Source organism: Mauremys reevesii, linkage group 7 (genome assembly GCF_016161935.1).
Source record: "Mauremys reevesii isolate NIE-2019 linkage group 7, ASM1616193v1, whole genome shotgun sequence".
In the NCBI taxonomy this organism is placed as follows: Eukaryota; Metazoa; Chordata; order Testudines; family Geoemydidae; genus Mauremys; species Mauremys reevesii.
In genome coordinates, this window is record NC_052629.1 from 67,988,634 (window position 1) to 68,110,529 (window position 121,896).

General features: G+C 45.1%; 2 protein-coding genes and 1 long non-coding RNA gene across 10 annotated transcripts; 2 read left to right on the forward strand and 1 right to left on the reverse strand.

Moving 5' to 3' along the window:
* Window positions 1–12,124: 12,124 nt before the first annotated feature.
* Window positions 12,125–69,441, forward strand: LOC120368846 (WASH complex subunit 2A-like). 5 transcript variants are annotated; one of them, XM_039481502.1, is made up of 30 exons: window positions 12,126–12,289; window positions 13,662–13,826; window positions 16,850–16,915; window positions 17,710–17,892; window positions 18,621–18,714; window positions 19,130–19,188; window positions 20,177–20,230; window positions 21,010–21,111; window positions 21,968–22,055; window positions 23,161–23,229; window positions 24,035–24,150; window positions 27,509–27,581; window positions 28,500–28,556; window positions 30,094–30,258; window positions 30,840–30,961; window positions 32,825–32,917; window positions 33,920–34,030; window positions 36,416–36,532; window positions 38,474–38,643; window positions 42,217–42,328; window positions 43,128–43,307; window positions 46,614–46,799; window positions 50,952–51,080; window positions 51,285–51,380; window positions 53,466–53,591; window positions 58,630–58,692; window positions 59,303–59,515; window positions 63,291–63,896; window positions 64,509–64,683; window positions 68,938–69,441. In XM_039481502.1, exons 1-30 carry the CDS (start codon window positions 12,197–12,199, stop codon window positions 69,075–69,077), a joined length of 4,023 nt encoding a protein of 1,340 aa, XP_039337436.1. In that variant the 5' UTR covers window positions 12,126–12,196; the 3' UTR covers window positions 69,078–69,441. The 5 variants fall into 5 exon arrangements, with proteins under 5 accessions (XP_039337439.1, XP_039337436.1, XP_039337437.1 ...); XM_039481503.1 differs by having other exon boundaries at window positions 33,923–34,030; XM_039481504.1 differs by having other exon boundaries at window positions 17,719–17,892.
* A 2,367-nt stretch (window positions 69,442–71,808) lies between these two features.
* On the reverse strand, window positions 71,809–78,326 carry LOC120368863. Its single transcript, XR_005582817.1, has 3 exons — window positions 78,186–78,326; window positions 77,961–78,040; window positions 71,809–72,267 (listed from the first exon to the last, which is right to left on the reverse strand). It is a non-coding gene; the product is annotated as an uncharacterized LOC120368863 (long non-coding RNA).
* A 78-nt stretch (window positions 78,327–78,404) lies between these two features.
* On the forward strand, window positions 78,405–121,407 carry ZFAND4 (zinc finger AN1-type containing 4). Of its 4 annotated transcripts, none has more exons than XM_039481507.1 (10): window positions 78,405–78,595; window positions 79,215–79,514; window positions 89,201–89,276; window positions 89,381–89,448; window positions 93,217–93,403; window positions 107,754–107,901; window positions 108,711–109,892; window positions 110,525–110,579; window positions 116,440–116,557; window positions 121,022–121,407. In XM_039481507.1, exons 2-10 carry the CDS (start codon window positions 79,331–79,333, stop codon window positions 121,155–121,157), a joined length of 2,154 nt encoding a protein of 717 aa, XP_039337441.1. In that variant the 5' UTR covers window positions 78,405–78,595; window positions 79,215–79,330; the 3' UTR covers window positions 121,158–121,407. The 4 variants fall into 4 exon arrangements, with proteins under 4 accessions (XP_039337441.1, XP_039337444.1, XP_039337443.1 ...); XM_039481510.1 differs by having other exon boundaries at window positions 116,443–116,557; XM_039481509.1 differs by lacking the exon at window positions 78,405–78,595 and adding an exon at window positions 78,832–78,957.
* The last annotated feature ends 489 nt before the right edge of the window (window positions 121,408–121,896 follow it).

Consider the following 121,896-nt stretch of genomic DNA (forward strand, 5'->3'; position numbering starts at 1 on the left):
ATTTATGAGTTTACCCTGTATACATTTTATACCGAGTAAAATGGATTTATTTAGGGTTTGGAGCCCATTGGGAAGTGGGTGTCTGGGTGCTAGAGAGAGGAGCACGTTCTAAGCCGTTTTCTGTTAAGTCTGCAGCTTGTGGGGGATGTGGTTCAGATCTCGGTCTGTGTTTGCAGCAGGCTAGCATGTTTGGCTCAACAAGACAGAGTACTGAAGTCCCAAGCTGTCAGGGAAAATGGGGTCAGAGAGAGTCTCAGCACATCAGGTGGCAGTCCCAAGGGCATCTCTGTGACCCAACCCGTCACACTACCCACAAGCAGAGTTCACGGTAATAGTTTAACAGTTATTCCCCTTTGCAATTCCTAGTGCCTCCTGTCATCTTTTGTTCAGACAGAAGCTCTCTAGGGCAGGGACTGTATTGATTTGTGTTGTGTGTCAGGTCAAACATGTTGTAGGCACTAGAGAGACAGCTCTGACTGAGGAAAGTCCAGTACTGCCAACCCAAACAAACAAATCACAAGTCAGGCTGAAAAGAATCATGGGTAGCATAGAACTAATGAGACTTCGAAATATATTTGAGATAATTTTATTTGCCTGCTGGTTTGAGCCACTAGGCTGCTCTCAATTCTTGTTTTCAAGCTTTACTATTGCAACTATGATGGCTAGAAAGTTTGAAATGAAAGCCAATATTTTTATTTAAGTATTTAACCAAAAGTGGAACAGCTTCAGCAGGAGAAATTCAGAGTGGCCACCCCCACAATAACCTGGTGGCTAGGGCACTCACTGAGGGGTGGGAGACGTGGTCCACATCCGTGCTCCAGAGATGGGATTTGAACCTTGATCACCCACATCCAACTGGCTGCCCAGCCCCTCACCCCTGGAATATGGGATAGAAATGGGGGACCTCCTCCCTCTCCTCAGCTCTGTGAATCTAGCTCTGGGTTTCTAAATTCCATTTGCTTTTATTTTAAAAAATGCCCAGAATGGAAGTGAAACACTACATTTGGGGTGGAGCAAATCTTTCATTTGACCCAAAATAAAATAAATCTGAGGTTTTGAGTCACTGAAAAATCCAAAAAATTACAGTTTCCGGTTGGACCTGAAATTATTTTTTTCCCCCAGGGCTTCTGGTGACCTGAAAATCAGTTACTCACAAAGCTCTGACATGGCCACTTGCATGGGGAAACAAAAGAGTAGGAAGGAGACAAAGGCCTAGGGTTCCTGCTACTATGTCACAGGTCACTGGAGTTTCATAAGAAGTGTCCTTGCCAAGACTTCCCTGTTGCCAAGGCTGGCATTAAGGGCTAACAGTTCAGCACAATGAGTAGAGATTGCATGTAGGAATCCAGTTGTCCCAGTCACTCCCCACACAGTGCTGACAGGTTAGCCCTAGGAGAAAGCTTGAGTTAAAGAAGGGATTACCTCAAGAAAAGGAATGTCTTCCAGTGCCCTGGATCCTTTCCCCCAATAGTTGGTGAGTGCTGGTGAATGACAATGAGGAACCCTGTGATAAATGAAGGGGAGGGGGTTGTAGCTCCCTTTTATGAACACTCCGCCAGCCAATTAGCTGTAAAATCCCTTTTAGTAGCAGTTCTCTGCTTGCTTTACCTGTAAATGGTTAAAAGTCCCCCAGGTAAAGAAAAGGAAGTGGGCAGTAACCAAAAAAGCCAATGGGAAGAAGAACTTTTTAAAATTGGGAAAGAAACTTTCTCTTTGTCTGTTGTTCTCTCTGGGCTGGAAGGACACGGAGCAGCAATGCTATAAGCAGGAATGTTGTGTAAGGTTTGAACCAGGTATGAAAAATTATCTTCCATACCTAGAAGAAATCATTGGGACAGGGAATGTTTAGATAGATGCGATCAGGTTTATTTCTTTATTTTGGCTTGTGGGTCTCATCTGTGATAACCCCAGATGCTTTTGTCTGCTTGTAATCTTTAAGCTGAACCCCCAGGGAAGCTATTTTGGGTGCTTAATTTTTGGAATTTCTCTTTTAATATCTAGCAAAAGCCTAAGTTCCAAATGTATTTTCTTCCTTTTTGTTTTTAATAACATTTAACTTTTTTAAGAACAGGATTGAATTTTTGGTGTCCTAAGAGGTTTGTGCATATGTTGTTTAATTAAGTGGTGGCAACAGCTAATTTCCTTTGTTTTCTTTCTCAGCTCTCCCCCGGAGGGGGGTGAAAGGGCTTGAGGATACCCCACAGGGAAGAATCCCCAAGTGCTCCTTCCTGTGCTCAAGGGATTTTTTTGCATTTGGGTGGTAGCAGTGTTTACCAAGCCAAGCTCAGAGAAAAGCTGTAACCTTGGGAGTGTGATACAAGCCCAGAGTGGCCAGTATTAATTTTTTAATCTTTGCGGGCCCCCACGTTCTGCACTCGAAGTGCCAGAGTAGGGATTCAGCCTTGACAAACCCGTTCAGTGTTCAAATAATCATGGGCCAGGAGGAAGCCTGGCATGTGCAAAGAGAGTAGAATGCTGGGTCTGGGTACCTGCCAGCTCTTGCAGTCTATCAGGTGGTAGCTGTGTGTGAGAGAAGCATGGCTGCACTGAAAATTGAGATGGATGGAGCCTTCATGAACATATATGAATCTGGACAAGGGGCACAGAGGTGGTTCAGGAAATACAGGCTGATTCTTACTGTTTTCTTGAACTGATTCACCCATCGCAGTTAGAAAAACTGCCAAAATCAGTGTGCTCTCCTCAAAGGAAGGAGAGGGAGCCCCATCATTACTTAGCTTTTATTAAGAAGACATTCAAGGACTTCTGATGCTTCATCTGAGTTTATTTTACTTGGGTGATCAAAGCTCAGTTATGCTAATGCAGGGAATAACAGAAACAATATAGAATCAGGTACAGTGCATTCTCACACACTGAACTGCTACTCAACAAGGAGAATAAAAACCAGCTGTTAGTAGCGATACTTCAAAGACCATCATGAATCTCTGAAGAACAGATTCATTCTGTTGTTGATCATCCATAGAAGGGGAAGGAGAGGCACTATGTAGAGAAATTCTCAATGGATTCGTAATTAACCCACCCAACCACGGACCTTGCAGGTAGGGTGACCAGATGTCCCAATTTTATAGGGACAGTCCCAATTTTTGGGTCTTTTTCTTATATAGGCTCATATTACCCCTTATCCCCATCCCGATTTTTCAGATTTGGTGTCTTTGGAGGGGTCGGCCTTCTCCACCACACTGTAGCTGCAGGTGTCCTTGTTGAAAATGCTTTCACATTTTTCTCTGTCATAATCCCCAGGTGAATGGTAGCTGTCATTGAGAGAGAAAAAGCAAATATCAGGCTATGAGAATGGGAAGCAAACAATCTCCAGTGATGACAGCATCCATACTTCTGGCATACTTTGGGAGGCGTTAGAGCTGGTTGAGCTGTTTTCTAGCTAATAGTTTGATTGTTCATGAGCAGCAAAAGGGGCTCAGCTAAAGTCTGACTTTTGCAGGTTGTTTCATTCTTTGTCATTCGACAAAGGGTCTGCAAATTAATTTCACCCGATGGCTTATTCTCAAAACGTGCATGTTTTGTTTGTTTATTTTTCAGTTTTCATTATCCCATTGTCTGGTTGGTCACTTTAGTCACATGTCATTCTTTCTGTTCTCTGATTGGATGAGTGTAATGGTAGAAGATGGGAAAATACAGTCAAGACACTGGGCCCTTGTTTCCTTCTTGGAGAGAAGGGGAGAGCAGTCTGGGGAGTTAGGAGAACATAGACCAGCAGCCTTAGGGAGTTTTTAAGACATTACTTCCAGAGGCATATTACGCATTTGTGCCAGAGCAAGTGGGGGCCCTTCCCCATCCCTTCTGCCTGCAGTCCCCCTGCCCCTCCCCCCCACACTCCTGCCAGGGAGTGGAGTTGGAACACAGGGTCTTCTCCTGCTCCCTAGCAGGAGCACCAGACAGGCAGATCAGGACAAATCCCCGCGCCCTGACCCCACTATCTGGCAGAAGAACTGGGTGGGCAAGCATAGCTGGTCACGGCATAGGAGTCCCCATTTTTCCAGGCTCCCCCAATTGGCCCAGTGGCTAATCCACCACTGATTACATCTTCTCCTTTCTAGCCAGTTGAGTCAGGCCTGGCTTGAGACATCACTGCTAGAAAAATGAAAATCAAACTCCAGAAATCTGAGCTCCTCTCCTAAACCTGGAGGCCATCTTTTTTAACATGAGCTAAATTTGCAAAGGAAATTTTCCCATTCCTGCTAATATTTCAGGTAGCAGCTTCATATGCTGCTTTCTCTCTCATGGGGGGGGAACTGTTTGGAGTATGTAAACAACAAGGTGTAGGACATCTTAGGGTATTTATCCTCCTCATGCTTCTGTGAGGCAGATCAGTGCTATTATCCCCATTTTACAGATAGGAGACTGAGGCAGAGAAAACAAAGTGACTTGCCTGAGGTCACACATGAAATGTGTGGCAGAGCAGTGATTTTAACGCAGTTCTTCATGTCCCAGATAAAACCCTAACCACTGAACTATCCTTCCTCTCTGATCATCAGAAATCCTGTGGCATATTTCATAAAGCTACGGGTGTTCGTCGCAGTGACCAGATCAAATTTCAGTGAACTTCATTCCCCATACAATTACAGATGGATAAAGTATTCCCCATCACTTCCTGTCCAGTTCTGTGTGGTGTTAGACACCTGTGACCATATTCTACCCCAGGATATATGCACACTTTCTAGAACTATTGAAGATCCTCTAACTAACATGGAAAGGGACTGTATTAACACTTGTTGTACAGCGCCAAGTTCAGAATCAGCACTAACCAAGGGATTTGTGAGTGTCACAAGCAGCTCTAAGGAAAGCCATACAGCCAGGCAACTCGATATGTTTCCAGCAAGGCTGCCTCTAATACCAGTGGCTAGGATGTAAGCTAAGGAGCATGCAGCCATTGACCCCATGGGTGGAAAAGATCTCTTGGTGGAGCTGTGACTTTGGTAGTGTGTTTATTCAAAGTTTGGGTGGCGAAAGCATCATGTGGCTTTCACGCAGGAAAGACGCTACAGGTTCTGTTGATCTTACGTGGAGCAACAGCGTATTCCATTCTGGCTGCAGTGACATCTGTTGCAATTTGCAGTCCAAGAGGTACCAAATCCATGCAGCTTTCCATCTTGATTACAACCTACAATAGAACAAAAACCCAAACCCTTCCCTTAAACACTGACAGATGACTAACAACTTAAATATATCTATGCACCTTGTAAATGTGTTAGTAGGGTTCAGTTGAAATGTAGTTCCCGCCACTCTTGTGTTCACCTGAGTTACCTTTCAGCCTTGTTTACTACTTTGAGAGCATGAGCTGATTTTCTCTTCATTTTCTGCACTGGTGGGACAAATCTTTTGTGACACTGAGCAGTAAATAACCGGGGCCGTATCCTGCCAGAATAACTCACTTAAAACTGCCATCAACTCCAGTGGGAGTCTGCTTAAACAAAATGATGGCTTCCAAACCCACTAGAAAAACCTCCACATGTGGAATCTCTGTACTGGGGCTTCTCTGTCAGTCGCTTACATAGAGAAAGTCTTGTGTCCCTTATTTAGAGTTTGGATTCATGTTATTCTTTTAAAATGGAGTGTCAAAGTCAGACTCAGGACTCACAATTTGTCAGACCACTCTGTTTATTAGCAAAAGTGCTCTGCTAATACACCCAGAAAATGTGAGTTCCATACAAGGCTCAAACCACCTTATTTATACAGATAAAGGGGAGAGAAATTAACAAGATTAGAAAGGGTGCAGAACTGATAAGTTTACCTGAGGCTTGATGCATATCTCATGTCCTTATTAACTCTCACGAATCTCTTGTTAATGTCCCCTGACAACTTTATCTCAACATTCCTCATTCCTGCTTAAAGGAACATACAGCATTTCTTTAATTCATTCTACTTCTACAATATAATTCATTCTACTTTCACAATCCCTCCTTTTGGTCAAGCTACGCAATGACCAACAATTACTGGGTTTCACATATCAACCGTTCTTTGTCTCTTTGTTCATCAGCGATATTTAGGATCATCATATTAGCACTCTGGTTTGGGGCAGCTATCTGCATGACATGTCTTACACAATTTTGGATACAACAGGAGATTAACTGAAAACATACAAAAATCATTAGGATTCCAAACAGCATAGTCAAGACTCCCTGAAACAACCAGCCTCCTATGCCAGAGAAATTGAACAGGTTACTTAGCCACTTCCATAAAGAACTCGGTTCTTCATCGGGAAGATATGCGATCTGTTTTAAGTGACTAGCGTGATCTATTACCTCGTTGGTGTTGTCAGGTATATACACACAACATTCTTTTCCAATAGGAGCACAGGTCCCTCCTTTGGCTGCCAGCACTATGTCCAATGCCTGACGGTTTTGGAGGGCCATCTGTCGGATCGCCCCTGTTTCTTTGGCCAGGGCTCTTAAACTTTCTCTGGTTTCATTTTCCATTATTTCAACTACTGCTTGTAACCTCAGGAGCCTTTTTGCATGGTGTATTACTCCCCCAAATGGGATAAAGGAACTGCCAACAGCCTCTTCCCAGGTTAAGGGGCTTATGTTATTTACATATCATTGGGCATCTGAAATTACGGAGGCGTTCTCATGGGAAGGACTCTAGCACTTGGAATTGTGGGAAGAGCCGGGGGGGATAACAGATACCTGACCAGTTAGCTGGTAACGCGGTATAAGCTTTGGTCCCACAAACCCAATGATGCCCTATCAAGGCTGGAAAGGGTCGGTTGCACCCATTTGCCATGTAGGTGCCTGCAAAGGAGGAATAATATCCCCCAAAGGGCACATGGTAATTCTCCTTTCGAGGAGTGGTGTTATTTGCATGGCATTGAAAGACTGTATTGTTCTCACTAAAGTAACTGTAGGGGAAACATGAGACTGATTTATCTGTTTGATCCCAGGTTGAGAAAAAAGTCATATCCCCATATCCGCCCCACCACTTTTTAGTTTTGTTCAAATAATCCCATATACCATTGGCCACAATATGCTGAAGGCAACTGCTCCTTCGCAGATCCAGACCTGTCCCATTACACACCCAACACCAATGACCTTTTCCCTCCACCACACTTACCCATTTAGATACGTTTATTCCCACCACTTCCCAAGTGTCATTGCTGTTCCATGTTTTGTTAAACGGACAAAGTCCTCCAGTGAGGTCTGGGGAATTGAGTGTGAGAGGGGGATCAGGGCTGGGGCAGGGGTTTGGGATGCGGGAGCGTGTCAGGGATGCAGGTCTCCGGGAGGCGCTTATCTCAGGTGGCTCCCAGAAGCAGTGGCATGTCCCCCCCTCCAGTTCCTATGTGGATGCGTGGCCAGGCTGCTCTGCGCACTGCCCTGTCAGTATGTGCTGCCCCTGCAGCTCCCACTGGCAGGGAGCCTGTCTTAGCCCCGCTGCGCCGTTGACTGGACTTTTAATGACCCAGTCAGCAGTGCTGACCGGAGCCGCCAGGGTCCCTTTTCAAACAGGTGCTCAGGTCAAAAACCGGACACCTGGCAACCCTTGGAGGGGTGATAAGATTGTGTGCTGTGTCCCACGTTTCTCCAGCAGTGAGAGTCAACACCAGAGTCAGAAACTGCATTTTCTGTCTTTGCTGTTCTTTCCTCTCCCCTTTTCTGTGGGTTCATCTTAAAGGAAGCAGGATCAGACTTTAACAGCAGCAGCTCCAGTCCATCTCAACTAACTTCTTCTCAATTCCCATGAAGGACAGTTTTTACCACCTAAAAGACTGTCAAACAAGGAAATGCTCTGTATAAAATCTTTCTCCAGCTAAATGGAAAGGGAACAAGGGATGTTGTTAAAGTGAAAGCCTTTATATAACACTTTACATTCCAAATGCTTTAACTGTTTATCTTTCTTTTCTGTATCTGTAAGAAAAGGTTGAAAAGATTTTTCAAGGTGCATTTGCCATGTATGCCAAACCCTGAAACTTGTTTAACACTATTTAATGTTGGACAGTTTCGGGATCATGTTAAGACCTTTGATGCTTTAGGCCCCTTTATTCCATCTAAATTAATACAACAGCCAGCACACCTAAGCCAGATTTTCTAAAGAGCTCGGTACCCAGCATGCTGAGCTACTTTACAGATCTGGCCATTAATTTTGGTGCCTAAATGTGAGCTGAATATTTAGGAACATTTGGCCCTAATTCTAATCTAGGTACTGAGCACTTCTACTTGCTGATGTGTGACAGTCCAGGGAACAGCAGGGTTTCTTCACTTATAGTCTGTGTGCTTTACCGTTAATTAGCTGTGCATAGCTGGACCTGCAGGCGCCTAACATCCATTGAACAGTCCTTCAGTGGGGCTCTGTTTTGGTTGTGCCTCTACCTTTGTAGCATTTTGTTATGGGAGACTTCACCAGGTGGCACTAGTTGTTACAGTCAGTCGTACATGGTTTTTTGTTTTTTTTTAAAACATTTGGGTACATTTTGACTGTAGGGAAGACAGGCTCTGGTATTTCTTTTAAGTTTGGCAAGTTTCTCGTATAGAGACAGCTTGAGGAACAAGGGAAGCATGCAAGCAGCAGTGACCTTTTCTCTCAGCCTTGGGCTGTTAAGGCTGAGTAGCACACTTGGGAACTGGGCATTGGTGTGGGCTGAGATCTCTGAAAGAAGCGATTGCTCTGCATGGTGTTTGACCCTCATTGTAGGACTGGTATATATATGTAAATAAAGCAAGTTAAAAGTTAAGCAGGCACCATAGTGATGGAGATGTACACAGCTGCACGGAACAGGGCCTACACTGACGGAGCTTTTACATGGTCACATTGACAACATTTTTGGCTGACCCATTTAATTTTTAGCAGCAGCTCCACCCGTTGTCCAACATCCCATGGTAACGACCCGTTGCGAGTACGCAATCCGTACCTTACTGAATTTACTGGGACACCAAAGCAGGCAGTTCATTTCTGCACAAGTGTTCTTTATATTTTCCACGATCATTGACAACATTACCCAGACCAGCTTTGCCAGCGCCTTGTGATTTTGCTTACAGATGTGGGTGTTGTCCTTAGTGTTGTTTTGCTACTTCAAGCACATTGGAAATCCAAGAGGCTTCCAGGTGAAAGAACCACAGCGCCCTCTAGTGCTAGAGATCTGTTTTCTAAATACTTGCAGTTCTGTGGCAGGCAAAGCAGCCAAGAATCTCCATGCTCAGGGTATGTCTACACTGCGAAGTTGTCGACAAAACTTTAAAAAGCCCCCCCGTGAAAGATAAAAGTTTTGCCGACGCAAGTGGCAGTGTGAACATGGCTTTGTTGTCTGGAGCGCTCTCCTACCGACAAAGCTAACACTGTTTGCGGGGCTGGAAGTATTTTGTCCGCAAAAGTGTTGACAAAGTACCGACAAAGAGTGTTTACACACGCTGATTGTCACTAAAAGCTGTGTGGTGCAGACAAGCCCTCAGTCTCCTCGGTTTCTCAGAGCTCAAAGCTGTAAGGAAGCCCAGCAGATCACTAAGTGGCGGGACATGGGTACGCTGTTCGCTAATATAGAAGTGTTGTCAGGCTTGGAGTCTTGGAATGAAATGGGATCACCTTGGTCAATGTGTGTTAAACATCCCCACTCAGTGGTTGGATCACACAGGACATGAGTCTAGTGCAGGTGCCAGCTATTGACTGATACAAAGGCCATGAGGATCAATGGGAGTCCTTCTTTCCTGTGACTTCAGGGATTTTTGGGGTAGGCCATACATTCTGAATGCTGCAGAGGACCATTCTGGCCTGGGGGTAAGGTGGGGACAACGGACTGCAGGACAGCAAACAGGCCTGTGCTCTAGGATTTTGTGCACTTCCCTGCTGAACTGGGCTCTGGCTCCCCCTGCCATTAACAACACTGCTAGCTGCTGAATCCACCTGAACACCCAGCTGTTGCCTGGCCTCCCTGCTGCCTCTGTGTCCCTCTAGTGGGATGAGAGAGGCCTGGAGGGGCTGTAGAGTGACCAGGTGTCTGGTTTTCACCCAGAACCCCTGGTCGAAAAGGACCCCGGCAGCCAGTCAGCAACATCGACTGGGCTGTTAAAAGTCTGGTCTGCAGTGCTGCGGCGCTACGGCAGACTAGTCCCTACCTGTCCTAGCTGGCACCGCGCTGCACTCTGGAAGCAACCATTGGTGCTGGCGCTGCCACCTGCCCTAAGCACCGGTTCTGCACTCCCATTGCCCGGTTCCTGGCCAATGGGAGCTGGGGGGGGGGGGGCGGTGCTTATGGGCGAGAGTGGCATTTGGAACTTCCTGGCCCCTCTGCCTAGGACCAGGACCTGCTGGCTGGTTCTGGGGCACGCACAGTGCGATGCTAGGACAGACAGGCAGCCTGCCTTAGCCCCCCGCTGTGCTGCTGACCGGGAGCCACCTGAGGTAAGCCCATGCCCCAACCCTGTGCCCCAACCCCCTGCCCTAGCCCTGAGCTCCCCCCAAACCCAGAGCACCGTCCTGCACCCTAAACCTCTCATCCCTGGCTACATGCCAGAGCCCCCTCCCAAACCCTCCTGCACCCTAACCGCCTCCCTCACCCTGCAGCCGCCTTCTGCACTTGAAATCCCTCAGCCCCACCCCCAGCCTGGAGCCCCCTCCTGCACCCCAGGCCCCTCATCCACAGCCCCACCCCAGAGCCAGCACCCCCAGCCCAGAGCCCTCCCACCAGGGGTGAAAGTAAGTTAAAGGACTTATCGGTACGCCAGAGTCCTGAGCAGGGGTGTGGCCTCAACCGGAGGAGGCATGGCCTCAACTGGAAGAGGCGGGGCCTTTAAATCAAGATTTAAAGGCCCCGGGGCTCCGGCTGGGAGCCCCAGGACCTTTTTAGATCACCCTTGGAGCTACCAGCTGCAGGGGCGATTTAAAGGGCCCAGGGCTCTGGCCACCACTACCGCAGCAGAGCTCCGGGCCCTTCAAATCGCCAACAGAGCCCTGTCGCCGCTACTGCGGGGCTCCGGCAGCCAGGCTTGGGCGGCGCTTTAAATGGCCTGGGGCTCCGGCCGCTGTGGGGTAGCGGCGGCAGGTCTCCTGCGATGATTTAAAGGGCCTGGGGCTCCGGCGGTGCGGTACGCCGTACTGGACTGTACCGCCTTACTTTCACCTCTGCCTCCCACATCTCAACCCCCTTCCCCAGCCTGGAGCCCCCTCCCGCACTCTGAATCCCTCGGCCCCAGCCTGGAGCCCCCTCATGCACCCCAAACCCCTCATTTCTGGCCCCACCCCAGAGCCTGCACCGTCAGTTAGACCCCTCACCCCCTCCCACACCCCAACCTCCTGCCCCCGCCCAGTGAGAGTGAGGGAGAGCAAGCCAACGAGTAAGAGGGAATGTAGTGAGTGGGGGTCGGGCCTCAGGGAAGGGGCGGGGCTAGGGTGTTCCATTTTGTGTGACTAGAAAGTTGGTAACCGTAAGAGGCTGGGATGTGCCAGGTGAAAGAGTCCTGGTGGGAGGTGAATGCAGGGGGTGGACGAACCCCAGTAGTCTGCAGGGTGTCAGTAATCCCCAGTGGCAGGGTGGGTAGGGTGAGTGTGGGAGGGGGATTGTGATCCCTTGGTGTGAGAGGAGGAGAATCAGCCCTGGAGGGTCTGGGGTGGATAAGCCGCTATGCAGGGCTGGCTCCAGGTACCAGCGTAGCAAGCAGGTGTTTGGGGTGGCCAATTCAAAGGGGCGGCACTCTGTCCCGTATCGGGGCAGAACGTCCGGGTCTTCGGTGGAAATTTGGTCTCTCCCTCTTTGAGCTGCCGCCGAATTGCCGCTGAAGAGGAGGAGAGGGAGGCCCCACTGTGGAGCGATTGAGCTGCCGCTGAAGTGCAGCTGCTCGTCTTTTTTTTGTTGGTTTGTTTTTTGTTTGCTTTTTTTGTTTTGCCCTTGGGGTGGCAGAAAAGCTGGAGCCAGCTCTGCCCCTATGGGAGGGGAGGGGAGGTACATGCAGGAGTGAATGAGCATGGGCCGGTGGTGAGTGCTCCCCAGTGGATGAGTAGGCGGGTGCATGCTGCTGGGGGGGTTGGGGGGGGGTCAAGTGAGCCCAGGGGCGGGGCCCGTGACGAGGCAGGCGGAGCAGTGAGCTCGGCGGGGGGAGGGGCGGGGTCAGTGAGCCCGGGGGCGGGGCTGAGCTGAAGCGCGTCCATCCAGTATCCAGACGTAGCGGCTGCAGCTGGGCCACGTGGTGGGGCGGGTCACATGATTGCGCTCAGCTGACGGCGGCTGGGCTCTGCCATGGAGCGCGCTGAGCCGGTCTGGGAGCGGGCCTGGGCCCTCGACGAGATCCGCAAGGGCAGCCAGAGCTGGTCGCTGGCAGCGGACGCCGGGGTGAGCCTTGGGCGGCGGCTCCCGGGGGCCGGGAGTGAAGGGTGTTGGGGGGCTGGCGGGGCAGGTGAAGGAGGCTGGGGCAGCTGATGGGGGAGCTGATGAAGGGGGCTATGGGAGAGGTGCAGGTGATGGGGCTGGCGGGGGGAGGTGAAGGAGGCTATGGGGGGCTTGATGAGGGGTTGTGGGGGAGGTGATTCCCCAGTTGGACTCGCTCTCAGCCTCTGGGCCCTCCTTAGCCTCTCCTGGCACCCACTTCCCTCTCCCTGTGCCTGCGGCAGCACCAGGGGGCTGTTCCCCAGGTGTTTCTCATCGCCCCACAGTGGGGGCCTTCTTGTTGGCCCCCCATGAAGGGGGCTGTACTCAGGCAGCCTGTACCCCAATTTAGTGGGTGCAGTTGGGAGGGTCTTGGCAGCTGGGAGTAGTGGGGTGCTTGTGGTGAGGGCAGGGCCCAAAGGCTGAGCCAGCCGTGTTCCCCAAAGCTAGCTGCAAAAGTAGGGGTGAGCTCATGGGTCTAGGGGGGTCATATACAAGCTGGCAGTGGGACTCTTTGGGCAGCTGGCTCTAATGAGGGGTGTGTTCCTCCTATGCTGTGTGGATTCTTGAATATACGGCCCTCTCCTTGTAGACTAGAAACCCAAACATGGTACTAGAGTGCTAGTGCCCAAGAGCTGGGAAATCTCTTCCCCCTCCAGAAGTACAAACAGAAAATGAAACTGGTCTCGCTCTCGAAACTGAGGGCCACCTTCCCTGTGGATTGGGGAGGGGGTAACCCACGGATGTCCTGAGAGCTCTAGAATTTCCCATCTCCCCATTCACCCTAGTCCCCTCTGTGACTTTCTCCCCCTCCCACCTGTTCAGCACATGTACCAGTAGTGACAGGTTCAGCGTTAATTACCTTCTGAAGTTTCTCAGGTTGGCAGCACACACCCAGAATGGTACTGTGGACAGCTGCCATCCTGGGCTTTCCCCTCACTCCCCCGTGTCACATCGAGTCCTCATGGAATCATAGTGCAACTAGTTACAGGTGGTGGGGGGGGGGGGGCATGGTAAAAGGAGAGGGATGTGATGCCACTTTAAATCCAACTCCTCAGCAAATCAGTGGTGGTTTCTGCTATTTTAATACTCTCTTGTTTTATGAGCTGGCCCTGTGTGAACTGCAAAAAAAATAAACTACAAAAATAATGTGGGGTGGTGGGGAATCACAAGAACATTTAGAGTTTTAGTAACCTGAGTCAGGAGTTCTCCAGTCTAAAAGATCTTTATTTTGTCACTTTCCTGTTTTTAATTCACTTGAATGAATAGCCCTGGCCTTTTTATTGTGGCTAAAGTTATCTGAAATTAAACACCACTCTCTTATGTGTTTTGTAAATAGCTTCTGCATTTTCTGCAAGAGTTTTCCCAGCAGACCATCTCCAGGACTCATGAAATTAAAAAGCAAGTAGACGGACTGATTCATGAAACAAAAGCCACAGACTGTCGCCTACGTAATGTCTTCAATGACTTTCTTATGTTGTCCAACACACAGTTCATTGAAAATGTGAGTGCACCAGGATCTAACAGGTTTAGAAGCAAGTGATATAATTTGGAGTATGTTAAAATAGAGAGCTTTTCTCTTGGGTTTCTATTGTTTGTTCATTTTTGTTTGGCAATCCTATAACTATTGGTAGAATGATGTATTATTTCTGATGATTTTGTCTGTTCATAAGTCACTTCTCTAAATCATGCCAGAAATATAAGGCAAGTTTGTAGTTCTGGATTCTTTACACTACTATGAACAGCACCTTCCCTCCCTTGCCCTGGTGCCTGCTGGGCCCTAGCAACCAGGGGATTTCTTTTGGTTTTTCAGTCTCAGCTGCCTGAAGTCTGACATAAGGGGCATCTCCTTGTGATCCACTTCTGGGTCACAGCCCCCGTCCGTTGAGAGTGGCTGAGATAGCCCATATCTGATTGTTCTTCGCAGTATATTTTTAATGTCTTGTTCAGTCCAGTTGTAAATGTCCTATAAGGAGACTTTGGTAATCTTGGAGACTTCCACAGTCTGATCTGAAAAAGCAATGTAGAGTTTTTTTGAGATGATCACCTATCTCAGTGGTTCTTAACCTGGCGTGCACGCACTCCCTTGGGTTGCGAGATGCCCTTTCTGAGGGTGCAAGACATGCCAGATTTTTTTAGAAGGTAAATTATCGAAAACACAAATTAAGCACAGGCACGTAAGTACAACTACTTTGTTTAATCAAACCTATGAATTAACATTATACATTTTTTAACGATTATTCTGTTAGAATTATATATTTATTTTAATTTCGCAGTTAAAATTTATCTCTTTCTATAGTTATGATATATCTAGGTTTAAAGAACTGACCTTCAATTTATTTTTGATAAGGGGTGCAAGAACATATTTTTGAGAACCAAAAGGGTGCAGGGTGCAGTAAGGGTTAAGAACCACTGACCTATCTGACTGTATCTCTTGATGTACTGTTAATAAGGACAGTGTTCATACAAGCATTTGGTTCTGCTAAACCTGCGTTTCCCACACTGTGTGTCATTAATCCCAGGGGGATCACGAGAGAGCACTGTACTGGGGGGCGGGGGGAGGGTAGAAAATGTAAGTAAGTGTTGGTAAAGTGTGGGGGGGTGGAAAGGGAGAATCAAAACCCTGGCACACTGCAACTGTCAGCTTGCATGCATGCATGGCAGTACCAGTGCCAGCAGCTCGCAGGTCACATGGTAGGAGGGCTGCCAGCATGGCACCCAGGTACTGCTTAGGCATGCTGGGCCTTGGTGTGCCAGGTCCTCAATGTGGTTGAGGCTTATGATTCTCTTTGCATCAGGGACCCAAGGCATTTCCCTGGTGGCCGCCCCGATCAACCTTATTCTGGACTACCTCCTTCACCTTAGAGCCCAGGGCCTGGTGCCCTCATCAGTCAAGGTGCACCTGGTGGCCAAATAAGCCTTCCGCGCTGGTGCAGGGCCATACGATATTCTCCCGTGCTATCACTGGCTGATTCCTTAGGGGCTTGGATCATCTCTTCCTGTATGTTAAGCCCCCGGTCCTGCAGTGGGACCTAAACCTGGTGTTGGCCCATCTCACGGGGGTCCCTGTTTGAGCTGCTAACCACGTGCTCCTGGTCACACCTCTTGTGGAAGGTGGCTTTCCTGGTTGCGATCATGTCAGCTAGGGGGGTCTCAGAACTCAGGGCCCTGACCTCCGAGCCCCCATACACGGTGTTTCATAAAGATATGGTCCAGCTCCACCCACACCCTTCATTCCTCATGAAGGTGGTCTCCGCCTATCACATGGTTCAGGACATTTTTCTGCCAGTCCTCTGCCCCAAGCCCCATGCGTCCAGTGAGGAGCGCCGCCTCCACACGCTGCATGTGAGAGAGGCTCTGGCTTTCTACTTGGAGTGGACTAAGCCGTTCAGAAAGTCCTTACAACTGTTTATCACCCTGGCTGAGTGCATGCAAGGTTGGCCGATCTCCACTCAGTGGTCTCCAACTGGATCATCTTGTGCATCTGTACCTGTTATGACCTGGCGGGAATCCGTCCACCACCAATTGTAAAGGCTAAGTCGACTCAAGCGCAGGCCTTGTCAGCTGCCTTTTTTGGCCCATGTCCCCATCCAGGACATTTGTAGGGCTGCTACGTGGTCTTCGGTTCACACGTTCACCTCGCATTATGTGATCGTCTCCCAAACCAGGGAGGATGCCGGGTTCGGCAGAGCTGTGCTCCGTCTCGAGAATTTGTGAACTCCTACCCACCTCCAACAGATATAGCTTGGAATCACCTATTGTGAAATACACATGAGCAATCGCTCGAAGAAGAAGAAATTATAGTTACCTTTTCTGTAACTGGTGTTCTTCGAGATGTGTTGCTCATGCCTATTCCACATCCTGCCCTCCTTCCCCTCTGTCGGAGTTGTCTGGCAAGAAGGAACTGAGGATGCAGGGGTGTGTGCAACGCCCCTTATAACACACCATGGAGGCACCCCTCCAGGGGTCACTGAGGTGCTCTCCTATGGGTACTGCTAGGGGGAAAACTTCCGGCACCAGTGCACATGGCGAGCACGCACATCTACTGTGGAATAGATATGAGCAACACATCTCGAAGAACGCCAGTTACGGAAAAGATAACTGTCTTTTCTTTTGTTACTGTTCTAATAAATTTGTGCTTTAAAATATTTGACCATTTGTGATATTTGATCTGTCAATTGACCAGTTATTTTTAGAACAAACGCCCAAATTGTTTTGCGATTCTCCTATGAAAGGTGCTATAGAAGTACAAAATATTTTCTACTAAACTGTAGAAAAAATGCCCAATCTTCTAATGCTAAATTAATACAGGTATTTTTAAATAAATGCATTAGACAGTTCTAAAATAGCATCATGCTGAATCTCTCCGATATAAATGATCATATTGTTTCTGTTTCATGGAAATGTAGTAGGAATAGAGAGTCAATATGTTAATGAATTTTTCTATACCCTGTGGACAGTGCCTGTTTTTTCACCATCTGCAGCAGAATGTTATATTAATTTGAATCAATTCTCTTGAATCCATAGAGAGTATATGATGATGAAGTGGAAGAACCTATTCCCAAAACTGAAGTAGGAGACAAAGCAGAACAGGTTAGATGACTTATATTATTACGAGTGATGACAGTGTGTTTGGAGCTGTGGAAAACACAGAAGTAGACACAAGTTTGTTTGTTTGTTTGTTTTTTTTTTGTTTGTTTGTTTTTAACTCTCAGGCATTTGCAACTTAGATGCTGAATTTTGTTTACTTTTGCAAGTCCACCTGTTGGGTGACTTGAGTCTCACAACCCTAAGAACTAAGGAGAACTCTTGATGAAAACTGGTGTATCGTAACTTCTAGCCCAGTGTCTTGTGTCCAGTAGCCAAGCTTAAATTCTAGTTTTCTAAGTACAACATGTAATTGTAGCAAAAGGGGCAGGGGGCTAAACGCTCTTCCCAAATCCTGGAGTTGTGACTAGACACAGATTGTGTCTGGAATCCTGTAATGGTGCAAAGCCAGGAAGTCTTTTCTTCATTTGGTAATTAAATGCTCTTGGAAGCTAAAAGATCTGTTGTATTTTGGGGTTGGTAAAATGGAATTTAATCTGCGATGAAAAGATGTATTCAATTCTATCCGTTTTAAGCTTACCTAGGGGTTTTTGTCATTTTAACTATAGTGAAATAGCTCTGCTGAGAGACAGCAATTTTCAGTCTCACTGCTATGGCATAGTTGAACCCATGACCTCTACCATCAGAGGTGGAAACCATACCTCTATGCCACCAAGAGATCTGAAGGTAGCTGTATTGAGAGTGGACTCATTATGCTGATTTGGAGCTAACCTCCTGCAGTTACGTTTGACAATGAAAATGACTTTGACTAAAACTAAATACTAATACAATGTTTCTGTTATTTAAAGGAGAAAACCCGGGAACAAAAAGAAGCAGATTTGATTCCTAAAATCCAGGAAGCGGTGAACTATGGGTTGCAAGTGCTGGACAGTGCGTTTGAGCAGCTGGACATCAAAGCAGGCAATTCAGACTCTGAAGAGGAAGAAACTAATGAAAGGGTAGAACTAATACTGGAGCCAAAGGTAAAGAAACCTGCCTTTGTGAGGAGCATTGGGCTTGAATCTTGTATACCAGTGTAAATGGGGAGCAATACCAGCCAAGTTGGTTATGCTGGTGTAAAACTGATACAAGTTGCGTCAGAATTGGGCCCGTTGATTGGGGCTGAAGTGGCGGGCAGCAGCGCCCCTTGCTGAGCTATCTCTGGATTTGTGTAGCTAGCTCCTGTGTCTTAGAGCCAACCAGATAGTAGTTTTTGCAAAGAGTATGTAGAAAAAGGCCCTATGCCCTTTTCTGTGGGTTTTCTGGTGCATGTTGAAGTACAAGGGGGGTAGTTCATATTAATGGGTTGGGAAGGGGCACATTCAATTTTTGTGTGGGGAGGGGATCTTAATGAATGTGAACTCTATTATTTTTTTATTTATTTATTTTGTCCCTTTATGGGGTTCGGAGACAGTTTAATTGATACAGACCACGATCTCCATTGGACAAACAAATAACAGTCCTAACTGTCAGTCCTGGACCCAGGACTCTAACCTAATACTTCTGTTCGTCCAGTCTTCATGAGCATTATTCAACACCTGATTTGGAACCTAAAACCGTTTGGGGAATAAAATATAGTGACTAATGGTCTGCATAGTGTGGGCTCTTTTTAAAAAAGAGTGCGGTATTGTTTTGAAATAGGAACTGTAAAGTGTCTTCTCCGTGGCATAGAGATGTAAACAAAAACCTAACCCTCTTTGTCTCTTTGCAGGATCTCTATATTGATCGGCCTTTACCTTATTTAATTGGCTCCCAGCTGTTCATGGACCGCGATGATGTTGGGCTGGGGGATTTCTCTAGTGAAGGTTTGTGCGGGCGATGGCCTTGTTTATGTTGGTAACTAGTTCCTGGCTTATTGCTTATGGCTCACATTGAAGTGAATGGCTCTGATTATGTTGTGTGTTGGTGATTTTGGTGACTGGCGCACTAAGGGGGCGTGTATGCGCCATATCAGGTACCTGCTAAGAGCTAAATGTTATAGTGAACTGGCCGAGCTTAATGTGACTGAGTGCTCAGTGCTTACAAGATCTGACGCTTGTGGGCATGGAATGGGGGGATTATCATAACCTGTGCTTTTCAAACCAATCTCCTTTACTTAGTGTTTAATTCTCCATTTACGATGCTGTAGGCTAGATGTCTGTGTTCTGAAGGCTGGATAGCTGCATGTGTCACTGTGCTGTCTGAACTGAGCTCTCTTTTCTGTTTGTCATTTTTGAACAGAAGGGTCAGTAGACAGTGATCGTGGGAGTGTAATTGACAGTGAAGAAAAAGATGAAGAGGTAAGAGGGGAAGGTAACTGGCTGTTTAAGCTTGTTGGGGCAGGGTTTATTTTTTGTTCTGTTTGTACAATGCCTGGCATGGTGGGGTTATGGTCCATGACTGGAGCTCCTAGGTGCTATGATGATACAAATAACTTTTTGCATAAACACTTGGGCTTCTTGATTATATGATGACCTCATTATTTAGAATGACATTTTCCATTCCAACATCACTAAAGGGTTAAATTTCTTTTAAATTTTATATTTTAACTGTGATACAAATATTTCACATTGCTGTTCTTGTGCGGTAATTTTTCCTGAAACAAAATCTTTTCAACAGAGCAATAAAGAGACACTAGTTCTAATTTTGCTGCCTGTATTGAGCAATGCATATTTGGCTGAAATATTTTCAGTCTAATCACTTATTGTTGAAATGACAGAAAATTAGAGCTTCCTGTGACTACACATGCACTTCAGGTATATGCAATGATCCAGTATGGTGACAGAAGATGAACAACAGAAACCCCATTCACTGTTTACTCTGTAAACCTGCTTCGCTCCACTGATTATGGTGAACCATAACTTGTGGATTTATACATTTAGTGTATCAATCTTTTGCATCTGACAAGCTATGTCTGTAATGTGTACATTACATGCACCAGCTGTGTGCTAATTAGTGGATGCATGCTCTCCTCTGCTCCTGAAAAGTCTTTTGCTTTCTGCATTTTGTAAGACTTGCACTTTCCTTTTGAGCCAGACTAAAACTCCTATTAAAATGTTGAACATCTCTCTGAAAACAAAGCCTTAAAAACTCTTGTGCATCAATCATGGTCTGTAGTGACTAGTTACTAGACTGCTGGGTTCAGTGTCAGAAAGTAAGCCGAATAGGTGCAGTAGGCTGTTTTGGTGGTCAGTACTACTGCAGGCATGGAATTTTAAAGCATTCTACCTTAGACACATAGCATGACTGTGTGCATTGTCTGTTTATCAAATCACTTTTGCATTCTAGGAATCAGATGATGAATTTGGAAACCCAAGTGAGGACGACCAAAAGTCGATAAGGGCAAGTACTGTGGAATGGAACAAAAAGCTGTCTGATTTTTAAATCAAGATTGGGTGCTTTTCTGAAAGACCTGCTCTAGGAATTACTTTGGGGAAATTCTTTGGCTGTGTTCTACAGGCCAGACTAGATGATCACATTAGTCCCTTCTGGCCTGGGAATCAATGTATCTATGTGCTGTACACAGTGGAGATGCAAGGGAGAGGAGATAGGATTTTATAGGGACAGCTGTTCAAAGTCTAGGTTAAAACTTGAGTCTTGTCATCTTTCAGATATCTTGTTTGTGTGCTCAGCATGTTTGGGCCCAATGGTCCTTGGCTTGAGGGTGGAATGGGGTGTGGGTGAATGCTTTAAAAATGAAGTAAAGTCCACTTGCAGTTAAAGTCCAAACCTTCAGAAATGCACAATGTCTCAGATAAAACAGAAAAGGCAACGTAGATAGGGGATGAAGCAGAAGGGAAGCTGGAAGGTAGAAACAGAAGTGGGAGGGGTGTATGTGTAATGAGGAGGATACTGTCCTAGTGATCAGATTTTTTGTCATCTCTCTTCCTTTTAGTCAATTGGAGGAACTGTCTGTTAGTGCTGGACCAAGGAGAATATGCAACATAACTTGGGGCTTAGGACATTTTCTTCCTTGTCATCCCCACCCCCCCACCCACCCTCCAAAAAATCATACCCCCTAAAACTAGTTGAATGTACCTGTAAGCAAATTCAGTTCAGTCTGCTGGCCTTTCTCTTTCTAGCTGTAACAGACAACAATGACTTGTGTTGTTGCTTTTCAGAGAAGGACATTGGTGAGTGATGAGGAAGAGGAGGATGAGTGTGACCTCTTTGGTGACTCTGAAAAAGAGGAGGAAGAGGGCTTAGAAGAAAACACAAGGCCGGTAAGGGATTACTGCTGCCAGTGGGAATGGGGCATGATTCCCTCTTGCAGGTGTGAAGGAACTGCAATACCATCAGTGTGAGGAAATGAGCAAGCCCAGTGATGGCTAAGAGTTTTCTGGCACGGGGTGTTGCAGAGACTGTTGAGGCTCCTTTCTAGCATTATTGCCTGTTCATGATACCTCTTGGGATGCCAGAGACCCAGGTTGGCTCCCGAGTGGCCTCTGAAGCTGTACAAAGTAGCTTATTGCGTTCTTACATGCAAATGTTATCTGTCTCTTACTCCGGGGACTGCCCAGAAACAAGGTGGCTGCTTTAAGAATTTTGAAGACAAGTGGGAAAAAGCTTGTGTTCTTGCCTGTTGTGACCCATTAAATTACCCGATAGTGTTATGCAAGTTTAAATGTTCTGTCCTGCAGGATTCCAAAGTGCTTTGAATACCATCGGCATATAGCCCTATCAAAGCAGTGCTACCTCTGGTGTGGAGCATGGCAGCCAATCGGAGAAGGGAAATGATTAGCCCAGAATGTTGGGACAAAACCCTTCCTCTTACACACAGTCCTAGGACATGAGCTCCCTTCCATAAGGGTCTGATCTGAACCCTCTTCTCATCCCATTCAATTATGGGGTTGAAACTCTGTGGATTAGCCTCAGATGAATGAAGGGCTGATTGATTCTGCTGGCATCTGCACCTTTGTTTACAGGTATCAAACCTGTTGCTTGTGCTGCTAAGCTGTCCCCTTGGGTAATGTTCTTATCTCTGCCAGTAAGGGGTGAGCCAAAACTCATTGAGGCATAAAATAGGACTTCACTGAAAAGAATACAGTATTCTCTTCCTTCTCCTTGTTGTACCCTCAGAAAAAGAAAAGACCAACGTCGTTTGCAGATGAGCTGGTGGCCCGGATCAAAGGGGATGTGCCTAGCAAACAGGATGAAGAGCAGTCCTGTAAGCTACTCTTTAGTACATGCCTGTGGGGAAGTACTAGGATCTTGAGGCTGTTTGAGGAGTTCTTTGTAATAGTGCAATGGTATTCTCAGATGTGAGTACATTTTGCATGAAAGCAAATAGCATGCATCTGTTCTCTTGCAGTCAAGACAAGTAAATGATACAGACAATGATGTTCTAATAACACAACATATGACAATGGGATCCTAAAGGGGTTCTGGCCAGGGGTAGGTATGAATGTCAGGTTGGAATTTGTAGGGAGTACCAGTAGAATCCTCCATTCAGGAACAGGCTAATCACTTCTCCTCTTTCCTGCAGGTCAGGAAGGGGATTCTCGCCTAGTCTGCTCCCCACATGGTGTAAAATTGTGCATTGGTGTATGCACATTATTTGGCTGTTTAATCTAATTTAGGGGGAGATGCTGGTCATTAGCCTCTTCCCTTTGTGGCTGTTCTAAGAGTGAGAGAAACAAAATATCCTACTGGTTTAGTATGTTCAGGCTTTTAAATAAAAGCTAATCTGTCAGTATCACTCGTACTCTGAGAAACATTTCTTGCTGCTGGTGTTAGTTCCACCATAGACCAAGAGTGTGAAAGATTTTTGCCTCTTATTTACGCTTGACCATTTAGACCACCTGTTGTTGTTGTTGTTTTTTCCCTACTTTGCTCAGCTTGAACAGTCAAACTAGACTGATCAGTTTCATGCTTAATTTGCAAAATGTTCTTGTTTCTGAAAATAAATAGAGGAATCTTCCATGTATACCACCATCAAATACTTTTAAATTAAAATCTTTAATCTGTAAAGTTCCTGACATGATGGGGCCCTGATATATGAAGTTTCTAAGTGCTACTGTAATTAAAAAAAAAAAAGACGCATTTCTATTCACTTCAACCTCTGAAAATGTTCTCAGTTGAACAATGGGCATAAAACTAGTTTGCAGGGTTGCTCCAGGAAGCTGTGCAATGTAGGAAAAATATACAAATAGGCTCTTGTTCTGACTCTATTATGTTTTAAAATGCATTTATAGCAAACTGGCCTCAGGTAATAAATCACAAGAGTAAAGATAGACTCTTTTTAATGACCTCTTCATCTTTTCTTCTCCAAGCCCCGTCAGCAGAAATCAAAACGAAGAAGACTGTGAAAGAAAAGAAGGAAGTTAGAGTTCCATCAGATGGTAGGGCTTCCTCCTCTGCTCTGTAACTTCTGCTTCCAAATTTGGGGGGAGGGGGTCAGATCTTCCAGATAAAGTAATATATTCCAGAAACCCCACTTCTGCACTGTATCAATTAGCATCCTTCATTTTATATGATGGGCTGTGTGTGTGTGTATACACACACACACACACACACACACACACACACACACACATATATATATATATATATATATATATATATATATATATATATATATATATATATATATATATATATATATATATATATAGATCTCATAGAGTTGGAAGAGACCTTGAAAGGTTATTGAGTCCAGTCCCCTGCCTTCACTAGCAGGACCAAGTACTGTCCCTGACAGGTTGGTTTTTATTTATTTATTTTTGGCCCCAGATCCCTAAATGGCCCCCTCAAGGATAGAACTCATAACCCTGGTTTTAGCAGGCCAATGCTCAAACCACTGAGCTATCCCTCCCTCCAGTAAAGTAGCCTGTGTTCATGTCTGCACCAAGCAAGAGTAGAAATGGGTGTAGAGGAAGTTCCTTGCTCACACATGATCTTACTTGGTGTGGTCCAGTTGCTATAGATCTCATGCTTAGTTGCAACAGTGATATGCGCATGATGTCAGAACTTCTATAGCGTAGACAAAGCTGATTGTTCCGTGTGCATCTGTAAAATCAAAACAGGGTTGTTACCATGGAGCATGTGTAGTTATTTAGCCCCTTCTCTGTGTTGCCCTTCCTGAGAATGCAGAGGAATAGGCCCAGTTAACAGCTCTCTTGCAGTATGCGTGTGCTGTGTTTCTAGATGACGAGGATGACATCTTCAAACCTCCCAAGCTGACTGATGAGGACTTCTCGCCATTTGGTTCGAAGGGTGGCCTTTTCAGTGGCGGGATGGGACTCTTTGACGATGACGAGGAGGTTAGTTACTGGTGGGGTAGAGGGGCATGTGAATTCCTGCACAGATGTCCCCCTAAAAAAGGGATTGATGCTGTTCGAAGGTGAGGAGACAGGAACTCTCTAACTTGCCACAACATCTTTCCGGCTTGATCCACAAATGCAATGCTTGAGTGAGGTTCTGCATTTTGTTCGTCTCTGCACGATGCCCTTTCTCCAGTAGTGGAGCTAGTATAAAAAGCAATGAGGGGATGGCTTGGCGTTCTAAAAATCACATTGGAAATAGTCTTTGGATTCACAGGTTCAGCTCCCAGCTGGGTTGACTCAGACCTTCTTTTTGAGGTAGATAAATCAAGGAAAGTGCAGTTAACTGAAAACACCTGTGCGTAGTAAAGACCTTTAAAGGCCGGTCCACACTGATGCTGAAAATCACTTGCCTCTCTTCAGAGGATAGCAGATTTTGACCCTGGGGTCTTTGGGCTAAATATCCCTCCCACTCCCTCTACACCATTAGCATGCAGGAATGCTGTCAATAACTGCTCTGCCACCCCTACCCCAAAGGTACTCATATTGCAACAGTGCAGTATATACATAGCTTGTGAAGTGCTGTGTAATTTTTTTTTCTTTTTTAATGGAAGGCCAGCTGTATAGACCTAAAACTGATGTTTAATAGCCTCCCTGACCCATCTTAGACTCTTGGTTCACCCCTTGGTCCTGTTAACCTTTGATTGTACAACTCCTGGGTACCTGCACTGCCCTGAAAACTCTGTGTGTGTGTGTGTGTGTGTGTGTGTGTGTGTGAAATTGGTTTACAGAGAGATGTAACTAAACTGTCTCTTTTCTCTCCCCCTCTTCCCCCCATTTATACATGCCTCAGTTCTATGCAGAAAAATGTTGGTATTGTGAAAAGAAACGCTTGTATTTCTAATAAGATTTAAGAATCAGGAGGTAAATAAGAAAAATAACCGTGTGTGTTATGAGCTAGAGTCAGCTGACTTAGAGCAGCAACTGTTGGCTTTTGTGGCTATACCCGCACAGCTCCTCAAAGAGGCTATTGAGTTACTAGTCATGATCAATGAGACATAAGATAGAAGCATGACATTAACAGTGCATCCACTGATTCAGATGTTCCCTGAGGACAAAACTTTGCTATCTAGCAACTTGTAGAGCAGACTTACCCTGGAGTGGGTGTCAGAGATCAGAGAAAGATTGATACTTATTGGATACTTTTCAACAGAACAGGGAGCCTCTTTATTATAGATATCTATCCTCCCACCCCAACTCTGCCTTCATCTATTTTAAAGCACTAAAAATATATTTCCACTCTAAGCAGCAGTAATTGATTTTTCTTTTAATTACAGGATTATAGATTTGGGTTTTATCAATACAGATTTGGATAAAATAACTAGGCTCTCATTTATTATTGTAAAAATTACCTTTTATCCTAATTTTTATTAAATGATTCCTTTTTCAATATAGACACATCCTCCATAAAGCTTAGTAGGAGAATGAATCATAGAATATCAGGGTTGGAAGGGACCTCAGGAGGTCATCTAGTCCAACCCCCGGCTCAAAGCAGGGCCAGTTCCCAACTAAATCATCCCAGCCAGGGCTTTGTCAAGCCTGACCTTAAAAACCTCTAAGGAAGGAGATTCCACCACCTCCCTAGGTAACCCATTCTGCATCAGGATTCCTCAAGGAGCCTGTTTTCAAACCACTGTGCCCAAATCCCTCTGTACACTAGGGTTGGGATATTTTTGGGGGTGCCAGGGAGAGTTGGATTCTCGATACCCTCTGAGTTACAGTGATGCCCAGCTCTTAGGATCCGTGGGTACCCAAGGTCAGATTTTCAAAGTTCTCGTTTGAGTGATCAGCATAGGGCAATTGGAACCTGTGTTTACTGTTTGAGGAGCACAATTTCAAGTTCTCTTCAGCTGAACATGTGTAAGAATGAACCTAGTTCCATGCAGTCACTGTCCTAGCTTCTGGTAATCTAGCCAGAGCTATGTGGGTTTGGCATGTCTCTAGCCAAGGAAACCATGTGTAGATGTGGAAGGGATTCGTAGTAGTCAGCTGTTCTTTTGAATTGTAACATGTACTTTTGGAGAGCAGGGGGTATCACGTAGTCTTTAAATGCCAATAATCTAAATCTGTCACACTGCATACTATGACCAGTGATGTTAACACTTTCTTTTGTCCTGGACTGAAACTCAAGAGATTCATGCTATGCCCTTATCTTGCACCGGTCCCTCTTATGCCCTGTCTGTGTGAAAAAGTTGCATAGGGATAAGCTAAAGCAGGTGTCGGCAACCTTTCAGAAGTGTTGTGCCAAGTCTTCATTTATGCATTCTGATTTAAGATTTTATGTGCGAGGAATACATTTTTAGAAGGTCTTTCTATAAGTCTAAAATATATAATTAAGCTATTGTATGTAAAGTAAATAAGGTTTTTAAAATGTTTAAGAAGCTTCATTTAAAATTAAATTAAAATGCAGAGCCCTCCGGACCAGTGGCCAGGACCCGGGCAGTGTGAGTGCCACTGAAAATCAGCTCGCGTGCCGCCTTTGGCACACGTGCCATAGGGTTGCCTACCCCTGTACTAGACAGACAGCTCTGACTGAGGAAAGTCCAGTACTTTCCTCAGTCAGAGGAAAGAATCGTAAGTAGCTTAGAACTCATTTGGAACCACAGGTACGCAATCAGGCAGCAGCAGAGACCCCCCACCGCCCCACAAAAAGCAAATACAGTACAATACTGTTAAATGTAAATTACTAAAAAAGTGAGTTTTTTTTTAAACTTGACAAGGTAAAGAAACTGTTTCTGTGCTTGTTTCGTTTAAATTAAGATGGTTACATGCAGCATTTTTCTTCTGCAGAGTAAAGTTTCAAAGCTGTATTAAGTCAAAGTTCAGTTGTGAAGTTTTGAAAGAACCACAACATTTTGTTCAAAATTACAAACGTTTCAGATTTACAAACAACCTCCATTTCCAAGGTGTTCGTAACTCTCAGGTTCTACTGTTAAAACCATTGCAAGCCCGTGTGGATGCATATGTTGGTATAGGAGTGGCTCTTTGGTTTAGTGTAAATTGGTTGGGACCAGGTTTAAATTAAACTGAATAAAGCTACTCTTATACCAAAATAAGTGTCTATAAAAGTTTACACTGGCTTAACTAAATTGTTGCAAGTTTGGGTGGCCAAGCCCTTAGAGCAGGAAGTGAAGCAAAGGGGAAGAATTTTTCCTAACCCAGAACAAAAATGGAAACATGCAGAAATGCACACATTTCAACTTCTTCTCCATTGGCTGCAAAGATACAGACTTGGGGCAACAATCAGTTGATCAAGTTCTCTCACTCTCTTCTGTTGTACGTCTTTGTATTCAATCAGTGCGATCTTTTTGCTGAAGCACCAAGAGGGGAAGACTCAAAAGAAAAAGAGCTGCGAGCCCCAATAAATGATGGTAAGAACTGATTTGTACAAGTAGCACACGCCTCCAGTTGCGCTATAGGTGTCTAGATTCTCTGTGGTTGGTAATTCTCTCTCTCTCTCTTTTCCCCCCCCACCCCCCCCAGGGTGATCTGAACCAAACTGGATAAATAGCAAACTAATAAGCTAGAAAAGAAGCTAGTAGTTAACTGTGCTAGATTCTCAACAGAATGTAAGATTTTCTGTTCTCAGTGGGGAAATATTCACATTTTTCTTTTGATTTTTAAAAAGCTAGATGTTTCTCCACCGTAACTTTTTTTTATAGTTTATGGCCCCCATCAGGTTGCTGGATGGGAGGCGTTCCCACTAGGGGCTTGATGCAGAGTCAAATGCTTTTCAGTATGAAGTAATTTGCAGCAGGGAGTGTATGTGACCAAATGTTTTTTGAAAACGTTTATACCTAAATTTAGGTTTCTAAATTCATATATGAGCCCCCGACTCTGAAAAGTGCTGTGTGCCCAGCTGCTCCTACTGAAGTCATCTAACTCCAAAGGCTAAATTTTCAAATGCACCTTAGGCTCCTAAGTGATAGCCATTGTTTTGGGGGCACAGAGGGGATTTTTAAATGATGTATAACATGTGGACACAAGCTCTTGTAAATAACCACACAGGAATTCTTTTTATTCATGGCTTTTTAGTTTCGTGGGCATGTTTTGCAACATGGAAGGAACATCTGCACTCACTTTTTGTTTGTTGAGGAAAAACAACCACAGAAATTCAGAGAATGTGTCTAAAGCACATTGATTTGAAGACATTTGGGCTCCTGAACAAAAACGAGAAAGCTCAGTACAATTGTCATGTTTCTTATACTGCAGTATTTGGGGCGTTAATTGTACAAAATGTTTGCATCTATAAGTTTTATTGTCTTGTCTTGTATTTCCCATAATTTCAGAGCCATCAACAAAGGCTTTACGGAAAGTTCCTGCAGGCGCAGTCTCTCTTTTCCCAGGTATGGTTCAATTGACAGTGACCTACTTCATGCAGAGAACAGATCTCTTGCTTTAAAACACACTACAAAGGCTGTTATCCAGCACTTTACCAACCAGAAAGCTTTATAAAGCTGGCATTTCTTATTTTTATTTAAAGTCCAGTTTATAGTCCAGTTGGTGCGAGGCCGGCAGGCTCCCCTACCTGGCTCCGCATGGCTCCCCGGAAGCGGCAACATGTCCCTGCTGCTTCTAGGTGGAGGCATGGCTAGGTGGCTCTGCGTGCTGCCCCAAGCGCTGGCTTCACAGCTCCCATTAGCTGGGAACCATGGCCAATGGGAGTTGTGTGGGCGGTGCAGCGCACAGCTGCCTAGACATACCTCTGTCTAGGAGCAGCAGGGACATGTTGCCGCTTGCAGGGGAGGCACATGAGGTGAGGGCCGCCTGGATCCGGCACCCTGCACCACCTCCCGTGCCCTGTGTGCACCCCCCTTCCCTCCCCCAACTCACTCACTCCCTCTTAATTGACTGGAATTTTTCGCACCGCACCCCCGCATTTCCCCAATACGTTGGATAACAAAGCTTTTACTGTACAATGGTTTTAAAGAAAAAAATGATCAAAATGCAGCACTGCTGTATTGAATGTTCAGAATCAAACATGAATTGTGAACATGCTAGGCCTGAATTTCACTGTGTTCTGTGGAAGTATAAAGCTTCTGTGGGGGGCATTCTAGAAAGCATGAATATCAGTGAAGTTGGAAGTATCATTTCTAAACTAGCATAATCTTGGATAGCTTTATTTTTAAGAGTCTATGCATTCAGTATATGAATCACTCATACAAATAAAGGCGGATATTGCATGGATACAGTTCAGCCCTATTCCTCTTTCAAGCAGTAGTCTGAGCCGCATTTAAAAAGTTGGCTAGATCTTTACAGTATTGTGCCGTTTCTTCATGCTAGCATGTTAAGTTTGTTTTGAAGGAGGTGGTTAAATTTGTTGTTTCCCCCATGATCAGAAAGAGAAGAAATAGTTACAGAACTCCCTGCCCCTCTTCGTTTCTCTCAGGAAGCTGAATCTGTGTGGGGAAGAGCTTCTGGAAGTGTCTTTTAGTTTTGAACTGCACAGCATGTTGCACATTTTGAAGTGTAGTAAAAAAAGCAAACTGAGATAACATGTTTGCACCAAAGTCTTATTTTTATATCTTGGATATATTTCTTCCTCTATCATGCCATATTGGCTGGTTCTAAGACTGGCTAGATGAGCTCAGAATTCCCTCATACCTTTTCACTAATGCACCAGGGATGGCTTTGGCACAGGGTTAGGTCAGATGCCATCTTGCTCCTGTGGGGCAAGTGCATACTTTGTCAGTATTGGAGCTGGCTAGACTGTCTGTTGCAAGCAACTGAGGTGATAAATTTAGTCCTCTCTTCCTATTCAGGAATTGTGCAAGTAGATCGTGACTTCTATGAATTTAATCACTGTTCAAAAATCACTGGCTAAATAGCTCTTAAACTTCGTAGTCAGTGTTCAGTCACATTATTGAATATTCTGACTTGCAGGTGGGAATGATGTGTTTAGTTCCGCTTCTGTTCTCGTGGAGAAAGAAAACAAGAAGCCCATGGAGCAGAGCCCAGACAAAGGCCCCAAACAGCCTGGGAAAGTCAGTCTGTTTGACGACGACGATGACTTTTTTGTGGAACCAACTAACAAACATTTGAAATCGGGTAAAGTGTGTTCGGAAAACTATAAAAGGTCATAGAAACTAGGGCTAGTGGGAACCTGCAGGTCATGAAATCCCTCCGGCACCTGGTGGTGTTTCCGCCTCTGCTATTCCACTGTCTTATCTGTATCTGATCCCTCTGAACGTTACCATCAGTCATGTGTCTGCTCTTTCTTGGCAGCTGTTGGCCATTCACTCTTCCTAAGGGTTTGGAGTTTTTTTCTGGGAGGCTTTTTAGTGTTAGGCAATATCTAGTTTTAGTTCAGAAGAGCTGTATGTGTCTAGATGGGCGTGCACATTCAGGGTGTGTGGGGAAGATGGAGAACTGCAGCACCCATTGACGTTTTGGCTAATGACCTTTGTACCCAACTGACTCTTCACCTTGTGAGCTAGCCCAACCAACCCACCCACCCCCATCAAAAAAAGACTTCTGTTGCTCATTGCTGTCATTCTGCTCTCTACAGAAGAGACTGTACTCCTTCTAGAATGTCACAGCCTCTCTTGTGATCAGTGATAGCTGGTCTCTTCCAACAGAAAACATTCCCCAATATAAATGTGTATTTTCTTCCTTTTTTTTTAACAAAGTCAAATCCACTGCTGATTTCTTTGACGATGATGGCGACTTATTCAAGAAAAAGCCTGAAGTTGTTCCTGCAGCTGTCAGTAAGGCAGCTGAAGGGCGTAAAGAATCCATGGGACGGAAAAAGGTAATGTTAGAAGTGGATTTTTCCATTGTGCACAAAGAACTGATCTTAGAGGAATAGTTAGGCCACTCTGGCTCTAACTCTGCTGGAGTCTATCCCACAGAATAACAGGAATATGTTTTGTCTCTATGAATGTGATGCTTAGTTTCCAGATTCCTCCACAGCCAGCTCTGGGGGTTGCCTGTATGCCTTCTGCAGATCTTTGTCTTTCTGGGATTCCTGCCAGAGGTTTCCTGTGCTGCAGGGTTGGTCTCTGGGAGTCTTACCAAGGCTGGAGTTGGTTGTCTCTGTCATGTGCCTCTCTTGTTCCTCTTCTTGCTCTGTAGCAGCTGGCAGAAACTGGCTGTGAAATAGAGCTGGAAGGAATTTCCTGGCTGACCTAGTTTATTTGCTGAAAAGTGCAGTTTCAGGTTGACCGAAGCAATTCATGAATTCGGGTCAAGCTTGGCTAATAGTTTTGGCTGACTAAAAATGGGGAAAATAAATTTTCAAAATCAAAATGGTTCATTTAGACACTTTTGTTTCTAAACAATGTTTTGTTTAGAAATTTAGCAAGATTGACTTAAATATTTTTTAAAAGGGGTAAACTTCTGGTGAAAGGTTTCATACTTGGTACACCTCTACCCCGATATAACGCGGTCCTCGGGAGCCAAAAAAATCTCACCGTATTGTAGGTGAGACCACGTTACATTGGGGTAGGGAGAGGAATCACTTTTACTGCTCCCTGCCCCAGCTTCTCCCTCTCGCGGGGCGTGGGGTGGGGGGGCATTCTTGCCATGCCAATCAGCTGTTTGGCCCAGCAAATCTGGAATGGGTGGGGAGGAGCGGCGGCACGCTTGGGGAGGAGGCGGAGATGAGCTGGACCGGGAAGCGGTTCCTCTCCCCACCCCCACCCCAGTTATTTGCGGCCCTCCCTGGGCCCCCTCCCGCCCCAGCTCACCTCCGCTCCATCTCTTCCCATGAGCATGCCGCAGCTCCCGCTCCACTTCCCCCCATCCCTCCCAGGCTTGCCGTGCTAATCAGCTGTTTCGCTTGTGGGAGGAAGCGGAGACAGAGGTGAGCTGGGGCAGGGGGGCCACAGCAAGTAAGAGGGGGAGGTGCAGAGGAACTGCTCCCTGCCCCAGCTCATCTCCACCCCGCCGCCTCCTCCCACAAGCATGCCACTCAGCTCCGCTTCTCCTCCCTCCCAGGCTTGTCGTGCAAAACAGCTGATTGGCGCGGCAAGCCTGGGAGGGAGTGGGGAGAAGCAGAGCTGCGGTGCATGGGAGGAGGTGGAGTGGAGGTGAGCTGGGGCGGTGGGGCCCTGGGGAGGGCCGCAGCAAGTAATGAGGGGGTGCAGAGGAACCGCTTGTGGTAACACGAATTCGGCTATAACGATGTAAAGTAGCCCAGTCCCCCGGAGTGCTGCTTTACCGCGTTATATCTGAATTTGCGTTATATCAGACCACATTATATCGGGGTAGAGGTGTACTTATTAACTTAGGGTTATAGTACTCTCCCATTGGCTAGTTCATCTCTGTTGTCTCTACAGGGGCTTATACAGGAAAATATAGTCAAGCAGTACCATGGAATCCCTATAAGTCCCTCCTGTTGAAGTCAATGGGAGTTATATGCAAAAAAAAAAATCTATGGCCAACACTTAAAATCGTCTTCATGCTGCTGAGGCTCTGCAGAAAGATCTGTCTTCAAAACTACGTGGGTGTTGGGTTCTCTAGTGTCTGGATCAGAATTTCCTAGGTTTTAGCCATCCCTTTTCAACAATTGGGATACTTAGCAGGCCAGCTACCAGCAGAGCTACCAAAGAGGAATGTAAAGTGTGCTGTTTGCATTGATTTAAATAGGTGCTGATGTGTTCTTGTTTTGAAGAGTCAACCATCTTCCACTGAGGACTCCAAGTCTTTATCTGACATACTTCCCAAAAACCAAAGAGGCCTATTCTCTGATGAAGAAGATTCTGAAGTAAGTGCTAAATGCTCTTAGATCTAAAAGGAATTCTAAGGGGCCTGGACCGCAACATGGCAGTAGAAATGCAGTCACGTTACCTAAAACCCATTCCTGTTGAGAGATGTCTCAAATCGTTGCTTATCTCCAAGGAATGGGATCTCTGGTATGTGGTTCCCCCAAAAAACTCTCCCCGGCAGGAACAGTTTCTCTCCCAGCATTTTCCACCAATTCTAAAACTTCTATTTTGCACGCACACAGAGGCGTGAGATGGAAGGTTAAAGGAAGTAAAAAGGCAGGAAAGAGCATTCAACTCTTGGATTTGCTTCAGTATATACAGGGGTCGTGTGAGCTCTTCAGTCCCTGTCTTCTTGCTTCCTGACCTGGAGCCTTCAGAGCAGACATGCCAAACCCATGGGGAAAAAAACAGAAATTGGGCTTGTTTTTTGGCTTAATTGGCTTGTGAGCTGCTTGCTGGCTAGCTTTTGGCTTGTTGCTTGTTTGGCTTGTAGCTTGTTGCTTCTTTTTTGTTTGTTTGGATTTGATTGGATCCTGGCAAGCAGGGGCGAGAGAGAGTCGGGGCGCACAGCAGTCCCAAACTGCGTGCCAGAGGGATCTAATCACATTGAGTGTTGGGGTTCTGCAGGATTGGCTTGTTTTGGCCTTGCTTTGAAATGGGATTAGCTTGATTTTTGGCTTATGGTGAAAGTCGGGGTGCTTATTGACCACGTAGAAGTTGGCAACTGCTTCAGAGAGCTCCCAGGAAAAGTTGCATGCACTCAATATTTCTGAATCAGGCTGGAGGTATATTCAGTAGGGCCCCAAAATCAGTGACCTTTTCTGTGAAAGTGTGGGCCTCTGGGTTCGGTGTGGTGAGAATCAGCCATCTTACTCCTCTTCAGTAGCACACCAAACAGTCTCTCTTTGAATAAATGCAAAGTGCATATTGTTTTTCCAAGTTCTTAAATCCTGTTTCTCTCACCTCAAACTGTCTTGCTAAGTGACTGTGTTTGGTTCTAGCAGGACTTATTTTCATCAAGTCAAACGGGGAAGTCAAAGAGCACATCTCTACCACCTAGCAAGTCAGCCACAAAAACCCCACTCTCCCTCTTTGACGATGAGGATGAAGAGGTAAGTGCCTCCCCAGCACTGGCCGCACTTCCTCTGTAGCCCACTCCCTGGGCTCTGTGAGTAAGGTAAAGCTGTTAAAAGGGTCACTGTTCACCTGCCAGGTTTTAGTGCCATGTAAAACTTTGCAGCATATCTCCCCCTGTAACCGACTGAGCGTAATGGTTGCTTGAGAAGGGGTACAGACAACTGTAATCTTTGATTTATTACTTTGTCCTCTTCATTCCTGGAGCTAAAGCAGAGTCTGTATCCTCCACTTTGGAGATGGGGGAGCTGAGGTGCTTTGCTCAGGGTTACTTGGTCAGTGGTGGAGCTGGTGCCCTGTTCTCCAGGATATGCTGCCTCTCTAGTGGGTAATAACTATGGACAGGTTCACGGTATTTTTAATTGAGTGTGTCTTGTGGTACTGCCCAAAAGCCCCCATCCTAGGTGCTGTACAAACACACAGGGAAGCATCACCTCTGCTTTTCAAGAGCTTACAATCCATCTTTGGACACCCAGCCCCCAGAGTAAACTAGCCTGCCCCACAATCATCCCCTGACTGCGATGAGATGTCAACAGATTGTGGCAGGCCTGTGACTTGTGCAAATTTCAGAGCCGTCCTCTGAGAGCACCCTGCCTCCAGCTCTTCCCATCTGGGACCATTAGTAGAAGCTCCCCATTGCTTAGCAAGCCATTCTACTGGGCATTCCTGATTTTGGGTTTTTTGCAAAGTTTCTAACCAGGAATCAAAGTTCAACTGGAAAAACTTCTAAGGGATTCTGTTTTGATCCCACTTCATAAGAGTTTTGCACATGGACAAGTACCAAGTTCACCAGGTGTCTTTTTACCTGTACAGTAGGCCGCACGACTGTTGCAGATCAAGATCCTGGTCTCTTTCCCAGATGCAACAGTGCTTTGTCTTTGCTTGCCTGTCCTATTGGAAAGAGTCCCTCCTCCATCCCTAGTCTGCAGAGACGACAGCTGTTTGTAGCGGTTTGCTAGGCTACAGCAGAGCTGCTGAGCAGTGGATTGTGGCTGGGAAGACTTGAACTGCAGTAATGAGCTGGTCAACATATGGTGGTATTTGTCCCCTGTGATGGAGAAATTTCCTCTGAGGCCAGGGTCAGAGAGAGAATGGGGATCAGCTGGTCATATCTGGGGGTAGTTTCTCTTTCTCCAAGAATAAATATGAATACTTCTTTTGACTGTCAGAAAAACTTCCCATCTCGTGAGGCTCTTTGAAATGAAAGTACTAAAGCTCTGCCATAGACAGAAAGTTACAGTATCCTAATTGGGAAGATGTGCACGTGCCTAAACTGAGTATCCATGTGATCTTATTGATTGTAATGCTTGCCATCTTACACCACCTTCTTGCTGTCCTCTTCACTGACCTTGTCTACCCGAGCAAACTTCATATAGCCATAATTCACAACCACCCAGATCTACCACTTTTAGCATGACAAGGCTAAGATGACATGGTGTCTAACATGCCTGAGGGCTAATCTACACTACCATGCTACATCAGCGCAGCTGTAGCGCATTGCTGAAGACGTGCTATGCCCATGGGAGAGCGCTCTCCTGTCAGCATAATTACTCCACCTCAACGAGAGGTGGAAGCTCTGTCGGTGGGAGAGTGTCTCCTCCTGACACAGCATGGTTTAGACACTGCTTTAAGTCAATGTAACTTGGGTCGCTCGGGGGGGGTGGCTTTTCCACATCCTTGAGTGAAATTATTTACATGGACTTCAGTGGGAGTGTAGACAAGCCCTGAGTCCTGTTTGCACTTGTGGTGATTTATAGCTACAGAGCCAGCTACTGTAGATGAGACAAGGGCTGTGTCCAACGTGAGGACAGAAAATAAATGACAGTGCAAAATAAACAATGATGGAAAACATACGTGCAAGCTGCAGTCAGAGAATCTCTTTCAAAGTGGGGGTGTGGTCTTTAAAATATCCCTTTCAGATCCTAGGGTTAAAAGCCTGGTAGACGTAGTTCTTAATCACATTGTGAATCAGAAATCCCCAGCTGAAACAGAAGTTACAGAATAAAAGCCAAAGCCTGCAATGGGAAATTGACTTTAGGGAGACTGGGTAGGAGTCCTGGCTAGCAGATCCCATTGCGGGACCGGGTTCTTATCCAAGCTTGTCAAGTTGTTGAAAGTGTTAATACTTACAGGCTTTTGGTCTGTAACTTCTCTACTAAACATCTGTGGATGCCATGGCCGAGAAGCATTTGCTCCATGGTATCTGAAGCTGTTGTCTTTTGAATAGGTTTTGGTGGAAGTATTTATATTTCCTTAACCTGTTTCTTGGCTGAGCTACATTCAACTGATGTTGATAGGAACCTGAGTGTTGATGCACACCAAGTACCAGGCAAAGTTACCTTTCTTGGCTCTAATATTTTTAGGATCTGTTTGGTACTGCACCTGCTAAGAAGCAACAGTCAAAACCACCGCAGGAGAAAGCAAAACAATCGGAGCTCCTCAAAAAAACCTCTGGCTCGTTGTTCAGCAGTGATGAGGAGGTACTGTAGAGCAAGATGCATTTTAAAGGGGGATATTGGGCTTGCAGCTCTCCAAAAGATGAAATGTTCAATAGAGCATTCACTCCATTGCACTTGAGTGTGGACTGTTAGGTGCCTGGGCTGTGTCTACAGACAGTGCTCCTTCCAGCTGTTGTATATCTGTGGGGCTGAGGGAGCTCTATGTTCTCTTTAGCAGCATACACCATGGGACTGGCTGGCAGAGGTACCATGGCAGGAAAAATTTGCTGGAGGTAGGCTATACGTGTCTAACAGAAAATGGCACAGCAGCCTCCTGCTGAGAAGGGTGACTTAGAGCTGGCCTACAAAAGAGGAAAAAAGAGCATGAGCTTCTTTACTACTAATGTGTATAAAGAGGGCCTGAAAGTTTTGGGGTAATCAGGGTTTATTTAGAAATATGGGGGAATTGGAAAACAAGATTTGACCTGTCTCTGTTGGAAGCTCTAGCTGGATGACTCGGGTACAGGGCTTGGGAGCTCTCCCAGCCCTTAATCAGAGTTGGAGGGTGTTGAATCCTTAATCAAGATTTGCAGCCAGGTACTTGAGTTAACAAAGTGTCAGCATGACCCACTTAAAAGGAACTTTACTGTGGGAATAAAACTCACATTCCTGCTTAATTAATCATAAGAATGGTCAAACTGGCTCAGACCAAAGGTCCATCTAGCCCAGTATCCAGTCTTCCAACAATGGCCAATGCCAGGTGCCCAAGAGAGAATGAACAGAACAGATAATCATCAAGTGATCCACCCCCTGTCACCCATTCTCAGCTTCTGGCAAACAGAGGCTAGGGACACCATCCCTGCCCATCCTGGCTAATAGCCATTGATGGACCTATCCTCCATGAACTTACCTAGTTCTTTTTTGAACCCTGTTGTATTTCACTGCTGCTTTAGCGACTGTCATAAAACTACTGGCTTTCCAGGTAACCTATAGTGGGTTGTTTTTTTTTTTTAAGGTAGATGAGACATGAATATCTAATGTAAAAGTAAAGCAAGGCCAAATTTAAAAAAAAAAAGCCTTTTTAATACATCATAAAGTAGGAAAGGGATGCAGTGATCTTCCATCTGCAGACCACTTGTAACATAAAGGGATAAAGAGAGATACTGTAAGCATGAAAACAGAGAAAATATTTCTGGGATTTGCAGTATTCCATACTGAGGCAAATTCTGACTTCTCGCTTAAATAAAATGTCGATATGGAAATAGCTTTGTCGCAGAAAGAGACAGGTATGCCATTGCTCTGTTAACCTAGCCTTTCAGAAAACTGGCTTCAGCCAACCAGTGTTAACAGCAAAGGCGTACATTTAACTGTTCTCTCCCCATCTCAGCACATTCCCCTCCAATTGAGGCATGAACATAAGCCTAGTTGGGCCATTTAAGAGTTAACACTGTATTAGCATGGTCAATTATTTTGTTAACCCAAGAGGAAAAACTGCCTTAATATTACAGTTAGAAGTCAGGAAATGAGGCAGCATTGTTACTAATACTATCTTGGGACACTGCATAGTGTGTGTTTCCACACTCATCCAACTGTCTAATCATCAAAATGTTATGGGCCAAATTATCAAAAAGAGAAAGCTTCTCCCTTCTGTGGCTGCATAACATGCACTCACAAAACCAGCTTCAGGGGCAGATCTCGGGGGTGCTAGTACTCATTTACACCTGCAACTCCATTAGCACCTGCGAAATGGGAGCCAGGCCTATGTCCTGAAAGCTTATGCAGTGTGGGGGTTAATATCATTTTCTGGCCTGATGTTGCACTGGTGTTTGTATTTAATGCATAGATGTAAGAACAGCCCATGTCTTCACAGGAACAAGCGCTGATTCTAATATGCTGACTAAGGTAGAAGAGGTGAGGAAATAGCTGAAATGACCTGCAGGAAATAGGCTTCTAAGAGAATAATTCCTATATTATTATTTTTAGGACCACTGGAACGTCAGCAAGCCGACCAAACCAATTTCCGAAGACAGCCGAAAGGGGGAACCTGCAAAACCTGTCAGTGCAGTCAATCCGGCTAACATTGTGAAAAAGACTAGCCTCTTCGAGGAGGAGGAAGAAGAGGAGGAGGATTTATTTGCAATCACTAAAGACAGGTGAAAAACTTGACAGCAGAGCAGCACATTTCTCTCCAGTCTCTTGGAGCAGGCTTACCCATTCCAATAGTTTGTCAAGGGTATTATGGGATTCCCTTTCTGAACTAGAACAAGGCCTCCATTTTCCCAGGAAGCTGAGATGCTGTCAGGTAATCTTAAAATCATTATTTTCTACTGTGCATTTCTGCTATTCTGCTGTTATGCTACTGAACTGGTAAGCTGCACTAGCTGAATATTGATTTCCAGGTGGAAATTAAGGTGTTGGTTTAGACTCTGGTTTCCCATGACCCTGTGGTGGTGTCACAGCTGGCATCACCATAGGCACCTAAGCTGGAGAAACCTCTTTAAAGGTAGAGGGCCGCTGACAGGGCATTCTCATTACTCTTGACACTGGAGCTCCCCATCCTCCCTTGGGACCAAAATAGCTGAGATCGGTTTGCCTGCAGGGCACACAACAAAGCTCATCTGTTCTCAGGTTAAAACAACGAGGAGTCCTTGTGGCACCTTAGAGACTAACAAATGTATTTGGGTATAAGCTTTTGTGGGCTAGAACCCACTTCATAGGATGCACGAAGTGAAAAATACAGGAGCAGATATAAAGACATGAAAGGATGGAGGTTGCTTTACTAAGTGTGAGGTCAGTCTAATGAGACAATTCAATTAACAGCAGGATACCAAGGGAGGAAAAATCTCTTTTGAAATGGTAAGAGTGGCCCATTACAGACAGTTGATGGCAAGGTGTGAGTAACAGTAGGGAGAAATTAATAGTGGGGAAATTAAGTTTAGGTTTTGTAATCACCCAACCACTCCCAGTCTTTATTCAAGCCTAATCTGATGGTATCCAGTTTGCAAATTAATTCCAGTTCTGCAGCTTCACGTTGGAGTCTGTTTTTGAATTTTTTTGTTGAAGAATTGCCACTTCTGGTCTGTTATTGAGTGACCAGGGAGATTGATGTATTCTACTGGTTTTTGAATGTTATAATTCCTGATGTCAGATTTGTGTCCATTTATTCTTTTGCGTAGAGACTGTCCGGTTTGGCCAATGTACATGGCAGAGGGGCATTGCTGGCACATGATGGCATATATCACATTGGTAGATGTGTAGGTGAACGAGCCCCGGATGGTGTGGCTGATGTGGTTAGATCCTGTGATGGTGTCCCTTGAACAGATATGTGGACAGAGTTGGCACTGGAGTTTGTAGCAGGGTTTGGTTCCTGGGTTGGTGTTTTTGTTGTGTGGTGTGTAGTTGTTGGTGAGTGTTTGCTTCAGGTTGGGAGGCTGTCTATAAGTGAGGACTGACCTGTCTCCCAAGATCTGAGAGAGTGAGGGATCGTCCTTGAGGATAGATTGTAGATCCTTGATGATGCGCTGGAGAGGTTTTAGTTGGGGGCTGTAGGTGATGGCTAGTGGCATTCTGTTACTTTTCTTTGTTGGGCCTGTCCTGTAGTAGGTGACTTTTGGGTACTCTTCTGGCTCTGTCAAGCTGTTTCTTTACTTCAGCAGGTGGGTATTGCAGTTTTAAAAATGCTTGATAGAGATTTTGTAGGTGTTTGTCTCTGTCTGAGGGATGGGAGCAAATGCGGTTGTATTGTAGAGCTTGGCTGTAGACAATGGATCGTGTGATGTGGTCTGGATGAAAGCGGGAGGCATGTAGGTAAGTATAGCGGTCAGTAGGTTTCCGGTATAGGTGGTGTTTATGTGACCATCGCTTATTAGCACTGTAGTGTCTAGGAAGTGCATCTCTTGTGTGGACTGGTCCAGGCTGAGGTTGATGGTAGGATGGAAATCGTTGAAATGTCAGGTTGTTATGGAGTGTTGGGTCTGGTAGGACAGGTGGGCTCTCTGGGTTTGGTTAGATGGATGGAGGTCAATCTTTTTGCTGCTAATTTTTGCACTGATTTATTAATTTTGTGTAAATCTTCATGAACAGAAGTGCAGCCTTGGATGTGCTGTTGCTTCATGGGGGCAGGGTGGTTATTTTGGGGAATATCCAGCTTGCTACCACTTTACTTATGAAAGTGTTTGGATTTTGAAAACTTCATATTTTAGGCTAAAAGTCTAATCATCTTAAGAAAAGTGCATTGTTCAAGATGCATGGTGAGTACGTAATTCTCCTCCTGTTTAAAAAGTTGCAGTCATCCAATCAGGAAGTGAAATTGACATCAAGTGACTCAGGTGACTGACTTGCACACCAAGTGACTAATTTACACACCAGAAATAGTATAGTCAGTGACAGCTTGTGAACATGATAGTCTATAAACTGTGCTGCTGATGCTTAGGAGTGACAAATGGATTTGCAGAATCCAGGATGGATTTGTGGACAGGACTAAGGTCATATTGAGTTATTAGACTAGCTGTAATGCCTGAGTGGAGAGAACCCCATGTTCTTGTGAGACAAAATCATAGATTCCAAGGCCAGAAGGTACTGTTGCAATCATCTAGTCTGACTTGCTGTTTAGCACTGGTCCTAGAACTTACCCAAAATAATTCCTAGAGCAGATCTTTATAGAAAAACATTCAGCCTTGATTTAAAAATTGTCAGTGATGGAGAATCCACTACAACCCATGGTAAGTTGTGCCCATGCTGAATTATCCGCACTGTCAAAAATGTACCCCTTATTTCCAGTCAGAATTTGTCTAGCTTCAACTTCCAGCCGTTGGATCGTGTTAGACCTTTCTCTGCTAGATTGAAGAGCCCGTTATTAAATATTTGATCCCCATATAGGTACTTATAGACTGTAATCAAGTCACCCCTTAACCTTTGTTTTGTTAAGCTATATAGACTCAAAGAGCTCAAACACTGTAAGAAGTTGTCTGATACTTTAATCATTCTTGTGGCTCTTCTCTGAACCCTCTTCAATATTTCAAAGTGATCTATTCTTTTTGCAAATACAAAAGCAAAGTCCCAGTGATCATGCTGAATTAAGGTTTTTGTTCAGCGTTTTTCAGAAGCGTTTATTAAATTTATTCCTGGAGTTCACCCTCTACTGAGTAGCATCTTGGGCCTCTTTTTCCCCCACATAGTCCTGCCACATGTACCCCGACTCAAGTGAGGGGAGGATGTCATATTGGAGGCCACAAAATCCTACCTGTGTTCCACTCCAGTAGTGATGCTGCTTTGCTCGTTCTGTTAATCGCGTTTATTACAGTAGTGTCTAAGGGCCAACCAAGACTGGGGCCCTTTGTGCTTGGCACTGTACACTGAATAGCAGACAGCCTCTGCCCCTAAATGCTTACAGGCTAAATAGGCTAGATGGATGCAGGGAGTGGGAAAGGGTGTATGGGTCACCTTCACATAAAGAGGTGAGAGATGAGACTCCAGTGCTAGTGAGATAAGCAATGGAAGCAACCTGCTCTGGCACTCACATATCCTAATATGGACTGAGGCTGGAGGCGAGGTCTCCTGCCAGACTGGAGCAGCAGTCCTGGGCCTCTGTAGCTTAGAAAACCTGGCCCAGATCATACTTTGTTCAAACTTTCTGTTCTTCTATACCATGTCCCTAAAGAGGACAGTCTAAACGATACCATTTGACCAGTTAAACATGTCTGCTGTGCGTGGATTTCTCTCTACAGTCAGAGGAAGCACCAGAAGGTTTCTCTTCTGTTTGAAGAAGATGCTGTTAACGGAGGACCGTTCTTCAGCTCCCAGCCGACACGTGTTCCTTCAGCACCTAAAACCACAGCGGTACCTCCTTTTTCCTGCTTAACCCCAAAGCAGATGATTTACTGAATGGCACTGTTGTAACAAGGCAGGCTTCCCCATAACACATTAACTAGCGCCTTTAGGTTAGATGAGTTCCAACAAATTGATAATAGGATTAAAGTCATTGGGATTTCGGGCTTAAAACTACTTGGCTTCATTAGGTTAAAATTATACTCTGAAATGGAGTCTGAATGCTGCTTTTGCTGGGGCTGGGCCTGCTCAGACTGTGCTGTGAGTATTACTGAAGGGTTTTGAGTATGGTCCTAGGGATGAAATCCTGGTCCTATTGAAATCAATGGCAAAGTTTCCATTGACTTCAGTAGGCGCAGGATTTTCCCCTGTGTCAGACCCACCAAACTCTGATTCTACACTTGTGGCTATAATTCTCCCTCCCCACCACCCCCAAACAGGCGTTTCTGATATCATCCAGGTTCCTATTATCCCAGCCCAGTGTGCTGATTGGGTGGCAGAGTGTTTATTACTACAGTGCCGTCATATCTGTAGTGCCAACCCCAAAACACTGCTCCGAGTAGCTACCATAGAATCTACTGTGGCCTGCCCCTAAACCTCTCCTTTTCACAAGCCCACTTGCCATGTGTGGACCACAGGCTTCTCCCATCTGTTGAGCCACTAGGAACAGGAGAAGCCCTGTTTACCTATCTGCTGTCCCATGTGGGCCAGAGACCCCACTCCCTCATAGATAGATCTTTTATATGTATCCATCTGTGCGCTTATGTGCCAGATCTCCGTGTGTGAGTAGTAACATCCTTTCATTTCCCAGGAAAAACCAAAAACGCCTCAGGCGCCACCTTCATTATTTGATGAAGAGATGGGAAAGGAGGATTTGCTGGACACATCAAAGACTAAACTGGTAGAAGAGAAGTCAGGACATTCAGAGGAGCATAGAGCAGTTCCTGTGACTGGAGGAACAGAGGTTGCAGGGCAGCAGAAAAAGGAAAAGGTAAGGGCTACTTTTTTAGTTAGACATTTGGCAAATTAATCTCTTTAACAATGCATTTCGTAGAATTATTTGACCAGTTGGTTGAAACAATCGTAAAGAATAAAATTGTCAGACACATAGAAGAACATAAATTGTTGGGCAAAAGTCAACATGGTTTCTGTAAAGGGAAATCATGTCTTACTAATCTATTAGAGTTCTTTGAGGGGGTCAACAAACATGTGGACAAAGGGGATCCAGTGGACATAGTGTACTTAGATTTCCAGAAAGCCTTTGACAAGGTCCCTCACCAAAGGCCCTTATGTAAATTAAACTGTCATGGGATAAGAGGGAAGATCCTTTCATGGGTTGAGAACTGGTTAAAAGACAGGGAACAAAGGGTAGGAATAAATGGTAAATTTTCAGAATGGTGAGGGGTAACTAGTGGTGTTCCCAAAGGGTCAGTCCTAGGACCAATCCTATTCAGTTTATTCATAAATGATCTGGAGAAAGGGGTAAAAAGTGAGGTGGCAAAGTTAAGACCAAAGCAGACTGTGAAGAACTTCAAAAAGATCTCACAAAACTAAGTGATTGGGCAACAAAATGGCAAATGAAATTAATGTGGATAAATGTAAAGTAATGCACATTGGAAAAAATAACCCCAACTATACATACAATATGATGGGGGCTAATTTAGCTACAACTGATCAGGAAAAAGATCTTGGAGTATTGTAGATAGTTCTCTGAAGACGTCCACGCAGTGTGCAGCGGCAGTCAAAAACGCAAACAGGATGTTAGGAATCATTAAAAAGGGGATACAGAATAAGGTGGAGAATATCTTATTGTCCTTATATAAATCCATGGTACGCCCACATCTTGAATACTGCGTACAGATGTGGTCTTCTCATCTCAAAAAAGATATACTGGCATTAGAAAAGGTTCAGAGAAGGGCAACTAAAACGATTAGGGGTTTGGAATGGGTCCCATATGAGGAGAGATTAAAGAGGCTAGGATTTTTCAGCTTGGAAAAGAGGAGACCAAGAGGGGATATGATAGAGGTGTATAAAATCATGAGTGATGTGAAAAAAGTGAATAAGGAAAAGTTATTTACTTGTTCCCATAATATAAGAACTAAGGGCCACCAAATGAAATTAATGGTGGTCAGGTTTAAAACAAATAAAAGGAAGTTCTTCTTCACACAGCGCACAATCAACTTGTGGAACTCCTTGCCTGAGGGGGTTGTGAAGGCTAGGACTGGATAAATTCATGGAGGTTAATTCCATTAATGGCTATTAGCCAGGATGGGTCTGACCCAGTATGGCCATTCTTATGTTTAACAGCCTCTAGATCAGGCCTGCACAACATGCGGCCCGCGTGGGCTCACTGTGCGGCCCGCGTGGGCTCACTGTGCGGCGGGGTAGGGCTGCTGGGTTCGCCCCCTGCCTGGGGGGGTTGGGGGGCCCGCCTCACAGCCTTGCGCGCATGCGCCGCACTCCAACTGCCCTAACAGCCAGAACTGCACGTGTCTCCGTCTCCCACTCCCCCCGCCTGGCGTACAGCGAGTGCATCACTTCCGGGGCCCGCTGAGGTGGGAAGCACTGGGCATGAGGCAGAGACGGTAAGTGCCGAGCGAGGGGAGGGGCGCCCAGCCTGGGTGGGGGCGGGACTGGGCTGAGGACCCCCCCCCCCCAAGTCACCCTTTGGTTGGGGGTGGGGGCAGCTACTGCGCTGGTTGGTCCCAGGGTGGCCTTTGTAGTGATTGGGGGTGGGGGGTGTTGAACTGTCTGCGGGCAGCCAGGAAATCCCGTGTGCTTGTGTGTGCGCGCACCTGCCCTACCCCGACTGCCCCCTTCTCTGGTCCAGGGACCTTGCCCCTCCCCAGTCCCATCACACTGCCCTGTCCCCGGGCTCCCTGTGGCCTCTGTGTTTGTGTGTTGGACAGTCACATCCAATTCCTTCACACTGCCCCCCTTTCCCCTCCCCTTAGTTCATAGCCCCAGAAAATCCCTTCAAACTGTCTCCCTTTTCCCCTCCCCTTATTTCATGGGGGGATCCCTCATTAAATTTGCAAGGTAATTATGAAAAGTACAAATGTTTTCTTTCAACGGAACAGGTGTTGTTCATTTTTCCATGATTCATAAAATTAAAATAAAAAAAATGATCATTTGCTTTAATTGAAAAATTCTTAATGCACCAAACCCTCTTCTCCCCCCCCCTTCCTTTTCAGCCCACAACTGTTTCGGCAGGGCGTCGCTGGGGAAGGAGGGGTTGTTTCTGTGGGGCTGGGCGGCGCTGGGGGGGATGTGTTTCGGTGAGGCCGAGGGTGGGGGGGTGTTGGCCCTCAGCTGTTTTCTTTGGAGTAATATGTTTCTCACCTGCACAACTCGTAAAGCGGCCTGGTCTAGATGTTCTATGCTTAGCAATAGTCGCCCTCTTTCAAAATTTGTTGGCCACCAAAATCATGCTTGGACCAAAATGGCAAACTGAATAATTGCTGTTTTTAAAAATGTTTTGCATACTGAGGCATTTTTCTGTATGACCCATTGGAAACATCAGTCTCACAGGTGCAGTATTCCTTTCCAAATGTGAACTGGATGAGCTGCCTTAGCGTGTGTGCATGCATGTGCGTGTATGCACACACACGCACACTCTGCAATAAACCCAGGAACTGTTGTGATGCTATTGAAACATCCTATTTACATGCATTACACTAGTGTGCCCATGGGATTATAGACCTGCTAAAACCCTGAGTTGCTGCTTTTGGCAGCAATATTTGCTAACTGAGATTGTCTCAAGTGTAATGTTGGAAAGGCTCAGCCAAATGTAGGCCAACTCCCAGCTACTAAATTGCTCAATGAATGTTGTGGGAATTATTGGGCAATGACTTTCTAGGTACTTAATTCGTTAGCAACATTATGTGCTCGTAGAAAACTACTCTGAGCATATCTAACAATCATATAGTGCTTTCAGCTTCGGAGGATCCCAAATGGTTTAACAAAGTAGCAGCACAGCTATTGACAAGCAGCCATCTCTGGTGGGGAGCAGAAGCAGCCAGCCTAAAACACCCCAAACAAACCCTGATGCACAATATGCTGAACAACAGGACTAGGGTGCAGGGTACTGACGCAAACCGGTGCTCTTCTGCAGGAGGGCCATCAGATCTGTGAGGCCCTCAAGTAATGCATATGGCACTCCTTTTTATCTGCCTGGGAAGGGTGGGTGCGTTTAGCTGTTTGCCATGTTACTGGATCCCAGAGTTCTGGACACATCAAACATCCAAACCAGGATAAACCAGCACCAAATTTCAGTCACTGTTTTTTGTTTTTACAGTTGGAGCCTTTCGTGGCAAAGTCTTTGGGGCCAATCAGTCATTTGGATCTGTTCACGGCCTCTCTGCCACCGCTGGAGAAAGAAGCCAAAACCAGGGCTAAGAATGTGCTGAGCTTGTTTGAAGAGGAGGAAGAGGAGAAAATGGAAGATCAAGACATCAGTAAGATTGAGCAGGAGGAAGTAAAGGTGAGCAAAGAGCAAACTGGCTCCCTGGCTTGCCTGCAAACCTAGGGCTTGGCTACGCTTGAAAGTTGCAGCGCTGGTGGAGGCTTTCCAGCGCTGCAATTAGTAACTGTCCACACCTGCAAGGCACATCCAGTGCTGCAACTCCCTGGCTGCAGCGCTGGCTGTACACCTGGTCTGCTTGGGGTATAACGAGTGCAGTGCTGGTGATCCAGCGCTGCTCGTCAAGTGTGGCCACACACCAGCGCTGTTATTGGCCTCGAGGGTATTAGGAGATATCCCAGAATGCTTTTAACTAAATTACTCTCTTTGTTTTGTTATGCAGCCTCTCTTTGTTTTGTTGTAAACTCGGAGCTCCGCGGCTCCGGGAGCTGCTTATCTAAAAAACAAACACAGCTCCTGTTTGCTGTGATCAATCTGTACCTGACTGTGAACAATCAAATGAGAAACCCCCCTGCCTGTCTCATTCACAGGGGTTGAGTGTTTGCTTGATGAGGAACAGCGGGGGCAGAGGGGAGAACGGGAGTCCGTTGGATGCAGGCTGTTTGCAGTTAAGAGTTAAGATTAAGGGGTCGGGAACATTTTCTGATTTTGCAAGTCAGGAAGCTAACATACAGTGTTGGCTCCAAAAATCCACTCTCTCTCTCTCCCCCGCTCCCTGTCACACTACACACCACCCCACCCCCCTCTTTTGAAAAGCACGTTGCTGCCACTTGAACGCTGGGATAGCTGCCCATAATGCATCACTCCCAACAGCGCTGCAAATGTGGCCACACTGCAGCGCTGGTAGCTGTCAGTGTGACCACACACCAGCGCTTTCCCTACACAGCTGCACGACCAGCGCTGTAACTCCCAGCGCTGCAACTTTCAAGTGTAGCCAAGCCCCTAGTCTCCCTTTCACCCCCTCTCCTTACAATGTTCCTGCTCCTTTGTCTCACCTGCTGTCTAGAACAGCCATTCTGTGTTTCTGTAAAAGCAGCAAAGAATCTTGTGGCACCTTATAGACTAACAGACGTTTTGCAGCATGAGCTTTCGTGGGTAAATACCCACTTCTTCGGATGCATGTAGTGGAAATCTCCAGGGGCAGGTATATATAAGCAGGCTAGAGATAACAAGGTTAGTTCACTGGAGATTTCCACTACATGCATCCCACGAAGTGGGTATTCACCCACGAAAGCTCATGCTCCAAAACGTCTGTTAGTCTATAAGGTGCCACAAGATTCTTTGCTGCTTTTACAGAACCAGACTAACACGGCTACCCCTCTGATCTGTGTTTCTGCTTCATCAGCACTTCCCAATCCTGTCTGAAACCAGCTTTACTTGGCTGCCTGTTCCTCTGGAGCTCTCTTCTCTGATCAAGCTCACTGTATCTAGCTCTAACTCGTGTGTGTGTGTGTGTTGATACTATCTGAAATTTAAACTGTTACTTTAAACAAAGCTGCCTGGGGTTGGCCTGGCACATAGGACCAGAGCTCAGATCCTGAGCTAGCTCTGAGATTGCTGTGGCGGGAGGGGCTGGGAATGCAGAGGTGCTTCTGATACCTCCCTTCACCACTCCCTCCCCTCTTCACATCTGAGCAGGTGGCTCTAACAGGAGCCATTTCCCATTCTGAAAGGGGAGCTTAGCTCCGAGCGACCCGTATTTAAGTGGTATGTGAACCTTGAGAACCCGTTGTGCTTCCTCAGGACAAAGTACTGTAACTCACACCTCTGTGCCAGTGAGCCCGACCTGGAGAGCACAGAGTTCCTTTCTGACGGAGCACCCTGAATCAGCCCATCTCACCGCTGCCCTTTTCAAGCAGGCGCTGCAGCATTCCTCACGTTACATCGCCAGGGTCTGCAAGGCTGGACCCAGTGCACTGTGTGTGCGTATGTTAATGTTTTTTAATACAGAACTACAATTAGGAGAACTCGTGAACAACTTCATTCATTTGAATGCAGTGGGCCCCTACATGCTAATAAGTCTGAGTCCTGTCGAATGCAATGGGCAGCAATTTCTGGAGCTGATGACTCCTGGTGGAAAAAACTCTGCCTCCAGCCCCCACTAGTTTGAAACCAGGTGGCTGGTGGCCTGAGCATCTCTGCTGATTCCTGCTGTGGGGCATCCCAAGTACACCGGATATATTGCGAGCTACTTGATGTGCTTTCCAGCAGACCGGGGCACATAATAGATTTTTTTCAGTTCACTGGCAGTTCTGAAAACTTGGGTGGAAATTTGGTTTAGTTTCAACCCTAAAAATGTTTAGGCTTTCAGGCAGCTTGAGAAAAGCAAGCAAAGGATTCAAGAAACAAAGTGTGATGGCAGGTCTTGGTTATGAGTTATAGTGCAGTGATTAGAGTAGCGAGCTAGCATGTGGGAAGCCCAGGATCAATTCTCCTCTGTCTGATGTGGAGAAGGGATTTGAGTTTGGGTCCCCTGGCAGGAGAATGCCGTAAACTATGAGATATTCTGATGTGGGATCCTGCATCTCTCCTGTAGAGAAGCTTTTTATAAATAAACTCAACTGTAAATAAGACTCTTTGTTTTCAGTTTAAACTGATTTTTACCGAAAAATCCCTAGTTTTACAAAAAGTGTTTTTTTCCAGTGTTCACCTTACTTTTGTATCATTCAAATATGTAAAAAAAACTTGTTTTATTAGGAAGATAAATACATTCCATGAGAGAGATGTATTACAATAATACATGAGTCTGTGTGTGTATATGCAAAGCTGCCTGTTGAAATAAGGCTAAGTATTAATCTAGAAGATGCACACAAGAAACCAACAGGTGTGCATGCAAGCTCTGAAGTGCACATGCATCTGAATGTACTGATGAATCTCATGTACACATTTCAAGCTGTTGTCAGATGATGGTTTAAAGATCTGACACACTAAAATGGGAAGAAAATGAAAATCTGTATACATTTTAGAACATAGAGTATTCAAAAGTTTAAAAAAAACAAAAACAGGAGAAAAGGATGAAGTTGAATGTATGTGCTGCACATGGTGTGGCTCTATTAAATGTAACTATAGACTAATAGTTCTAAGTCTAAAACAGTAAATTGTTTATTCAAATGAAAAGTTTTTTATTTGAGGATTAGAGATATATTGTTTTCTTAAACTCGGGGTGGCATTGTGTTTTGAGTTCTGTTTTAATTCTGCAGCAAACCACATGAAATTACATTAGTCAAAGCATTAATTTATTTTTTCCCATATCCTTCAGTCTACTAAAATAAAACCAATATTTACCCAGAAAAATTAATTTTTCACTGATTTTTTTTCCACTTGCTTTTGTTGCTGTTGCAATAAACACCGATTAAGTTCCTGGGGGAAAATAAATTAAAATAACAGAAAACGAAGGACCTTAACTATAAATAAATTACTGAATAGTCACTGGAGTGGGGACTTAACCTTGGGTCTCCCATATCATGGGTGAGTGCCCTAACCACTGGACTACAGAGGAATTTACACTGGGTTTCTCTGGCCCAATGACTGTAGAATTGTAGAGATGGAGGAACCTTGCGGAATCATCGAGTCCAGCCCCCTGCGCTGAGCCAGAACCAAGTAAACCTAGAGCATCCCTGACAGGTGTTTGTCCAGCCCGTTCTTAACAACCTCCAGTGATTGGGGATTCCACAGCCTCCTTGGAAGCCTGTACCAGAGCTTAACTTCCCCTAGAGTTAGACAGTTTTTCCAACTATGAATTGCTCCATGGTTTACGCTCAATGTCGATGCAGTAATTTGCAGTGGGTATGTTCATGTTGGTGTCTGAATCTGCCTTCTGGAGCCTAGTCTCCAGGTCTGTTTTACATCAATAAGTGAGTGCCGAAATTGACATCTGTTAGACTTCCCGTTGCTGAGGGCTTGTCTTAATAGGCAAGTTGTACTGTTAAACTGGTGTTTAAATCAGTTTAATTAAACTAATACAAACCTCTGTTTGAACACTTAGATATAAGCCAGGGTTAAATCTTTTTATTTATTTGTGTGCTGCAGGGGGCTTAGTGTTTAGTTAATTTGATTTGATTAGTTAAACTGTACAACTGTGCCTGTGAGTATAAAGACCAGCCTGGCTTGCATTGCAAACCCACTTCATTAGTGTATGAGTGTGATATGGGGAACAAACTGTTGGTGGGTTTTGTAACTCTGTGTGTGTGGGTTTTTCTCCCCTTCCCTCAGCCCGCTGAGAAGAACTCTCATTCCAAAAGCACTGGAGTGTTTCAGGATGAGGAACTTCTCTTCAGTCAGAAGCTACAGAAAGACAATGATCCTGATGTTGATCTCTTTGCCAGGTCCAAGAAATCAGGGGTGAGTTCAAAGCCCTGTTCTAAACCTGTTATTTAAAAATGGATTCTTTGAAATGTACACATTGTAACATTGCTCTGATGTCCCTTACTCCAGTGTTCTGGATAAGGTCGGTGACCACCAGAGAGGAACGAGTAAATGTGAATGCAGTAATCAGCAGCTAGAAATGTGGCTTTGACCTAGGTGGCATTCTGTCTTTATTTCCAGTCCGCAAAACTCCATGTGAAGCCGTCATCTGCAGGGGGGCTCTTTGGAGATGATGATGAGGATGATCTCTTCAGTATTGCTAAAGCAAAGCCTCCGGTACTTGTCTTTTTGTTGTAAATGACTTCTTTAAAAGATGTAGAAAAGAGATGTGTGTGTGGGTGGGGGGGGACATAGATTTCTAAGTGAAATCAGTTGTGTTTAGAGTAGAAACTTGTTAAAGTGACTCTCTTCAGTTAGTGGAAGCTTGGTCAACAGACCTGTTCCCTGTGTGTATTCAGGTTCACATCAGCTGATTTTAGTGACAAATGCATGTTTTTATTGCTTGGTTTTTTTGTTTTTGTTTTTTGTGTTTTACTTCTGCTGAGTCACCAAAGCTACAGGAGAATGAGTTGGGCTCTGTTTCTCCTTGTGCATCATCAATGAAACTGTCTGTTTCAACTGGTCAGAGTTGTGCAAGATCACTGGGGCAGTAGGGTTGCCCTTATGTCACTGAGGTCTTGACTTGTTCTGTAGAACCTTTACAAAGGTGACGCTGTGTGAGATGGCAAGAACTCCAGCCTTGCTCCCTGATTCCCAGGCAAGTTTGCACAGGTGACCATTCACAAGGTGGCTTAATAAGCCAAGCCCACTTGATATGGAAAGTAGAGTTGTTAAACATGGACGCCTACAATGCTGCCACTTAGTCACTTTTCATCCTAGAACCGCACTTGCCATAAAACAACCTATGAATTGTTTTGAATTTCTGTGCTATGGTTAGAACTTATTTTTTTCCTAAAGCAACTGACTTTTGTTGGGGAAACTAATCAAAATCAAAATCTGGAACTGACTAGACTTCTTTGACTGATCTAGAAATTCAGCAGAACAAGGAGTCTAACAATCCCTCCCTTCTCATCTTCCTCACAATTAATTATGGTGTATTTAAAAATACTAATACTATTGTTCTACAACATTATGGCTGTGTGTGTGTGTGTGTGTGTGTGTGTGTGTACACACAGAGAATCTGTAGTTATATAAAACATGCACAAGCAGATGTTATGGTTGAGCTAACAATCTTAATGTTAAGATGACTTTGGGGGGGTGGGGGAAGGAATGAATGAGCTATATGCGCTCTTCCAGCCCTACAGTTCTCTAATTACCCTTCACACTCTGACTTCTGTATATTTGACTAGCAAATTAGTTTGTGTATTAGCGGGTGAGTTCCCATTCTCCCTCCACCCCCTTGCTCTGAAGAATTCACATTGTATAGAGCTCTTATTTACCTGGTTGGTTTATCAACAACTCCATTAAAAGCAGTCAAACATAAACCTTCCCCAAGCTTCCTCCGCAAGCATGACTGTGCCTCGGCTTTTCCCTGTAGGACTTCTCCGTCCCAGACCTTAGTTCCCTCAGTCCAGAGATCCAATCCTTGTTACCTGCTTGGACCTTAGAGATTCACTTGCTAGTATAACTTGCCAGTAGTTCCCTTTGTGCATGACTCAGAAGAACTCTCTTCACCCACAAATAATGTCCTTGGAAACCTTTTGCAGATTGGCTTAATGTAAGGCCTTAAGTTAGTTTTAATGACAAACTCCAGGCACAACATTTAGGGAACAATCAGGGATAGTATGGTCTACAGCATGAGCAAGAGCAGACAAGCAGGGTTCTGGATGGTCTCTGTTAAACTCTTAGCAGTTCCGAATGCATTTGCTAACTTTAAGAATTCTTAGGCTTTCAAATATACTGAACCCATTTTTCTTTAACTTTAATCTTACTTTACGTCTCAGTCCATAAAACGAGCAAAGCTGTAAAATCAGTAAGAACATTCCCAACTTTCAAGTGATATAATGTTGGCAAACTAATTTGGAAAAGGGTGCACTGAACTAATAATCACACCTAGGGTCGTGTTTACTAAAATTATGAGCATTTGGCATTTAATTAACTCTTTTTGAAATCAAGCAAAGAGCCAGTCCCCAGCAAGGGTGTGCGTATTTAAAGCCCTTCCTCCTGCTGCCTTATGTGAGGGATTTATGTTATGTTAGGAGTTAACTTTTCGTCAAGCTAGAAAAGATTGATTGGAATTCAGAAGGTGCAGGAAGGGATAGACAGCATGCAGAAAACTATGGTCTTTTACTTGCCCATAAAAGAAAGTTATGATGTAAAATATTTTTGCAGACTCATTTTAAAAAAATCTTCTAATTTCAGAAAGTAGCAGAAAAGAAAACAATAGTGAAAAAGGACAGCTCTGGCCCTTCTGCGGAGAGCAGTAAGGGTCCGGAGAATATACTGAGTGCCAAACAAGATGAGGTACCTAAACCAGAAACCACTGAGGTAAGCATCTAAGTTCAATGGTTTAAACAAAGCAAGCAGAAGAGGGTTTGTTGGTTTTGTTGTGAAAACTGATCATGGAGACTGACTCTTTGCCTCATCCGTGGCATAGCAGCATGACCTGCTGTAACTCATAAGATTACATTTAATATTGTACTTGGGAAAACTAGAACAGCAGTTCCCTTTCCTAAAAGGTTGAGGCATTCTCTTTCACTGGGTTTAAAATGCTGTTGAATTAGAACAGTAGCATATTACACCTGCTTAGCCCTGGGCTATATGAATACACCAGGTGCAGGGCAATGGAGAATCAGGCCCATTGACTTAATGATTTAGTGAAAAATGAAGATTTATTGACCTTCCCCTCCTGCTAATATCTTTTTAAAAAATATAAAATAAATCTCAATTTCTCTCATGGACGTGAGCTTTAAAGTGTGGTTAGGGTCAGAAGAGACTTTCTTACCTAATGACACCTGCATCTTTCCCCCTCTCCCCACACCCCGTCCCGTGTTCAGCACCCTGCCATGAATTTTATTGTCCGTTAATAAGACTCCTACTTCTGTTGGCCCTGCAGAGCCAACGCAGCTCTGGGAGAGGCAGCTGGATTGTGTTGTGGCTTGTGCCTCAACAGAATTATCAATTAGATTCCAGCCGTAGCATCTTGTAACTAGATGGAGGAGCCTCGGATAAGTTTGCAGGGCTGGCAGTTAGAGAGCCCATCTTTTTACTTGTAACCTGAGCACCCCTGATGTGGAGATGCTGAGGCCTGGTCTACACTACAGGGTTAGGCCGATGCAAGGCACTGTATGTCAACCTAATCATGTCGGTTCCTAGACTACAAAGCTGCTTCTGCCGAAGTAAGTCCCCTGCTATGCTGACATCATAACTTCACCTCCCATGAGCGGTGTACCGCTTTTGTCGGTGTAGTGAGGGTGATGCAGTGTCCGTGTAGACACTGAGTTACTTACATTGCCTGTTGGCTGTCAGCCTTGCGTGGGGCTGACAGCTGGAGCCCCATCCCAGCAGCCCCAGTGCTGACAGCCTGAGCTGTCAGCCAGGCACTGGGCTCACAGTGGGGCCCCCCTCTACCTCAGTGCTGACAGTCCAACCTGCCAACCTGTCAGCACCGGGGCAGCTAGGCTGCAGCTGTCAGTGCCCCACTTCAGTCGCTGGAAGCGCTGCTAGTAAGAATGCTCACTCCCGACAGAAAGCATAAGCGTGGATGTGAATCATAGAATCTCAGGGTTGGAAGGGACCTCAGGAGGTCATCTAGTCCAACCCCCTGCTCAAAGCAGGACCAAACCCAACTAAATCATCCCAGCCAGGGCTTTGTCAAGCCTGACCTTAAAAACCTCTAAGGAAGGAGATTCCACCACCTCCCTAGGTAACCCATTCCAGTGCTTCACCACCCTACTAGTGAAAAAGTTTTTCCTAATGTCCAACCTAAACCTCCCCCTCTGCAACTTGAGACCATTACTCCTTGTTCTGTCATCTTCTACCACTGAGAACAGTCTAGATCCATCCTCTTTGGAACCCCCTTTCAGGTAGTTGAAAGCAGCTATCAAATCCCCCCTCATTCTTCTCTTCTGCTAAACAATCTCAGTTCCCTCAGCCTCTCCTCATAAGTCATGTGTTCCAGCCCCCTAATCATTTTTGTTGCCCTCCGCTGGACTCTCTCCAATTTATCCACATCCTTCTTGTAGTGTGGGGCCCAAAACTGGACACAGTACTCCAAATGAGGCCTCACCAGTGCTGAATAGAGGGGAATGATCACATCCCTCGATCTGCTGGAAATGCCCCTACTTATACAACCCAAAATGCCATTAGCCTTCTTGGCAACAAGGGCACACTGTTGACTCATATTCAGCTTTTCGTCCACCATAACCCCTAGGTCCTTTTCTGCAGAACTGCTGCCCAGCCATTCGGTCCCTAGTCTGTAGGAGTGCATGGGATTCTTCCGTCCTAAGTGCAGGACTCTGCACTTGTCCTTGTTGAACCTCATCATATTTCTTTTGGCCCAGTCCTCTAATTTGTCTAGGTCCCTCTGTATCCTATCCCTACCCTCCAGCGTATCAACCACTCCTCCCAGTTTAGTGTCATCTGCAAACTTGCTAAGGGTGGAGTCCACACCATCCTCCAGATCGTTAATGAAGATATTGAACAAAACCAGCCCCAGCACCGACCCTTGAGGCACCCCACTTGATACCGGCTGCCAGCTAGACATGGAACCATTGATCACTACCCGTTGAGCCCGACCATCTAGCCAGTTTTCTATCCACCTTACCGTCCATTCATCCAGCCCATACTTCTTTAACTTGCTGGCAAGAATACTGTGGGAGACTGTATCAAAAGCTTTGCTAAAATCCAGAAATAACACATCCACTGCTTTCCCCTCATCCTCAGAGCCGGTTATCTCATCATAGAAGGCAATTAGGTTAGTCAGGCATGACTTGCTCTTGGTGAATCCATGCTGACTGTTCCTGATCACTTTCCCCTCCTTTAAGTGGTTCAGAATTGATTCCTTGAGGACCTGTTCCATGATTTTTCCAGGGACTGAGGTGAGACTGACTGGCCTGTAGTTCCCTGGATCTTCCTTCTTCCCTTTTTTAAAGATGGGCACTACATTAGCCTTTTTCCAGTCATCCGGGACCTCCCCCGATCGCCATGATTTTTCAAAGATAATGGCCAATGGCTCTGCAATCTCATCGGCCAACTCCTTTAGCACCCTCGGATGCAGTGCATCCGGCCCCATGGACTTGTGCTCGTCCAGCTTTTCTAAATAAAAAATAATAATAATAATAATTGGAGATATACCAATCTCCTAGAACTGGAAGGGACCTTGAAAGGTCATCAAGTCCAGCCCCCTGCCTTCACTAGCAGGACCAATTTTTGCCCCAGATCCCTAAGTGGCCCCCTTAAGGATTGAACTCATAACCGCTTTAATTACTGTGGTGACTGTATGTTAACGTAAGTTGATTTAATTTTGTAGTGTAGACAAGCCCTGAGAAACACATTTTTCTGGCCCTGTAAACTGGCCCAGTCCCGCTCTCTGGACAGACGCCAGCCTGAGGAGACCAAACTGCTGGATCCCAGATGCTTCTAATCCCCACCGGACCGGTTGCTGTTTTCTAGCTCTGGGTCTCTTGGGAGCACTCCAGGGGCACATCCCGTGTCTGACACCCTTCTTGGGCAGCAGCACCTCACAGTCTGGCTCCCTTTAGACCCCAGAACCAGTGCCTTGGCCCTCCTGAACCACCAGTTACTTAGACATGTCCCCTTCTCCCTTCCCAAGAGTCCCCCTGGCTGTGGCAGCTCTAGTTACCTGGTTACCCCTTCAGGAGCCACGTGGCAGTAAAGCAAGGCTCACGGGCTTAACAAAGGGATATCTTCGCTCTTACAAAAGCAAACAAATGTTAGGGATCATTAGAAAGCAACACGCTCCTGAGGGGAATTGCCTTCAATCCGATGTCACCACTCTTGTGAGTTGTGAGTTTTGGCCAAGTTCTTGGGCCAGGCAGCTCTTCTTGGTGGTCTTGCTTCTGCTGCTGTCTGGCTTCCCTTACATAGAGAAAGCACCCCTTTATTAAAATCTGTCCCGTTTCTCAATGTGCTGCAAGCTGGGTGTAGGTCCAGGCCCTAGTCCCTCTGTCAGCCTTCTTTGGAGAGTGTTGTTGAGTCATTGTCCCTACTGGAGAAAACCCATTGTTCTAGTGAGCAAGAGCCTTTCTGTGTTGATGGCCCTTAATTGCTCTGTCACAGCTTCTCCAACACAGTCTTTTCCAAGGAGCATCAAGGCCCGCTGCCCCGCATTCGCAATGGAGGTTACGATTGGAATTCACAGTATGACATGGACAGGCCTATCCCCAAGCTGTATGCAGTGTTGTTCTAGCCGTACTGGTCCAAAGATATCCTCAAGCTGTCAACTCACTTTTTAGAGTTGAAGTAAGTGGAACAAGGAACAAGAAAATGGCTTGAACTGAAGTGTTTTGTGTGTCCCTTTAGCTCTGTTGTTTTTCAGCTTGAATATTAGTGATCTAGAGTTTCCTTGTGCCTCCTGGAGGTTCAGCTTGCTGGCGATGCCAAAATTGGGTACACTGATATATTGTGACTTTACTTGTTTAAAGATCTGTCTGCAAGGGAGATGGCATAGGAAACGGTGGACGGATTTGAGCATGAGCTAGTGTAAAGTGGAATCTAAAAATTATAAAGCAGCCTTTGCATTGCTGGGCAAAACTGAGTGTTGTGAGGATGAAGAGGGACTTTAGGCTTTGACAGCAGCAATGAAAATGCAGTGAAGAAAGCCGGGGGGGTCTTTTTCAGGCACCTCGAATTGTGCTAGGTTCCTTGTAATCAAACACACAGCCCCTGCCCTAGAGAGCAATCCTCTTGACTTGACAGTACATGAGTGGGTCATCAACAGATGTAGGAAGGAGGGAAAGGGTGGTGACAAAAAGTTGGTGCAGTTATGTGTAGGTCATGTACATACCCTGATGGCCTGGCTCCTTTTAATTGGGTTCCCATCCTTTCCTTCACTGCTTGGCAGCAGTGAGTTTTGGGAAGAGAATTGAATGAGGAGGGGGAAGCCTAGACTGTCAGACTTGAGTGTTCCATGCATACTGGGCAGCAGGGAAAGAGAGATCCCCTTTGCTCAAAGAGAAGATGAAGGCAGTAACGTGGTTGGCAGCACTGGTGTGACAGGATGCCATGTAGGAGGAAGTGAAAGGAGATCAGATCAGGTATGTAGGCAGGAGCTATGTGCTGTTGGGCCTCAGGGACCAGGACAAGACGTGGCAATAGCTGCCTGCCTGCGGGGGCCGTAGGGAGATGAAGTTAAGGGTTAACTGTGTGAGCTTTGGGAATGAAAAGCGCTATGCTGAGAACCAAGTGTTCGTTGCAAGGTCACCTCTCCAGCTCTTGCTGAGTAGTCGAAGGGACCAGAACTAGCTTCTTCCCTCTAGATATGTTAAAATGCAGGCTCCAATCAGTGTGAAGATTTCGATCTCATTTATCCAGCTGATTTTTAATCCAGTGTAATTTTGTGCAGAAATCCACAGGTCCTGCTCTCATTAAAACCAAAGAGCCCTCGTCTCGGATTGGAAAACTACAAGTAATTATTTTATTGGCATTTTGACTCTCTGTCTCTTTCAAAGAAAAAAAAAATCTTCCCTGCCTCACTAATGGTGCTTTATTTTTTTTAAAAAACTCCTTTTTACTTCATCTTCTCAGGCTTCTTTCCAGACGCAGTTGATTTTCAGTTGTTGCTTTCTATATACTGCATGTTTAATGCTTTTTTCTTGTGTTCAGTATGGAGGCTGATTCTGGGCAGCGGTATCTGTAATTTTTCATCTGAATTGAGGGAACTGTTCCCTAACTTACTGTAACTTTCTTCAGCGCTGCTTTTCTCAAGCATGTACAGAAACTTGTTGGACAGTCGGCCATGGATTGCTTGTAATTCAGTATTACAGTAGCCTCTCCTCAGAGCCCCATTGCGTTAAGCTCTGTAAAAACTGAGTGAGACAGGTAAAGGATAAATGAAGGGTGCAGAAAGGGAGGCACAGAAAGGTGAAGTGACTTGAACAAGATCAGTGACGGAGCTAGAATAGAACCCAGAACTCCTGAGTCTTAGCCTAGTGTCCTACCCACTAGACCATGCTGTCTCTTTGGTACTCATCTGTCTCTACGGAAACACTAATGCAATTTTGTTCATGGTTTTTTAGGCTAATTTAGCTATTAACCCAGCAGCCTTACTACCCCGTGCAGTTCCTAAGGTCTCCAGTGTGAAGCCTGCATTGCCAAATTTGGAGACTCCCTTGCACGAGCCGGATGGTATAAGAAGTGCTGAAACCTTTTCTGCTGCAGGAAACAGTGAGGAGGCTGGTGTGAGCTTTGATCATCCCATGCAAGTGGATACCTTGCACAGTGCTAATAAGGTAATCTCTGTGCCTAGGTTCTAAGGTGCTTACAGAGCAAATGAGTCAAATTGATTTCAAAATTCAGAAGAGAACTGTGTTTGAGCAGTGGTTATGTGATCTTAAAAGTCATTGGGTTTTATGGCCTGTGCCTTAAGTACTTGGCTGCATGTAGGGGTGGTTTGCTCAGTTGGGGTCTACAGAAGTAGAGGATTTTCCTCCTCTAATGACACAATACTGTTTAGGCCACAGAAGGATAGCAGCTGTACTTCAGCATAACTCTCTGTCAAATCTAGTTGGGAGACAACTCCATTCTAATCCTTATAGAGGCATTCCTCCACGAAACACCTTAAGGGCTACAGAAGAAACCAGTGATGCTCCTATCAGTGCTGTCCCTGTTCTGTGGATAAAGAACATCGTTTTCCAGGGCATTCATTCTTGATTCCTGCCTGAGCAATAAATCCACTCTGGGGTGGGAGGGGGAAGTTGCTGCTCTGAAGTGACTGCTCTTTCCCTCCTGAGTAGTTGGTTTTCCATTCATGCCGTTATTTTATTGACTGTAAATGCCATATTGTACTTAAAGGTTTAATGGATCTTTAAATGGAATTGAACCGAGCAACTAGAATTTCAATGTGGAGGTTTATGGATCCATAAATCTCTTGTTTTCAATAGAAGTGACTTGAACAAGATAATTGAGGGTCTTAACATTGATTTTTCTATCATAACTAGACTGATCATTACTAGACAAGAAGCAGGAGGAAGCCACAAGGACTCAGCAGATGTTGCTGCTATAATAATAATAATTAATGGATGATATGACCCTGTAGTACTGGTGGGGTTGTGGAGCTCCCAAATTAGCACTAATCCATTGCCTTGCAGGAATCCTTATTTCCAGTGCCACATGCACTGTGCTGTGAAAACCCTTCTCTAATGCTATAAGCAGCATGATCTGTAAAGGGGAAAGGTTGTAGCACCTGAGTCTAGCCACAGAGGATGAGCTGCACAGCCTCAGACTTCTCTTTAGAATGGGGAACCTCCACACTCATTTTTTCCCACACCGATCTGTGATAGATGTATGAGAGAGCACACTGTGAAATGTTCTTCATTGATCCCTTTGTGCTATTTTACCCAGTATTGTTGCTTCTTGGAGCCTTTAATTCTAGGTTAATCTTAAACTCCCTAAGATATAAAACAGTCCTAAAGTAATACACCCCCGTTCTTTGCCCCCAAAGGCTGAATCAAACCAACTGTCCCAGCAGTCTCCCTCCCCTTTCAAACTAACCCCCTCCACAGGGATTAGTCTTAAAGTCAACAAGGAGTCCGGTGGCACCTTAAAGACTAACAGATTTATTTGGGCATAAGCTTTCGTGGGTAAAAAAAACCCCACTTCTTCAGATGCATGGCGTGAAAGTTACAGATTCAGGCATTATATAATGACGCATGAAGAGAAGGGAGTTACCTCACCAGTGGAGAACCAGTGTTGACAGGACCAATTCAATCAGGGTGGATGTAGTCCACTCCCAATAATAGATGAGGAGGTGTCAATTCCAGGAGAGGCAAAGCTGCTTCTGTAATCAGCCAGCCACTCCCAGTCCCTGTTCAAACCCAAATTAATGGTGTTAAATTTGCAAATGAATTTTAGTTCTGCTGTTTCTCTTAAAGTGCGTCTCCCATCCACGTGGTATCACTACTCTCCAAACACGCCCTTGTTAATACACAGACCCATGTCCCATGATAGACATATAACTACTGTGTTCCTCTCTCACAAATACAGAACCTCCAACCCTGAAGCACAGCAAACCTGTCTGGCTCGGCTTTCCGCTCCAGGGTAGTGCTCAGTAACATGGAAAATGTCAGTGCCCACCCTTACCTTCCCCCCCGGCTCTGCAAAATCTCCCTGCCTATACACGGTACTACAGGGACTAGAATAAAGCCTTCAGGTTTTTGCAGCAGCAGAAAGAAATGCAGGAGGCTGTACTTCAAATAAATGAAAGTCAAAAAATCAGCTAAAATAGAAAAATCTGTGTTCAGGTGTTGGATCATATGACTAATAAAATCTGAAATAAGCAGGAGGGACTGGACAACAAAATGGCAGATGAAATTCAGTGCTGATAAGTACAAAGTAATGCACATTGGAAAACACAATCCCAACTATACATATAAAATGATAAGGTCTAAATTAGCTATAACTACTCAAGAAAGAATCCTGTGGCACCTTATAGACTAACAGATGTTTTGCAGCATGAGCTTTCGTGGGTGAATACCCACTTCTTCGGATGCAAGCTCATGCTGCAAAACGTCTGTTAGTCTATAAGGTGCCACAGGATTCTTTGCTGCTTCTACAGAACCAGACTAACACGGCTACCCCTCTGATACTCAAGAAAGAGATCTTGGAGTCACTGTGGATAGTTCTCTGAAAACATCTGTTCAGTGTGTGGCAGCAGTCAAAAAAGCTAACAATGTTGGGAATCATTAGGAAAAGGATAGAGACAATATGATATTTGTCTTTTTATCTATATAAATCTTGAATACTGCATGCAGATGTGGTCGCCCCATCTCAAAAAAGATATATTGGAATTGGAAAAGGTTCAGAAAAGGGCAACAAAAATTATTAGGAGTCTGGAACAGCTTCCGTATAAGGAGAAATTAATAACACTGTGACTTTTCAGCTTGGAAAAGAGACAACTAAGTGGAGATATGATAGAGGTCTATAAAAGCATGACTGATGTGGAGACAGTAAATAAGGAAGTGTTATTTACTCCTCCTCATAACACAAGAACTAGGGGTCACCAAATGAAATTAATAGGCAGCAGGTTTAAAACAAAAGGAAGTATTTCTTCACACAACGCACAGTCAACCTGTGGAACTCCTTGCCAGAGGATGTTGTGAAGGCCAAGACTGTAGCAGAGTTCAAAAAGAACTAGATAAATTCATGGAGGATAGGTCCATCAATGGTTATTAGCCAGGATGGGCAGGGATGGTGTCCCTAGCCTCTGTTTACCAGAAGCTGGGAATGGGTGACAGGGAATGGATCACTTGATGATTACCTGTTCTATTAATTCCTTGTGGGACACCTGGAATTGGCCACTATCAGAAGACAGGACACTGGTCTAGGTGGGCCTTTTGTCTGACCCAGTGTTCTTTTAAAAAACAAACAAACAAAAAAACAAGAAAAAACAGTATTCTGTCAAAATCCTACTGCGAGATTGCTGCAGGATTGTGACCCAAGCCAATAAAGAACCTTCATACCAACACTTCACTTGTGTTAATTTTGCTTGTGTAATGTGACTAATGCTAATTAAGCAAGAACTGTCAAGGAACACTCTCTGCACTGAACTAAATAACTTGGCGCAAAGGGTTGATAGTTTGAACAGCAGCCAATGGACTCAAGTTGGTCATTGACCTCGATGCAGGGTGTTTTCTGGCGATTTGTTAATACTGTTATGGCACAGGGTTGAGGGTCAGGAGCCCTGTATTCTGCCATTGACCTGAGCACCCTGCTTTGTCTGCCTGCCTCGGGTTTCTTGTATTGCCGATCTACCTCACAGTGGGGGCTGAGGCAATATGAAAGTTTGCAGAGTGTGGTGGCTCTAATATTAAATTTTCCTTAATGTTAATTAAATGTAACAAAAAACTACAAAAGTCTTCTCAGAGCTGGGATTAGATTTTGGTAGGTCTTTGGGTCCCCATCATAGAATAAAACGTGGAAAGCTAGAACATGAGGAGAGCAGGGTCCCTGTCAAGTGCATGCCTCTCTTCATGCCATTAACACAACCTGATCTCCCTCTTCTCACAGAGCAGGATCAAGGTGATGAGAAAACGAAGGCCTCCCTCCAGGACAGCCCGGCGGCTAGCTGCTCAAGAGTCCAGCGAGAACGAGGAGCTGAACAGCACAGAGGAGCCGCAGCTGCCACTCCCCAGACAGAGCTCTGCATTAGCGGATGCAAAGGAGCTCTGCACTGCTGAGCCAAACGCTAAGGGAAGCATAGAAAACATGTTGGTGGCTAAGCTGCCATCACCAATAGATGGCGGTAGCCTGTCACCTGGAATGGCCGGAAGCCCTTCTGGGAAAGGCCCAGGCCAAGAGGATGACTTGTTTGGGTCCGACTATCTCTTTGTGAAAAATTCAGTGTCGAAGCCAGCAGCCAAAGCTAAAACCCTGGAGATCTTGGCCAGCAAGCCCCTTAAAAGTGGTGAGAAGAAGCCTCCTCTGTCAGTGCTGGATGATCAGGGCAGCAATGATCTCTTCCAGCCCATACTGCAGAAAGCATCCAAGAAAAGCAGCCCTATCTCTTTCCTGGAGGATGAAGATCTCTTCACTAGTCAGAAAACTGTGAGGAAGAAGGGGTTGAAACCCACCACCCAGCAAGACCTTGACCCAAAAGCCCAAGATATCTTTGAGGTAATGGCTGATTTATTGTTTTTTTCCTAAATAGAAAGGGAGGAAATATATCACTAGGGCCTGGGGCAAAATCATTCTGCCTTCAGCACAGAAGGAATGGGGCCTGTGTGGGCCAAGTAAGGCTAAGCATTAGGTTTGGTCCTCTGCTGAGCTGTAGAAAATGCTGTCCTCTGAATCTCACTCTTACTTACCAGAGCAGAGGGCAAAAGGGATGGCGTGTGGACAGACAGCGGGTGTGTTTGAGGACCTGGCTCTCTCCCTGCCAAGGGAATGCTTAGCTCCCTCTGTGACCTGACTGCTGCTACGTGACGGGAGTAAGTGAGCTACAAAACAACGCTGATGGTAATGCAGGAATTAGGCCCCGATCCTGCCTGGGCCTGTCTGTTGCCCTTAACCTTGCTCTTACATGTTCTGCACCTGGTCTGTGCAGTATCAGCAATGACTAGATCTCTGCCCGTGCCAAATTGGAGACTTAATCCTAACCTGATAGAGTTGTAGTGCCCAGGGTAGTTACAGGACTTCCAACTCTATCTACTGCTGCATGTAGCTGAACCCGAATGCTCAGTTATCATGTCCTGTACTGATGCTGTTCAATTTATGCTTTGCTCCAAGGATGATATATTCGCAACAGAAGCCATTAAACCTCTGAACAGAACAAAAGAGAGAGTGCTGGATTCTAACCTTTTTGATGATAACACTGACATTTTTGCGGATCTCACCATAAAACCAAAAGAAAAGAAGACCAAGATAAAGGTGGAATCCAAATCCATATTTGATGATGATATGGGTAAGGCCTTCTTGGTATTACTTGATTGTCTTTATCTTGATTCGGCCGTGTGTTAAATCCACAAGTGACAAAGGATGGGTTTTAGAACTTCCCCGTCCCCCTCCCACCACCACCCCCACACAGACCTTCTCTGTGTTGGATTTACAGTGTAGAGATATGTCTTTATAAGTGTCTGCTCAGCAGTCTTAAATATTTTACACTAGAGGCCAGTTTGTGTTGGCCTTACTCTCACAGAGGAGTACCTCACTTGACAAATAGTTCCCACTGATTTTAATGGGGAATAGTTCTGCTGTGTATGGTACTATTCAGTGAGTGAGGATAGCATAAACTTGCTGCAAGTACTTGGAGTGGGACTTTCAAATCAATCACTCCTGACGTCCATCTCTTCCCATTGATGTCAATGGTAAAACTCCCATTGCCTCCAATAAGAGTGGAGATAGCTCAGTGCTGAGTGCTTCTGAAAATCCAGCCTTAATTTTTAACTATTGAGCACGGTTTCCCAAGAGCTTTTCATGAAATGTATCAATAAAAATTTGGACAGAATGAATCTGAAAGCACGTGATAAGGAAAACTACTTTCATTCCAAACTATGGGACGTCTTGACAATTTCAAAACTGTTTCCAAACATTTTTCAAACAGAAAATTTTGTCCGAACTGAGCATTTTCCAGCGAACAGTTTCAGTTCAGATGAATTCACAATTTCTGACCAAAAACCATTTTGTCTAAAAATTGGCACCCAGCTCTAGTTATCCTACAGTCTCCAGCACTAGACCTCACTGTTCGCAGTGGCATTTCTGGCACTGAGGCACCTAGAGCACAAGTCAGAAATAGCCATGTAAATTAATGTACCTTCACCCTAATCTTGCGTCCCTTCCATTCTCAGTTGGTTTAAGGGCACAGCACCTCCAGATAAAGGATTCGTGCAGGGGCGGCTGCTCAGTGCTCCAAACTAGGTAGTGCTGCCTTCAATGCACCAGCAGGACTCCAGGGAGGACACTTGAATTTCTTTGATCAGCCTGGCAGCCCCAGAACAGGACTGGCATAGCATCTTCCCTAGCTGTTTAGCTCAGGGCTGGTAGCAATGCCCACCTTGGCATTTTACCAGAGGCTGTCACTGCCTGTTGAGCCTTTCCTGCTGGGAATGCTCTCTTTCCACCTGCACCCAATCACTCCTAGTTTATTGTATTTGCAAACTAATTATGATCCCCTGCCCCACCACCATCACTTTCATTCACTGCTTAGCCTAGATGTACATATTTAGTTCCTTTAATCTCTCCTCATAAACCCTGTGATTGTTTTAGGGATTACCTAGACCAGAAAGGGCTTCTGTCACCACTAGCCTTATAACTTTGGCTGCTTTCATGCTAGGCTGCTGTGGCTCACAGCCCTGCCGCCAGTCTACAGGCATAATCGTGTCTCTTTGCCTTCCAGCAGCCTGTACTCCTTGGCAGGGTGACCACAATAGCCTGTCTGGTCCCAAGGCTCCCCAGATCTGCCCCCCAAATTCTTAACTACCAGCCACTCAGACTTTTCCTTTCTTGTTTGTCATCCCCCCCAAAGAAGTGAGACTAACCCCCAATTATCAGTCCACTTGAGGCCACACAGTTTGCACAACAGAGAACTGCTTGGGGTTCAAAATAAACAAAATAGCTCATTTAATAGAAAAAGTACAGATTCAAAGGTGGACTAGTCAGATAAAGCAATGCAGGCAAGTTACATGGACAGTGAACATAATGATGCCACTTCACCTTCTGCATTACATGGAGAGCCTTCATGTCAAACCCCTTCCCTTCTGACAGGGTTTGCAGGGGGCTTTTTCTTTCTGCCTGGCAATTCATGGTTACACAGGGCAGGGGAAACACCCTCCTTCCTTAGTTTTCCAAGACTGAGGAGGTCTTTTCCATTCCGATGGCTTTCTGTTACTTTCATGGTCTGCCCTTCTCTCCCTGGGTTGTACGGTGCTGGGAGTTAGTTTCATGTAAGCCACTAGCCTGGGACGTGCCCCTCCCTGCTCGCCTGCTTCCTGACAGCTGCGAGGTGAGGGGGGAGTTAAACCTTTGGTACAATGACCATGTTCTACACACATACACCCGCTTACGTTCAGAACCATAACCTGTATACACCCTTCCCAATGACCACCAAGTTCAGCATTTTACTTGACCTATATTTACACACAATAGCATTATATACAGCCAGTTGATTCAGTTGCTTATTCTTCGGGGTGCAGACCCCCGTCTTTCCCTGTGAGTGTCTGGAGCCTGACTGTGTCAAAGCCATCCTTCTGATTCTTATAGTGCCTCTCTCGCTGCTCAAAAACTTCTGGGCATTGTCTCCACCTGTGCTTAGGATGCTGCCTCCTGGGGAACTGAGCATTCCTCTGCAAGTAGTACTGCTTTCCCTGTCACAGAGAACAGGCTCCCTCCTCCCCTTCCTTTAGTCCCCGTGTTGTAAGCTAGGGCTGTAACTTCATTTCCCTCAGCACCCACTACACTTCCCGTGGAAGCCAGGAGGACCCTGAATGGCTATGAAGCTAATCTCTTGCATGGCTTGTTTTGGAGGGCTGCCAATTGGGATTTACTCAGTACTGCTGCCTTTCTAGACTGCTCTCTTGTGCTGAAATTCTATCCTGGATTAAAGCTGCGTATCCCTATGATCACAGCAGTGGCCGTGTGCAGCGGAGGGGGAGGGCAGCAAGAATAGACTCCTCACACAGGCAGAGTAGCACGTAGTGGGAGTCCACCTCTGATCTTTGGCCCACGTGTCCCTAACCTTCAGCATTCAGAGCCCAGATGAGGGGCTTGGTCATGTGGTTCCGCAGGTGCTCTGTGTGCAACTGGATTAATGTGTACTCACTGAGTCGGTGCCAGACTTGTACACAGATGCTAGCATTACCACACCAATGCGTAGGAGAGGATGCAGAAAACGTCCATCAAACAATAGAAACCTCCCAAGCCCTAGCTGTGTATAACGTTTTATTAACCCGTAATTGACCTTTCTGGCCCACCATCATTCAGTGGTCTCTTTTTTTTTTCCAGCTGCTTCTCAGCATTTCTTCTCCTCTTCCCTCCCCCCAAACACATTTGGGCCAAGTCCATCCCACCCCTTCAGTACAGCCCCCAAATCAGCCACCACCTGTGGTGAACCCTACTGAGCTTTGAAGTTATCTATTGCTGCTGCTGCCCAAATGGGACACCCCACCCTGCGGGGGGGGAGAGAGGGCTGGCTCTGGTCTATTGTTTAAGGTCACTGCAACAGAAGAAACTAATAAACTCCATACTAAAGTATTAATGGCCCCATGAGTTTCACTGCCTTGCATGTGAATGAGCACAACAGCATCTGTGAAAGAAACTGGGCTTGTTAAACCTCCATCTCTTCTGACTCTGAGAATGTTTCCCAGCGCTCTCCCGTTGTGCCTGTGATCAGTATATGCCACTAAATGCATTTCTAAATCCATCCTTGTTCTGATCCCAGGTGAGCCACGCTCTCCGCTTTACACTGCTGCTTTAAGGTACCTGATTTGCAGAGCCAGCGGTGCCAGCGACAGTAGTAAAAGTTCCCCCCACATGTACGTCTTTCCCAGCTCACTTGGGTAACAATGCTGGCAACTTTTGCAGTTTGTTTTAGCAAAAAAATCTCATAATTCTTTGAACCTGGGTATTCCCAGACTGCCAGCCGCAGGAATGCCTTAGTGGGCCAGGGGAATGTGAATGTTTGTACAGTACTTAGGAGATGAAACGTGTTAATCAGTAGAACTCATGTGTGTGCATGCATGAATAATACATTCTCCAAAGGGCAAATCTGTAGACAGGAAGTATGACTTAATGGTTCTAAAGCACAGGACTGGATGAGTCTCTAAGTCTGCTCCCAGTTCTGTCGCTGGCTTCCTGTATGGTGCTGCTGGGTGAACTGCAGAGAAGTTAAGTGACTTATTCATCTGTGAAATGGCTATAATGCCTAACTCAGCATTGTGAGGCTTCACTTGTTCAGTGCTTTGAGATCTCTGGCTGGCATAAATGCCAAGTGTCAGAATTTCTTTCGTTCCCCTCTCATTGGCTATATCTGGCAAAATCCCACAGCTAAAAGCTCCCCCATATGCCCTCACAAATACGTTTTCATGTCACAAGCAGCAGGAAAGTGTTTATCAGCAAAGTGTCCTTGGCAGTAACTGCTATGTGCTGGGGATTTTTCTGTGTAACGTCTTATGTCTCGCAGCAGCTTCTCTCCTTTTTAATCACTGTTTTTCTCTTTCTCTAGATGATATCTTCTCCTCTAGCAGCCAAACCAAGGCGTCCACCCCCAAAGGCCGATCCTCTCAGACAGCCTCTGAATCAAAATCTGAAAGCAAGGCATCAAGTACATTTGATGACCCACTGAATGCCTTTGGAGGCCAATAGACAATGGTGGGCGTTGCAGAGAGAGGGCCCTCTCTGCGAGGTTATCCTGACCAGTACTAGTACTCTTATGTCAGCTGTCTTTGAGTAGAGAATCTGATGACCATGGACATTCGAATGACTGGCTCCCCACTTTACATGGTTAGTATCTCTTCCCTGCACTGGGTCTAATCACGCCTAACACTGTAAAAAGACTCTCCAATCGTAACTTTCTGCAGTCCTGTTTCAGTGCTGCCCAGATGACATAGCTTGTGCAATACCTGCGATAATGTAATCTATTATACAAAGTGTAAGTTCTTTTATTGAACAGATCTATAGAAAAAAATCACTGATATTGTGAAATAGTAAATGGTGTCTGCTAAACCAAGTCCAGCTGTGCTTGTCTTGCTTTCTGCTCTGCTGATGGCTAGCAGCCTCTGCCTCCAGATCCCAAAATGGGGAAAACCAACACCAGATCTCTCATTGGGTCAGCAGTCTGTCTGCTGGGTGCATCCTGTAAGTTCATGTCAGTTCCTCCCATCAGGGAGCAGCTTTACCTCTTGTTTCTTACAGATTGGAGCATGTTGTCGGTGCTTAATAGATAAATCTTCCCGGAGGAGAGGATGCCAAGTGAGAACTAGAGGAATGGAGAACAGATTTTTGCCCATGACTTTATCCAAGCTGCTGAAAAATACTGGATTGAGGCAAAGTTTCCATTGGTATCGGTGGGAGGAGGAACAAGGTCCTTTAGTGCTGTGGCACTGTGCAGAGTATCTTTACCTTGCGAGACTGTTTTTCCCCCCTCTGTTAAAGCCCATTTACAGTTAGCAAAGAATGAAAGTAATTGGAGAGCCCAGAAATTATTCAGGAACCTGAGAGATGTTGAGCACTTGCTGTTCCCACTGAAGTCATGATTCTGAGCACCTCTCAGGGGTCAGGCCCTAAATGTGTTACCTGGTAACAACTGTGTTTTATTGTACGTCACTGGGCACACCTAATCAATGGTATAAACTGTGCCCCACCTATTGGGCATAATGTTTGGAATCACTGAGAATCTCTAGAACCTCTGGTGTGGGGACCCGGTGTCTGGTTTTCGACTGGAAGACCAGGTCAAAAAGGGACACTGGCAGCTCCAGTCAGCACCGCTGACCGGGCCGTTAAAGGTCCGGTCAGTGGTGCTGCAGCGCTAAGGCAGGTTGGTCTCTATCTGTCCTGGTACCGCGCTGTGTCCCGGAAGGTCCAGCTCCTAAGTGGGGGGGCCATGGGGCTCCACATGCTGTCCCTGCCCTGAACACTGGCTCCAAACTCCCATTGGCCGGTTCCCAGCCAATGGGAGCGGGGGGGCGGGGGGTGCCTGTAGTGGGCGAGAGCAGTGCGGGTAGCATCCTGCTCCCCATACCTACTACTGTCAGACCTGCTGGCCACTTCCGGGGCGCATGCAGCGTGGTGTCAGGCATAGGCGGCAGGTTATATACATTTGCGGTGCTCGGGCTCCAGGAATATTCAGGGCCGGATGCCCTGCTCCAGCAATATTTGGAGCTGGGTCTCTCCCCCGGCCCTGCCTGGATCGGGCCCCGGCCCCCGTGGGCCTCTTCCCCCCCCCCCCCCCACCCTCCGCCTGCCGCGTCCCTGCCTGGAGCAGGTCCCAGCCCCCGCCTGCCACCCCTCCCGCGTGTCCCCCTCCCCCGGCCGTGCCAGGTCCCTGCCTGACAAAAGCAGCGTGGCGCCCCGCCCCTCCCTGCTCTGTGCTACCTGAGTAGAGCGGCTCCCGGCCGAACTGCTGTCTGCTGCCCCAGGGTCCTAGTGCCTGCCCTCCGCTAATAACAAGGCAGGCTGCCCTTACCCTGCCCTAGCCCTGAGCCTCTCCAATGCCCCAAACCCTCATCCCCAGCCAGAGCCCTCATCTCCCCGCACCCTAATCCTCAGCCCCAGCCAGAGCCCTCATCCCCCTGCACCCTAATCCTCAGCCCTAGCCCTGAGCCCCCCCCCCAGCATGAACCCCTCATCCTCAGCCCCACAGCCCTGAGCCCCATACCCCAACCCTCTGCCCTGAGCCCCCTCCTGCATCATGAACCCCACAGCCCTCACCCCTGCACTCCCTCCTATCCCCAAACTCCCTCCCAGATGGTGCACCCGCTCCCCCTTCCCACCCCCAAACTCCCTCCCAGAGCCTGCACCTCTCACCCCTTCCTATGCCCTCAGCCCAGAGCCTGCACCCAAACTCCATCCCAAAGCCTGCACCCTGCACCCCTCCTGCACCCTAATCCCCAGCCCAGGATCTGCACCCCAGACCTCCCCGCCCCCAAGCCCCCTTCCAGAGCCTTAGGCAGGTGGGGGCGGAGTTTGGGGGGGCGGAGTTGGGGAGCGGGTTCTGGGCACCACCAAAATTTCTACAAACTTGCCACCCATGTCAGGACAGGCAGGCAGCCTGCCTTAGCCCCCATGCTGCAGCGCTGACCAGGAGCCACCAGAGATAAGCCCAAGCCTCAACCCTCTGCCCCAGCCCTGAGACCGACCCAGAGCCCGCTCCTGCACCCCAAAGGCCTCATTCCTGGCCCCAGCCTATAGCCTGCACCCTCACCCCCTGCACCTCAGCTACCAGCCCAGAGCACCCCCAAAGCCAGAGCCCCCTCCTGCACCCCAAAACCCTCATCCCTGGCCCATCCCCAGAGCCTGCATCCCCAGCCAGAGCCCTCACCCCCTCCCACACCCCAAGCCCCTGCCCCAGCCCAGTGAAAGTGAATGAGGGTGGGGGAGAGCGAGCCATTGAGGGAGGTGGAATGTAGTGAACAGGGGCAGGGCCTTGGGGAAGGGGTGGTGCTAGGATGTTCAGTTTTGTGCCATTAGAAAGTTGGCAACCCTAATCTCTGGGCTTGGGATCAAGGGCTCGAATTTTGGCAGGGGAGCCGCCCTGGTGTCAGATGTCCTTTTTACTGTCCTTGAGGTAAGTCTCCCCAAATTTAGCCCAGTTATCTGCTGAGCATGTGCAAACCAGATTCCATCTGCATTCAGCATGCTCTGTCCTCTTCTTATCTCCCATATGTGACCGGACAGGCTGTGCCATCACCACAGTGACTGAGCATCCTCCATCTCCAGGCTGCGGGGAATGAGCAGGACTTTCCCTGCTATTGTTCCTCCTGGCTGGTGGGATTGCCAGGCTACTGGGCACCAAAACTGGGAACAGGAAGAGTCTCCTTGCACCCTCTGCTGGCACCTGGGCAATGTGGAGAAGAGGGAGGTGTTAATTCCATTCTCTATTTCCTAACTTTCAAGTGCTTGACTTTGCAACCTTAGTATTCTTTTAATGTAGTGCTTTTTGATGCAATAGCTATACAACAGTTGAAAACCTTCCAGTAGAGGTAATGCCATTGGAAAGCAGAACCTGGGGCAATTGGGGGGAGATAGGGGTGGCTTATTTCAAAAGTAGGGAGGAAAGAGGAAAACAAGGGATGTTTCTGCTTTCTGAGCATTCCTCCCCTAAATGTCTCTGGATCTGCTGTGCTTTAAAAAGAATGGCCCAAGCATGTAACCATCTAATCCTGAGTGACTCAATACCTATCTGCTAGGCAGCCCCATGGCAATGTCAATGAGTCAGTAACTTAGTCTCCATCACACTCCTACAGTCTGCACGCCACAGGGGTGTAAAAATCTACTTCTGCCAGCAGGCTGCTGCTGAATGTGAGATGACCTCATGCTGGATGTTAAGAGAGAGAGATCCAGTGTGATCAAGGCTTCATTTAGATCTGAAGCTGGAAAGGGTAGGCCACCAGTTAGCATTCTTGTTATCCTGTGAGAATTGATACTGAACTTGTGTGAATTTTGCACTCCTCACCAAGCTTGACATTCTAAAGCGTCTTCTGAAATTTTTGTCAATTTGTAAGTGATCTAGTCTAGAGCACAGCCTGCTTCAGCATGTGGACTCGAAGAACACTCTAAATCTGAAATAGATGCCACCTCGAAACTTTGAATGGTCACAACTTGCTTATGTCAGAGTTCAGCTGACTCCCTTGAGCAGGGGTATGATAACTTCTCTCACTTATCCTGTCCAGTATCACTAAAGATCAGGTTAGCAGGGGGAGGGAAAGGCGTTTTGGTCCAGCTGTGCCCATGATGCCAGTCTGGCTGGAGTTTTATGCTTAAATGATCAGCAGTGAAATAGTTAGCAGTATTCATGGTAAACTTGGATGCTTAATGACAATCTAACATCCATTTAAAATTTCAGAGCTCCTGAATGTGCAGACCTGTTGTTGTGCCCTATATACAGGTCCATAGTTATGCAGGGCACTCTGAATAATAATTTTTTGGTCATTTTGCCTCTGAGCTCTTGTGGCAGAATGCTGCTACAGGCTCAGCCTATCTTGGTTCATTGGGAAGTGATGGAATGGCATTCTGCTGCATGCTGTTCATGCTTCATTGCTGTACAGCCCTTCGTGTGGAGTTGGCACAGCATCACAATGCTGTCATGTTTCTACCAACACACAGGATAATAGAACCTAGGGAGCACTACAGCTAACTAGAAAGTAGGATTGTGCTAGAGCTGTTGGCATAAAAACAGTCCCATGAATAAAATAGTAAATCAGTGCTCTAGCCTTCCTAGGCTAGTCTGGGAACATTCGTAATCTGTAACACTGAGGAAGTGTGAAACAATCCCATTATCTCCGAGGCACCAGGGATGTGCATCCAGATGTAACAAAAAAATTTCCATGGTCACTGGCATGACTTGAAATAGGTAAATTTCTTGCTTTTGAAGGATCGTTCAGATTCTTGCTCTGCCCTGGATTTCTTATTTGACTTATGATCCAAAAGCTGGAACTCAATGAAAAGACTCCCATTGACATCAGTGAACTGTGGGTGAGGCCCTTACTCTCGCCGTCTCAGTTCCCACTATGTAATACTCCCCTAAGTCATGGAGGTGTTGACCACGAATCCGTTAATGGGCACTCTCCCACTACAGGAGTGGGTGCCATAGAACTACCTAGACAGAGAGTGAAATGCCTGGTCATTTTCACTTATCAGTTCTCCAGCTCCAACACAACACTGGTGTATCTGGGTTTCCAAGCCTGCGGCAGAACAGTTAAAAAGCTGTAAATCACCTTAGGTTTGTAAAATAATTCCCTTCCTCTCTGAACCAATGCTTTTGGACCTAAACTAGTTGATAGTGCCCCTAGAAGGGAAGCCAATAGATCTATGTATGTCCAATGATGCAGCGCAATATAGTGTATTCTGCTTTGACAATGGAACCTAAGCACTAGTGTGTGCTAGAAGAGCAAGGTAGCGGGGTGTTTGTGTATATCTATATAATGTGGAAGATTTCATTTGTGAGCTGGGTGAGTGTCAAATCCTGCCTACAGTCCATTAGTAAAAACCTGCTTTTGTTCTCTTATTCTGAAACGGTGAAATGTGCTTTCTGATCTGCATCCATTTCAGAATCAAAATACTTCTTGTTCTGCCTTAGCTGTCAGCGTAGGAAGAAATGCTCTGAGCAGTCACTCAGTAAACACTCCTGCGAGAGTGATTCTTGTGACAGATGCTCAGCTTTCCTGTAGCTTGTAACTTGGACAGTGGCTGTCACTAATTTTTGGATAGCTGCTTTCTATCCCGCCCAGCCCTTGAATTTGCATGACTGATACTAACATTCAGAATGTGGCTAGAGGTCAGGAGCCAGCAACAGCAGGGGTATGACTGAGGGGGAAGCTACAGTTGTGCTTGTTACCTTGACAACAGCTCCATTAACATTAACAGGAATAATAGTGACAGTTTGAAATGTGTAGAGAGCAGAACGTGGGCGTCCTCACTGAGCAGGTTTTAAAACTGAGCTAGCGCTGTGTCTCTGATCTGTGTGCCATAATACAGTATGAATGTCTCGGTGGAACGTGTCCTCATAGGGTTCATGGGAATGCCCACATCTGACCTGCTGAAAAAGAGATCTGACAATGGTTGGAGTTCTACCTTTATTCCCTTCCCTTGCATTATAAAGGCTTTAAAGGGGTTTAATGAAATACAATGGGTTTTTTCCTCCTCCTCCTCTTCCTCTCAGCTATTCATATCATAATCTTTTGGTGTTGCTGAGAAAATGTTTCTGTATCGCAGTAGCGCAAGTGATGGGCCAGGGCCCCATTGTGCTAGGTGTTGTACAAGCACCGAACAAGACATCCCTGCCCCAAAGAGCTTATTCAATTGCAAGTGAAGGATTGGTAACCCTAGAGATGAAAGGCCTCATTTGCTCCATGGGGCAGGGGCAGTTTCCACCCCACTCCTTTGCCAATCTGCCTTGCCCCTGGATATCCCCCCTTTAGCGGTTTGTCTTGATTAGCATGTGTGGTGCTGTTTTAACTTTAGTTACTATGATTGTGGAGTGGCTAGAGTAGCATTTACAGACTTTTGTCCCAGCTCTGGTTTGCTCTTGGGCTCAGCCTAGGTTAACACACACCCCCCCCCCCCAATGTTAACCTTGCATTTGTAGGACCATTAACTGGTAGTCAGTTAGCGCCTGCTAAAACAGGTCCACAAATGATCCTGGGAAGGATAGTGTCCAGGGTCCATGGCCTATTTAAATCCTCAGTTTACAGCCTTCCAAATAGGGTATAAGAGGATATTTATCATTCTATGCCGGTGAGAAATAATGTGTAATTCAGGCATGCATATTAATTGGGTGTGAAGCCAGAGAGCTACAGTGATTCTAACTTGTGCATAATTTAAAAGCTAATCACCTTTTAAAAAGTGAAGCAGTTGGCTTATTAACAGGTGCTAACTACACCTGCCTTGTTTTTTTGGTGAACTGTGCTGCCAAGAAACCAATCTTTGTTTCTGGGCTCTCCTGGGTGAGGTGAACTGAAAACAGACTTGGTTTGGCAGTGCTAGGCCTAGGCCACTGTACCAGGGGCCTCAGAGTTATAGCTGATCTTGCATTAATTTATTTTAAGGCTGTTAATTTCCAGTTCCAAAATGTCTGGTTGTAACAGACGACATAAGCTAGATCCACCTTCTCTGAATAGTTTGCTAAGAGTTTGACTTGTGGGTGAATATTTTGTAAAACATAAGAACGACATGTAGTGTGCTGTATGTAACATATGCTATGTAAAACATCAATAGACAGCACCTGTGTCACACTTTGGGGACCCAATTGTCCTCTTGCTTATGCTAGTTTTTATTTCCCTGGGGGTGTGAGCAGCCATGACTCCTGTTACAGGACCATGTTGCTTGGGGATTTTTCATTCTTCCTACATGGGTAAGATCCCCATGACTGGGTATTTGCTTCTCCGAACAAACAATGGGGGTCTAAATAAGGGTATTCTCTGTTCTGAGTGAGATGGAGATAAGACAAACCCCTATTTTGATGTAGAGGCCACCCAGGTCCACAAGAGCCCAGACCGGGGTTCCTTCTCTAAATACATCTCCTATTTGCCTCTCAATTTCCTATATACCAAACATATAATGGAGCCCCCTTACCTATTTCTTCCAATCGCTAATGCTCTTACACACCATGCTTTCCTCAATAGCACATCAGTGTTTTGTTGCATAATTGGACCCTGATTTTTCAGAAGTGACTTGTGGTTGTGAGTATTCATCCTGAGGCACATTTCAAAAGTCTCTAGCTTTTTAGGTGGCCAGTACTTTCTAAAACTCCAGCTCCTGTCAAGTGTCTCCAATTAGGTAACCAAGCTCCCTGGTCACATGAAAATCTTGGCCTTTAGACACACAAGAGCTGAGAAGTGGGATTATCCTTCCCCCTCCACCCCCCAAAGAAAAAAATTACCCTCCCCTTTTTATATTTGGTGTTGTGTATTACCCCCTACTTTACCCCTCAGCTATCAAACTACGTCTGGTTTTACTTGCTTTATGTGCTGGTCTTATGAATCAACTTTTTTTCAAACAGAAGTGTAGTATGAGTTAAGCTCATGTTATCTTTCTCTAAAAAGCACTAACTTTTGAACTTTGCTGTTAACTATTTTGCAATAAATGGCACATTCTTATCTTTAGACAGGTTAAAAGCTACCTTTTGTGTACAGTAGGGAGCTGGAACTCCTAGGTGTAACCAACTCAGTTGGTTACAGATTGTCTCAGGCTAAGTAGAATTCAATTTACCACTGGTTGAAAGTTGTTGCTAGTACCTGTTCAAGCATGGGTGAAGTGAATTTGAGGGGGTCCTGGTCCACTTCCTATGAAGCAGGCTTATGCAGCACAAAACCCACTCTTCTCCTAGAGCATTAATTATTCCTCTTATTAGTAGTCCTAGAAGAGAGGCCAAGGCATGAAGGTGGTCATCAGGCAAGAACTTTCCTTTTAATCCTGTATGGCATAGGTCTAGCTCACAGTCAATCCTCATTAGTAAAGTCACATCAGGGAAAACTTGGGCAGTGGTTTTGTGCTCCACCTGTTCTGTAGTTAATGGTGATAGCTCAGTATAATGCTATACTAAAAGATGGGAGAAAGTAGGTTCTACAATGAGAGGGGACGAGAGGCCCTTGACTGACCAGTGCTGTTTCCAAGATCTACATACTCTCTATTTATGCAATGCAACCCAAAGCTGCTCTAATAGCACCACTGTGCCTTTTCTTTGTAACTTATGTTTGTATGTTTTTCTTAAAGCCCTAGGTCCTGGTGTTGGGTGGCCTATGAAAGTGAATACTTAGTCCTGCTATGAGTTCAGGGGGGCCTGGACTAGAAGACCTCTCAAGGTCCCTTCCACTCCTATGATTAAAGAGTATGTGCTTGGCCTGAAATAAACCAATCCCCAACACCCCACATCTCAGTCTTTCATGTGTGTGAAGAAGAGCTTGAAATACTGAAGAGCCTAACCATTTTTTGTAAATCACATGTGTATTTTTTGTTTGAAGAGGTGGGGTGGGTGATTCTGCCTGTGTTTAAGAGTTCAGTGGCCTATAGTACCATGCTTACAGCTCGTACCTGCTCTCCTGTGAAGCAGGGGCTGATGACAAAGGGCCCTCTGCCTGAACAGCTGGCTATAGGCATTGCTTAATTACTACCTGCAGAAGGGGTGTGGGGGAGGGGAGAGGTGGAAGTGGTTAATTTATCTTATAATGACCCCCTGGACCTAGCCTGGCACCATTGAAACTACGTTTCCCATCAGCCCCATGGGGCTGCCAAGCTACAACGGCGTCACGTGATTACTGTTAGCGATGGAGAGGCTGCATCCGGGTCCTACTCTTCCTTCCCCTCCCTCCGTAACGACCACAACAAGCAGAAAGAAGGAAGCGCTAAGGCCTGGCGGACACCCGCCCTTGCTGGTTACAGAAGCACCGCCCCTGCGGCGAGGTGATTGGGCAGCGGTTGTAAGAACGGCCGCCTTATTGGTCAGTGGGAGTGAGGAGGGAGGGGATGTCACAAAGGATAGGTAGGCGCGGCGGCTCAGGGAGCGAGCGACGGCGCAGGCGGAGGGGGTGGCTCCCCCTCCCTGTCTGTCCCCTTTTCCCGGTGGCGGCTCCTCCATGAGGGCGCCCAGGGCCGGCGGCGGGTTCCCGTGAGGAGCGGTGGGCGGGGCCTGGCGCTCGTCTCCCGCGCGGGCCCGGCGGCTGCGGCAGGTGAGACCCCGAGCCCCCTCCCCACCGCGGCCCGCCCCGCCCCCGGGGCCGCTCTCCTGGCGGGGCGGGGAGCTCGCTGCCGGGCGGCCCCGGGCCCTGCGCAGCGCCCCTGCCCCGGCAGCGATCGCTCCCTCCTTTGTTTGCAGGCGCCTCTCGCTGCCCGGCCCAGCCCGCGGGCCCCGCAGCCCCACGGAGCCGGGCGGTGCGGGGCCCAGGAGACGATCTGCCCGGGCGCCCATCAAGGCAGGATGTTGCCCTGCTGCCAAGAGCCCGCTCGGGGTTCCGCGTGCGCGGAGCGAGCACCGCCCTCCTCAGCTGGGGCAGGGGTCAGCACTGGCACCCGGGGGATTGGCGCTTCCTAGGCACGTGCTAGGTACACCGCTTGGAGGGGCTGTGACCCCGTCCCTCTCCCGGAGCTAGAGCTTTATCTCCGGTGGTGCTGCTGCTGCTAAATTAGCAGTGCTTGTCACACTTCTCTCTCACCGCCTGGCGGTCTGCACTGTGGGGTTAACCACCGTTTTATTTAATGATTCCTTGCGTTTAAAAGTCAACAGCGAGCGGTTTGTTTGTCAAAGAGCGCATCCTGCCTTTGCTAAAACTGCCCTTGTGTTCTCCGTAGGTGCAACATTTGAAACATGAACAGCAAAACGCGTTACCAGTTTTCAAAGCTGGAACACAGTTGTCTGCGACGTTTCCAAACTAATCGTTACACAAGGAATTTGTAAATCCTTTGTAATGGCCAACAAGAAAGAACCTCCTTTCTTCAATGATGATAACGTGGGACCGTTTCACTACAAACTTCCTTTTTATGAAACTATGGAGCTCTTCATTGAGACACTTACAGGAACGTGCTTTGAGCTGCGAGTGGCTCCCTTTGAAACAGTGATTTCTGTGAAAGCTAAAATTCAAAGATTGGAAGGTACTGTCTCTCTTCTTTATAAAGCCAGCACATTGTATATCATTTTAAAGGAAAAATCAACTTGCAAATGACCCTTAATTATAATTGTGCTGAAGATCAAGCTAGGGAATTAATGTAATTGGGTGATGCTGTCCGTCCATAAATTAGTTTGTAGCTAATGGTTTAGTAACCTCTGGTTTAAAGAGACTTCTGACATTTCTTGTAATATATTCCTCCTTGGTTTTTGTACATTCTGCTAAGGTATTATAAGGGCACAGTTTATCACTAGTAAAACTTTAACAATTTCTCCTTTTTTGGAGATAGTATTCACTGTGTCAGAGGATTATCTTAGACACAACTTTTTGGTTCACATATTTGTCTTGCCTATAGTTCACTGACTGTTTCTAGGTATAGTCAGGAGTTGGACTCTGCTTTTTCTTAAAGTGACAAAGTTGCTGCATGTGTTGAAGTTAAAACACCTTTTATACTGATCTTATTCTACAGTATGTAAAAACTTTATAAAGTGAATGGAGACTTATTGTTAACTATTAGATATAAAGCATCATGTGAAGTATGGCCCCGCTCCCAGGAGGCCTAACTCTAAGGGTTAAATCTCCCTCCGTGAAACTTTGCACTGGTGCAACTAAATCAGTGGCTTTGCACCAGTGTAACTACTAATGTAGACTGCGCAGCAATGGTATACAGAAAAATTTGCACCAGTACCAAAGTCAGCTGTGCTGCTGTAAGCCCCCTTTTGTGCCAGTGTAGCATCTCTACATTGAGTTTTTACCAGTGTAACTACACCAATGTAGCTATACAGATGTGAATTTCCTTCATGTAGGTAGGGCCTTAATTAGACTTCATAAATTCTTTAACATCTTGTGGAGGCTGTGGGGATACGGGCTGCATGATGAGTGGAGGGAGAGGTTCTTATGTTGTTTGTGGGGGGTTTTTTGGGTTTTTTTTTCCCCCTCATCATGGCTGAGTATGGTGGTGGAGAGTAAATATGTGTGGCAGAATGCTAGCCATATCAAGTGAGTTAAAGGATTTGGGGGACAGGAGTCAGTTGCTTTAATGCACAGGAGCAGGAGAGCTGCTCCAAGAGGAGGAGGAAAAGGGGAGGCTAGCAAATGGGCATATTATGGTAGGCATATCTAACTTGTGGGAAGATCACAATGAGAATTTGATTATCACTAAGGGTTGTGTTATAGTTACAAATAGTACCACTTACTAGAACTTTATGATTTATGAGTTGCATTTCTCAGAGTGGTAAAGTGCTTAACATTCCTGAATAATGGGTCTGATTATACAGGCTTTAAATTACTTATAAATACACTCCACAAAAGTGTGGAAGACACAGAAGACCACCAATGCTAATCTCTGAAAATCACTTGTATGGCTTGGTGTTCCATAGTGTGGCTAAAAGACCCCAAGATCCTCCCCAGTGTGCTGTGTAGGGACAGATAGGCAATTTTTCCTGACTTGCGGTTGATCAGCTTGTACATGTAAATAGAATGCCATGGTGAAACATCCCATCTTACACTGTAAATGTAAGTTACAGGCAAGCAATTACCCCATACTATTGTGTAGGTCAGGATCTCTGAGAAGGAAATACAGAATCTGGGATTTCTGTGAGGGGAATACAGAATGATGACCATTGTTGAGTGCAGATCCTGTAAGGGAATTGTTAACTATAACAAATGCTGCTAGCAGAATTAAAAACTAGCAAAGAAAACTATTCTTTTGTCCGTTGCTGTATTATCAAGAGACACCAGTGCATTGTCTACACTGTAACCTGGCCTGAAAACAGACAGATGGGGACCAAGTAAATATGAATATTTCAAATACTGCCAAAGGGCAGGTCTACACCAAGGGCGGGGGTCGAACTAGGGTACGCAAGTTCAGCTACGTGAATACCGTAGCTGAACTGGAAGTACCCTAGTTCAAACTACTTACCCGTCCAGATGCCACGGGATTGAAGTCCGCGGCTCCAAGGTCGACTCCGCCACCGCCGTTTGCAGTGGTGGAGTACCAGAGTCAACCGGAGCGCGCGGGGAGTTCAAACTATCGCGTCTAGATTAGACGCGATAGTTCGAACTCCGAGAAGTCGAACTCACCGTGTCGACCCGGCAGGTAAGTGTAGACTAGTCCAAAGCCACTTTCCTACTCCCTATTTCATAATCTGACCTTCTTGGGCAGGTTTAGGGATGTGGAAATAGTTGATGTCTGCTTTAAGAAAGCTGGATATCTCACCAAGAACAGCCCCAACACCTCTCTGCTGATTTTACCAGGTATGAAGAGCACAGGTAAACTTTGATAACAGGTAAGAGCCCAGAGTTCCTCATACACACTGAGGGTTTAGATGTGCTAAACTGCTTGAAGCTCAACCAGAGCTGATGTGGTGGTCATGCCTTTCAGCTGCAGATCTGTTCCCATGCATGCAGTCTGTCCCATGCAAATCACAGCAAACTTATATGAAAAGATTCAAACTTGTCCTAGCAAAACACACTTGATTATCTTCAAGGCGGTGGCAACCTGGATTCTTGCTTCACCCAGAACAGTTCCATTGAATGAGACTTTGGAGATGCTGTAGTGAAAGAGAGAGCCTCATTTGTCTCTGATAGCAATGGCATAAGAATTTAAATGCTGTCCTAGTCAATCTTCCTCAGAATAGGACTACTATCAGCAGCAACCTCCACTGCATCAGTTTCACTTCCTGCAGGAATTGTATATTAAGGTAGCATGCTAAGGTTTGTAAACTGCATATTGATTGATCATGGACGTGATAATAAATCACTCTGTAGATGTGGATCAAGACTAAGACAAGCAAAGTGGTAAGATTTTGGACTGCAATACAATGAAATCGTAAATATGAATTATTTTACTAAACCAATTCTCCTCAGTCTGTTTTATCTCTTCTGTTGCTGTTGGACTGAGAGTGATTCCTACCCAAGTCTCTCTAATGGCCCCGCAAGTGAACCTTTTACTTTTGTAAAGTCACCCCTAAGCCCATAGTTGTCTTTCATTAAGGCAAAATACAGAACAATTGTTCCTATTTTTAGTTGCCAGGATTTGAGATCACGATTCTCTGTTTTTGGTTCTACCTTTTATAAATATTCTTTTTAGAAATATGTTTCCTCCAGTTCTCTTCATATTCTGTATCACAAGTGCATTACATGTAAACGGCATCAGTCTTATTCCTTACCACTTAATCATAATAATCTGGTAGTTACTTTTAAAGCAACCTATTGTGATGTCATAGAATTGATTACAGTTGAAAAAGCAAGCAGTGGGAGTGGATTGAACTCTGCAGCTTACTCTTGTTTCTTGCAGAGACATGCTTCACCACTGCAAATGGTGGTACTGCCTATGCTGGGGTTTATATCAGCTGTAGAAAGTAGTTCTGGCTGCTGGAATCTTGTCTACGCCTCTTGCTGTAAGAGGGTTTAAAACTGGCTTGCATTTTTTGGAAAAATTTCCCCAGTGTCAATAGGGTCTCCTAGGCAAAGCAAAGATTGCTTTGCCAACTCAACAACATCTTCAGTCAGGGACAGTACATGTTTAAAAAGTCAATTAATATCCTACAATGACTATCTGCTGGAAGAAGCCCTACCTGGGGGAGGGTTTCGCAAAAAGGGAACAGACTATTTAGTTACAATACTAAATACAAACCTGTTCTCTGATCCACATGTTGTGTGGTGGTGGAGATGTTTCTGGCATGATAAAGCAAGTACACTAAGGAAACCTGGAAGATGTAGTGAGACAGAATGGGATTGAACTTCAGGGGCTGTGTCTGACAGGCTGGCTCCAAGAGGGGAGAAAATGTTCTGTATAGAAATGTAAATTATGCCCTCTGCTTTTGAGGGCAGAGAGGTGGGGAAAGGACCTGGATTGCTCCCCTGACTTGCAGAGCAGGTTGTCACTTGGAGTGACAGTAGATATTTGGAGAGAGGCAAGACCTGAATTTGTATCACCCCCTCCCCTGAGCTCCAGTTGTCCAGCTGAGCTGATGCAACCTTGAGACATAGTTGAGCACTAATTGCTTGGTACTGATTAGAACTGCCCAGTAGCAGAGCCACATGCTTCATAGGATGAGGGGGCTCTGTGTGACCCTCATGGTCACCGCTAGTTTTATATTCTGAGTCTGTATGCAGATTTGTCTCCTCATAGAAGATAAACTACAATCCTGCAAAAGGACACCTAAAGAAGCTTTCCTTGTATATGAACCTACAGAAACGGATACTACTTTATTTGCGTTTTAAATGTAGGATTTATAGGAAACAGCATAAAAGTGAGTATCTGTGCTTCTGTTGTTGCAGACAGTAAAATTATTTTCTTTTCAGCATCCCCCACCAAAAAAAGTACTGTCACCTTAAGAAGAATGAAAAAACATGTCTGACTTGGTAGGCTTAAGTTAGATCATTTGTTGCAAAAGAACATTTTGTAACAAATGATCTATTAGTTTATCAAAGTAATTGGAAATCACCCCTTCAAGGCATGACAAATTCAGACAATAAAGACTGTGTAACCAGAACTGTTAAGTTGAAAACCATTTTACTACAGAAGACTCACTGGTTTTTGCCAACTTGCTTTTGCTCATGCTGCAGACTTTAAATATGACCAATTATTAAATAGCCAGCTGAAGAAAAGGCATTTGTTGCTCTATCATGTGAAGGTTTCTCCTTCATATATGACTTTGTCAGATTTCAAATGGGCACAGCACTACTGTCATTTCATGCCTTTTTTTTCTGGCTGAAGTAAAGATATGTTGGCAGCTTCTAATGTTGAAGGGATAAAAGCGACCCCTCCCATAACCTGATGGGGACATTTCCTGTAGCTGATAATTTGTTTTTTAAAAGTTGACAGTTGCTCCAAAATGTGAGCTCTGCTTCAGAACTGTGCAGTAGGCCCTGTAGCAACAGTGAACATACCAACTGGCTCTTTTGTGCCCTGTTTATACTCTATTGTGTTCTCAACTCTTGGTAGGTGTGTTGACTGCAGTGCTATGATTTTGAGAGCTTGATTCTATTTTCATTCCAATTTGAGGACCAAAGTCTTTCCTCAGAAATACTTGTGCAGCCTCACTGTGCAAGGGTTGTAAATCTATGGGCTAAATTCTTCCCTCACAGTTTATCTTGGGGATGCAGAAACCAGTAAAGTCAGCTTGACTTTCAGTTTGCTGGGTGAGTTTACAGGGGAGGCAGCTAGAAAAAAACCATCTTGTTGATATCCAGAGTCATTGAGATGATATATGGAACCCTTTCTGTCATTTTATACACTTAAAAAAAAAAAGTGATAACTGCTCATGGAAGTGTGACATCTCTGCTCAGCCCAGTTTTGCTAGTATTTATGTCTTACCCTGATCTGTCGTTACTGTTCCAAACCATTCTGCTGTATCATAATATTTTGCATCTTATATTTTTCAAAATACTAGGCAGATCTTACAAGGCATCTGATTAATGTTGATAACCATTCTTCCTGCTCTTAAACAATGTAGTGTTAAAATTACACACACCTGGGCAAGATCACTTTAAAAATGAAGTTACGGAAGTTGTATCTTGCTGCAGTTTACTACAGACATTGTGCAGTGTTTCATAACGAGATCTGTGGAGGTGGTGAGTTTGGGGTCCTGTGGTGTCATAACTGGATATCATACATATTTGATGCCAGTTGTATCCTCCTCGGTCACTTACTGTGTCTTTCAGTTGACTTAGTTTACTCTAGGTTATCAAGCAAACATTACAAAGAACTCATATTGTATTACACTATTCTATACCCTCACTTTTGAGTATTAGAATATACAAGTAAATAGAGTATTGAGCATACAGACATTAGAATTACCAGGAGTAATTTGGTGTATTTAGTATCTGTTGTTTTACTGACACTGCATAGAAATGGCTCTTACGAACTATAAAATATTTGAGGCTTTTATCACCAACAAAGCAAAATTGCTCTTCAATTTTAAAGACTGTTAAATGCAGGAGTTGTATTTTTCTGTTATCCTTCATACTAGGTATTCAAAGGTCAATAGAAACTAACTTATGATCTGCTTCAAATATTTGAAATGTTAGGATTAAGCAATTAAGAACAAATGTTATGTGAGCAACAACATAATATAAAGTTTTTTGTTTGATATTTTTGTAGGCCAAAAATATCTAGCAAGGAAAAGATCCATTTTTCACAAATTGCCTGTACCTGGCAAACGTGCTACTTTTTTTCAGCTTGTTATGGACATTGTGCTTCTATTTGTTTAAATTGCAAAATACCCTATTATATATAAAGAGAGCTAATCATTAGAAAGTTCATGTCACTAGTCACTTTTAGTAACTTCTCATCCATCCAGATCTACAAAGATTGAGGACGCTTATGTACGGTAACCCTCCATTATTCCTCTTTATGGTCATAATGAGTCTGACACACATCTGCCTTCATTGATGAACACGCACACTCATCATGTTCCCATGGCTGAAACTGAGGGCTGAATTTGACTATTAAGCAGGATGAATTAAAATCATCAATTGAAAAAATCATTTTTACTCATTTACATGCTGCTAGTTCTTTCTTTCCCGCTCTGTAGTCTTAAATTGCTAAAATTGAATGTTTTATAGGTTTCTATTTGCAAGTAGAATTTCAGATTTTACTATTTTTTTTCCTATTAAAAAGTTTCACACTTAAAATGTTGCTGTATGCTGACAAAGACCAAGTCCATGGCCTCATTAACAGCCTGACCATTATAAACTCAGACACCAAACTGATAAGCAAATAGACCATGCTGTATTGGTAATCAGTATCACCTTCCTATACAGTACATTGAACTGCCTCAAGTGAAGAAAGCTGAAATGTTTCACCAACCCATATATAGTCTTCCATCAGGATTTACAGTTTGAAGTCCATGACCCTTGTATTTCTACGTTTTTAGATGTTTTTGAAAATTCCACCCATAGGCCCGTTTTTGCTACCTTTGGTCTATGTGCAAAAAAGTCACAATAACTGTTAATGTATTGAAGGTCTAAGTAACATTACATTGTTAGCACAAAACAAAATTGAATAAGAGATTTTATGCCATAGAGAATATTTTATAAAATACAATTTTAGTCCCCGATGCTGCAAACACTCATGTACATGCTTAACTTTTAGTGGTCCCACTGAAGTCGGTCAGACTGACTATGTGACTAAAATTAGTAAGTACCTGCTTAAGTGTTTGCAGAATAAGGATCTTAACTTTCAGTGTTTTGTGGTTTGCTTATAGCAGTTCTGTAAAATTAAAAAAGACTCTCCCAGTAGTAGCATTTAAAAAGTGTTTATAATGAACTTAAATTATAGTCTAAAGTTGCAGTATCACGTATTTTCAAACAGAGCCTCAGCCTGATGATCCTGCCAAGGAGTAATTACATCTCTCTTTACTCTATCAGCTGTATGCAAGAACAGCATCCTCTTCCGTATTTCTTCTGTCACAGCACAACTCAATTTTCATTATTTCAGAGGATGAAGGGAAGTGTACATACAACATGTAATTTTAGTGTTTGGCTAGGAATAGCCATTTAGAGAAACATCATGTATTCATAAGGCCAAGTAACCCTTTCTCAGTGTGTTAATTGTCCTGTGGAGGAATCTTACTAGTGCCAGGAGGAGCGCAAACGATAAAATGGATATAATTTTTTACGTTTCCACCTTACTAGGCCACTAGGAAAGGAATATATATAGGAGCAACACAGATGCAAAAGCTAAGGATTCTCCACTGCTTGGTTTTTGGAGGTATTTGCGTGCATTAGAGAGTGCTAGTTTTTTGGGTCCAGTACCATGACCCTTGTGCCTCAGCGTGAAGGTTAGTGTTTACACTTCTCCTGCAGGCAGGCAGTATGTGGTTTCCATATAGGCCACTACCCCAATATAGCATGACCTGATGTAACACGAATTCGGATATAACATGGTAAAGCAGCGCTCTAGAGGGGCGGGGCTGTGTGCTCCAGCGAATCAAAGCAAGTTTGATATAACGCGGTTTCACCTATAACGCAGTAAGATTTTTTTTTTGTCTCCTGAGGACAGCGTTATAGCGGGGTAGAGGTTTAGTTTCGTTCTACTTACAATATTTGTAGAATGTTTTTAATGAAGTCTTAAAATGTACTGTACTTTGTGTGGGTCATTTGGACAGAATTGCTTCCATCTGACACTTCGTTAATTTTCAAAGACCCAGCAGACCGACATGCTAACTGTGATTTGTGCCTTTGGCTAGCTGCCTCTCAATCTTAAATAACTTGCCGATTACAAATATTTTTCCTTTCAAACTTGCGTCTGGTTGTGAGTCTACCCAAGAAATCAAGACTGGAAACTGTCACCTTTTAGGAAGGTATAAAGGGTCATTACTGAACTCTGCACAGTTTGCTTTAAATGAGTGTCAAGCCATAAGTGAGTTGTCCAGACACATGGAGGGAAAACAAAGTTAGCCAGCAAGTGAAACATATGACTTCCTGTAATTTCCAGTGCAAAACACAGACCTCATGTACACTGCTGCTTCTCAGCACTTCAGCCATGTTTCCTTTTAATAATATGCTGTCATGTCAAATTTGTCCTAAAATGTTGGTGTGGTTTAATAACAAGCTTTACCAGACATAAGACTAGTAAAGTGTTTCTGTAATTTAAAAAACAGACCTGAGAGTGTTTGCAGTGCAAATTTTACACAGCCGTGGATCCTGCACCGGAATCTGAAACTTCAGATTTAGCAGACACAGAAGTAAAAACACTATAAACTGGTGAAGCCTGGTCTAACTAGGGCTGCCATGGGTCTGCAATCTTTATCTAAAACACTGAAGTGTAGCCATTGGCCATTATCTAAGGTAAGGGATGATCTGACAGACCAGTTTTTGTATCCCCAACTGGTCAGAGCCAGAAGCCTTATTCTAACTTGCTGCCAAGGCTCAAAGACCTTGTCTACACTGGTGGCAGCATGAAGGATACGTGCTGCTACACACAGCAGTGAAGGGCAGGCTGTGTCCACACTGTGGCATGTTGCTATACAAAGCGGCAAAAGGCTCTGGCAGGCAGGAGGCAGTTGAGAGAGGCTTGAGCAGCAGAGACCCCACTGCTTTTCCCTGCCACTGGAAACTTTCACTGTGGTGGGGAAAGGCTGTGGTGGCAAGGAGGTAGCAGGATACTACACTGCTAAAGTGAAGATGGGGGAGGCACTGTGCTTGGGTGTGTAGAAAGCCATGTAGTGTGTATGCCCTAGGGTTCTGGCATGTCTGTACTCACCTAAGACATACCTCACTGGCTACACAGCTAGCAAGGGTGTAAGCAGCAGGGCATTCAGTGTCTGTACGCTACACTCTGCCATAACTATAGATCTACCCAAAGTGTGTGCACAAGATTCAGGGGGTAGGAACTGGATGACTGAAATACCACAGAAGCAGTGTTGAGGAGTAGAATTTGGGAAGCCCTTGAGTAAGGCCACATTTGCTCTAGCTTAAGCCGTGCTAGTATAGGTGTGCCTTCCTGAGTTGCAATACACCTCAGCTTACAGCGTAGACAAACCCTAACTCTGGGTGGTAGCTCTTTTGTCTAAGTTATAGCCCTTGTGATGTATTTAAATGTGTGCCTAATGTCTGGCAAGCGATGTGGCTAGAAAACTCACACAGTTTTTAGTCTTTCTGAAGAAGATTCTACAGTGATGTTATACTAATTGACTGACTTTTAATATTGTCTTTTTTAAGGTATTCCTGTCTCTCAGCAGCACTTAATTTGGAATAATGTGGAGTTGGAGGATGACTATTGCTTGAATGATTACAAGTGAGTATAAGATAAAACTAAAACCAGCTGTTCCAAATATAACTATTACTATTGGAAACTGAGAGTACTACAAAACTTCACCTTTTTTTGTTGACCATTCACAGCATTTCAGAAGGTTGCACTTTGAAGCTGGTACTGGCTATGCGAGGTGGGCCTATTAACACTAGAAGAGGTAGGTACAAGTTTATTTGTGTCGGTTTCATGTGAAGAATCAAGACAGTCTAATAATGACTCTTAAACAAATGCTCATAACTGTAGACGATTGCATTTTAGTCAAGCTTTTTGGCTGAATGGACTTTGATTGTAAAGGAATTGGAAGATTTTTGAGGAATATGTAAGGGTGTGTTCATCTTTCATATTTTGTGTTTTTAAGAGCCATTAGCCCAAACCCATTAGCCTAAAGGAAACTCTTGATGTGAAGTTGGATTAGACTTTGAAAAGTGAATACTGCAATAAAACTATTGACTTGGCTGCCTCATATATCCTGAACTGCATGTCTTACAGGATAAATTTAATGATACAATAAAGTATTAATCTATAAATTTAACTGGAAACATTGGAATAGATAATATGTACACATTATGGTGGGATTTCCAAAGGAGGCTTATGGAGTTGGATGCCCACTGAAATCCTCAAATTTCTAACTAACACTGAAAAATCTCCACTAACATGGCTAAGTTACCATACTGTTGGAATGTATAAATTCTGCATGTCCTAATTGTGTAACGTGAAATGTGAAAATATATTATGCGTTGGTAAAGGGACACATCTTAAAAATCATGCTTGCCTAAAATTGTATCTTCTGGTGTTTGTAAAACTAAGATTATTATTATTATTAGCAAAGTTATTAGACGATCGTTACTTTTACTTTTTTTCATTTAGCACACTTGTGTATAGTCTGTCGAACTTGGGGACATGGGTGCTACATGTTACGAACTCACTTTATAAAACTGGCTATATTTCAAGTCAATATGCCTTTTAAAAAAAATAAAATAAAAAGGGAAAGAGAAGAATCAGGAATCCAGAGCTATTTGGAGTGTAGACGTATTAAAGCAAAGGCTCCCATAACATGTCATTGTGCTTTGAGATTTGATTGTTTCTATTATCTTCATTGCTTACTTCAGTGGCAGTTCTTCCTCAGCCTGACATAAATTAACCCTTTGTTTTATTATCCACTTTTCAGGCTGAGTTACGTTAGCACAGAACTCTAGAGGAGTCGTCCTAATAAGGTCCATCCTTGGCTAATAATCTGAAGTTCTGTAGTGCGTCCCTAGTCATGAAGGAAAGAGTAGGGCAGTAATTTTGGCAACACATGGCCTTGCCAGCTTCTGCATTTCACATGACTCAACACATCATCTGTTTTGCACGTAAACTAGTCTTAATTTTTAATAGTCTAGCGAAAAGGGAAGCAAAAAGGAGGATATAAAGTTTAATTGCTGAAAATGGAGAATGGGTTTTGAGGAGGGCAGTAAAGTGGAGCTACTGACTTCAAATAGTTTCATGAATGGACTGCACTTTGAATGCTGATGAAAATACATGCACAGGACTGCCTCTATACTGATTCTTAACTAAAAATGCGATAGACTGATTCAGGGGTTGGCACCACCATGTTGTGCGACGGACACTTGACAAAATTACTGAACATAGTGATGGACATGAGGAAGGGGGTTTTATGTCATTCAGTCATTCAAATTTTTGAAAATTTACCACGGACCTCAAAATTTTTACCACGGACACGTTGCTGACCCCTGGACTGATTTGTTTTTGCTTTTTAATGTTCAAACTTTTTGAACCTAACATAGTTGGACAATGCAATTTTTAGGTGACTCTCATCCAAAGAGATGACAGCTGGGTTTTAAGGTTGAAAAATGGTTCATGCTCACAAAGCATATATACAAGGACACCCAGATCTTTTTGCAAACGCTCCCTTCAGCAATATTCTGAAATAGCTTGGAGGTCAAAGAGCAGTGTAGTTTGAGCATGAGAATTAGTGCACCAAACATTCTCTTATGACTTCAGAATCTTTGTGCCCTGTGAACGGCAGCTCTTAAACTGTAGTAGTGGTTACCCAAGCATGTCATCCTGACGCATGTTTTGCTTATTACTACATACAGATGGGGCCATAGCCTAGCCTGGGATAGGTAAAGCATTGTTATGTGATAAAACCCACAGAGGCATGAAAGCTGAAAGTGAGGAAATCCCTTTGCTATTTTCACTTGTAAAGCACACTGTAGAAGAGAACTCTACACATCTTGTAGGGGATTCACATCTAATCAGGCTTAAATGAGTTCAACTTTCAAAGCAATTTAAAAATAATCTGCCTGACACTTAGAGCTTTCATATAATGAAACCTCAATTGCAGTGTCACTAAGTACAATCTACTATACATAACTGTAAAAATGCCTTGTTTTACAAAACTCTGCTCTAGTCTTTTCACTGAGTCCTCGTAGGTTGTTGTTGTTTTCATAGGAGAATTACATTAGTCTTTATTTCTAAAGGTGCTCCTTGCTCTAATCCTATTTTCTCTAATTCAGAGTAATCAAATCTAACCTCACTCTTCCTCATTTTAGAATGGTAAAATTAATCAAGGTTTAAAACCCCAAAGTGGGTCTGATTTCATTGGTTTTTGTATCTCCTCTGCTCACTTTTCAAATGAGAGTTAAATATTTTAGGGGGAAGTTTATATGTAAGGTTTTCCTATCAGTCTGTATAGGTATTGGTTCTAGTTAATTTATTTTACTTATAAATCTAGTTAGTAGAATTCTCCACCCTTAATCAGCTAACTTTGTTTCTCCTCTGTCTTTCTATCTCATCCTTGGACATCTAAAGGCCCTTCTGTGTTTGGTCTGCCTTTCCCTTTTGTGTCCTGCTCCCCATCTCCTATGCATGTACTGCAGTGCTGGGGAAGAGGTGTGCTTTCTGTCCAAAGCCACCGGTGTGTGCGGGACTTCTCTCTTCTGATGTTGTAGGCAGATAGGAAGAGGCAGGGTCTGATGCCAGATCTTCAGTAACTAAGCAGGATCTCATGGTCTGCTCATTTATCTCATTCCATCCTTTCCCATATGTGGAATTCTGCTTGGAGCTGCTGCTGGTGATGTGGGGTCTGCTTCAATAAGAGGAGTCAACAAAGGGAGGGGCTAGTAATGGAAAGGGCAGGAGAGCCAGACAGATGAATAGGGGATAATAAACATCTTCATTTTTAGGTTGTGCTTTGTACCATTCCAGGCAACTGTTTCTGGCACCTGAGCTTTAAAAATAACCCTACCTCTAAGCTGTCCCCAGATGCACACAATGATGTGGTCAAAGCATTCATGCTATAGCTTTTCTAAATGTTGTTGTAGCAGGTGGTACTGGACTCCCTGTGACTATAATTTCCTTTTAAAAGAGCAGTGAGTGACTGCAAGGTAGTTTGATGTGGATTTTAATGTCTCAGACAGGAGGAATGTAGGTGCTTGTGAAGCTGGGTGATAAAACCCTATCTCGGATAGCTAGAGGCTCATAGCTGTCAGCATTTAGACTTGTCAACTCAGGGAGGCTCCATTGGCTCCTCTGGGCTAACTGCCAGCAGTCATTGAAGTCCTCTAGAGGGTGGAGATATAAACCTAGCAGGGGGAGGTGTGGGAACTTGAGCTAGGTACTAGAGTGCTTCAGACTCTTGAATGCACTCCCACAAATGACTTGGAACCACAGGAAGTTCAAACTACATCTATGAAGGTGTTTTATGTTTGAGTGCTGACTGAAAAAATATTTTGTTGAACAGTTCAAGTTGTGCAGATTACTGTTTTCTTCCTGAAGACTGTTCCATCAGTGACATTTTCAGACCATCACTGTAGATTTCTTTTAACACAGTATGCAGGTTGAGGTGTTCCACCTCAGCCTCTTTGAGGGATTAGACTTCAAAGTTGAAATAGACTGTTTTTCATTCTGTTTTCTCCTATAGTTCCTGTGGAAGACCCTATTAGGGAAATGGCTGAATACATGGACCCCAGTCGAGATGAGGTCTGGGAGAAGGGGCCATCCAACAAACAAGTTACCTTTTTGGTGTACCGGGAAGGAGATCAGTTGAATTTCTTCCGTGTTGTAGACAGGGGGGATGGCACTTTAACACCATTATCTGAATCTTTAAGGTAAAAAGTGGGTTTTGATTTCCATGTCTGGTTTCAGAGGGGGGAAAGCTGTACAACTTTTCAGCTGTTATTCCTTAACTTGTGTCCAAAGAATATTAGACTGCCAGAAGCATTACTATTACTGATCAAATTTGCAGATGACACAAAGCTGGGGTAGGGTGGGGTGGAGTTGCAGACGCTTTGGAGGATAGAGCTAAAATTCTAAGGGATCTTGATAAATTGGAGAACTGAGCTGTAGACAACAAATTAAAATTAAACAAAGGTAAGGTGCTACACTTTGGGAATTAAAACCAAATGCACAAAACACTAACTGGCTTGACAGCAGCACTGCTGAGAAGGATCTGGGAGTTGAGGTAGATCACAACCTCAACATGAGTCAGCAATGCGATGCTGTGGCAAAAAAAGCATAGCTTGCAAGTGACAGTACTGCTCTACTCGGTGCTGGTTAGGCCTCAGCTGGAGTACTGTGTCCGATTTTGGTCACCAGTGCATAGAAAGGACATAGAGAAACTGGAAAGGATCCAGACACAAGCAAAAAAGACGATCAAAGGGATGGAATGCAAGCCATGTGAGCAAAGATTGAAGGAACTGGGTATGTTCAGTTTGGAAAAGAGGAGACTAAGGGGGGACATGATAGCAGTCTTCAGATATTTGAAAGGCTGCCATAAAAAGATGGAGAAAAGTTTTCTCTTGACACAGAGGGCAGGACAAGAGGCAATGGGTTCAAACTACAGCATAGCAGGTTTAGGTTAAATCTCAGGAAAAGCTTCCTAACTGTAGGAACACTAAGACAATGGAACAGACTGCCTAGGGAGGTTGTTGAAGCTCCTTCACTGGGGGTTTTCAAAAGGATGATGGATAGCTGTCTGTTTTGCATTGTTTAGACACGAAGAATCCTGCATCTTTGCAGGGGATAAGACTAGATAACCCTTGTGGTCCCTTCTAACTCTCTGGTTCTATGATTAGTGTTTAAATATATAAGTGTTTAAGTTGGATGCCCTAACTAAGCAGCAAGGCTGCAGAGGATGCAGTAATGCTGACTAATATTCTCTCTCTCTCAATACAAAGTGAAGCAAAGCTGACTTGGCTTCTGAGAGCAATCCAGAATTTCCATCTCTGATGAGAGCAGACTTGGAAACATACAAAAGAAACGTTGCTTCAGTACTTTCCCCCCTCATATAAAGTTGCATGTGTAGTTTTATAAACATTCGCTCCCCTCACAACCCAAACTTTTCTTCTTTACCTATCCTGCAGTGAAGTCATAGTCATGTGTAGAAGTCAGATCCTACTCAAGTTTTGCCTTCACTTCCCAAACAGCTGGATTTTTTGCTGAAATGATCAGTATTGAAATAGTACTGTTGACAGCTACAGTCATAGGCTTTATTTAGATGAACGCTGTTAAGGCATCAGATCCATTACAGGTGGCCAGCTGTGATAGAACTTAGAGACTTGTAGCTTTGGTGCTGATGGTCCCTATCACCTTAACTGGAAAATTAACTCTATTAGCTGACATTCAGTGTAGTAAGCTGTTACCAGTGCAGAGGTTAGCAACTTGAGACATGATGACATGCACTAAGCAAGTGTAATACATAATGACAATCTTAATTTTTGTTCAAACTTAATAGTATCAGAGAATTTAGGAATCTCTTAGTAAAACACTTTCAGTTCTTTAAAATCTTCTGGTAGCTGAATTAAAAGTTCAGCTGTCCTGCTTCCATTTGTGATTGCATGTCGGTTGGCAAAATCAAGGGTGGTTCTTCGAGTGCTTGCTCATGTCCATTCCATTGTAGGTGTGTGTGCTCGCCATATGCACCCGTGCCAGGAGTTTTTCCTTCAGTGGTATCCGTAGGGCACCAACTCTGGCACCCTCTGGACTGGCGCGCATATGCGCCAGTATAAGGGATACCACCAGCTCCCCCTTCCCTCAGTTCCTTACCACCAGTAACAGTGCTTCAGCAAGATTTCCTAATTCGTTGTATATAGTTATTTAAAGTTGTATAGTTAATAGTTCCCTTAATGTTAAATTAGAAATAGTTAATTAGTCCTGTACAGGACTCAGCCTAGGGACAGGCATGCCCCGGTCCCTGGGCTTCAAACCTTGACTGTTGCAAAAACCCCATGCCAGTCAATGATTCCCATAGAAGCTGCCTGAAATGTTTAGGGGAAACCCACGTGAGTGACAAGGGTTGGATTTGCAAGAACTTCAGGCCGCGGACCAAAAAGCAGCAGAACATTAGTCTCTGAGCGCTCCTTATGGAGTCAGCCCTCGCACCACCCTCAGAGCCAATGAGATCGGATTCTGCTCCAAGCACTGTGGCCTATGTGTAGAGTGCACCACTGGCAGCGACCGGCGCCAATCCCCATCCCCCGGTCTCAGCTTAAAAGCAAAGAAAAGCCAGGGGGCTTATCTGCCAGAGTTCACGGCGTTGGTCCCCAGACTTTAGGCACCGTTTCTCAGGTTCTAGGCGTCGATCACCAGTGGTCTGACGCAGACGCGCGGCACCAGTCCCCAGAGCCCTGGTGCTGGGAGTGCCTGAGCCACTCTCCCAGCTCATTGCACTGTTCTGGAGGGTTGAGATGCCAGTCCCTGGAGCACCGTCACCGATACGGTTCACTGTGGGTATGTCGACAGTCTCCGACACATCGGTCTTCTTGCTCCCGAGAAACATGAGGCATCAATCGGGGTACCATTGCCAATCCACCAAACACTGCGGCCGGTCATCAGGGTTGCAACACCGAGAGCCATTGCCCCTGTACAGGTCCTCGGTGGAGGTCCATGGCCAGAGCTGACAGGATCAGGGCAGGTAGGCGGCCTCAGTACTGTCCTCATCCCCCAGATAAGTCTCTCCCTCTTTGGGCTCGGACAGCAAGGAGGAGATCCTGCCTGTAGGCCAAGGCCACTCACCGAGGGCATTGGCATTCCCGTCTGGGCCACCAGTGGCAGCATGGCCCCAGGGTCAGTGGCCCGACCCCTGGCATCTATGGAACCCCTGGGGTTTCCCTGCCTGTTGCAGGGGCATAGGTCGGTCTTGGGGGCATCTGAAAGTCAGTCAGCAACAGTCTTCTGCCCACCCCCGACTGACGCAGAGTCAGAGCAGGCTCCCTAGGGACAGGCAGCCTTGGCCGAGGCTCTCCTAGCAGAATTGGCACAGTTGGCAGACCTGCCTCCTCCTCATCTTCACCCAATGAGGTGATAGCTGGGCCTACCAGGAGCTTTTGAAAAGGGTTGCCTCAAACCTGGGGCTGGAAGCTGAGGAACTGGCAGAACCCTTGAACTGCCTGTTTGTTGTGCTAAGGGCAGAAGCCCCCTCCAAGGTGGCATTGCTGGTGCACAAGGGAATGGTGAAAATTACTAAGGCCCTGTGGCAGACAGCCTCCCCCGTGCCTCCTATCTCCAAGTGGGCAGAAAGAAAATACTACATCCTAGCTAAGGGGTATGAGTATCTTTATATTCACCCTGCCCCAAGCTCACTGGTTGTGTCAGCAGCCAATGAGCATGCTAGACAGGGCCAACTGGGATCAACGCCTAAGAACAAGGAGACAAAGAGGCTCAATCTCTTTGTGTAGACGAGCGGACTCACCCCTGCGGTCCCTCCTGCTGGTGACTTCCGGGAATTAGCTCAATACAGCTCCAGAGCGCCCTCTGCAGGCTGGTTATCCACCTGTCTTCTGGCCCCCGTGTCCCTCCCTGGACCCTGGTGCCCTTTTACCTGGGGTGCTGCTCCCTAGCAGTAATCCCCTCAGTCTTAGGGTCTCCCCTCTCTGGGGAACCCCCACCCACTAGTCCCACCTTACCTCAGTATAAGGCTACTGCCAGTCATCGTCTAGCCCCACGCCCTGGGGCAGACTGCAGTATCAGCCTACTTATCACTGGCAAGGAGGGTTTGGACCTGCTGCCCTCTGCAACCCCCAGTACCTTTAGCCCAATGCTAGGCCGCAGCCTGGGGCTTTCCAGGCTGGAGCTCCTCAGCCTGTCCCCAGCCCTGCTTCACTCAGGTACTTTGTCACTAGCTCCCTGCAGCCAGGCCCTTCTCCTTCTACAGGCAGAGGGAGACTGCTTGGGCTTCTGGCTCGCAGCCTCTTATAGGGACCAGCTGGGCCTGATTGGGGCATTGCCCCAGCTGAGCCTACTTTCCCCAATCAGCTCAGGCTTCTTGCCCCAGCCACAGCCCTCTCCTGGGCTGTTTTAAGCCCTTCAGGGCAGGAGCAGGGGACCACCCTGCTACACTTTGGTAGCAAAATTTATTCTATGTCCAGTCTCCAGGTGAGAGTAGTCCACCATCAGGCCTTACTTAGCTGTTACGATTTTAATATTTGGCAGTCCATGCCCAAGTTTATGGATTTGCTGCCAGAGGAACCCAGGAAGGAATTCCTGGCTATCCTCGATGAGAGCAGAGCTGTGGCCAGGGCAGCCCTCCAAGCAGCCTCAGTTGTGGCAGACTCTGCAGCCTGGACTGTGGCTTTGGCCATTTCTATAAGGCGGGCATCCTGGTTGCAGTCATTGGGTCTGTCAATGGAGGTTCAACAATTCATCCAGGACTTCCCATTCGATGGCCTGGCACTGTTTTCAGAACAGACAGACAGTAAATTTCATGGCCTGAAAAACTTTAGGGCTACCTTGCGCTACCTGGGCCCTCACATGCTGGGGCTGGCAAGGAAGCAGTTTAAGCTGCAACAGCCCCACAGGTCCGGGAGCCGACCTCGCTCAGAGCCCTTCTGCAAGAAGGGCAAGGGCTATAAGCGCCTGCATCCTCTGCTCACTCAAGCTCCACCTGTAACCAACCGGGTAACAAGCAGGCATTTTGAGGGTGCGCTTGAGGGCAGCATTCCAGCCTGTGTCCTGGATCCTGCTCCCCTGTTGTTTTCCAACAGTTTGTCCCCTTTCCTCCCTTTCTGTGCCTCTGTAACATCGGACCTGTGGACCCTCAGCACAGTAGCAGGGGGATATACCCTCTGGTTTATTCTTATTCCACCCTACCTCCCCGTCCTTCTTCAGGGACCCTTCTCATGAGCATCTGCTCACTCAGGAGGTACAGGGCCTTTTGCGAGTGGGAGCCATGGAGGAAGTCCCTCTGCACTTGAGGGGGAAAGGGTTTTACTCCACTATTTTTTTTATCCTAAAAGCCAAGGGGGGGTCTACGCCCTATCCTCGACCTGCGGAGCCTCAACCAGTATCTCAGGAAGTTGAAGTTCTGCATGGTCTCCTTGGCTTCCATCATTCCTTCCCTGGATCCAGGAGACTGGTATGCTGCCCTCGATCTGACAGACACTTACTTTCACATACTGATATTTCACGGACACACATAGTTCCTACGTTTCATAGTTGGGACCGCCCACTACGAATTCGCAGTGCTCCTTTTTGGCCTAACAACGGTGCCAAGGGTGTTTACTAAATGCATGTCGGTGGTGGCGGCCTACCTCAGACGTCGGGGTATCCAGATCTATCCATACATCAATGACTGGCTCATCAAGGGCTGCTCCAGGGTCCAGGTCCAGCGCTGTGTCGAGACATTGCGAGCCACTTGTCAAGCTCTGGGCCTGTTGATAAATTAACAAAAATCAGCGTTGATCCTGGTCCAACAGATAGTTTATCAGAGTGGTGCTTGACTCTACCTGAGCCAGAGCGTTCCTGCCAGAGGCCAGGTTCAAGGCAATGTCAGATATGATTGTCAGCGTCAATGCACACCCTCTCATCATGGCCCGGGTCTGTCTTAGACTCTTGGGGCACATGGCAGCATTCACATTCATTGTCGGACATGTGAGACTCAGGGTGTGTCCCCTCCAGATGTGGCTGGCATCGGTCCACTCCCTAGCCAGACATTACCTAGACAAGGTCATCATGAGCCCTCTGTGGATACTTACCTCTCTGCAGTGGTGGCGGTCCGACCTGATTCAGGTGATGGAAGGTGTACTGTTCATGAGCCTGCAACCACCATCTCCCTAATTTCTGATGCATCTGACCTCGGTTGGGGAGCGTATCTTGGTACACTGCGGACTCAAGAGTTATGGTCTCGAAAGACGCTTGCATTCCATATAAACATTAGGGAGCTCAGAGCCATCTGCCTGGCTTGCAGTGTCTTCCATCCCGGTGGTGCAGGTGTTGACGGACAACACGGCCTCCATATTCTATGTCAGCAGGCAGAGGGGAGCCTGATTGTCAGCTCTGTGCCAGGAGGCCCTCCATCTGTAGGACTTCTGCATCCGGCATGCAATCCACTTGGAAGCCTCACACCTCCCGGTGTCCAGAACATGCTGGTGGATCACCTCAGCAGGTCCTTCTCTCATCACGAGTGGTCCCTTCACTTGGAGGTTGTCAGAATGCTCTTCCAGAAATGGGAAGCTCCTTGAGTGGACCTGGTTGCCACCAGAAAGAACAGAAAGTGTCATCAGTTTTCTCTCCAAGGCCTCGGCAGAGGCTCACTTATCCAATGCCTTCCTTCTGTCATGGTCAGGAGACCTGATGTACGCCTCCCCGCCAGTTCCACTCAGCAAAGCCCTCCTAAAGATCAAGCAAGGACAAGGCACAGTTCATTATGATTGCCCCAGCATGGCCTTACCAGCATTGGTTCGGCATGCTCAGTCACCTGGCCATAGCAGCCCCAAGGCCACTTCCCAGCCGCCCAGACCTGCTCTCACAGGATCATGGTAGATTCCTGCACCCGAACTGAACCTCTTCACCTCACAGCTTGGATGCTGTGTGGCTGAATCCAGAGAAACAAGCCTACTGTAGTCAGGTACAGCAGGCTCTCTTGGAGAGCAGAAAGCCCTCCATTGGAGCAACTTGCCTGGCAAAGTGGAAGTGTTTCTCCTGCTGGGCTTTGGAGCAGAATATCTCCCCAACCCAATTGCCTATGCAGTCCATCCTGGATTACTTGCTTCACTTAAAGCACCAGGGCCTCGCCTTCTCTTCAGTTAAGATGCACGTGGCTGCCATAATGGCCTTCTATCTTTGCATCCAGGATAGATCGGTGTTCTTGCATGAGGTGTCAGTCAGGTTCCTGAAAGGCCTTGAAAGACTCTTTTTTTTTTTTTTTTTTTCATCACTCCAGGACTCGGTTCCCCAATGGGACCTCAACCTGGTCCTCTCTAGGCTCACGTGTCTGCCCTTTAAGCCTATGGCTTCTTGTTCCCTTTCCCACTCATCGTGGAAGGTTGCATTCCTTGTAGTTACCACCTTGGTGAGACATGTCTCTGAAATTAAAGCCATCACTTCGGAGCCCCCATACACGATGTTCTACAAGGACAAGGTCCAGCTGCGGCCTGATCCAGCCTTCCTGCCAAAAGTGGTGTCACACTTCTATGTCAACCAGGATATCTTCCTCTTAGTGTTCTGTCCAAAGCCTCACATGACCAATGAGGAGAGGTGGCTGCACACTCTAGATGTCAGGTGCACGCTGGCAGTCTACCTGGAGCGCACTAAGCCCTTCCGCAGATTGACCCAGCTCTTTATCACAATAGCTGAAGGGATGAAGGGCCTTCCGGAGTCGTCCTCAGAGGATTTTGAATTGGATCACCGCCTGCATCCATACTTGTTACGAGATGGCGCAGGTTGGGCCTCCACTGATAGTGAAGGCTCACTCGACTAGGGCTCAGGCGTCTTCGGCTGCCTTCCTGGCGCACGTTTCTATCCAGGACATCTGCAGGGCCCCGATGTGGTCTTCGGTACACACACATTCATGACACATTATGCCATCACCCAGCAAGCCAGAGATGATGCTGGATTTGGCAGAGCTGTATTGCAATTGACACATCCCTGAACTCTGAACCTGCCTTCGATGATACTGCTTGGGAGTCACCTACAATGGAATGGACATGAGCAAGCACTTGAAGAAAAGATGGTTACCTTTCGTAACTGTTGTTCTTTGAGATGTGTTGCTCATGTCCATTCCATGACCCACCCTCATTCCCCTCCATGACCCACTCTTGTTCCCGGCAAGAAGGAACTGAGGGAGTGGGGAGCCAGCAATGCTCCTTATACTGGTGCATATGCATGCCGCTCCAGAGGGCGCCAGAGCTGGTCCCCTATGGATACCACTGAGGGAAAAACTTCCAGCACCGGTGCATGTGGCAAGCGCACACACCTACAATGGAATGGACATGAGCAACGCATCTCAAAGAACAGTTATCAAAGGTAACCATCTTTTTCTAAATGAGTTTAAACTTTATTTTCTTTTTTTTTCCCGGCCAATCTATCAGTCTTCATTGATTCAGCCAACAGTTAAAAGTTGAATCTCTTGAGTTACTTAGATGAAAATGACCTTTACTTACTAGAGGCTACAGACTCCAGAAGCAGATACCTAAAACTTAGTGGTGCTTTGAAAAGTAATGATGGCAAACAGATCCTAACTTATGTGTTTATACCTCACCAGATAGGAGCTCTATGGCTTTTTGAATCTAGGGTGGGAATTGTATATCTGATGCCACATATATCCACTTGGCTGGCTGCCATGATGTTTTCGTATATCCAGCCGCATGTTGTTATAAGAATATTATTTAATGTTCCCGACTCTTGCCTCAAAGCTCAGTTACTAGTCAAGGCTTGCTTATATTATTGGAAGACTTAAAGGAACCCTAGAGTATAACACATCTACAGCAAAATAACTTGTTTTGCTATAGAATTGAAGTTTTACCAGCACTTCCATTAGACACCCTTTTGTTACCATTTGATGATTCTGTCACTAAAAACTATCTGGAAAATATTGCTGACAGTAATTAAAGACCAATTCTCAGTTTTGGGTATAACTTGAGAACTTAAGTTTTAAGATACTCTAATCTGCATAAGGCCTGGTCTATACACACAAGTTTTTGTACCAGGCTAACTATGTTGGTTAGAGGCATGATATTGTACCAAAATAATTATACTGGTACAAGTGTAAGGACCTAAGCTATACCAGTACAGGCACTTTTACACCAGTATAGCTGCTTCTGCACTAGAGAGGCTGTACTTATTTAAGTGTATTGGTATACTTTAAAGCAGTATAAATGCTGTGTGTAGACAAAGTTTAAGTCAGTAAATTCCCAGCACTGTGACTGGCACTGTTTAAATAGGCATTCCAAACTCTATTTCTATAACAAAGATGATGACTAATATGCTTATTCGTTGGCCTTACTCCCTAGGATTCTCTAGTTAAAGATCTACATCAGTGGTCCCCAACCTTTTTGTGGCCAGTAGCACATTCATGTTTTCAGAAGAGTGTGGCGGGCGCCAACAAATTTTCAAGGCTTATTTTGTATTTGTACATTAAATAATACAAAAAAAATCATATTTAATATAACATGATATATGAATCCAGAGAGAAGCTGGAGAGAAGCCGCGAGGACAGAGAACACCGGCGCCTGCAGCCCCGGAGTCCTCTGTCCCCGGCAGGTGCGGGGCCGTGGCTTCTCTCTGGCTTAAGCCGCGGCCCCGCACCTGCCTGGGACTGAGAACACCGGTGCCCGCAGCCCGAGTTCTCTGTCCCCATCAGGTGTGGGGCCACAGCTTCTCTCCCCTGCTGGGCACTAGGTGGGTGCACATAAATGCTCCGGTGGGCGCCATGGCGCCCGCGGGCACCACGTTGGGGACCACTGATCTACATAGTATTGAATAATGATTACAATATATGGAGGTCAAGTATCAGGGGGTAGCCATGTTAGTCTGTATCCACAAAAACAACGAGGAGTCTGGTGGCACCTTAAAGACTTAACAGATTTATTTGGGCATAAGCTTTCGTGGGTAAAAAAAACCTCACTTCTCCCCCCTCTCGCCCCCCAGAAGTTGGCTGCAGAGATGTTGGCTGCCACTAGGGGCCACTGTACCTGGCAGAGCCCAGCTCGCAAATAGACAATATGGCTGGGGGGAGGGAACTTGAGAGTTCCCAGCAGCTGCAGTTTCCTGCATGCCCTGGAGGAAGGAGGCAGTGTGCAGGAAACTCCACACAATCCTGGGACGCAGCATCAGGCTGTTTCTCTCTCTGGATCCCTGGGCTCTAGAAGGGTAGTGGGTGTGAGTGTCTGGGCTGGGAGAGGGGCCCTGGAGTTGGCTTCTGGGGGCTAGAGCGTTTGGGTGTCTGGGCTGAGGGGCAGAGAAGCAGGAACTGGGTTGTTATAGTGGTTTCTTTAACACACTACTTCTGGGGGGATTTTTGTGTCTGTGTTACAGACATACTTGCTGACAGGTATTTTGAAATAAATTACCAAAATAATTGAAACTGGCATGATTAAAATTTGCAGAATTTTTAATTTTTTGGTGCACAATTCCTCCAGGAGTAAATATAAATAATATAAACTTAACAAAAGGCAGTGCTGAACGTGTGCTTTCCCAAACTACTATATACTGTATAGAAGGAGATGTTAAAAATGTGTAGTGAGGGGAGAGGGAGAAAGCCAGGAATATGAGAGAAAGCTCTCACTGTGCCCTTCACGCACACCACTCTGCTTCAGTAAGTAGCACATGTGGTATCATGTGGAACTTTGAAACAAGAAGGTAAGGAGATAGAACCAGTAACAAGTGACCATCTGTTGGCTTGCTGCAACCTGCCTGCAGCACTTGACATTGAATCTGGGGCAGGGGTGGAGCCCAACAATCTGACTTCTATGATCTCTAGATACCCTGCCTTTGTTAGTTTGGTGCATATCAACTTGGGATAGGTTTTAAGTCCCTTGTCGCTTTCCTTTCTGTTTGGAAATCAGATTTTAAGGCTAAGCCTATGGATGTCATAGGGTAGGAGATTGTAAGAAGGAACTTAGTCTTTCAAATTTGTCTGTTTATATACTTCCTAGTATCTGCCAAGTGTTCTAATTCTTGTTCTTAAAAATTAGCAGTCTGAATTTCCCTGTCAGTTAAGACCATGGTATTCTAATGTATGATTTGAAATATGAATGTACCAGAGTGTAGCTAAATGCTTTATTTTCAGAGAAATACATTATGCTGAATGGGTTTTCCTAGAACACCTTGTTAAGGCTGTCGGTCCAAATTAGTGTATCAAAATAGTAAAACTGAACATTGTTCCTAAAAAGTGAGTTTGTTTTTTGTTTTTATTGTTGGTAACACCCAGAGCACCCAACCAGGTTAGGGCCTAGTTGTGCTAGGTGCACCAGACTAAATACTCCTCTTCCTGCTCTGTTTTAACCACAGTACTTCCTGGGAGAAACTAGCCAAGGACATTTTTTCCTAAACACAGCCCAATCTTTATTCAACTTAAAAAAAGAAAAAAAAAAGAAAAGAAATGGTCTGTAAGCAAGCAGGAAGCTTTATGATGCCAGATTTTGTGTGGGTCATGGGAGAGTGGAGGAGGGAAGAGAGGACACAAATCAAGCTTTCCTTCCAGTTGAGCTTGATGTGAAAAGGTTCAGAATAACCCTTAGAACATTAGCATTTTCCAGCTTGCCAGCCAAGTAAATGCTTAAGAACATAACATTCATTGTCAGCTGGTTGTCAGCAGTAGAGCATCTTCTGATTCAGGAAATTGATGTTTCCTGCTTGGCCATGGCACCCTTACAGACACTCCAGCTACCCCTTAGCTGCTGTCTTTTGGGAGGAAGGCCAGGTGCCTTGGAAAGGCATGGGGGACAGCTTCTTTTCTTTGTCCCTTGACTGGGGGGTAGAGAGTTTAGGGACCACCTCTTTCCATTTGTTACATACATGTGAGTCTTGGTGGTGAGTGGCTCAGACATGTCCACTTCCTTTGATCGGCCTTTCCCACTTTGCCTGAGAGTGGGAGCAGAGCTCAGTCACTCTCACTCACAGATCAGGAGCAATTGATGCTACCTGGGGCTGGTTTGGATTATGTGGCCTGTCCCTCTGGACCATTTTATCTCATCTTACAGTAAAGGTAAAAGTTAACACCTGCTAACCAGTAAACAAATAAAGTAATTACATTATCTTTATGTTGAAGAGGAAAGGGGGCTCTGGGACTGGGGGGCTTATTCAACCCCTATTTCAGATAAAGATGAGTTTGACAGCATGGAACTCATGAAGATTGATACTTAAAAGGACCCAGTCTGCTTGAAATCCACTCATTCAAACAATTACTTACAGGTAGTTTCAGGTACTTTCTCTCCCCAAATTCCCATCACAACTTGTGGTTTTCCAGACACTTTCCTCATTTTAAAAAATGCCCCCCTCCCGAGTGGGTGGTATGAGACCTACTACAGGGAAAGAAGTGAAAGAGATATGCTGTCAATTGCGCAAAGTAAAATGGGCGTAGGGGGGAGAGCTCTCAATTCTTTTGTTATAGTTATCCTAGGCATTGCTTAGAACAGTTGTAGGTGAAAAACAGGCAGACAGAAGTGACTTTTTTAGTTATTTGCAAGGTTGAGAGGCTGGAAGGGTTCTTTAATGCAGAATCTTTACTAGTAAAGGTATAAAATGTTTGCTTTCTCTCTAGGCACTGCTGTTCAGTTTCTAGTGAGGAAATACATGACTGTTACTCATATTCTAATTTAGGATTTGCCTTCCTATTCTTCCAAGAACTGTCCTTGATCTGTGCCTAGAGAGTCAGCACAAACACTGGTTCTTCATTTAAGTGGAGCAAACTGCCTCTGTAAACCATGGAAGATGACAGCTTTAATTTGTGATCATATGATTGAGACACATCTGGCTCACACAAATATAAAATTTGGCGTGCTTTCTAACCATTAGAGGAGTGAAGTTCTGGAACAGCCTTCCAAGGGGAGTAGTGGGGGCAAAAGATATATCTGGCTTTAAGACTAAGCTTGATAAGTTTATGGAAGGGATGGTATGATGGGATAGCCTAATTTTGGCAATTAATTTTGGCAATTGATCTTTGATTATCAGCAGATAAGTATGCCCAGTGGTCTGTGATGGGATGTTAGATGGGATGGGATCTGAGTTACTGAAGAGAATTCTTTCCTGGGTGCTGGCAGGTGAGTCTTGCCCACATGCTCAGGGTTTAACTGATCGCCATATTTGGGGTTGGGAAGGAATTTTCCTCTGGGGCAGATTGGCAGAGGCCCTGGAGGTTTTTCGCCTTCCTCTGCAGCATGGGGCATGGGTCACTTGCTGGAGGATTCTCTGCAGCTTGAGGTCTTCAAACCACAATTTGAAGACTTCAGTAACTCAGACATAGGTTAGGGGTTTGTTATAGAAGTGGATGGGTAAGATTCTGTGGCCTGCTTTGTGCAGGAGGTCAGACTAGATGATCATAATGGTCCCTTCTGACCTTAAGTCTATGAGTCTATGAGTTATAATTACACCTGTTTGGTGATAACTACTTCCTTGCTGCTAGTTCTTTCCATAGCTCTCTTGGAGAGAAAATACTTCTGTTAAACTTAAGACACTTGTATAAATCAAACCCAATAACCTTTTTAATCTTCCCAGTGTTTCACAGTTAAATGTTGGAGGTGTATTAATAAAATAATAGGTATAAGATTTAAAATCTGTGTATTTTAGAAGATGGTGTGATGTTACATTATTTCCAGTGATCAGTGCTGTTGATTGGCAAGCTGTGTTAGATGTATTTTTTTCTTGTTAGGTCTAGCAGTATTAGTGTTTCCTTTTTCCAAATGAGATTCTTTAGAACCCTAACTGATCCTATTTGTTTTTTATTTTTAAAAAATGACACAATGTCAAATCCACATGGGTGACCCTTCCATTTCCATTTATGGTGATTCCCATCCATGACAGTGTCTGGTTAATGGGAAAACTGATCAGCCTGTTAGAGTCACACAATTAACAGCTTTGGCCATGCCAGCAGGAGACACTAATGGAACTGGATGTTGACTCTTAGGGGAAAATATATAGTGGGTGCAAAACGACTGCATACAGTACAATAATTTTCCAGTAGCTTAGCTATATTCCAGGGGTTGGCAACCTTTCAGAAGTGCTGTGCCGAGTCTTCATTTATTCACTCTGATTTAAGGTTTCACATGCCGGTAATACGTTTTAACGTTTTTAGGTCTCTTTCTGTAAGTCTATAATATATAACTAAGCTATTGTTGTATGTAAAGTAAATAAGGTTTTTAAAATGTTTAAGAAGCTTCATTTAAAATTAAATTAAAATGCAGAGCCCCCTGGACCGGTGGCCAGGACCTGAGCAGTGTGAGTGCCACTGAAAATCAGCTAGCATGCTATCTTTGGCACACGTGCCATAGGTTGCCTACCCCTGCTATATTCTAATCTCATCATTATCATTTCATGGTGTGAACATCCCATTAAGGAATTCTTGTTTTCACCTAAGAATATTACTTTTGATATATCCTTCCATACAGTTCATATAATGCTTTGTCAATGGATGGACTACTGGCTTTCTTTCTAGTTGTGTGTACACGCTACATTGATAGTTTTTGGATAAGTACCTTGATTTTAGAGTGTGAAAACACAAAAGCTTTATTTTCGTTCTCTTTTCAGTGGTGGTTCAGTTTATAACTTATACGCGGATGATGACGAAGAAACAGAGGCATCTCCTTCTGGCCAACAGATTATTGAGAATTCGATTACTATGAATAAAATGAAGCTGCTCAAGGCAAAGATGGAGAACATGAATCTCAGTAAAAAGGTGAGGTTGTGATCTCAGTACCCCCACAATAAAATGGTTCATGCCTTTCCATTGCAGGTCTTTCTAGAGTGCCGATTAAATACATTCTGGTTGTGCTCTTAGATAATGTAGACATAAAGGGCATATCTTTTGGTATTCATTTTGTTACATGGTGGGCTGAGGTGCAAGTGGTCTTTGATTATGCAAATAATAGTTTAATCTGGACCCACTGCCTCAACATTCAAAGAATTCAGTGCTGTATCATGGATTGTTTCACCTTTCAGTGCTTCACTAACATAAGGCTATTTAATACTTAATTTTGCTGTTTTGTAGTAATGCTATGGTGTTCATAAGTCAATAAGCAAGTGGTGTCAGTCCCAGGATATGAGACACACAAGGTGGGTGAGGTGATATCTTTTATTGCCCAACTTTGGTTGGTGGATTGGACAAGCTTTTGAGCTACACAGAATGTGTAGCTTAAAAACTTCTCCTTCCACCAACAGAAGTTGATCCAATAAAAGATATTACCTCACCCACTTTTCTTAATCAGTAAGCAAGATAACTAGCTGCTGAAAAGTATTGATGCCTTTTTAATTAGAAAAAATATGAACAAGAGACTGAGGCACTAGGCTGGGTTCAGTTCCCACCTTGCAGTAGAACTTAGGTAAGTCACTTTAGTCTCTGTGTCTCAGCCCCCTTTATCTTCTGTGCAGGGTCAATCTCTTGCTATGTGTATGTACAGCCCCTAGCACAATGGGGACCTAGTCTTGGTTGGATTCTCTAGATGCTACTGTAACACAATTAATGTCTTTTTTTCCCCTTTGAAATAGCCTAAGAAGACTGTCAAGGTGAAACCTCGTCCACCTATGGCTCCTCGACCATCTAGCAGTTCAGCAGCAGCTGCTCGTCACCGTTTTTTAAGAGTACTCCCCCACATTGGACAGTCCTGCCTACCTCCTCCTGGGAATTCATATCCCTCAGAGTCTTCCCAGAATGCACTTTCAGCTTTGGCTACTTTGGCTACTGCTGGTAGAACAATGCCATCCATTACTAGTGACTTTCTTAAGGAAGATGACAACTGGGAGAGCACCTCCCGGTCTCAGTCAGTTAATAGCATTCGACTACCACCGAAAATATCTCGTGTTGAACTAGAAAATGCAAAACTACCTACAAATAACTTCCTTCCCCCTGTCCCATCGCTGCCTATAAATTCTGAAAAAGCTTTAGAAAATGTGACATCTACAAATGAGGATGATCCTGGCTTGTATCCACATCTAACAAATGTAGAACTGTGTGCAACAGAAGACAAGCTTCTACCTGAAATGGATGCTTTTGCTTTGTTAGCAGAAGCAAACACTGCTGAACAGTATAGTGAATTATATGGAATAGGGAAGGTAAACCCAGAGCTTGGACTGTCTGACGGGGATGACGAGTCTAAGGCTGTAGAACAGCATAGCAAACCCATTACAAAAATCCTGAGCGCTACAACAATGGAGGCTGGACTTCTCAACACTCGTGAATTAAGTCCTCAGAAGAACACACTCTTGTCACCTCTTCGGTATTCAGCCCAAATGGCACATCACAGTTCTCTGAAACCACAGACACAACCCAAATGCTTTGAGGTTGGTAACTTGAGACCTGCTGCCTCCCCAAATCTGCTCCGATCTTTGGAGGTCCGCAATATAGCAGACTCCTCTTTTCCAAGGACTACAAGATTTCGTGGTGTGAAGGTAGACTCACCTGGCAAAAGATCTGATATAATTTCTAAAATGGAAGCTAGGGACATCACAGAGGTGGCAAACAAGGCATCCAAAGAACCTGTGGGTTCTGTAAATAACTTAGAATTTCTAGCTTCGCTGGCCCGAAGCACAAGCAGGGAAAGTTTACAGAATTCCTGCGGGACAGGCAGGATTCGGACTTCTGGTATTGCACTACCTACGAACCTCCAGCGTTTTCAGGAAGAAAGCTTTAGGAAAGCCTCTCCCCCAGATGAAGCTGCTGAATACTTCCTAGTAAGTACCAGTATTTCCTGAACAATTGGGGTTTTCCTATAGTCTCTAGTAAAGACTGCCAAAAAAAGACTGTTTTTCAAGCTGGGGGACTATAAATCTCATCTCACGCCATCAGTAGTTCAAACAGACTGTTTTTAGATTTCTTTGGCACCTTGACTGCATGTTTAGCTAATGGGTTTCTAGAGGCAGTTTTCCTACAGATTTACAGTAATGTTAAAGTACTTTTGGTTCAGAATGTAAACTCCTTTACTACTTGTAACTCTGCTGGATAAATACTGTATGTGTAGAAATGTCATTTGGCTCCTCCAGCTATTCATTAATTGTGAGCCATTTTAATGGCTACCTTGTAACTGACACTGTATGTGCCTAACCACAGACTTTTAATATGCTGTACCACATTTCTAATATGCTGTATAAAGTACGGAAAGACTATTAAATTGCAGTCATTTTAAACAAGGTTTGTTCCATGTTAACTTGAACTTCATATTACAAAATACTTCTCATAGCTCTCTTCATAACGTATATTGACTGATACAACATGAACAGCTTCAGACAAGCTGATATGAAATTGCTTAATCTTTTATTTGTTTACCATCTGTCAGTAATTCCACTTAAAATATTCTTGTTTTTAGTCTGGCCATGGGCTTGGAATGAATGGAAATGTTGCAGCTACAGGGAAAAGAGTTGGTAAGTAATCTGATTTGTTTAAAGAGCTGAAGTTGACTGTTGGTCTCTTCCCAGTTATCAAACACGCAAAGGGCAAGAATTATACCTTTGTAGGGCATAAAGCTTTGAAACACTTTCTCTGTACTAGATTTTTACAGAATGGTATTAAACCTGAATGTTCTGAGTTGTGCTTTCATACATGGATCTCATTCTGGCCTTGGGTAGAATTTGGGACCCAGGAGAGTATTCCTGGCTCTGTCATTGCCGTGTTGGATAACCTTGGGCAAGCCATGTCCCTCTCTGTGTCTCAGTTTCCCCATCTATAAAATGGGGGTAATGATGCTGACCTCCTTTTTAAAGCACTTTCCATCAGTGCTATATAAGAACGTGGAGGTGGTACTGTAGCTGTGGTTTAGCTGCATTATTTTTGTTGTTCACTGAGTGCCAAAGTGTTCTGTATCATCCACAAAAATACACATGTTCTCTGCACTGAAGAATTTAATCATGTAAAGGGGTTGATCCTGCAAACAATTATGCGCCTATTAAAGTCAGTGGGACTACTCACATAGTGAAGTTACTCTTATGTGTACAAGACTGAGTCCTGAAAGACCTTGCAATAGGAAACATAGAGCAGGTGAAGGTGCAGGGTGGGAGTTGAGGGTTACAGGTAAGGTCTCGAGTTTGGTTTATCATTGGAGCACACATAACACTACTTGTGTTAGTGGGGAGCTGTGAACGTGCAGTACCTACTGAAAATCAAGCCACATGTTTAATGCCTAGATATGGATTTAGATGCCTGACTTTGGGGATCCAAGCTTGAAAATGTTGATCTATATTTCTAATTTAATAAAATAAGCTCTTACCTGTTGCTGCCATCTTGTTTCTGTATGCTTCCTAATGCCTAGCTGCCATGTTTTCCTTGCCAAAACTCACTTTTCTTAGGGCAGGTCTACACTTAAAACGTTGCAGTGGCACCACTAAAGCGCTTCAGTGAAGACGGTACTACGCCGACGGGAGAGCTTCTCCTGTCGGCATAGTTAATCCACCTTCCCGAGAGGTGGTAGCCATGTCGACGGGAGAAGCATAATGCTGACTACACTGGGGGTTAGGTTGGTATAACTATGTTGCTATGGGGTATGGCTTTTTCACACCCCTGAGTGATCTGGTTAAACTGATGTAAGTTGGTAGTGTAGACCTGGTCTTAAAAAAATTGCCTGTTTGCTTTGTTTTATCCCACTTTTTTTTGTTTTAACATAACCTCTTACCATTGTTCATTAAGATTTGTTTATTGCATTATTTTGAATTTAAATTGTAGCCTACTTTCTACTTAACACTGCCAGTGATTTATATAATGTGTGTTTGCCTAAAGATAGTTTTAACAATAGCTTAGTTGATGCACACTTCATTTAGTGTTATACTCTTAACGCTTGCAAAAGAATCTCAAGTGAGCAGGACTAATTTTAATGCACTGTACTTGTAAATGATTCAGAACCTTTTACATGTGTATACTGTCTTTTACATGCAAGTGCAGTTGTAGGTATTGTGGTAAAATGTTAGTGTTCAGAATGTTATTGTAACTTGCAAGTGTCTTATATTTGGATATCAAACCGCATTAGATATTCCTTAAGGGGAGTATTTATCTCTGGAGAAGTTCCCATGAGTAATGTTCTTATTTTTGGTTCCATTTTGAATATTAGTATATTTTGATAATCTGAATGTTAAACGGTCATTGGTGTGTGATTAAAACTCAGCTGTATGTAAACAGATGTTTCTCTGAACAATTTGTGTAGTTCCATTGTTAAAGAACAAGAACAGTGTGCACCTGATCTAGTTCAGTGTATGTAAGTAGCTCTGCCTTCTGAAATAAGTCTAGCTATTTGTTAGGGACAGAGGTAGAAGGATACTGCTACTAGCTACTGTTGCTTTAAGCAGTGATTGCTCCAGCACACGGCCTGATAAGACCTCACCAGATCTTTTGTCTCTGTGAACCTTTTTCCTTAGAGTCATTTATGCATCTCAGGGAGTGTGTTGCAGAGTAAGCCCTTTAGTGATGAATACCATTCTTTCTCACAGTCCTGGAGATAAGCTTCTTGGCTATATTTAATTCCTTATTCAAGGAAAGTATCAGTGTGTTCATTTTGTCTTCAGACTAGCTTTAATAGTAATTTTTGTGTTGGCTCAGTAAATTCATCTTTTAAAAAGTCTTAAACTTTTTTCAATAGCAGGTGCCTGGGAAGGCCTCTACTGGCTTCAAGCCTTGCATAGGTTTCTGGTGCAGGCAAGACATCTTAGGCAGTTAGGACTGCTGCGTTGGAGTTGGTTAGAATATCTCTAGTTTTTCTAACTTTTAGAGCCTGCAGGCAATCCCTAAACCTACATGCAAGTCCAAGGAACTCACTCACAATAGCAGTGACTCTTGTTTACATAGGAGTTAAGAAATCAGTTGAGCATGATTGACTCTTCTCCTCCTTTGCTTCACACCCTTCACAATTGTCCTACAGTCTTTTTTCCTCCACCTAGCATAACGCTGGAAAATGTGATGAGCAATAAGATCTAAGATCTGAAGATATATTTGTGATGAATCAACTAGAAGATCTTGTTCCTCAAAAGGGAATCATAGGACTTTCACAGTTACAACTGTTGATGACCTATTGGCAGAGGCAGTGGACACTGACTTCCTTCCACTGCTGGTGGCGTTGTTGGTTAATCCAAAGCTACATTAATGTCCAGCTGTGTCCAGCCCAAAGGGGGTATGTGTGCGCTATTATGGTACTCACCAGGGTCAAGGAAGCTATTGCTTATGTAGTCCACTCCAAAAAGTGAGTTGGGGGTTGAGTATTTTGTAGGACTTTGTACTATTTTCTTCCCTTCTCCTCTGCGATCATGTACAGCCGATAAGGGTAAGTGGGATATTAAGGTTTCTCCTCCATCTGGACTTACTACATGGCTGTATATACATGCTTGCCATGGTGCTTGCACTGTCAGAGCTTGTTTGTTCTTTTCTATGGCACCACTCTTGGTGCTGTTATCTGTGCCAGAACAATGTATTTGACTGGAAGGGCTTTACAAATAAAATATATCCGGTTTTCTTTAGTTGGGGTGAGGCGGTGGGGGGGAGGATACATGGTAGACTTTGAACATGTAGGTCATATAACTTTGTGAGAACACTAGCTGACTCTGTTACTCTTGGAACATCCATCATATGAGCTGTGTGTACTGTGTTGTAATCTCCAGCTATTATTGGTTGCCAAGTAGCTTGACTTCTGGTATGTTTGTCTTTTTAACTGTGCAAACAATCTTGTTTGCAAACTGCTTGGGTATATTTAATAGGCTCTTACACAGTGTTCTCCTTCATCTGCTTTGAAGCATTTTAAGTGGTTCAAAGTGGCAGCATTTTGAATAATCAGATAAATGCACTTGGAAGATCAGATCTAAGCAGTCTTATCAGAGACTGGCAGTGTCAAAGTTATTACAAGGCATTTATTTTTCAAGCATTTGTGGCAAAGTGTGGTGAACCAGGTTCTCCGGAGGTATAAACTAGCAACACTGTCTTAAATAGAGCTATTTATGCCAATTTACACCAGCAGAGGGTCTAGCCTGGTGCACCATATGCCAGTGGTTTTCAGCCTGTGGTTCATGGAGCCCTGGGGGTTCGCAGACTATCTCAGATTTCCAAAGGGGTCCACACCTCCATTTGAAATTTTGTAGGGGTCTGCAAATGGAAAAAAAGGTTGAAAACCACTGTTATACCAACCAACAGCATGTCTTGCAAACGCTTCCAAACCTCTGAGAAGCGGAGAGGCTGGTGTTGCACTGTGTAGAACCTTGTGAAATTTCCTAGGAAACGAATTGCTAATGATCTGCTGCAGTGTGTTGTGCTGCAGACTTCACTCTTCAGTGGCTGATGTTACATTAAATTTGTCAGCCAGGTTAATCGCCTTGGAAAGAGCAAGCCACTAGTGAAAACAGCAGTTCCCAAACTGTATTCCGCAAATAACTGATGGTCCATGGAGGGCTGACTAGTCACATGGTGTTGGCGTCTCTCATTTCCAGCTGCTGTACAAGCAGCAAGGATATAATTTCATTGCAGATGGGAGGGCATTTGTCCATGAGGCGGTCTCTTTTTTGAGGAGTTACTGTGGGGTAGTTCTCTGGCCTGTGCTATATAGGGGGTCAGACTAGATGATCACAGTGGCCCTTCTGGCCTTGGGTCTATGAATCTGTATGGTCCATAGTAGGAAAAATATTTTTAAACTCACCCTGTTGTATAAACCCTTAATATTATACACCTCTACCCTGCTATAACGCGACCCGATATACAGGGGCAGCTCTAGGCATTTTGCCGCCCCAAGCACGGCAGGAAGGGTGCCTTCGGCAGCTTGCCTGCGGAGGGTCCGCTGGTCCCACGGCTTCAGACCTCCCGCAGGCAGGAGGTCCGCCGAAGCCGGCGGACCAGCGGACCCTCCGCAGGCAAGCCACTGAAGGCAGCCTGCCTGCCGCCCTCGCAGCGACCAGCAGAGCGCCCCCCGCGGCTTGCAGCCCCAAGCACATGCTTGGCATGCTGGGACCGGGAGCCGTCCCAGCCGATATAACATGGGTTCACTTATAGCGTGGTAGCAGCGGGGCTCCGGCGGCGCTTTAAATGGTCTGGAGCGCTGGCTGCTGCGGGGAGCCCCGGGCTCTTTAAATCACCGCTGCAGCCCTGCCACCGCTACCCCGATATAACGGCATTTCACATATAACGCGGTAGGGATTTTTGGCTCCCCACGACCGCATTATATCGGGGTAGAGGTGTATACTGCTCTCAACACCATTCTCAAACTGGGCTCACCGAAACCCCCAATAAGTGTCTGGGGACAGAACCAGCGCCCCAAAATGGAGCCCAGTAAATTGAGCACAGTTTTAGAGGATGAAACTGATAGCGTGAACTAGCTAGATCTAGGAATAAGTCTTCCATGCCAAGCAGCCATTACTTCAGTGGGACAAACTCAGCCCTTGTGTAAGCAGGCACAACGCCCACTCACGCACTGGGAGATGTGTCAGTTTAGCTTAGGACTGAATTTGGTCCACTGCCAGTTGCATCTGAAAAGGACTAGCTATTAGAAACTAAGCTGTGATGTATGTAAAGTACTTATGCGATGGCTTGTGCTGTGAGCATCCAGATACGATGGTGATGGATGCAGTAGAAATGCATTTATAATCCTGTGTATAGGCTGGTATTTTCCTCTCCTGATTGCTAACCATCACTTGCCACATGGCATCATACAGTAGGTGTGCGTGGACAAGGTGACTGACTAAAGTGTTCAAATCTCTCTGGTGAAGAGGAAAATGAGTATCTTGTCATTTCATGCCTACTTTGCCTGTTACCTTGCAACATGTCTGCAAAACTCTAAAATGTTAACTTAATGTATCCAGACACCTGTTACATTATGATATTTAAAGGGCAAACATCTCTGAGTTTACTTGCTGCTGCATATGCTATATACTGGGTACATCCTAATGGTCCATTGATTCCACTGGAAAGTCACCAGTGGTCAAGGCATTCTATTCCAGTCACAAAATAAAAACATACACAATGCAGCAGGGAGACAGGCTTGGAGCTGCACTGCTTGGTTCTGCCCTTCATTAATGTGAACTTAGATCAGTTGCTTAACCTCTCTTGTATGTCAGGACCCATAGCCTACCTCCACTTTCCTAAGATGCTGTGAGGCTTAATTGGTGCTTTTTAAAACAGACTGGGAGCCCCATTTGAAAGGTGCTATGTAAAGGCAAAGTATGTTCTCTGGCTGTGGGACTAGTTGAATATCATCTCTTGAAATACAAGTGTTCAACAGCAAATGTAACTATAAAATCTGTTCATTACGTGTTTTACCTTTGAAAGCAGGTGAAGCAACCCATCTCCCACCTGTGAATGGTTCAATGCAAACAAAAAAGAAAACTACAAAGCACTGCTTTCTCTGTGGCAAGAAAACTGGATTGGCAACCAGCTATGAATGCAGGTAGGCTGAGTATATAACAAGTGGTTAAAATGTGTGGCTGTGATCAGACAAAAGGGTGGGTGTGTTCTGGAAAGTACAGTAATTCTAAAGCTTGGTAAACCACAAGGCAAGTAGTGTTCAGAACAAGTTGAGAAAGTTGTTCATGACTTAACTGTGAGAAATGAGGTTCAAACAGAGAATGTATTCTCTGTTCTCGGGGTACCCATCCTGTGCCCTTGCAGTCAAGAGGTCTGGGCTCACAGGAGACTTTGGTTCACTAGGTGTAGCCAAGAGAGCATGATGGTAGAAGTTGGTCCAATAAAAGATATTGCCTTCCCCAACTTGTCTCAGATTGACTTCTAGGGTTACATTCGACCCTGGGCTAAGCCAAAACAACTAGCTAGCAACACCTCTTTATTACTTTGTATTCAGCAACGTACTCTTTTTAAATGTGTTCTATTTTGTGTAAAACAGCAGTCGCCACTGAACACTCTTCCATTTATCCTCTGTTTTTAATTAGCTTTCATGAAGTCAGACAATCTAAAGGTGGGGAAAGATACACCACTAAAGTTTAAAATGGTGGTTGGGCTCTCCTTGTTTGTTTTTTGTGTGATCTAAACATACTGAGGAAAAAAGAAAAATGTGTTAAACTATTCCCTCTCAAATTTTACCATTAATCCATGTGCTAAATCAAAGCAAAGCAAATAAATATGGTCAAGGTGATAATGGTGCATGTCACAAAAAAAGAAAGGGAGGGGGAAATTAGCATAAGAAAATATCAAAAATTCAGTACTAGAACTAACAATGTTAATTTCGGAGGCAACTTCCTCATAATGTAAAAATCAGAGGATTTGATGCAGGACGTGCCAAAAGAGCATTGGTGTAATCCAAATCATAACAATAACCTACCTTATCTATGAGCCATTATTTGACTGGGTTTCTCTGCTTTATTTCCATTCCAAGTAAGAAAGATTGGAAGGCAAATGAGTCTGGGTGGCCTTAGCTGCATCAGTAAAGCTATGGATGTTTATGTCTTTAGATAAAATTTTTTTGATCCATGTATCTTGCATTCAATCATGCTCTCTCAAATCAGGCTTCATATTAAACAGTTAAAGCAGCCAAAGAATTTAAGACATTGACAGTAAATACAAATTAACCTTCACTGGGTGTCAAGGGAGAAATACTGGCATATAGGTCTTGAGTCATTTTCCCAAAGTGATTTTTTTTTCTCTTTATTAGAGTTGTCCTGTATTATGTCTTCTAAAAGAATTTTAACTTTAACTCCCTAATACAGTGGTTCTCAAACTTTTTTTTTTCCCATGGACCACTTGAAAATTGCTGAGGGTCTTGGTGGACCACTTAATGATCTTTCCAAATGTTGTTTGTACCGTTAGCTAACTATTGTAAAGCGCTTTGGATAAAAGTGCTATATTTTAAAAAAAACCTTAATAATTAATCATTTTTATTCTACAAATAAAAACACACAACTCCTATTTGTATATCAATAGGCTTACCTTTCTAATGCAATGGATGTGCCCTCTCTCTCCCCTGCCATGGCAGCCCCCGAGCTGGGGCTGGGAAGGAGTGGGGTCTCTCCTGCCGCGGCAGCCACAGAGCTGAGGCTGGGAAAGAGGGTCATCGCTCCCCAGCAGCCACAGCCCTGGAGCTGGGGAAAGTCGCCTCATTCTCTGGCCGCCGCAGCCCTGCACGTCCCAAATTCCCCCCACCCCGTCTTCTTGCCCCACTGCTTCCTCCACCTACCCCATATTTCCCCCCCAAGGTCACCACCTCACCTTACATATGCATCTTCTCCAGGGTCCAGGCACCTAATTAGTGGAGCCATGCCTGTGCAGCTCCACTAATTAGGTGGGTGGCCCTTCATTCTGTCATGTGTGGCCGCGCAGGCACGCACCTTAGAGGGAACTGTCTGTGGATAACCTGAATGGAGCTTGCAGACCACCCACAGTTTGAGAACCTCTGTCCTAATACAATAATAGCATCTCAATTTTTGGCTTCCCCACCTCCATGCTGTCTTCCCATTAAGAAGTTCTGTTAGCCAAAATATCAAACTTGGGTCCAGGAGAATCTGTTCTTTAAACTCTAGTTCCTGAGTAGCTTCAAGTTGTCTTAAGAGAAACCCTAGGAAACACCTGCACCAGATCAGGCTAATTTAGGGGTATGTCTACACCACAGAGACTATGCTAGCATAGCTAGAGAGCCATAGGTATGCCAGCATAACCCCATAGTGTAGCTGCAGCCTGCACCAACAAAAGTGGTTTTTCCAACAGTGTAGGAACACCAGCTCCCTGAACAACAGTAGCGAGGTCAATGGAAGCATGCTTCTGTCAGCATAGCTCTGTCTACAGTGGGGATTGGATCGGCAAAACTAGATCGGTCAGGGGTGTGGATTTTTCACCTAACTTTTCTCAGTGAGGCAGACCATCTCAGTTGCAGCTGCTGGCACTGGGGACTGACAGAAGGATGAGGCACTGCCTCCTGACTGATTCTCTGAACGCTGTTGTCTTTGTAAAGATTTTGGAAGTACACGTTTCTATATTGAGGGAATACCTTGAGACTCCTATAGAATTAGATTAAGTCGGGGGTGGCCAACCTGAGCCTGAGAAGGAGCCAGAATTTAACAATGTACATTGCCAAAGAGCCACAGTAATACGTCAGCAGTCCCACCCCTACCCCCACCCCGCTCCCAGCACTTCCCACCCACCGGCAGATCAGCGCCTCCTGCTCCCTCCCCATCAGCTGTTTTGTGGTGTGTAGGAGGCTCTGGGCGGGAGGAGCAAGGGCACTGCAGGCTCAGGGAAGGGGGCAGGACCTGTGGCAGAGCCAGGGTTGATCAGTGAGCACCCCCCATCACATTGGAGAGTTGGCGCCTGTAGCTCCAGCGCCAGAGTTTGTGCCTATTCAAGGAGCCACATACTAACTTCTGAAAAGCTGCATGTGGCTCTGGAGCCACAGGTTGGCCACCCCTGGATTAAGTGGTCTGCTTGAGCCTGAAAGTGTAATGTGCAGCCCCCCGCCCCCCAAAAGGGGGAAATCTGCAACCCAACAACAGGGTCTGCCACTCCTGAGACCCTACAAAGATCCAGATGTTCCTCTATTACAATGGAATGACAACCAAGTAAGGAATATAATTACACAAGAGAACTTCCAGTTATAGACCCAGGGAATTGACCTATAAAATCAATTCATCAGTATAAAATTCTACAGGAACATTCTACAAAGAACCCAGATAACTAAACAGAGTAGGCGTATAGCCTAATCAGGTCTTAAAGCTGAACACATTACTATCAGACGCAAACTCCGAAACCTCCTGAAAGAAGTACTTAAGACTTACATTAGTTTTGACAGGCTGCTACACTCCCCCTGCCTTGGCAAAGGGCCGCAAGCAGTGGCTGGGGAGAGTGTACGTCAGGGTGTCTTTATTGCAACAGTTAGCTTGAGTTAGCACACTTACATTACTGCACTTCAGTTAGCCAAATCTGCGTGAGAGGGATCATGCTTCAGAACTAAACCTGAGCTGCACAGAGTGATTTGACTGGCTGCTGGTGAGTTGTAATTCACGTTGTTGCTTCCCCCCTGCATCGCTAGCTCAAGCATCAGCATCACTTGAGCTTCAACCCACCCACCCCTGACGGGCTAGCTACCTCCTGCTGACTTTACTCAAACTAGAGATGTGTGTGGGTGGCCGGGAGTCAAGTAAGGGTAATGCTCACGTTCCAACTCAAGCTAACTGCCGTGAAGACACTTAGTCCTTTTTCCCCAAGCAGCAGACTGCAGTGTGCCCTTTTTCCTTTTGTCATGCTAGGGATTTTAGCTACAGTCAAGCTGTCAAATTCTAAGGCAAAACCATTCCCTTTTCTTAACTCATATCTGCTGCTGCTATCAGGGGAAAGGCAACGTTTGTCTCGTGTAGCAGAATTGTAGTTGTGCCTCCATGCTCATCCCAGCCTGTGATGGAATGATATTTGTGGCTGGATTTTAAGAGGTAAATAATGGTTGGTTGATTTTCCGCCCCCTCCCTCCCCCCGGCTCATGGAGTACCTGTCTAGTGATTTGGGTTCACTGAAAGAAAGAGGCACTGTGTCAAAGCAGAAGCTAGCACTGTTGGGCTGAGCCTGTGTCCTGACTTCAGAGAAGAACACAGTGAAGCCCTGTGTTGGCTGAAGTCATTTGATAAGATGATCAAACTCCTGAATTTCACCTGCTCACATTCTGGGATGGTTCTATAAAGCTGGAATGATTGGAGTTAAGTGCCAGAGTCTGCCAGCTCATACCCAAAGCAGTCTTTTCCTTGTCTCCCCATGGAAGAGAGCTGCAGTGGTGACCCAGTAATGGGGGGTGGGGAGGAGGAGGAGCAGTAACTCCAAAAAGGAGGGAAAGGGCAAGGCAAAGGGCACCTTCTGAGTGTCACAGAGAAACAGGCTCTTGGCAGGTGAGTCCTAACGTTTTGTGTTCTTCATTCTTCAGATGTGGAAACAACTTCTGTGCAACTCATCGCTATGCAGAGACTCACACCTGCACCTACGATTACAAGAGCGCGGGGCGGAGGTACTTGCAGGAGACTAATCCCGTCGTTAGTGCACCAAAGCTTCCCAAAATCTAACCATGGTTGTGCTGCATGTGGCTGTGCTGCCATGGTGGAATTGTATTACATTGAGAGAAGCAGCATTTGCTTCGACTGCATTTATTTTGCCCTGCTCCATATCTAAAGATTTGCCAAGTAACAAAAGCACATGAGGATGCATCTGATTGAAGAATAATGTGAACACTACTGTAGCTGACACCTTTATTCTTTAGTGAATGAAAAGTTTAAAAAGTAGTTTTTAAAAACTTACACTATGATTTTAACTGTTCTTGCACGTCTTGTGTTAAGTGTTTTATATCTGAAAATGCTATTTCACTAGACAAGTCTTTAAAAGATGCACTTTACTAAGTTTCATATTTACTGTATAACCAGACTTGAGGGGGTGCTGTAATGAGGGTGTCATGTAATGTCTCTGTACTCTACCTTGTGTTTTGTCCATTGTGTGGTATCTTAAGTTATTTCACTAGGAAGTCTCCCCCTTACTTCGAACCACCTGTCCAGAGCTTCAAAGAGTGTAGTACTTTCTGCACTTCTGTTCCGTTCAGTTTGGCATTCATATACTGTGTATCCATTTGGCAAATAACATATCATGGTAATCACACTATTTCTTAAAATACTACTCTTTATATGGCAGTTTTTTTAAATAGAGAATTCCCTTTGTTGCCATTAAATACAAGGAACAACTTATTTTAACTTTTTTTGTAATCCTAGATTTTTTAAAACTTCACAACTTGGTTTGTTAAGATGTTGAGTGCTG

Excerpts from the sequence above, each read along its gene's own strand:
- LOC120368846 (XM_039481502.1), top strand. The coding sequence starts at position 12,197 with ATGGAGCGCGCTGAGCCGGTCTGGGAGCGGGCCTGGGCCCTCGACGAG. Across the intron at positions 13,827-16,849 it reads ACACACAGTTCATTGAAAAT|AGAGTATATGATGATGAAGT; the intron begins GTGAGTGCACCA and ends TTGAATCCATAG. Across the intron at positions 38,644-42,216 it reads TTTGCAATCACTAAAGACAG|TCAGAGGAAGCACCAGAAGG; the intron begins GTGAAAAACTTG and ends TTCTCTCTACAG.
- ZFAND4 (XM_039481507.1), top strand. The coding sequence starts at position 79,331 with ATGGCCAACAAGAAAGAACCTCCTTTCTTCAATGATGATAACGTGGGA. Across the intron at positions 107,902-108,710 it reads ACATGAATCTCAGTAAAAAG|CCTAAGAAGACTGTCAAGGT; the intron begins GTGAGGTTGTGA and ends CCTTTGAAATAG. Across the intron at positions 116,558-121,021 it reads GCAACCAGCTATGAATGCAG|ATGTGGAAACAACTTCTGTG; the intron begins GTAGGCTGAGTA and ends TTCATTCTTCAG.